The sequence below is a fragment of the Gymnogyps californianus genome, chromosome 1 (assembly GCF_018139145.2).
Source record: "Gymnogyps californianus isolate 813 chromosome 1, ASM1813914v2, whole genome shotgun sequence".
In the NCBI taxonomy this organism is placed as follows: Eukaryota; Metazoa; Chordata; class Aves; order Accipitriformes; family Cathartidae; genus Gymnogyps; species Gymnogyps californianus.
Window position 1 is genome coordinate 28,840,614 of NC_059471.1, and position 144,179 is coordinate 28,984,792.

Below are 144,179 nucleotides of genomic sequence, written 5' to 3' on the forward strand. Positions count from 1 at the left end.
AAATACTTAATTCTTAAAGAATAGCCATTAATGGGGGGAAAAAAAAAGTGCCTGGATCAAATACTGAAAGCATCCAGCCCTGATGAGATCCAGATGGCATTGTGAAACAGATCAGATTAGACTGGATTAGGCCAAATATATATTCCAAGTTCTTTTGCCAATGAGCAAAAAGAAGAAGTTTCCAAGAAGGCCTACTGAGTTTGCAATTTAAACTGGCACTCCCTGCAACATAATCAAATCACTTTAGTGACAGGCAGCCTCATGAATGCATGCTTATTTCATGCATGGCTGTTCTAATGCAAAAAAAATAGAGCGGTTGTTTAATGGCGCAAGAGAAAAGGCATTTCCAATGGTGTTCTGACCAGCAGCTCTTATTTGGTGTGCACATTTCAAGAAGGAAAATGGAGACCAGGAGAAACTGATCACTCAATCCATTTTGGCTAATTCAATTTTCCATGCCTGAGATTCCTGACTTTAAAAAGAGACAGACATGCATCTTATTTCTTCATTAACTTTTGTAAGAAAAATACAGAAGCTGTTCTCCTGCTCTGTTGAAAAAGCTTTCCATGGAAACCAGATAATGAGAGTTAAAAAAGAAAAAGAAAAAAAACCAAACAAACAGAAACTCTAAGTCTCAATCAGAAGCCCTCCATTAAAATTTTACTCTATTCAGATCCTAGCACTCACTTGGTCCTCATCCAAATGATGGCTGAGAGATCCCGCTGAGCCACCTACTTTTTTGCTTCCATTATCTGGCAAGAAAATCAACAAGCTCTGTGCTTGTATGAAAGCTCAAGCACGTGCAGGGAGGCTACGCTGTACAGGAAAATCCTATGACCCCAAGAACGAGCCAGATGGCACATGAAACAAGCCAGATATGAGAGCAGATGAACACTGCAGTGGTTGTCAGTGGTCCCACACTGGACTTCCAGGGGACTCGAGCCTGAATTCACCCCTTCTAACTTAGACACATAACTGAAGTGCCTCTTCACCTTTGGTGACTTCATTAGTCAGTGGAGGGAGACAGATATTTCCAGCCCACCCAGGACCTGCACTGCTCTCAGAGGTCTCACTCTTCAATCACTGTTAACAGGAGAAGTTTGGAGCACCCAGGCTCCTAAATTAGATGTTTCCTTTAAGTGTCCAAAATTAGATAGGATGCAATCAGGGGTTACTGCTGTGTTGGGTTTGTGTGGTGGGGCTTTGGCAGTGGGGGAGGGGCTACAGGGGTGGCTCCTGTGAGAAGCTGCTAGAAGCTTCCCCGGCTCCAACTCAGACCCACCGCTGGCCAAGGCCGAGCCCATCAGCGACAGTGGCAGCACCTCTGTGATAGCATATTTAAGAAGGGGAAAGACTGCTGAAAAAGGCAGCAGCAAAGAGAGGAGTGGTATGTGAGAGGAACAACCATGCAGACACCAAGGTCAGTGAAGAAGGAGAGGGAGGAGGTGTGCCAGAGCAGAGATTCCCCTGCAGCCCGTGGTGAGACGGCAGGCTGTCCCCCTGCAGCCCATGGAGGTTAACAGTGGAGCAGAGATTTCCCTGCAGCCCGTGGAGGACCCCACGCCGGAGCAGGTGGCTGGACCTGGAGAAGGCCGTGACTCTGTGGGAGAGCCCACACTGGAGCAGTTCATGGAGGACTGCAGCCCATGGAAAGGACTCGCGTTGGAGAAGCTCGTGGAGGGCTGACCCTCGTGGCAGGGACCCCACACCGGAGCAGGGGAAGAGTGTGAGGAGTCCTCCCCCTGAGGAGGAAGGAGCGGCAGAGACAATGTGGGACGAACTGACTGCAACCCCCATTCCCATTCCCCTGCGCCACTGGGGGGTAGGAGGTAGAGGAATTGGGAGCAAAGCTGATGCCGGGAAGAAGGGAGGGGTGGGGGGAAGGTGTGTTTTTAAGATATGGTTCTATTTCTCATTATCCTACTCCGATTTGATTGGTAACAAATTGAATTGATTTCTTTTTCCCCAAGTCGAGTGTGTTTTGCCTGTGACCATAACTGGTCAGTGATCCCTCCCTGTCCTTCTCTCGACTCACAAGCCTTCCCTTACATTTTCTCCTCCCCATCCCACTGGGGGGTAGGAGTGAGCGAGCGGCCACGTGGTGCTTTGTTGCTGGCTGGGCTTAAACCATGACAACTGCATGGTGGGATGCAAACAGGGTATCTTATCTAGGCAGCTTAAAGCTTTGTGCAATGTATGATGGCAACTGGGGGACACAGGAACCTATGAAAGAGTGGGGAGGCCTGTAAGCTGTTCTAAGAAACAACCTCTAAGAAAGTTTAGAGTTTGACTCCAGAGTGCAGAAAGGGCTTTTCACCCCTTTGAGATTCTTCAGGACTTGGACAACATGGCAATCCAGTCTCCTCAAGGCTCAGTTGGAGAAAGGCACTGCAAGAGCCCCCTGACCAGAGTACTCCCTGTGAACACAAGAACCCCTGGGCAAGCCTTCCTCCTGCCTGAGGGCATTTCAGACCACTTCTCCTACAAGACAGCTGTAACCACAAAAGCATGGAGCATTCAGAGGTTTTGGCTGTATAGTCCCCATCTTGGCAGGCCAGGTGATCAGTTAATTTCTGTAGCTGTGATCAGAATATGTCAATAGCTAAGGTTCTAGAACAAAACAGAACTAATACCTAGCTAAGGGTCTACTTTCTGGCTCTGTGAGTGTTTGCGCACGTATGCATGTCTGCATGTGACTTTCCTTGTGGATTCCTCACCGAGGACCTAAAAAACTGAAGTCAAGACTGTCCCCAAATAATGCATCCCAGGTTTTAGATCGAACCTCTCATTTTCTGGTAGTAGGAACTTAGTCAGCATTTTGGTAGTGTTCACACATTGCAGACATGGTCATTAAAAAAGGCTTACGGTTGGCTGCAGCCAAGACTCTCTGTTAGACCCCTTCATTTTGCAGCGCTGAGGCTGTGTCCTGGAGAGGCTGTGGCAACAGCCCCTAATCCTTTAAACTCAACCTTTCCAGGCTACTGAGGACAAGCAGTCACAGGATCGGTATGGTTCACCCTGTGGTTTTTCAGCTGCATGTTAGACTACCTCTTTTTCGCTGTCCCCAGCCCGAGGCTGATACTTCAGGCTGCATCTGCTCTGGTGTTTACCTCGCAGAGGGCTGCCAAGAGGGCAGCTGCTGGCGTGCCCCAGGGCAGTGTGGCCTGGGAGGAGGCACAGCCCTGGGTGCAGGAGAGCTGCTCTCTGGGTGAGCGGGCTCTGCTGCCGCAGCCGAACAGCCTGGCCTTGAAGTGGCCCCTGGCTGGCTGGGGAGCGAGCACATGGCTGAGCCAAAGGGCTTTCCCCCTCAGGCACTGGGGCGGCCCCGGCCCCGTAGGTCTGGGAACACCTTGCCTGTCATCTCCATCCTTCATCCCATCCCAGCCACCGCTTTTAAGCACAAAAAAGGAATAGCAACTAGATGTGAATGTAGGGAAAGCAGAGGGTCCTCACCTCTCCACAGATGTTATTTTGCCCAAACCATTGAGTCTGTAAGAAGGAAAAAATTAGAAAGAAGAATTATTTAATCTTAGTTTGGGCATGACTAGTAATTAAGAAAAGCTTTGTATTGCCAGTCCATACATTGTCATGAGATTGTATTTCTTGATGATAAACAGACCTAGAAATTATGGTTAGACAGGGATATTAAATTTTATTGGTTGAACTATAACTAAAGATGATAAGCCTAGATCTGTTAATTGGTCTGTCTTCCACGTATTGAACAGCAAAAATTGCCCTGGCACTAATAGCTGGGAAAAGAAGAAAAAGAAACAACTAAAGTTGTCTCTGTTGTTCCTTCCCACCATGAAGTCATCCAGAGCCAGTTCCTTATCCTAATAAGGGCTAGTTAATGACTCATTTTAGAAAGAATAAGTACGCACACTTTCATCTTGCACCCTGATTACTTGCTAATGATAAAAATAAATGTGTTCAGGCACAAACTTAGGAGGGTTTAGAGTGGCCAAAAAAAGTCACAGTTTCCCGAAAGGGTATGCTGAACAACCACCATTAACCTGTTTTCCTAAATCCTTGGTGAAAACCAGCCCAGCTGCAGATCTGACACTTTGAGGTGAGTCAGAGCTCCATGGTCCGCTATGAGTTCAGCCCCATCAAAATTATAAAAGGTACATCCAAAGGGAAGCCAGTCAGTGGGAACTCAAAGATGAATTAATGGGTCTGGTAACTCTCAGCCTCCAGATTCCTCTCCTGCAGATACCAAACCTGTACAGAGCAAAAATCCACTTCAGTATTCTCTTCTCCTTTTGCTCCTTGCCGAAGGCAGGTCAGATAAGCTTGTTCCATGTGAGGCTGCTTTCCCTGTTTGATGTAAGGTGCTTATTTCAGTAGCACTGAAGCAGGAATTAATATTAATCATTCATTGCCACCACAATCTTGACTCATCCAAAACTGCAGGGGTAGGTTTTCTTTACAGGTCCAATTAAAAATAGAGGTGGCTTTATCCTTCTAAAAAGGCACTGTCAGCAATGAAATACAGATGACAGAAACTTTGATGCCTCGGGATCTTCCACCATTCTCTGCCGTGAGGTTCAAAAGGCCAGCAGGTTCCTGACAAAAATGTATTCAAACACAGATACCCACTAAGATTGGCTTTCAGCTACTATAAAAAGTTTATTTATTTCTCAGTGATCAAACTGTTGTTATGATTGGCTGGAATTTGCGTGTTTCCAAAATAAATGACTGGCTACAGGGGATGCTTTAATGGGTGGGGGCTGGTATCCAGCCATAAAGGAGTATACATTTTTAAATAAAATTATATACTTGTAATTGCATTTTGGCTCTCATTTGCAATGGACCAAACCACAATAATGTTTCAACAAGAAATTCAGCTATCAACTACTGAACCCCAAACAACCTTGGACCCCCAAATGAATTTGCCCTGAAGGATTAAAGTCAGGAGATCACTTCTGCTAAGATATGATGCTATGAAGTGTTTCAAAATACCAGTGCTGGGACACAAGGTTGACTTTGGGGCAACCTGCCAAGTAGACTTTGCTTTCAAAGCCTCACTTCCCACTCGCCAAGGCAGGGAGGATCTGATTTGGTTTAGATGTCACAGTTTATGCAATATCACCGAGCAGAAAACTAAAATGCACGTGTCCCACATTGACTCAGCAGAATGGGTTTACAGGGATGTGGTCTGGTGAGGAGGGATCATGCACAAGCTCAGGTCACTGGTTCCCTCTTCGTGGCCTTCCTCCTCCCAGGCAAACAACCCACAAGCTGGCAGCTCCTTGGGGTGCCACGTAGCCTACACCCAGGACAGCACAGCAGATTTGCGGGCACCCAGCCACCACTGCACCCAAAATGCACCCGTGGGTATGGGACCAACAGCCCAGGCACCAGGGACCCTCTTTGTGAGCTCAGGGATGGTGACGCATGTGAATCATCCTCCTTCCCTCTTTCTGGGTTATTCCTTCCCTCCCCCAAAACCACTGTCCCTCTGCCTTCCCCCTGCACCCTGCTCCCACGAGACTCACGTCATCAGTGGCACTTCTTAATCCTTTCTAGGGACCCCCACTTCCCAGCCATGAGCTGCTACGTGTGAGTGCAAACTTTGGCATTTCTTGTGTGTAATGAATTCACGCTCCTCTCTTCCTGAACTTGAGCTCAAAACTCAGCTGGTGGGGACAACTGTCATCTTTCTTTTTTCTTTTTGGTTGCTTGCCAAGGGACCACCCTTCACATCTGACTCACCACCTCGCAGGCAGGCCCAGAAGGAGTTAACTTCCTTGTCACCCTGCTTTGAGGTTTCCTGCTTTGATACTGCAAAGACTCTTCATATAGCAACACAAAGGAAAAGGAGGGGGGAAGCCCTTCTGGTTGTAACACCTGGTCACGATCCGCTTGCGTGAATAAAAATTACACTCCCCTTTCTCTCGAGTTGAAGACAATCAATATCAGGACTACTTCCCTGCAACCAGAATTAAATAAGCATACAGCCAGGCTGAGTGGGGCATGGGGAACTGCACATCGGTCAGTGTCTGAGATACAAGCCCCCTCAGCTGCTATCGGCTTCGGCAGCTCTGTCTATACTGCTGCGGTGGAGCGGTGAGTGAGCCCACACTCACGATGCTTTGGGACTAGTCCTTTGATGGCAGACAGGCTATGTCTGTACTACACAGCACATGACCCTGGATCTCTGTCACTGTGGTCCCCTATAACAGTATCATAGAATCACAGAATCATAGAACATCTCCAGTTGAATGGGACCCATAAGGATCATCAAGTCCAACTCCCTGCTCCTCGCAGGACTACCTAAAAATAAACCATATGACTAAGAGCATTGTCCAGATGTTCCTTGAACTCTGGCAGGCTTGGTGCCGTGATCATTTCCCTGAGGAGCTGTATTGGGTTTGCGTGGCAAGGTTTTGGTAGCGGGGGGGGCTATAGGGGTGGCTTCTGTGAGAAGCTGCTAGAAGCTTCCCCTATGTCTGATAAAGTTAATGCTAGCGGGTTCCAGGACGGACCCGCCGCTGGCCAAGGCCGAGCCAATCAGTAACAGTAGTAGCGCCTCTGTGATAACATATTTAAGAAAAGCAAAAAAAAGTTACAGGGGAGTTGCAGTTGCAGCGAGAGAGAGCGGAGTGAGAAGATGTGAGAGAAACAACTCCGCAGACACCAAGGTCAGTGGAGAAGGAGGGGGAGGAGGTGCTCCAGGCGCCGGAGCAGAGAGAGAGATTCCCCTGCAGCCTGTGGTGAAGACCATGGTGAGGCAGGCTGTCCCCCTGCAGCCCATGGAGGTCCACGGTGGAGCAGATATCCACCTGCAGCCCATGGAGGACCCCATGCCGGAGCAGGTGGATGCCTGAAGGACGCTGTGACCCTGTGGGAAGCCCGTGCTGGAGCAGGCTCCTGGCAGGACCTACGGACCCATGGCCCCGTGGAGAGAGGAGCCCACACTGAAGCAGGTTTGCTGGCAGGACTTGTGACCCCGCGGGGGACCCATGCTGGAGCAGTCTGTTCCTGAAGGACTGCACCCCGTGGATGGGACCCACGCTGGAGCAGTTCGTGAAGAACTGTAGCCCATGGGAAGGACTCACGTTGGAGAAGTTCGTGAAGGACTGTCTCCCGTGGAAGGGACCCCACGCTGGAGCAGGGGAAGAGTGTGAGGAGTCCTCCCCCTGAGGAGGAAGGAGCGGCAGAAACAACGTGTGATGAACTGACCCAAAACCCCCTTCCCCGTCCCCCTGCGCCGCTCGGGGGGGGAGGTAGTAGAGAAAATAAGGAGTAAAGTTAAGCCCAGGAAGAAGGGAGGGGTGGGGGGAAGGTGTTTTAAGATTTGGTTTTATTTCTCATTATCCTGCTCTAATTTGACTAGCAATAAATTAAACTAATTTTTCCCCAAGTCGAGTCTGTTTTGCCCATGACGGTAATTGGTGAGTGATCTCCCTGTCCTTATCTCGACCCACGAGCCTTTCGTTTTATTTTCTCCCCCTGTCCAGTTGTGGAGGGGGAGTGATAGAGCGGCTTTGGTGGGCACCTGGCATCCGGCCAGGGTCAACCCACTACAGGAGCCTGTTCCAGTGACCAAGTATTATTATTTTTCATGCTTTTCTTAACTGAAAATGTCTGAAGCAGTGAGGACTTGCCTCCACCCCAGGGGCATAGTGTTATGGCACCGAGTTCATGTTGCATTCTCCTAGGGTGGCAAGAAGGTATGTGGGCATGTTTGAGGATACACAGGCTTCTGAGGTAGCACTGGATGACTGTAGAGTGAAGGCACCCACACCTGGTGCCCTTCCAGTGGGCACTATGAGCTGTTCCCAGGACTCTGCCGGGTACCGGGGCTGTATCTTGGGGACAGATAGTTGAAGGAGTTCAAAAGAGAGCCAGGGAATGAGTTATGCAGTAGAGTCAATCACGTGATCAGGCTTCTTTCCTGGCCTTTTCTATTTAACACTGTGGACATACTCTATGAGGCTGAGGGTGAGGAGTGCCATGCGGACACACACCCTCTCCAGGAATGTCCACAGTGGCATGCCTGCAAGGTTTTTGTCACTGGGAAAGAGGAGCTAGCAAGGATGTAGCATCCACTTAACCCAAATGAGCTGATCCATGGCAGTTATGTATGAGTCTGCTTTCTGTCTGTAGTAAATGCAAAGAGGGCCCGGCTAAACCACAGTGATAGGGGGTTAAGCTGGGTCAGATTTCCTCCCATGTGCCATAGGGTAGGAGCATGCACTCAATTACCGTGCCCCAGCTGATGCTCAATGTATTTATTGTGCCACAATATGCTGATCATATGTCTGAGCCTCAAGAAATGATTAACATTTCTGGTTTGATTAAGTAAAGGTCCCTTTTGAATCTGCAAATGATGCTGCTACAATCTATCAAGCAAATATGTATTTATGAATATTTAAAAATGCTAGTTATGCAAATGCGCACTTAGGGAATTTAAAAATACATGTAATTAATCTCTTTGGGGTTGCTGTGATCTGTTGAGTGAATACATATCCAAGGAGAATAATCAAGCCAATAAGCCAACAATGACTATTGCAGATGGATACTCAGTTGTATCTCCCTTCTCCCCAGGTGATGGTAACACACAGTGGTTCTGGAGTAGACAGTTATGTCTTCAGTCATTTCTCTGCTAGGTAGCAATAGCTGATGAAGCATTCCCTGCCACAGTCTCACCTAATCAGGGTGTTAAGACTCATTACGAAATCATTGCTGCAAAAAAAAGAGTATGTGGCATCTTTTCTAGATTAAATGTTTGTGTTCACATCCTTCATCCCACCATTCACTTCAGACTATGTCCTCAAAGGTACTCAATGCTTATTTTTGTAATGTCTGACCCCACAGCACCCCACTCTCTGGTGAAATCCTCATCCCTAAGCGCATGCAATGCCCAAGGAGCGTGGATTGTCTAAAGAAAGAGGTCCTGGAAACCAGCCAAGTTGGGATTCACTTAACTTAGCAAAGACACAAAGGAAAGAGATGGTGCTTAAGGTATATAAGGGTTGTTTCCATTATCTGATAGCTTAGCTCCCATGCTTACTCCTGCATCTTGGTCCCCTTGCCACCCATACTGCATGTATATTACTTCACACCCGGGATCTTTTTTCTAGAAGTCAACAAGATAAAACATGAACACAGTAATAGCAGGACAGACATAGCCTAAGAGGCTAAATGGATCAGCAGTGCATGTCTGCTGGCCAGTTAGCATTCACACACTCGCTAGCTGTCCAGCTGCTCCCTCGTGACTTCCACCTAAGCCTATCAGCCTGTTCTTGTTGGAGCAAACAAATGGCTCCAGGAGCCACACGTGGTCTCCAGGCTATACAGTATAAAGGCCCGTTGAAGAAATCTGGTATCTTTGAGACTTCTTTCCATTTGCTGAATTTGATTGAAATTAGATAATGAATTTAAAACTTATTGGGGGTTGGGGTGAGGGGGGAGAGCTAGCAAAGGCGTATACGCAGAATATATTTTCAGAAGACTTTTGTATAATTTTCTCAGAAGACAGTATTTTAAAAACTATCTTTGCACATAAATGTCCTTGGTTACTTACCTGGTGATGTGTAGGAGATTCTTCTACCTGAGCCGGAGCAGACTAAACACATCTTCTCTTAAGCTTCCAGACATTTTGGGGTGAGCTTCTAGCTAGAGCTATTTCACTTCTTCCCTTATTCCATGTCAATTGGTGACTGGCTCTATAATCTGCTCAACAGAGCTTTCATCTGAGATAGAAGAGATTGAGGATCAGATCCTCCTCATAACCCATTTGTAAAGTGTTCAACAGGCAAGATTAAGAAAGCCTCACCCCATAATTCTCCACAGACAATGGTTCCTTGTTACTTAAATCAAAGAGAAGAATTTGAACCTGAGGGAGGATGCTTTTGACTGCCAGGGTTCCATTCTTCCTGCCTGCTGGACAAGTAGCCTTTACCAAGACATGCTTTGAGCACATACTTAAGGTTTGACCAGAGAGCATCCACCCCATGACTGGACCCAGCTCAGCACCCATCCTATGTGCATGCTTAGGATTTGATTTTCTGGGTTCAGTAGCCATGATTTTCAAGACACCAAGAGAACTTCGTTGAAATACCTTTAGATTCAAGGCCTCATGCATAATTGCAGTAATGGTGGGAAAGGCACCATGGCAAGTACTGTTCTCCTACCTCCATGGCTTTCATGCCTTACCTGCTTATCCAGTGACAGAGCTTTGGTCCACATAGGCCCCTTCCTTGGAACAATCTCCCATGAAAACTCTGCGTTCATGTTCACAGGATTTCTCACTCATTCTGGCGTTAGGAGCGTGCCCTTGTCACAAGGCTTGCAGAGGATTCAGCCTGCAGCAGGCCAGCATCCCTGGGGGTCACTGGCATCTGCCACTGGCCTGTCCATGGAGCCCATCAGCCTGTACCACCCACACACTCCAGCGGTTAGGCTCCAGCACAGGAATCCAAGAAAATGAACAACTACTTAGTCAGCACTGACTCACACCCGGAGGATAACGCTAAGCCCCAGATATTACACACTGTCAGCTCTGTACAAGCAGCATAGCTAATTTTTTATTTATTATTTCACATATCAACTAAGACAAGCAATCAACTTCCAACTCCAGACTTGCCAGAATAAAACAGAAAGCAGAAAAGAACCAGCTAAATTTTCAGTGACAAAACTGAGAATGCAGTACAGGCATTTAAAAATAGTTGCTTTGAAAGCACGGGAGCTGGGTCCATTCTCTCTGGAAGTGAGAAGTATATCAGGATCCTCAAAAAGGCATTTGAACAGGCTACAGACCCAGGATACAGAGAGTAAGGGCAAAATTCATCCTCTTGCAGATGTCTACAACAAGTCTGGGCTGCACTGAAGCCCACACTCCACGTAGTCCTGAGTACTCTCCATCACACACATTGTAACACTAGCACTCTGCACTTGTGGTAGCCACGCCACACAGGAGCAGTGCTGGTCCCAGAGCAGGTTCAGGAAATGTAAGGGCAGCTGGGTACCAATGCAATGCAGCAGGCGATACTGTGGATGGTTACATTCACTTAGCGATTCCTTTCCAAAAGCAAGTAAAGGCAGCACAGCCTTTCACAAAACAGTTGCTGAAATCTCGACCTCGGACCAGGCTTGTGCAGAGAGGTGAAGTTCAGCCTTTAGGGAACAGGCACTAACTTCATAGGTGCCTTTATTAGCCACATCTGAATCCACTGCTACCACACTTGTTACCACAGGAGCAGCAAATGCACCTCTAAAGCCTGCCTGGAAATCTGATCAGTGTCAAAGGGATCAATGAACTTCACCATAGTTCAGCAGAACCAACTAAAGTTTAGGAGACGGCAGCCTGTTTCTAATTTCAGATGTCTGTGAGAAAGGGCAAAATCAGGACCATGATGTTCAGCAGTGCACTGACTGACATTTTCATATGCTAAGTTTCAGTCACAAAACCACTTATCTCTAGTGGAAATATTGACACAGGTATGAACAGCAACACTAAATACTTTTAGAAAAGCATTTTATTCCTGAGCTTAAGACCTACTGTTTCAAGTGGCCACAACTAGTAGTTCTCTTAAGCAAATTAAGTCCAATTATCTGATGTCTAAATTATAATCCTCTCCCTCCTCAGCTCCATTTGCAGCAATTTTTAGCACAAGAGCAATAACAGTTACGCACACTTACCTAATTATAGATAATGGTCTTTATAAAGAGCTGCTAGAATATGGTAAGCATCTTAGCATAAACATACTCATTCATTCCTACAGCAAGAGTATGGTAAAGCCTAGTGATCACGGCAAATAGTACCCCCTTGGAAGCAATCTGCTCAGTACAAAATACTATGTTAGTCAAACGACCTACTTCCTCCCTTTCTTCTATCCCATCAGCTGCAGGTGTTTGTTCCCAGCTCAGAGAGAAGATCTCAGTCTGTCCCTCACATCAGCAGTTTTTAGGAAAGCATCCTTTATTGCCTCTGATTTGTGACGCTTTGCCTCTTTGCTGCCATGAGGCAGGCCAGTTTGAAGACCCGTTTTGTCCCAGACTCCACACTGCTCATACTGTTAGATAAAAATTAATGACCAGATTCTTTTGCCAGGGCAGATTAAGGGCACCACTTGTTACAAAAGGGCCAGATTTCCTCACAGTGTGTTTGGGACAGGCAACTTAATAGACCTCCAGCCCTGTCCACTACTCTTCCTTCCATTCCTTGATCTTTATAGTCTGATTCTGGACACTGATGTCACATAAAAATTAAATAATAGGTGAAAAAATCCCTTTGGTACCCAATTATTGTGGGTGAAACTGTATCTGCACCGTACTCCATATACTGAAATTTACCCTGCACATTATAGATTTTTCCTCACAGAAGGGTTCATTCTGCTAGGGACAGGTAAAAGGAAGAGATCCATTTGCAAAACTAGGAGCCTGAGCCCAAATGTGGTGCTTGTGGACCTGTGGGAGGCCATGGTCACATGACGAAAAGCCCTACCTCCGAGCAGCCCTGTGTCCCGACAATGCTCAAGGCACAGCCCTACACCCCTGTGATGTCCAGGACCCCTCATCTACTGCTGCTCCCCAACCTGCAGCAACCCCACAGGTAAGGCAAAAGGCTCCCCAGCAGCAGTAAGCTTCCCAGGTAACTTCAGGGAGCTGGAAAGGGAGAGGATAAATGCATTGTAAATACAGATTCCCCAGCACCTGGACAGTCGAGCAGGAGACTATCCTGACATTGAGATCATGCCTTTGCCTCTCCTGACTTTGCATCCTAGGAGTTCAGGAGTAAACACTGCCAGTTGCCAGGATGGTCTGTGCCATACTGTCCAGCCCTCCCTGCAGGATAAAAACAGCCTCAGCTCACAAAGGGCAGCTACTGGAAAGACAAGCTCTCCTCTTGCCGCCATGAACTCCCATTGGCATGTCTCTGAAAAACAGCTATGCTGCTAATAGAGAGCTAAAAGGAGCTGAAATACAGGCCCTGCATGAGCAGGAGCAGCCACCGAGGGCCTGGGGAGGTCCTCTGGCAAGTTTTGGAAGACCCAGCCACTAATGTGCTGTGTGGAGCATGCACGCTTTTTCACGTCTGAGGACCAGGTCTGCAAGCTCCAGGGAGGCAGGCTGAGCAGCAAGTGCATTTCCTCCCCTCGCTGCCAGCAGACCTGAGAAACCACAAACCGCGGGGCTGGGAGGGGCTGTGGGAGCAACCTCTTCACAACAGAGTGGTCCAGCATCTGCGCCTGACACAAGAGCCTCCTGAGAGAGATTGTACTGGCCAAAAAGTTTCTGCCAGAGCGGTCTGTGCTCTTGCAGCTCTGACAGCACTGGGCTCACCCCCCTGAGAAATTATTCCTGCTTTGTATCCCTGTGAAATAACAAAAAAGAGGAAGCCAGTTCCCAGTTCTGTGCTCTGGCCCATCAAAATGCCAGCAGCTGCCTCGGGGTTTTAGGCAACGGGGACATGACAGCAGCCTGAGGTAGCAAATTTTGCTACCCTGGTCATCTGGCAGAAATAGAAATTCCTGCACAGTGCATTGTGAGAACCATCACACGGGGCACTTAAAAGATGTATTTCCATGAGTTGTTGAGGGTCTGGATCTCTTGAGCATACAAATGAGCCACTTCTGTCAGGGGAAACACACAAGGGAAGCACCTTTGCTGCTGTCAGGAGCAAAAAGAGATGCAGCAATAAAAGAAAATTAGAAAACGGCCCCATTAAGGCCTCAGCTGTTTGATCCTGACAAATTAAAAGGTCTAGTCAGAGAAAGGCATGATGCTGAAACAAAACTGCTTTGAGAGGCCAATCCCACGCTTGGGAAAAGCAGTAGAGATGAGGCTGTTACAAAAGAAGTACATCTGGTGAAGGACCTGCTTCTACGTGTGGTATACTATCTGTGTGAATATCAGCTCAGATGCAAACTCATATGACAAGTTACTGTACAAAACCTTTCGTAATTCAGAGGTGAGGTTGCAAGACTGCTAACCTTACCGGCGCAAACCTCAACACTGCGGACAAACCCGTCTCACGGCTGCTGTTTGCAGCCTACAGCCAGACCCTCCCCACCATATCTGTACAAAACAACCATACAACGTGTTTTTAGGAAAATCACACTAATAGTGTGCAGAACGGATGAGCGTGTAGCTGGTGTGCTGGGTTACGAAGACTTCCTGCCTCTTACCCAGGAAGGGCATGGTCTGCAGGTGTCATCTGGGGTGAAAAATAAAGTGCAGCTCCCAGTGACTTATTCCTAGTTACCGCTTTGACTTTCAAGGTTTGTCTCAGTGAGAGAAGCCCTTTAGCCACGTTGTATTTATATGGAAATACATATGTCTAGAGAACACATGTGATAGTAGGAAAAAGAAGCATGGCATTATTTTGGGCAGGCAGAGCGGAATTGAAGCTACACACACACACACAAAATCCCACTCCTTGCAGTGATAGAGGAATGGACAGGCTGGAAAGGGTTGCTGGAAACAACCCTTGAAGATGTATCTGCAGTGCCTTTGCATGACTGACCTTTGCATGCCCCAGGCAAGCGGAAAACAGAGACCCCGGGGTTGAGGGAGGCCTTCCACCTCAGCCAGCTGCTCACTGTAGCAGCTCTGTGAGAATCACCCAAGAACGGCCTCAGTTGGGTGGATATAACTGTCAAGAAAAAAGTCATTTCCTGCTGATATGGGCAACAGCGCTAACTCTCTCCTGCACAGAAATTTATTTGTCCCATTTTACAGATTAAGAAACAAAGAAACAGAAAAGGGCTGTGACCCACCTGACCTGGAGTCAGGCCTAGCACCCATCTGAATTGGCCAAGAGCTTGCACTACCCACTCCCGTGATCCAAGACTTTCTCTTCAAGGGAATACACCAGCAGAATCAATTTTAATAGTGTCAGCCAGGAGCTATTCTCTGGTGAATGCGTACAGGTGTACTTTTTTCAGTACTTCAAACTATGCACATTTTCTACCAAATGGACTCTGCTAAGTGATCTGAAATACTCAATCGAATAAAATCTTGATTAAATGAAGCTTTCCATAAAACACTTCCTTTGCATAACTAGGAAACGTGAAGGGTGTACTCTTCTGTATACACAGGACTCTTGCTGCATAGGTCCAATAGGCATTAATGATCCTAGTGTTGACAACTATTTGCCATAGACCTAATCTGGAACAGTAACTCTTACAATGCCCTTGAATAGTTTCAGCAGATTCATCACAGAGCTCATTCTTTACTTTCAATCACTAATCTTTTTTTCCCCAGTTAATACTATGCTTTGCAGAAAAGATGGTGTGCCTAATTTGTGTTATTACTACAAATATTTATGAAAATGGTGTTTTAATGAGATCAAGGCACAGTGCGTCCGGTTCCCATCTCCAAGGCCAGGGCTGCAGAGCACAGTAATGTCTGTTTTACTAAGCAAAATCTAAGGTAGCAAGATGAGTTGGTGGCATTGTTCATGGGCATGAGACATTTTCTTCCTGTTATCCTGTCTTTTTCAAAAGAAAAGCAAACCCAGCATGCTCTTCTAACTAGCTGAAAGAATAAGGAAGTTGTTCTATAGAAGGACACATCAATGGGCACTATATTTCACTAAGGGACAGCAAGGAACTCGGCTTCATTACATCATGATCAGTGGAGAGGATTAAATCTTTTTATCTACTTCTAAGCACAGTTTTCATCTGTCTTAGCCAACGGATTAAATGGAAGCAAAGGAGCAGCACCCGTAGTGATTTAGAGACTGCTGATGATATCAAACGTGATTGCTCAGAGCAAGAATCTATTCCTGGCTGTGCTGCACTTTCCTGTTACGATCCCCCCGGCAGCACCCTCCGGGCCTCATTCCCTGGCCACCACCTACTTACCCAGTCTCTGGAGACTCCTCAGCCTACCAAGTGAGCATGTCCCTTGCTACACCAAGGAGGAAAGTTTGCAAGCACCGTTCTCTTATTTCATGCTTTCTGGTCATCTATCCTCACACACGCATCTCCAACAGAGAGGTAGAGCCAACAGAGACCACGCAAAGCTGTGCAGCGTAGCGCACACAGTTGTATGAACATCTTGTAGTCCAGCATCCCCATGCCTTCAGGCTTATGCAAAATATCTTTAGCACAGGCAAGACATGATCATAGTGCAGCTATATCTTGAATACTGCGGCATATTTTGGCCCTTCCATCTCAAAAAGTATACAGCAGAATTGGAAAGGGTAGAGTGAAGGACTGATATAAAGGCAAAAAAATGAAGCAACTTCTGTATAAGCAAGAGCCAAGGAGACAAGAACGCTTCAGCTCAGAAAAAACAGTGAGTGAGGGGGAATATGACATCATATATACTGACATGTATCAAATCCTGAGTGGTACGGAGAAAGCAGGGAACTTTTCTTCATTTCTCCCCTCATATGCAAAGAACTAGGGAGCATTTTACGAAACTAGCAGATGGCAGATTCAAAACAAACAAAAAGAAATACTTCACACACACACACAGAGTTCAGCTGTGTCCTCACAACTGGCTATTGTGGATGTTAAACAGTTTAAAAAGCAACCGAACAAGTTCACAAAACTTGTGAAGACTTTGAAAACTTGAGAAAAAGAAATATAACCTATTGACAGCTATTAAGTACAAGGCAACTCGCCTCCCTCCCAGCTGAGGAAGTGCCTAGACAGATAACTGTTGGAAGTTGGGAAAACTTTCCCATGAAAGTGCACACTTGCCCTATGGATCCCATCCTTAGGTGCCCACTCTGAGTCTGCTGGGGACAATTGCCTGCCTTCCTTTAGGCTTACCCCTACAGATGCTCTTAGGGTGCTTCTCATGACACACAACTCTGGTGTCAGACCCTTAGTGAGCTGTTCAGACCATGCGAAGGCAGCCCATCACCTATGGGAGTCACATAGCCCTGCAAGAAATCCCGTACCCTCTTCTTCATCTGGAAGAGATATACATAGGATCACAGTTTTGGGAAGGCCCTTTACAGCCATGGTGGTGTTGCAGAGAGATTACCCATGTGTCACAGTGGGGTACAGAGGGAAGAGGGGACTGTGCTAGATAAAAGGAAATGCTGAAGGACACTTATTACAGGGCAAAATCCACATAGCAGACCACCACTAACAAGCAGGATCCCAGCCTCTCAGCTGCATCAGGCAATGAATAGGAGGAATTAGCCTTCACAAGCAGCATGATCCAAGATCCACCCAGGCCCCCTGACAGCTCAGCAGACACCACCAGAAGGGCTGCCATGGGGACTCAGAAGGTTTCTCTTAGAGCCATCCAATTCAGGAGGGAGAGGAGAGGAGAGGCACTGGGACAGCCCTTGGGAACACCTTAACCAGGGCAGTGCACGTGTGGCCATTGCTTCTCTGATTTACCGCTCAAGCATGTTGACAGACTGCATCTGTTCCTGAAGTTCCCCATTTATTTCCTAGTTGTCTTGATGTGCAAACCTTATGTATTACCTTATATGTAAGATTTAGTTTTGTGCCTGCTGGCAAAGCTTGTTTCCATTAGATGTTGCTTCACCATAGCTAAGAATAAAGGACCTCAGAAGAAAGGTGCTGAGCTCCATCCACTTTAATTCACTTAGAAGGAGTTGAGCTGTGATTCACAATAAGCTAGAGGTGATGGCAAGTGCATAAACATCAGGAAGAGTGTGTTTTCTTTCCAGCACAAATCACTTCACTTGACTAGGTCTCTGTCAGCCTCATTTACAGAGGTGAAAATATTTACCCTTTTTGGAAATCTACAAACACAAAAGCATGAGATAAGTGCTAAGTATTAGCTGAGGGATTGTAACACTTCAAAGAGACTTCACCAGCATGCTGAAACTTCCTTTAGCAATGGGGAAAAGACATTACCATGAGTAGAGGAGGAAAACATAATTCCTTCTCATTCACTCACTGAAAGCATAATTGTAAATCACCCTTGACCAGATGACATGAGAGGAAGAAATGCTGTTGCTAAAGCTGTTTAGAAATCAGTGTCACTAGCACTAAACGCTCCAAATAGTTGTTTTTAAACTGGGGACAGTAAAATTACAGTCCTTGCCATGCACATCAGCAATGACAGATAATGTAACTAAACACCTTCTATCACACTCCTGCAAATTTAATGCAAGTGCTCTTAAAGGCATGGGTTTGTATTCAGTCAATGAACAGCCACAAGGCAATTAATTACTGAGCATACACAGTAGAAAAACTCCCTTTCTCTGCAGGCAGATGGTTTAAACTATAGACCCTGCACTGCTATGTGAAGGTGCATGTCCTAAGACCTGTGGCGTTCTGTCCATTGATGCCAATGGAAAGTCTATTCAATTATAATCAATGTGAATATCATTGTTCAAGTCTCTGTAAATGAGACTGTAAAATGCAAACACACATACCACAGGTTGGAGGAAATTGCAAGTGAGCCATTATAATGATTAAGTAACAGAGCAACCTTTTGATAAGTTCCAAGTAATTTAGTTTTCCCTGGAGCCACGCTGTTGAGTCCATACAGTAAGCAGCACAGGCAAGACAGTGAGGGGCTGGCTGGGAGGGCAGCCATCCTGCAGCTATGCTCGTGCATGCAAACCAAGTTTCTGGAAGATTCACCTCCTTAACCACACTTCCACTGAGCTCACTTTTTAAAGCTACAATTATGTTACAGGCTTCTGCCAAAAAAGCAGCTGACACATGATGAAATTTTAAAGAATTCTATTTGCTCTCTGACTACAGCACTTGTCCTGCCCTGCGTTACTTCTCTTGGCAACTCCATCAAAAGTCAATTTTTCTTTGGCCGGTTCCTATAAATAAGGATTTGAGGAGCGAGCACCTGGCTGTAGACCCCAGGTCTGCCAAACCTTCTTTTAAAGCACTACTTTTCAAGAAACAGGGAACATTCTGCTGAGACGAAGAGCGACATTGACTGACTTCTTTATATTGAAACTACTTCTTGGTCCTGTTTTGCAGATTAAGAAACCAAGTCTTAAAGATGGGTTGCAATTTAGCTAGGAGCAACCCCACAGGAGAGGCACATGGAAATGAGCATCTGGAAAAAAATGGATTAGCATCTGGAAGTGCCTACACTGCCACGTTCCTCTGACACAAACCCATGAAGTGCCGGTGCCTGAGTAGCACTACTCCCTGTGCACAGAAATAACTGCACAGGACCTACACACAGACCTATTAGACAATTTCAAATGTCTCTCGCAACATAGAGAAGTACCCAAAAAGCTGGAAGGAAGGGAATGGGTATCCAAGCACAGGAGGTGTTCCCTTCTCAGTGAAATCAGGTCCCTGGAACCATCATCTCCAACACTCAAGTGCACATTCAGGTGCTAGATACTTCTGCAACTCTGATCCAAAATGAACTTCAGTCCCTGAGGATGACATCTTCACAAGTGCTGTTCTCATCTTCATCTGCAAAATAATCAGATTCTACTCACCCTTTTTTTAAGGATCATGTGTTCCCCTTAAAAATGTCTCTTAACTTGCAGGAATATAGCAGCGTCCCTGTAATTTACCTCACATTACATGCAACCATAGCAATGAGATAGCAAAGCCTTCTGGCTTTAACCACAGCCCACCAATTAATGTTGCATAGGCAAACGTAGTTCAGAAGCAAATGAAGTTTTAACCAAAGGTTATAAGTGCCATTGTGTCATTTTTCTAAACGGGAGAGAAGCAAACACTGTAATTTAAATCTAATGTAGTTTTCCATGTTTTTTAAGAAACAAACCAAATATTTGGCTATGAAAGTAGATCCGCTCTTTCAAAAAAGACCCAAGTGGCATTTTTTTGTGATATTAATGCTGGCATATCACCACCAGCACTGAAGTCAAAGGCATGGGGAGACTGCAGCTGATTTCAGTAGAGCGGGGTTAACCCAGTGCTACCTGCCTTTGAAGACCCAGCCCAGAAGGTCCTCCACATACACAGGTTGTGCAAAATCATGGCCCAAATAGCAGAACTTCAAAGTGGGAAGGAAGTAGGTGAAGAAGAGACAGCAGTGAGTTTTGACAAAAGGGGAAGTGTCAGTCTGTAGAGAAGCTACTAATAGAATTACTCAGGGAGCAGCCTTGGCCCCATCTTGTTTAATGTTTTTGCAATTGACCTTGATATACAAAGCAAGTGTGCTGCTGATACTTGCTCACAGCATAAAGGAGACAGGTCCCATTTTTCTAGGGGAGGCTTGCAAAGCCAAGAACTGGAGGAGCAAGGTGACTGGAGACACAAAAATGGGATGAAATTCAAAGCTACTCAACACAAGATCATATATTCATGGAGTAATAGTGAGAACTGCTACCATAAGCCGAGAGTTCATTAACTGGAGATGACTGAGGAGGAAAAGAAGAGGGAGCATTAGTTAATTATAGGATGACTTAAGCTACCAAGTGATGCAACTATGAGAAAAAGCAAATGTGATCCTAGGATATGTCAGTCAAGGTATTTCCAGAGGAGACAGGTAATTGTTGTCATGGCATAAAGCAGTGGGGCAACATGGAATGGTAATAACATACAAATGGCCATACTAGTTCAGAGCAAGGGTCCTCCTAGCCCATTACCCTTTCTTCAACAGTGGCCAGAACAGGAAGAATAAGAATAGGACAATCACATGTAAGACTTCCTTCTGATACTCTCACAGACTTGAAACATTTTCAGCTCAGGGGATTTCCTTCACTAGTTGTGGTTTGACTATTAAGCAACCCACAATGGATTTTTCTTCCAGATGATTCTCAATCTACCCTTGAGCCAGTGTTAATTCCTTGAATCCACTGTGTCCTTCAGCAAGGACTTCCTCACGTTTACTGCTTATCACATGAAGAATCACCCCCTTTTTTTGTTTTGAACCTAGTTCCCCATAATTTCATCATGTGGCCCCTAATTCTTGTGCAGGATGAAACAAGGAACAGTCAATCCACATCAACCTTTTCCCAAATTTTGTAGACCTGTATCATATCTTCCCACTGGCCTCTCTTCCAGGCTGAACAGGCCCCCTGTATTCAGTCCATCCGTATCCCCGATCATCCCTGCTGCCCTACTCTCAGTTTTAATACACCCTTTCTAAGATAAGGAGAGCAGGACTGCACTAAGCATTCAAGGCATGATCAAGTCACAGGTTTAAACAGTGGCATAAAGATGTGTTCCATATTCTGCTCCTAATAGTTCCTACATTGGATGTAGATAGGGATGGTTTTTTTGCTTTCTGATGGGTAGAAAAGTGATGTTTGCATGTCTAATTCAGTTATCCATGCCCAAGAAACGTTAGCTTTACCTCGAAGAGGTACTGAAGTACAAAATCAGGCTAAGATAATGAGAGACATGAGTTGAGTCTAAAAGAAAAGTTATGATTCCTGTCTGTACATATCACTGAAAGCACCAGGCAAGGAGCAGAGTTATTGAGGATAAAAGGCAGTGTTAGGACAAAGATGTAAATCAGGCTTGGATATAAATCAGGCTTGGATATATTCAGACTGGTGATTAGAAGAAAGCTGGAGACTGACTCTGGAACAGCCTTTCAACAGAAAGAGGGTAAAAAATGGAATTAGTTCCAGGATGGGACGCAGTCAGTTTGTGGAAAGACGGTTGCCTGCAGTACCAGGAGATTCGGAACACGGGAAGGCCCCACGTAGGTATGCATTTATGAGGTGCTTCACACCAGCTCCCTCTGCGGCTCTGTTTAGGCCTTCCCAAGGGCGATGACACTTCCTTTCCTTTTAGGACAGAGTATGTTGCTTTGCACATAGACATCCAGAGACCTACCAAGAGCATCCACAAAGAAGTGAAGGCAGAGGAAGCAAGACAGGCTGCAAAGCTTGCTGCTGGTTAGGGTTACAAGCCATTACCAGATGAAGAATTAGCTTGGGCAGGTACATGGGAGTAGGAAACCTACATTAATCCTTCTACCTCAAAGCAAAGTGGTAGGAGGAGCTGGTTACATAATCCCTAACCATTTAAATAATTCAATACTTATTAAATACTTAAATCATTTAAGCAATTATTTATGGACTGACTAATCCCCTCGTTTATTGCTCCTTGTGTAGACAATCTCAGAGTAACCATTACTGCAAATACCTGAGCTTAGTAGGTCAGATAACAGGAGTGTGGAACTAGGCACCGGATGGACAAAGAAACGGTTTTGGTTTGTGATAAGTGGCTTTTTGGTAGGGTTTTTTTTCACTGGCCTCAGCATTTATAAAACCTCAGACTACCATCACATTAAAGAGGAAAAAAAAAAAAAAGAGCCTCCAGAAGTCTTCAGGCTCACTGTTTTCCTTATCACTCGATATATGACCAAAACACTAGAGGATACATGTTGGAAAGATAACTAGTATTATTGTACACACTGGCATAACACAGGCACATTTTAGAGAAGCGTAAGGCGACTTTAAGACATTTCTTTTCTCTTGGGAGGTCAGAAAACTGGGAGGAGACATTTCCGTGTGCTCAAAGAGATCCTGTCTCACAGGCATGAACAGTAAAAGTCTTCCTTACTAAATTGTCAGTAGAGATGGCAACCCTGATTCAAAAGAGTGAGACCAGTCCTGTAAAACTCTCTTTACCTCGGCTGTCAAACAGCTGCCAAGCTCTCTAATGTCACTGACAATCTCAGAAGATTCAGCCTAGTGACAGTGGTTATAGTGCTGTGCTTTAGTGCCGAAGTCATCCAGCCAAAATCCAGTGTCCAGACGTACAAAGATTTAGAGCTGACTACAGGTAGATCTTGTTAAGTAATCTTAAAACATGAAAATACGAAATACGAAAAAGTAATGTAAGTTTTCTCTAAGGTGCATGGAAAAAAATGCATGTAAAGATTGTTTAAAATTATTTATCTGATTACTTGGTATATATGGGCAGTGCACAAACACATTCTTTTCTCAACAAAAATGTATTTTGCCTATCACAGAAACACACAAATGTGGGTTTGATAACCACTCTCTGTATTTTTCTTTCAAGAGTAGAGGAGGGATGGATCACAATGGTGGCTGCAGAGTTTCAGAGGTCCAGCTTCACACCACCCAGCTACAGACACCTCACAAAGAAGCTCCAGCTTCCATGTGAATGAAGAGAGATCAGCAGAGAGCAATGCAGCCTCCCTAAAACACAGTCCCAGTAAATTAAAATTCTTGAAATCTTGTTTGGAGGGAAAAAAAGAACAAAAAAACCCTCATGATTTCTGTTCTATTCCCACTGGGGCTGTGTCATCTCATCGTCAAGAACAACGATAAAATCAATTCATTATGTTCCATTGAAGGCAGCCTCAGGAGAGAGATCAAAGAATGAGAGGAAATAAAAGCTGACCAACTTTATCACCTTTGGAGTCAGTCCCAAAGATCTCAAATTAATTTGGATTGGTGGGGCAGTGCATAAAAGCTGGCAAGTCCTTTACCAGTGCAGAGTCTCTATACAAACCAGTGAAGTGCTGTTGTCTCCAGGGTTTTTCAATAAGCCAAACATTTTTGCGAGTGCTAAGTACTTCTTCCTTTGGCCATTTCAAGTTTATTATCAGAGGCAGAGGGAATACTTTCATGTTTTCCTCTTGAATTCTGCAGGGACCCATCTCTCTCTCTCCTGAAAGACCCAGCGGTGACATTTCTGCATGAAAACTCTTCCCCCGTGGGAGGCTGCCAGCCATCTGCCCTTCCCACTCCCGGCACCGGCCCTTACCAGCCAGCCGCTCTGGGACAGCATCCCAAGCCAGCAACGGCACCCACAGTGATTGGGGGCTGCCTGCAGCAAATCTTTCTCTCTGCTCAAGAAAGCAAAGCAATTCCCCAAAGCTGCGAGTCACGAGGAGTTTGCCAGGGTTGCTGCATTGCAGAAACTCTCCAGGAAGGGGCTGCGACCTGACGGGGCTGCTCACACTGGGAGTGGGGATCCCCCCACCACCAGCTACAGCAGGCAGCACAAAACCTGACCCCAGCCTCCCTTCCCTCATCCACACTGGGGCCACAACAGCTCCCAGAGCTCCCTCACCCTGCTGTTTATTTTTGTCCTTTTCCTAGGAATTTGATTTCAGACGTTTGCGAACAGCCCTCTGAGCACTAGTTTCCCCTCCGGTCTTTCCTCGCAATGCCTTATCGTGTTTCATTTCCAAACCAGATCACCATTTCCTTTGCAGCCTTTGTTTTAATACCCAGGCCCCGGACTCCCAGACACGAGACTGGCTCTGTGCAACTGCCCTGCCTTATCCCAGGCCAAATTTCACAGCATCTGTGGTACCACATGTCAGAGAGAGAGAGACAAGATCCGGACAGGCACCTTCCTTTCTCTCAGCTCCTTGGCAAGTGGCTGCCTCCTGGAAACACCCAGTTAGTCAGTGAATCCCATAAGCCCTGGTGATTCAAAGCTGTGTCATCTGCAGCTGCAGACGGGCACTGTCTTTTCCCCCTCCACTGCGTGCAACTCTCCGAACGGTGTGAAGGTATTAAGCATCTCTGGCCTGATTTCTTAGCAGCCGTCAACGTGGAGTCTGAGCCTACAAGGCTGGGGCATCTCCCTCAAAATGAGATGCGTTTGATACCTTAACACCTTCTGCACGAGCCATAGGATGCTTTGAACTGTGTGTTTTGGAGAGGAGAAGGGCTTTAAAGAGGCTTCCAGGTAGCCAGGCATTCCTCACCGTGTGATCAAGCCCCACGAAAGGACTCTTCAGCTACTCACTGAACATCCAACACAAATTGAATTCTCTCATTCAGCCCCAGTTCTACATTCAGTAGGAGGTAAAATCTCATGAAAAAATTATATTTTATGGAACAGTTCCTGATCTTCCAACTTAACTTACCACCTGAGGACTCCCACAGGGCATCCCACAGGGACTGTACAACGTTTGCAGATCCCACTGCATCAGCCAATTTTGAAGGCTCAGCCCTGAAACAAAGCTGCTCTGAAGAACTAAGAAAAGATGCATTTATTGCCATCAAAAATCTGTACTCTTCACAAGCAGTTTGAAAACCACCACTTTCTTTCGCTAGCCCCCTCACCATGTTGCCTCACTGGAGGGCAGCTAATATTTGTGGAGGGTCTCCTTGCCTACTATTCCCAAAGCATGGTGGAAATACATCATGAATAAACCTAGGCGTGAACTGTGTGCTCCAAAAAAAGAAACTCTGTCCCCAGTCCATCTCTTGATCCACAGGCCTTCAAACTTGCGTGCAAATAAAAAACAAAAAAAAGTTGAGATTTTTTTTTTAACCATCTGACAGCTGTTCCTGGACTTGAATGCAAGGAGTCATTTGTCTTGGCGTAGCTCTTGATGGATAGAACCACATGATCAAAACCACTTTCAAAAGTAAAGTGTAGTCAGGCTGCTGGCAAGCTCAGAGGACAGAGGGGAAGAGAGACAGAAGGACTTTTCAACTGCTTTTCCTGGTGGTCAGTTCAGCTGACTGTCAAAGTACAGCGATAGTCTAAAGAAGAGATGCTGTCACTGGCACATGCCAGCCTCGCCTGTAAATAAATAAAAGGCATCATTTTCCTCTGCTATGAATCTGGCACTTTTCACCAACACTAAATTAATTTAAAACCTTCCAAAGGAAAAGCCTCAATGTTTAATTTCTCTGGCTAGCCTTAGAGTCTTGGCCCTACTTTTATTTTCCATAACATCCAGTTTATTTCTTTTGACGCTTGTTATCCTTCAAAAATGCTATTGTAATTAGATCATGACACTCTACAACTATCTCCAAACTTAAATATTCCCTTTCATTTAAGACAGTTTATGTGTAAATTGCATAAGATTTTGAACAATGTTATCTTGAAAGTACACGGTGTTCAGAGCCAGGTTGGAAGGAAAATAAACTCATAGAAAATAAAAAGCAATTCAAACTTCTGCCCAAAAACTCAGATTAAATTCTTTTGATCCTCCAGAAAAACTTACTTGATTTTATTTATTTTCCCATTCTCTGCTTCCTCTGCTCAGACCAGGAGGGAAATACTGAAATACTGTGTGAAAAAAACTATTTTTTACCGTATTTTCAGCTCAGCAAGGACTGGAAAATTAAAGAGAAAGCAGTGTGACCTGAAAGTAATCTCAGTTCATTCACCTCAGGAAAGTTGTCTGATTAAGGGCGATTACGTAATATATTATCTGAAACATGGATCTGTCCATTTCAAACTGGTGCGATGCCACAGATTCGCCAAGGATCACTTGCTGCTACTGCCGAACTTGTTGCCCCCCAAATTCCTTTGATTTCAGCCTCACATAGTTCACCATCAAATATTTCTCTCTCCCCTATTTTTTCCAGAGTGGCTGTGAGCTAAAACCAGAAGACTTTGCTTTCTTTTCCCAATTCATTTCATCTGCTGAGGAAACCTCTACAAAAGCAAGCAAACTAAATAGCAGCTGGCTTTTAAAGATTAAATGTTCATGCTCAACCTCTGTTCATCCCCAAGTACAAATGACTGCTTGAGAGTTTGGTTGGCACCTCTCTCTAACTGCTGGCTGCCAGCCTTGAGGGTCCCTTTCCACACGGGTGCATCCATATATTTCCCCCTGAGTTTCTGTATGGGCCAGAGACAGGTCCTGGCGTTGGCTTGGCAAAGCTGCATGACCAGTCACATAAATACACCTTCAAGACGCTGAATACGGGAGCAAATGAATGCAAGGGGAGGAATCTCTGAGCTGCTCTCAAGCAAGGTCACAAGAAGAAGTGCCAGAAAAAAAAACATGCAAGAAAAAATATTGGAACCAGCTCCGACAATATTCCCACTGCCTTTGCATACTACTGGCACCAAATTTCTGCAAACCAGTGCCCCCTCCAAACCAGAGAACGATGTTATGGATAGGGTTATACAGAGGTCCCAAGGCAGCAAGACAAGCAACTGAGTCCCAGAGGTGGTTCCTTTTACCACAGACATGTTATGGGGTCCAACCACAATCACCCACAGACTATCTGACCTACCCAATCCTGCTGCTACACAACAGCCCACTGTGCTGGACAGGACTCAGATTTTATGTTCATGTTCTGGGTATATAAACTCTGCCTAACCTGCTCAAACTGCCAGCTAAATCACAGGCTTGCAGTGTAGGCTTGATTTCCCTGAAGTTTCAGACTTTACACTCAGGCTCCCAACTCTCCCATCACCACATCTCCACAACCCCACCCCAAGGCATCTAGAAGTCAGCATTGCTAGAGTCTAAAAGGACACCGAGGATGTTTCTTAACATGCTAAGGAGAGAAGAGACCTTTCTTTCCCATTAGTACGCTCAACTTTTAGGAGCCCAAATGAAGCTCCTGAGACTTTTAAAACTGCAGAGAGTTTAAGACACTTGGCTTTAGAGCAATCACCACAGAAATCTGTTGACTTGGTGATTTTTTCATGTTGATTGGTAGGTTTCAAGGCAGATAAAGATAACTGTCCTTTTTGGCACATTTTGTAGGTGAAAAGCAGCTTTCTTGGGCCTGCCTGTGAAATTGTCCTTCCCCCTTCAAAGCAGACTGCCTTTAACAGCCAGTCGCTGGGGTTTGTTGCCCAAACCGTGAGCTGTTCCTCTGAAATCACTTCTTCTCCCTGGTCTCTGTATTCCCCCAGTCCAACAGGCATGTTCTGGAGAGCAGCCCTGCAACGAAGAGGTAATGAAAGCCCAGGAGGACTCACATGGTCTGCTTGAATTCACCTAATCTCCCCACAGTCAAACACCTACAGTGTCCCAGTGCTCCATACGGTGATCTCCAGTGGTTCTCACACAACAGCATAAAGAGCAGCCAAGTCCATGCCTCATTATCAGACACGCTACCTAGTGCTCATGTACCGCATTTCTTAAATCCATGAGAAATGTTGATTCAGCCTGTACCTAATGTAAAACTTCTTGAAGTATCAAAAAATCCCGCTAAATAAAATTCTCAAGCATGTTATCTAAACATTAAGAAAAACAAGCAGTTCTCTTTTCAGGCAATTTTGGAGCCCTTTTCTGTGAGATTTGGGTTGGTCCAGGGTCAGTTGGCTTCAGAAATGAAGGATCAGTTCAGGACTGTTACAATAAAGCTCTCTGAAATCCACAGGCATTTTACCTCAAGGGTCAAAAGCAGTGATCATTACAAGGCTCTTCTGAAGGTCTCCCCCTTTAAGTCCTCTTTGTCTTAGTTCAGTCTAGTCTCTGGGAGCAAACACATGGTAATAGCATTAATCCCACTCTCTGTTGAACAGGTTTGCTTCCTTCCTCCACTGATACCCAGTACAACTCCCAACATCAACACACCACTAGTAGGAAAGGTTGTGAATGAGCAGTAGTGCCAGAGGCTTCATCTCTTCTCGCCTTTTAGGGCACTGGGGTACTCCTCAAAACATGGTCCCCCACCTCCCAGGCTGAGTACCCATCAGAGGGAACCCTAGCTCCTCTCTTACTTTTCCTCCTCTGGAAAACCAGTCATACTGGGAGGAAACTTATCCAGGCTTAACTCTCCCAGTATAAAACTTGGCAACACATCTGGGTGTTCTATGAGCAAGTTAGAGGGACTAACTAAATGGGTACCTTGTACAATTCAACTAAGTGCAATTCATATTTAAAAAAATGTGTGAAAACAATAGAAGTGCAAAGTTCCTGGGAATTAAATTGGCCTCTTTCTTCTACTATTAGAGGAGTTAAAGGAGATGCTCTTTTCAATTAACGATGGTAATACACCCAGTATGTCACAGGGCCAAAATGCTCCTTCAGTTCCCGCAAGTACAAGATGGAAAGAATTTCATGAGACATTATCAGAAAGAATTCACAGGGAGATAAACACTTACTTCTTCCATTTGTTTTCATTCAGACTTGACTTGTCACTAATAATTATGGCAGAGGATGTGATAAATGTCCGCTCAACATTTGTAAGAACAATATGCTTTACCCAAACATGAGAACACACAGGAAAAAAAGGCTAATCATAAACTAATTATTTCTTTCACTAATCATTACTGCTCTGAGTCACTTTTTCTATGAATTGCCTCACTTTTTTTTCCTTCAGGAGTGAAGCAAAGGAATATTTCAACCTTGTTTTTTTCTTTACCTTGCATCTTTTTCTTTTCATGTTCTTATGTATTTTATTTCTCCTTGTCAAGAGTATGTTAATGTTCCAAAACCTAAGTTTGAATTTTCCAGCTTTCATGAATCTGTTTAATGGCTAAGAGCAGCTAAAATACTAAAATGCTAAACCTGACTGTGTTTTCATTCACATAAAATGTAGCTCGTGGGAAATTACATTCTTTTCATGGAGTTGGATGGAGTTTGAATGACAATTTAGACCAGTGCTTTACTCCTCTTTCACCTGCCACCTTTCCAGGGCGTGGAAAAGCTCTTCTGCCATGGAGATAAGACCTGTTCTTATTTTGGGCCTCTCCTTTGCTTTCATACCTCAGCAATGGGTGAAATATCTTGAGTAGACCGCCTTCTTACCATTCCTGAATGAAAAATAAATATGATCGTTTCAAAGTCTTGACACTCCCTCCTGCCAGGAGAATGAAAGTCACACCAACAGCCCTGGAGAGCAGACACCACAGGTAGGAGGGAAAGGTGGTGAGGAAAACAACACAGGCTCTGTTGGAAGGTTACAACTGTTGAACCAAATACATTTAGAAAAGTCAATGTTTCACTGAGTCAAACATTTCCTTCATGAACTGTTGAGGTTCTTTCATCAACAGGACTGTGTAAAACAGCAAAACTGAACACTTTGGGGTGTTGTAATTACCAAGAGAGTTTCACAGACACAGAATAGCTGTGCTTCTTCTGGGTACATTCTGTAGAGCTATGTGGACTCTCAAAACCACCTCCATGCTGCCCAGAAATGGGACTGTATATCATACTGGACACCTTCAGGTTTTTGTGCTGGCAAGTAGGGTTTCTGCATATCTTAGGATTTCATCTTCAAAGATAAATTCTAGATCCTGCAATTAACTGTGTAACTCCTATGGTTCTGAGCGCTCTCACCTTCTCTTGGCTTCCTAAGAAGTGCAGGATTCTCAGTGTTTTATAGTAGGATCTCAGCAACCTACTGGATTTAGCCCTTGATAGAAATATACTGTTTCTTAGGTAGGAAACTCAGGTCTGTCATTTACTTAACATTCAAGAGATGTGAGAAGTTCTGGATATTGCATGATCTCTGGGGAAAAGAAAAAAAACAGCAACTACCAACAAATGAGCAGGGGCAAAATTAACAAATTGCTCTTTAGAAGCTGCACAATCTGACAGTTACATAGCAATTTGGAGTTATTGTCAACAACCCTATCTCCTTGGAGACTGGCTGACGCTGCAGTGAAATATTAGATGGGAAATTAAGGTTAACAAAGGGTTTCCTACTGTTGTTCCTAGTAATATAAGCACTTTATACATCAGTTCTAATTCTGTTGAACTGAGAAAAAGGAAATGGGAGAAGAAAATTGAAACAGGGACCCTCATTCTACAGCAGAATTAGCCAGCAGAAACCCACATTAAAATTAGAGATATCCCGTCCTCCATAGACTCATGGTGCAGCCTTACCTTACCTTGGCTGGCTTGTTCAGAGGCAATCTTGTAATTGCTTTGAAGTTCCATGATTTTGCCATTAACCCGAGTTCAATAGCTGTTTTTCAGTAAGGTCTTGTTTCTGTTCAGGTAGAAACATGACATGGTAATGCCCTCAAAGACAGGACAAATTGTTTATCCAAAAGCTGTGTCAGACCTGATGCTGAGAGGCAATGGGCAAGCCCGACAAGCGGTGCCACTGATGCAATGCTTGCTCAGCATTGCTTACCACCATGTACATCAAATGTTTCAACTGAATATGAACTCAAGTCTCTTGATAACAGCTGTGTTGTGTTCTGATTTCCAGCAAGGCTCTGACACGAATCAAGTGAAAGACAAAAATTCCCATTTCTCTTACATAGATGTATCAGCAGTAATGAAAATATTTCAAGAGGTCTAGGAATTCATTTCCAGTAAGAGTCTGACTTTTCTGCTGTTTTCCCAAAGTACTGCAATATTGCCATCTTGCACTGAGAAACTCTCAGATGTTCAGAGATCATACTGCCAAATCCACATTAGCATGAGTGGTTATGGTTCTCCATGTTCTCACATGCTTGGAAAAAAAGGTGGCTATTTTGAAGTAGAAGCAGCACAGCATGCCTGCTTAGTGGATCTTTCATCAGGACTCTGAGAAGGAGTTAACATTTCCTGGGCCAGGCTCCTGTCTGAAGAGAAAAGGCTCTCGCCCTTCTCCTCATTCACGTGGGGAAGAACGCATCCAACCTTGGACACTGAACATTTCTATTGCACCGGGGCCAAACGGACCTCAAACATCAAGTTTTAAGTTCTGCTCTGACTCAAAGACTCACAGCCATCCTGTGAGTGCTCTTTGCTGCTTCCAGCTCTGCCTCACAGGGATAAAAAGGTTTGCAGAAACTCAGGAGGGAGGAAAAAAAAAAAGATATTTGCTTATGTCTTTATGCGTAGAAAACAGACTTGGCCTGTGCAGCCTCTGCCATCACCATGTGTGTAGCCACTGTTGCCATGTACTTTCCTGATCCTTTTTATTGCATTAGCCTCTCACTTCATCTTGCTTTTGGACTGAAAGAAATTTAGAGATGGACCCATCTATCTGTACAGTATAGCATACACTGGGTAGAGAATTACACACCATGAGCTTTCAGATAACATCATTATCACTTAGAATTCAAGATATCGGAAGTCTGAAATTTTGTAGAACTTTTCTTCCTTTTGAACAGTATAAGCCTGGTTTAAAAGAACTGTGACACAGTGGAAATGATGCAGACTGGATAGCACAGAAATGACCTGCCAGTAGCAAGAGAGCTGATAAAATTCAGGAATTCTGGATTTGAAGGCGAGTGGATATTGGCCAATATTTCCTCCAAACCCTTCCAAAATGCCTCTGTCCCTGTCTATCTTCCCTACCCCCGGCTCAAGCTACATCACGCTCATCTACCCAGTTCATGCCTCTGCATCCCAATGTTCCTAATCCATATTCCAGACCATCTCCCTCCCTTCACTGTTTCCAGTTTTCCTTGTTCAGTGAGCCCCAGCCTCCCCTTTTCTTCAGCCACATGTCTGACCCCAGCTGCCTTCCCATCCACCTCCCTCTTTGATAGTTCCTTCATCCACCTAAACTGAATTTCCCCCGATTCAACCTCCCAACGCTGTTTCTCTCCCCTCTTGTCACCTTTACCTGCTGAGGTCCTTATTTTACCCCCCCATATTTGGATAAGGCAGCTTTCTCCCCCATACTACTGGGGTACCAGGAAAACATCATGAACAGGAGAGCTGTTCTCCATCCCGTTCTCACTTCCAGCAGCTGCTCCCAGCTCAGCCCACAGCAGTTGAAGACACAGCCACAGGAGACGCTTTCCAGCCCACCATAGACTCAGATGCTCTGCAGAGATGGAATGTGCACATGAGGACATTGCCACGGCTGGAAGATGGCCAGTGAGGAACATATCTGCAGGAGATTTGAACTCTAAAAAGACCTGCAAGTTTCCACCTCAAATCTGTGCAAAATGCAGATTTCACATGGCTTAAAACTTGATCAAGCCTGGAGAGATTTTTAGAGGGATGGAAAAGAGACATCTTTGATAGAAAAGCAACCATTTCCTACTATATTTTGAGTCTCTGCTACAAAGCAGAGGGAAGCATAGAAATGAAAGCATTAAAAAAAAAAAGAAAAATCACTAAAGTGATAATAAATTTTTTTAAAATTTTGACTTTATCTTGAACTCTCCTTTGGGGGGGAAAAAAAAAGCCATTCTGGCCTCATTTGCCTATTATACTTACCTTATGGCAGCACACCACATCGAAAATTTCAGCCTACATAGTTGAGCCTTGAGAACGTGAGTAATAATTAAAAAGAGAATACTGAGCTGCCAGGTATCACATGACTTTAATGATAATCAAAGCTACCAGCCCCACCTATAATCACATCTTTAAAAGAATAGAAATGAACCAGCCATTTCTAACCTCTTTATGTTCTTTATTGCTACACCTTCCCCCCCCCCCATCTGTCACTCTTCTCCAGCTCCTCCCATCCCAGCCTGAGTACATTGTAGAAAGACCAGTCACAGCCTGAGGGTTATGATTGTTTTCTAGGACATGTACACAGACGATTTCACTACAGCTGGCAGTTTAATGCTACAGCACGTTGTACAATAACATAGTAATATTTTCAAGCAACTGTGTAATGCTCTATTCTTTCTGAATCAGTTAAGAGTTTCATTATCTAAATCCGTGTGAGAACACAGGAAGTTGTGTTTCCCCAACTCCTGAAATAATCTGCCTCAGGAAGGAAGGTATATTGTCTTTTTGATGCCTCTGTTTTGCTTGTGAGGTGGTTCTGTGTGCCTGTTTTGCAACAGCACTACAAAAGCAAACCAATTCAAATCTCCTATGGAAATGCCATGTTTGCTAGACACAGTTTGCATCCTTTTAACTCAAGGGTGACTGGATCTTGAGCATATCTTTAGCATTATCAAAACCTCTATGATCTGGGGAGCTCCAAAGTGCAATCTGTTTGAGCTGCAGTGGGAAATGAACAATATGAAAATGATTCCCTGCATTTCAATCACCCCATGATTTTGTTTTGAGAAAGGGAAATATACTTCCTGAAAGTCTTTCGCTAAGTCCAGGACAAAAAAAGAAAACCCACTCTAATCTTTCCTGTTAGTGTGTGAAAAATAATATCTGCAGCAAGGGATGATTTCTATGACCTCTGAAGGCATGAAAGCAGAACTGAAATAATAATGATTACCCAGACTTCAATCTTCCTTGTTCTTTGCCTACACAAATCCTACTCCAGGCACCAGGAATTTGATCTGACTAATAAAACCTAAAGATATAGAGATTCAGCACAGTTAGGAAAGTAATACTAAGCAAGTGCAAGTCACTGATGTGATAAATCTCAACCCGCAAGTGTAAATCATCAAAATATCTCTGTGAAGTTTAACTTCTTGGACTTAAAAGGAGGCTAGTTTTATAATGCTTCAAAATAGTTTCTTAAAATTATGCTCTTTTTTCTACTCTCTCTTCTTCCTCCCCTACCAACAGAAGACACAGTTCAGAGAAGCATTTACACATGCACGTACAATGAGCACACCGTCAAGTCCCACTGGCATCAGCTGGGAAGTGAATTTCAGTTTGCACCAACCTACACTACCCTTTTGACTACTTCTCTTGCAGAGTCCCATCCTTACTGACCTGCAGGAATCTCCCTCTGATATGTCCATGTTCAGTCCCTGACCCGTCATGCCCATGCTTCAGTTCAGCTGCAGGAATAGACCCACTGGCTCACAGGCTTCCTGCTGGCTGCAGTAGGCTTTGGGTTAGACCTGGGAAGATTGCTACTATAAATTACCACAAATGCAGGCAGAGACAAGCAAGCTTTGAGAGAGTTGTCAGAAAAGGTTGTTAAGTCCCCTTCTGGGCGTTGCTTCGGTCACTAGGGGAATAGCAAGAGGGACAGACAAGTGCCCAAGGAGCAGGGCAGAGCAGGTAACTGAGCCCACCTAGGAGACATCCCCCGTGACTCTTTTCCAAAGAGGGATGTGATCAGAAAAAAGTCAATAGTCAGAAACAATCTTTATACAAGGAAAAGGAGCACTGGGGGTCCTGAGCCGTGCTGCAGCCTGCCGTGCAGACTGGCGTTTATTCCTGTTGTGAGAACACAAGGCAGCTGTAAGCAACAGCTCAGCCTTGTGCTCACCAGTAATTCAGGAAATTTTATCCTTGCCACATCTACTGTTCTCATATTTATTGGTCTGGGAGAGTTGGCATGTTCTAGCAAGGCTACTGGGAAAGGATAGCACTTGAAAAAGGTGACAAAGGGGGTTTTCTTCTTGAGCTAATACATGAATGTTTTTAGAATGGCAAGATGTTCCTTAAGTTTACAGGATGCCTTCTCCCCCTACTACTCAATAGACTGGATAAATATCTCACAGCAAGAAAATAAAGCCTAGAAATAGCCCCAGTGAGCTCTGGCAGTCCATACCACTTGTTATTCTCTCTCTCTCAGCTTACAAAGACAACTTGAATTTTTTTTAAATTTCACATATCCTTCTTTATACATAGTCAACATTGGATAGTGGTATAAAATAGAAAAAAAAGTCTGAAAGGTTTAACATAGTGCTTTTGGGCCATGTATATTATCAGCTCAGAAATTTTCCCCACAACAATCTATGGTAAGAAACGAAGAACAAAAAATCACTCTTAAAAGGCTGCTGAATAAGGTAGATAGAACACTCGTTCAGGACTCCTTAATGTGTTTTTTGTATTCTCCCATGGATACATTTGTACTTTATAATTCAGTTTCTCCACTGTCCAATTATCTACAGACAATTTAGTCTTGGGTGGATTATAATAGGTTCTGCTTCAGTTCAGCCAAGACAGAATCGTAGATGGTTGGTACAAGGCCAGCAGCAAAGGAGTGGCAGATTGCTGAAGTATTTTCAGGGTCACTTCTTATTCTGAGCTTCCTACAGTGTGTCCAAGCATATTGTAATCTTAGCTTTTTATGTTCAGCACATATCCAGGTCTGAGATAGAAGTTTTTACTTCCCTGCTTATTTCAAACGTCGTTGAGATATGAACAATTACCAGCTCACCTCTTGTGCAGGGTCCAGAAATAGCCTACCTTCCCACTCTCTGTCCTCCTAACATTGCTGTTTCTCTCATTTTTTCAAGACCAACAGCTAAAGACAATGCTCGCTACTGACCAACTTATCTGATGTACAATCAAGCATAAGAGCTTGGTTTTGATTGTTTTATTTTAACCTTTTCACTTAGGAGGATCGGAACTTGGGGAAAAATTCTCTTTAAGTGCTTTTTAAATGACAAGTCTACACTCCACAGTTCAACCAGTGTGATACTGCATGTGCCTGGGAATATACTGAAAGAGGGATAAATTGAATGTTTGAGAGCTCAGTTATTACAGTGCATTAATACCACAGACCTTAACTTCTCTGTAATACTCACATGCAGCTTCCTGTAATATTATAAAGTCCCTATTGTCTTGTACAGAACAGAGTTTGGTACTTTCCTCCTTTTTAAAATATACTTGACATTTATAATACCATCAAAAGCTTTGAGGTTTTCTGACAAAAGCTCTCAAAGCCTTGCTTCCTGTTCTGATCTACAGGCAGACATAAAATTCACAGCAGAGCAGCATGTGCACTAGCAAGCCCTCAGTTTCTAAAGTGTTTGTGTGTTTTAGGATTTTTTTTCCATTTTGCCTCTCCCAACATGCACTATTACCTGCTACTCTGTTTGAAAATCAGCATCAAGGTGGTCTTAAGCCGCTCTTTGAGTGAAGGTAGGCTTTCAAAGTATTAGCTGCCAGACACCAACAGACTCTTCAAAGCAGATTCTTGGAGCCCCTGAATGACCCTTTCCGTTGTCTGGTTTGGCTTTTCCATCATCTCTCCATCAGAGCTAAAATCTACTGCTTTGGGACGTTGATGTGGCAATCGACACTGTACATCGTGAGCTAGAAGTGACCCAGGTGGTGCGAGTCCTTACCCCAAAGCAGTAGGCTCTCCCTGCTAGCCCTCGATCTTTCTGCCGAACTGTGGGAACGGTCCACCTGATTCACGCACACAACACAGGTCCACCTTCAGTGGCTTCCCTCCAGACTTGGAGTCCCCAGCTGGCAAAAGCACCCTGCTGCGTAGGTGTTCAGGGTGACATGAGCTTTGGATCCTGCCAGCAGAGACACGCCTGGAGCCTCCCACGGAGAGCACCCAAGCTGTTCACAAACAACTATCCTGGAGAGCAAATATTCCATTCCTTCTACAGGTTTCTCAACATTTCTGAATTTCCTATTGTTCCCAGAGAAATAACTGCTGGATTATAACCCTGCTTGGTGGAGTACCTCTCCCTAGAGCTAGGAATATGTTGATTCTGTGAATAATGGAAGGACCTTGGCAATAGCTTCCACCGGATAATATCCATTTCCTCCCACTAAACAACTCCATTTCCATCATAAAATATCCTTAGAAGGATATTTTTCATTTAGATTGTTGTGCTGCCTCCAAGATGAACCAGTCAGACAGGTCTATAGGTTTATTCCCTTGTCTCCAAAATCTTTTTAGCCTGATATAAACCAAAGGCACAACTAAAAAGCCAATATTCACAACATCATTAAATCCTTTGCGAAGGATTTAACTTCAAGACAATAAACTAATGTAGTCAGTGGGCTAACATAAGCTAGGTTAGCTTTCATTATCTAGCTTCTGGCAGTGACTCTGCCAACTTTATTGGGACTGTTTACATTGTAGATGGCCTCTTAATTATGTCTCCAAAAATCTAGCAGTATATCTTGGTCCACACCCTTTTTTTACAGCAAACAGTAATGCCTTTCAGTGCCTCTAAGTGGCTGTTCTGTAATAATTAGGCCTGTTTTGCAGAAGTCTCTGGGCTGCAAACAGCTAAGGACACTCAACTCATTCCTCTCAAGAGCTCATCCCCAGGTCCTAGGACAACCACCAAGCAGCTCTTCCACACACCTAATTCCCTGGGCGTTTTTTCCCATGGACCATTTCAGAGCCACGAGGAGTGTAGTAGCAGAGCCCATCATATCTGGTGGTCGGAGAGGTATGCCAGAGAAGGAAGTAGTGTGCTGTGATCCTTTGCACGATGGGAGATTGTGCCACAGAGTGAAGGGTTAGTGTTTAAAGGGGCTGAAGAAGGTGGGCTACTCCCAGCATGCACATCAGCATCATAGCATCTTCCCCATATAAGACAAGACATCACATTGCAGCTGGCAAATCTGATGTGCCAGTGAAATACAAAGGGTACTTACCATGGCCTCAGAGATCATTAGGATGCACAAACTACAATTTAGGAACCACTAACTTAGGCTTTAATAATACAGACAGTCCATACATGGGCTAAATTTTTGTCAAAACTATTCACCTTCATGGATCTGCAGACAAACAACAACTTTTCTTGAAATCACTGCTCCCGTTCTAAAGCCTAGTTTCCAAGCTTCCCACCAAACATTTTCATGTTACCAGAGGAATAAAACCCTTAACACTACAACTCTTAAGCAACGATGTTTGTGGAGTAAGATAATCAAGACAGTCCAAATGCTTATATTTCTGACTCCTTCATGCCATAATTTCCATGTGACGTCACTCAGAATATTAGTGCTGTACTAGGTAAGGTACTTGGTGAGCTGAAGACAGAGGTGTGCCAGGACTTCAAAACCCCTCAACACTCAAGGGGGGAAGAAAATTGGAAAAAGAGGAAAAGTATGGACAAATTGTAATGTCATATTAGTACCCCAGGCTAAAGGGTAAATAAATAGGTCAACCCCATTCTATCAGTCTGATACTGACCCTAGTAAAATAACAAAGTGATTGACAAAAGGATTGAGAATGATGTAGAATTATATATAGTTAATGATAATCAACATGGATTTATGGAAAATGAATCCTATCAAATTAAATTGATGTCCTAACATGACACAGTTTTTCATAGCGGTAATAGGGGTGGTAGAACTGCTTAACTATATATAAAGTATTTTGATGGGCACTAACATTTGGACCAGTAAGACAGAAGATGAAGAAATCAATAAAATGCAAGTTTAATCAAAACCAGTATTGTCAAAATGTCAATGGCAATCATCATCAAGCAACTGTCTTAAGGGATGCTCCATAGGCGGAGAATCCCCTCAGGCATCCATGACTCTGACAGATCATGGGTCATGATTTGACAGCTAACTTGCAGTGCTGCACTTCGGCCAAAACACAAATGCAATCTTTGGATGTTTGAACAGACCTGTACTAAATCCATGGTGGGAATCATATGACTACTGCTGGTTCAGTGTACACAGCTCTGATATCAAGGGGAACACTGGAAATCAGAGAGGAACACAAAGAATGACGAAAGGGTTTTAAAGATGTGCCTTATGAAGATTCCAGCCAATCACTCCAATTTGTTCCTCAAAGAAGATTAAGAGAGAAAACCACAGCACTTTACCAGGGAACAGAAATTCATCCACTCTATCAGAAAATATGAGGACAAGATTCAAAGGCTGAAGGCAGAGGTTAGGCAACTGGTGCAGCATCTTCAGCAGGGCTGGTTACTTCAGACTCCCTTTATAGTCAACAGACAAAAATAGGGTCTTATAGGATGCAGTTCATCTACGCCCATTTTAGATGTCTAACTTTGGATGAGACACATCATACCCCAAAAGTGCCTATATCTCTTCACTGACCAGAGAGAGAATCTGGGATGGAGGGAAACAAGCTTGAATCTAGATACCCCTTTCGTAGAGATCTGAAGTTGGGAGGCGGAGAACCCATCTAGCCTAATGGGGAGTCAGATTCACTTTTGACAGCACTGGGACAACGTACCAAGAGGCAGAGTAGATTTTCCTTCAGCAATGGCATCTAAATCAGGGTCAGAAGATGCATTGCTGTTGTGACAAGTCCCATGGCCTGCATTTGCACTGTTGCAGTGCTTCCTTCTGGCCTTCCATCAATCTACGCTTGGCTAAATTTCTTGCAAGGCAGCTTGAATTCTTCACACGAGCAATTCCATTTATTTAAACCATCAGTCTTTGTTCACTGCCTATTGTCATGTAACAACGGCTATGCTATGTAGGTTTAAATAAACATTGTATGTGTGCTTATGTACACATATGTAACTATATGTGTATAACACGTGTATGTACACACACACACACAGTTTTTACATTTTTGCCTGGATCTTGATCAGCAATGAGCAAGCTAGAGATACCTGTTCACTCCAGTACACTTGGATCTAGGCTGTTGCTGTCTTTCTTCACCAAGCAGCCCCTTGCTTTAGAACAGTATCAGTTTCCACCTAGACACTTGGTGGTGAAGAGTCACCAGTTTGCTGTCACACAGTGTAAGAAAAAAAGGCAAGGTTTGTTGATACTGTTTATTGATCCCCTATATCTATAGGGGATCCCCACTATATCTAGTGAGGATATATCAAGCTGTAGCCCTATATGTAGTACCAATACCAATGGTCGAAGCAGCGACCATTTCCCTCAACCCAGAGAGGCAGGAGCAACAGCAGAAACATATCAAAAAAGACCATTTAAATTGTTTTGCAAGCACTGTCAGTTTAGGCTCAGTAACCAGACATAAGGTCTTGGCAGCATTTCTTCTTGGTTTTTCCATGCTCCTGGTAAAAACTGAGATTTTTAAAGAAGATACCTACAAAGGCCAGCCGAGCATCTCTAATAACAACATTCACACCAGTTGCTTGTTTTTCTGCTCTTCAGGTTCCGCCTTGGCGCGAAGCAGAGGCCGAATGAAAAGCAGGAGTTAGCTAGGCCAGTTCACGTCTTGTGTTGCAACTTTGTGGGAGGGAACGCTTGCTCTCGCTATTGTAAATTAGGGAGAATAATTCCCTCATCTCTGGCTGGGGTGGAGCTGCCACAGAATTGCACACCTTTGCTCTCTGAAACCCAGCCAAGGGCTATTACACTTCCATGTGTGACCAAGAAGCAAACAATCAGCTTAACCTGTCCATGCTAGCTTGGGTCTGGGACTCTCACTGTCCTGGCAGCCCTAGGAACAAAGATAATAGAGCAATGAGAAAAGAAATAGAAAGTGACATGGCTATTTTCAAACTATCAGGTGAAATCTGTTCTTCAATACAGCACATAGCTCAGATTTGTTAGGTCACTTATACCAAATAAGAACAGCTGCCTAACAAGAATCCAATCCACTGACAAATGGGCGAGCCACCATGGGGAGAGAGGATAGTGTTACTAAGAAAAGTTGCTCAGAACAGAGGACATCTGGTTGCTTTCTGTAGTACCAGGTGACCAAAAAAAAAAAATTTATTGCAAGCTGAGGGGTTTTTCAGGCACTTTTTTCCCCCTGTGTTTGCTCTGAGCCCAAAACTCCAAGTTAGCTCAAACACCTGCTGCGTTTATCAGCTCAGTTCCTCGGAAATATCAGGGAATGGCCAAAGGGCTCCTTCAGTTCTCCTGTGCAAGGCTCTTGTACACACAGACCTCCTCTCTACTGTGTGCAGGAAGGTGAGAGGGAAGCTCTAGCCTAAGTAAGCAGCCTCTGTAGGAACAACATATAGGCATACATGTATTTTCATCTGAAGACCTCAAAATATTTAGAAACTGTCATTAACTAAGCTCCTAAAATCTCCTGTGAAATAGGTAGGTAGCCCCATGGCTTTGGGGACATGGTGTAGAAGCTTTGGAGACATTTCTTCTTTTTCTTTTTAACTTTTACTAGCCCATTTCAGTTGAGAGTGAGATGGCTGGAAGCTAAACAAATGCTGAAGCTGAGACCTTAAAACTGGAACACAGTTGTGGATTTAGCAGCTTAAATTTTCCAACAAATGCAGTTTTATAGCATGAGGTCTCAGAAGCTGAACATCTCAGACCTAAAGACATTGGGCTTAACCTATGCTTAAAGGTCCCTCAGCACCTGATAGACTTCACAGCTGCTGAGTTTTATTGCTAGAACCAGACAGTTCAAACTGAGGACATCAGCCAGTTTAATAAAAGCACAGCAAAATATCTCAACAGTGACCTATTCCAAGTATCATGTGTTATGGGCATGCTCATGCCTTATCACGAAGTCATATTTGAACAGGTCGTTAGACTGGAAACAGCAGCTTGCTACACCTGGTTGTGGAGCGCTTGACCACTGCAAGAAGCAGCTGAACTCTCTGAAAGTGAAATCCACTGCACACCAACCACAGGCTCCAAAAAAGTAACAACACTGCACAGTCTAACGACGGGATGGAGAAGGAATAGGAAGAGGAAGAAGCCTCAGTCTTCTCCTCCAAACAGACTTTTTTCTCCAAAAGAATTATGAGGAGCTGGGAGTAAATTTCAGCATCAGACTATGTACGGCTAGTCATATTTTGCACAGATCCATCCATGTCTAAAAGTAAAGGGCCTCCTAGAAATCCTTCTATACTGCAAAGTATGCATATGTTGGTTTCTACTAGTTTCTCTAGGGGTTTAAACTGTGGACCAGAGCTGCCAGAGGGTGGGAGAGTGGGTGGAGAGGGCATGTCAATTGTCATGAATTCTCTCAAACAAACGGGAATGTGGTGGCTAGCACCATAAATGGGGCTAGACTGCTCAGACCGGCATTAGAGGAACAAGCACTGGGGAGTTTCCATGCCAAGAGTAAGTTTAGACCCCAAGTCAGGCAGGGCTGACTGCATTTGTTGGAAAATTTAAGCTGCTAAATCCACAACCGTGTTCCAGTTTTAAGGTTTCAGCTTCAGCATTTGTTTAGCTTCCAGCCAGCTCACTCTCAACTGAAACGGGCTGGTAAAAGGATAAAAAGAAGAAATTACTCCAAAGCTTCTAGACCAGGAGCACTGTTTGGAGTTCTCTTAATCAAATGGATCTGGCTTTGCAGAGGAAAAAAATGTAGCAGGCATGGGCGAAGGAATATTTAAAGCATGGTCCTTTGGGGCTTTCAAAAAAGTGAAAGCTTCCTTGTCTGGCCAGTGCTCTCTGTCACTTGTGTTCACGAGCACAGTCACTGGTGTAGGTCTCGGCACCTGCCTTTTAGGCTGGGTAGTAATGCCTGAGTTTCCCTGTGCCTTACTTTGGAGGAAGTGCTGACCTAGCATAGCTCCATCTCTTAGCCACAGCTGCTCTTCTCCAACTCCGTAATTCCCAAGACCTCTTTTCTGGCAAGTTATTTTTTGGCTGAATCAGCTCCCTGAGCCGGTTCCCTGAGCAGCTGCCCTGCGTGATCAGCAAAAGGGCCAGGACAAGTAGCCGGATTCTCTTACGCTCTGCAGTCACTAACGCGTGGAGCCACAGACGGTGTTGGGTTTGGCTGGAGCTGAAAGGTGTGTCTCAGCTGTTTGTTTTTGCAGGTGAGTACCAGTTTGCACAGACCACTAATAGCCCCATCCCAAAACTCAGTACTTGGCTATATGAATCCCATTTCCAGTTCCCCTAAAGACGGGCAGAAAACCAGCCCCAAACACAAGCCCTGACAACAGGTGTTTGAGGTGTGCATGCACCCACCATTTTCTTGAGACTGTCTACCTAGACACCACAAATTCATCTGCTTCACCCTGATCCTGTGAGCAAATAGGTGATAGATTAGAAGCTGATATAGCAAGTAAAGATGTATTTAGCAAAATCTGAGAACAGATTTGATGTCTTGGAAACAAAGCCCAAGATATATTCCCGCTTGTAGCCCTAGGGATTCAGGCAACATTTTGTCTTTCAAAGACTGCTTTCAGTTCTGAATAATCTCCATTTCCATTGCCATCTGCCTCGTTTTGATTCCACTGGTACTATGCTTGCACTGAGAATGGCTCTACCTGGTGTCAGACTCTTCCAGCGATTGGAAATATGTTCACTTTTTTGGTTCATACCCGATCAGCCACACAAATACCATTAATGACTCCTGCAGGAGCTGGGAGTCCATGCTTCCCAGCAGCCTGGTGGCCAAACATTCTCCATATGTAGTCTAGACTATTCATTTTATACAGGACTGTTAATACAGTCCATAATATTATAGTTATCCATTCAGCTATGAATACCTCTATTAAGCTCATTGTTTGGGGTACTTTATCAGCTTTGGCACAAAGAACATACACTGCCACATGGGACATACTGGCTGCGAAGCTGCTTTGCCTGGACGTATGACTGAGATCATGCTACCCGAGCAATTTTTGCTGGCTTTCTGCACGACAGATCAGGGACATCTTGCCGAGCCACTGGTTTGAATGCCTGGTAACTCCCTCCAGCTCTCTCTGTTCTGCACTAACCAGCAACTGAGTCTGCTCTTCACCATTTCTTTCTCCATCCGGTCCTTACCTCTCCTCCCAATCCCATTTCATTTACCTCCATTCCTTTCTGCAACTCATGTCCTTTTGGTTTTCTTTGCCCTTAGCTTCTCTCTTGCTAAACACATCAAAATCAAACATGAAAATCTTAGATCATACACTGGTTGCCAGCACGTTAGTCAATCCATTTCTTTGTTTCCCCTTTTCCCACCCTGCTTCCCTTTTCGCAACAAAGACCATAAAGGCTGCAAATCAGCGATGATTTCCTGGAGTAGGTTTTTCCAACACCCAGCCCAGTGGGGACCCATTCTGCCATACACAGTGTTGATAAGTAGCAGTATAAATCCCTTCAAAGAGGGGAGGACCATAGGAACATGGATAAAACCAGGTACCCAGAAGCCTAGCACCCCTTGATTTCCATCATCTGTCAAGGACTATGTTTATATTTGCACTTCACATTATTGAAGGATTTCTTTCAGACTGTGTCATACTAAAAGCAAGTCGACTATTTCTCCACACATACCTAATAACTAAGATGTGCCTTGTTCAAATACATAGCTAAAATGTGTTTCAGAATTGTCTGTAACCCAAAAGAGCATGAAGGAATACAGATTTTTTTTTTAATTTAAATTCACTGATCAGAGACATGTTTTTGTCTTGTCTTGAGAAAAATAAGTGAAAAATCCCCCCCTCCTTCTCATTAAACCTGTTCCTATCAATATATCAGAATCCATTCTCATCTAAGCAAGAAGCAAATAATTTTCAAACATGCTAAATGCATCTTGACCTTAAAAATCACACTTTTAAAGTTTAAAACAACAGTCCCCTAAAAAATGAGAGTTGCCTGGAGAAGTGGGTCATTTTTTCAAGAGATAGAGAGCATTTCAAGTAAACACGGCTGCTGTCTTTCCAAGGTTTCCAGTGCCACTGAAGTTAGAGGCTGCTCTCGCAGCTGCTGAGCATGATGTAGTATTATATCTGCACCACCAGTCTCTAAGAACCTGAACACGCGGAATCATGGACCATCCTACCTACTGCCTTTGATGAGTGTTTTCCAACTGTGTAAACTAAATCCTTAAAAAGGAAACAGAAAATCAACACCATCACGTGCCCTGCAAGAACCACTCCCTTCATGCAGCCATCAGCAGGGAGGGTTCAGGGCTCTTTGTGGGCAGCTCCTGAGCACTTGCGTTGGAGGAGCGACTTATCTAAGCGGAGCAGCCTTCAGAGCTGGGGGCGGCCAAGGCTTTGGCAATGGGCTAGGCAAGCCTTCGTTTGCTAGGGTTCATGCTCTCCCCTCGTGCCGTGAGTAGGAGTCACATTCCAGCAATTAGCACAGCAGCACCAGAAATGCAGAGCGAGCAGGGCTGCCTGACTGAGCCCCTGCGCCAGCAGATCTGCCAGCTGGATTTCATCCCCTTGGCTGCCAGAAACAGCTTTGTATCATCACTCAGTTAACTAATGCACAAAAGGCAACTGTAATGTTGGTATGCAATTGGCTCTTAAATTAGGGAATTATGAGGCCTTCCTCAGTCAAATTATGAGGATGCACAGAAACACAGTGAATAAAGGAGTTGTCACCGTCAGCTGGGTTGTGGGTTCCCTTTACATGGCCAAAGGTGCAAGAAGTCATAACTTCTGCTTGATAGAAGTTACCACTTCTCCAAAGAGCCGCAGTAACTGACCGTGTAAATACCACCAGACCATTGCACATGAGAAGAAAAAAAAAAAAAAGGAAAAAAAAATTGATACAAACCACCTCCAGATTAAGTTTATTCAGAGGGAGTAGGCTCACATGTTTCACTGCGCATTTGCAATAGCCTCAAGAGTATCTGCACAGCTTCTGGAGTAGGTGGCAGAGAGCTTCCTGAAGCTCTCATAATGACCTCAACACATCTTAATGTTGCTAATGGCTAATGCAGTCAAGACAGGGTTCAGGACAAACCTGGAAACTTTGAGGAGAGACATAGCAGCCTTCAAAACCAGCCATACAAAACCATTGCTTACTACAAATTGTCAGTCGCAAGCTTTTTCAGAAACAGGAATATTTTCATCATGTTTGGAAAGTGCTTCATACCTTGTGAACACTACTAATAAAAGCGAGCAAAAGAGAAGCTGCTAAATAATAACAGATGCCAATATAAACAGGAAGGAGCTCTGGATGCCCAGTCTCTGACATTGCACCCGTGATTTGGGTGTCACTAAGCCATTGCCAAACCTATCGCCAAGGAGAAGGTGGGCGAGAAAAGACAGGGAAGAGGGAGTGGATCTGCTTGATAATAAAGGCTAACCAGTGCTTTATAAAACACATGGATCTCTATTATTCAATTTGAAATACATTAAAAAGTCCACGTTTCAGTGAGTTGAGGTGCCAAACATTAAGTTAATTTAAACAACTTACAGGTTGCATTTATGGAGGTTTAGATATTTCCACTTTGTTTTAATGGCGGAAATTTAGAGAAAATAATCCCTCACTCTTGAATGGGAACATACAGAGGTGACAGCTTTCTTAAAAATTCTTTTTGAGTGTTCTGAGAAGACTCAGCATTGATCAAACTTCACATTTCAAAGCTTCACAGAGGAAGCAGCTTTGGACACAGATCTAAGGAAAGCAAGCTACGTTTGCAATGCATATGGTAGTCCATTAGCATTATATTTTCAACACTTGAGTGAAGTCTGTGATTTCCTGCATGTTGACTGGTGAGCTACAGCATAAATTCACTCTCACCCAGTATTTATAGCTGCTGGCATTCAAGGCTCAGTTGCGATGTCTACTCAGTGTCTCTTCACATGCAGTCCTATAATGGGCTGTCTCAGCTACAGGCAGGATAACAAGCCTTACCTTTCCTTCATCTTTAGGTCAGCATTTCTTAATCAGTTACGGCGAGTTAACAAGCCTGGTGTCATTCTGTTAACATACAAAGGAAAGACCTCAAACTATGGATCCGGCAAGAAAATGCTGTTCTGTCCTCCACCAGAACTCCATTCTACAACATTAAAATATTTAGAAAGAGATAAAACTGCATATTTCACACACATTTCTCTTCTGGCTGACCTCAGCTGTCAGCACTGGAGAAGCTGCTACCACTGACACACCATTACTTCTAGACCGGTTCTGCTAGGCTCACTGTCCAGTATCACTGTTGACTATCTTTGAAAGGCTTTCACATGCCCACATGAATGACTTTAACCCCCTACCTACCAACAAAAGCAAAAAAAGTAGTGCTTTAGTCATGGATGTGGAAAGGAGGCTGGGATTTGTTACACACTGTCTTATCCCTGCCCAGAGCACAGCCTCCATAGAGCTGCTAGGGAAGAGCTGCTTGGGAAAAACAGAGATTTTGTTTGTCCCTGCTCTGTCTTCCTCGTGCACTTTTTTCTGCCCTAAAAGCTTACAAATCTAACCAGACGTTTTGCATTTGTTACATTGCAGTTTATTACAGTGAGAACATAATCTCAGTTGACGCTTCCCAGTGAAAAGTATCAAGTAAGACTCCCAACACAGAGACAGCCAGTCCACGACCACTGACAGAGAACTGGAAAAGGACACATGGATGTTTGAAACCTCCTCACAGAAGCGCAGCTGTTTCTGGCTGTACCTATTCCCAGCACAGCTAAGAATCTGAAGACACCCTTGTAAGGTCAGATCAAAGGTCCACTTACACCAATGTCCAGTCCCTGATAGTGGCCAGTAGCGGATGCGTAGGAGAAGAGAGCGTAAGGAACAGGCCACAGACTGAGTAATCCCTTCCCTGGTACATGCTCCAAACTTCCAGCAACTGGCCATTTAGAGACTTCCTGAGCTAGAGGCCGCATCCGGACCATTGTATTTAATAGCCACTGATGGACCTATCTTCTATTAATTTGTATAATCCTTTTTTTAAACCATTTATACTTTTGGCCCCCACAACATCCCGTGGCAATGGGTTCCAAATTTTAATTATGTACTGTGTGAAAAAGTACTTCCTCTTGTTTGTTTTAAATCTGCTGCCTGATCATTTCATTGGGTGCCCCCAATTGTGTCACGAGAAATACTGATTAATCATTTCCTATTCACCTTCTCCACAGCATCCACAATTTTACAAACCTCTGTCACCTCACTCATCTACACCCACCCTCACTCATCCCTTCTTCTATTTAGTCTCTGCTCCTGGCTCTTTGTAGCCCTGCAATACCCTCTTTGAAAACCAAACAGCATGCAATATTTAAGATATAGGTGCATTTTGCATGTAAGCAGTAGCACAACAGAGGTTTTCCATCCTCTTCTCCTACTCTTATTTCTACTGTGTCTTTTTGTCCACAGCTAATTGTAAGCTGAGACTTGCAAGAAATCCTTCCGACTCCAAGATCTTTCTCATGGTGGTAGCACCTCATTCAGGGTTCATTATGCATCCATATGCGCTAGACTCACTTTTCCCTTCTCCCTTGTGCATTTCATATTTATCAACGCTTACTCATATCTGCTGGTTTATTAGCTAGTCACAAAATATCCTGAAACCCTTCCACAGCTCTTGGCACAGCCTGACATTTCACTATCCTGTATAACGATGCACTCAGCAATTTAGGTCATCAACCACTTCTCCTGATCGTTGTTCAAACTCATTGAACAGCACAAGTCCTCGAGGGAAGGCAGTGGCAGCTTCCCTAGTTTGGAACAGCCAAGTACTACTCGCACTCAGATGGCCAACCCTTTAGAACACATCCCAGTTGCCTCAGGAACTTCAATGAGAAAAATTTCTGAAGCCACTGAAAATCCAAACAGGTTACACTGATCGCTCATGTCCCCATGCTTGCTGACTTAGCCACATTCGTGAAGCACAGCTACCTCCAGCAGGGACGCGGCCACTGTTCCTCCTATCGCTCCACACTGTTACTGAGTCTGTGTTACACATTCTGTGAAGTTACCCCGCATGGAAGTCAAACCCAGCTCCTCCAATCATGCTAGGACTCCTTGCAAAGACCAGCATCACCTTTTTTTTTTTTTTTTTTTACTTCATTTATCTGGGACTCAGTCCTATTTAAGCAATGGGTATCCCAGCAGTTACACTGGAGCCCAGCATATTCAATATAACCATATTGAATATTATTATTTAATGTTATTTTGGAGTGAATACTAGCCCCATCCATCTGGCATGCTGCTCGGTCACCAGCAGGCTCTTGGCTTGCTGTACCTACCGCACCAGGACCACTGAGATGAAGACAGCCAGCTGCTCAAGGAGTCTGTAGGCAGGAGGGCTGCACTTCTTATTTTATGCTGAAAATAAACTTCCAGATGCACGGGCTTACACCAGCAGAGCTTGCCTGCAGCAGAATGAGACATCTCGGCTGCGGAAACCCTGCTCAGAAACCCCTCCTGTGAAAGCCTTGCCTTGCAGACCAACAAGACTCAGTGCAAGGGTTAAAGGACACCAAGGCAGGGTGGGAGAGGGCCAGCAGTGGAGCAGCTGCATTGCCCCAAGACAAGCCCCTTCCCCAGGACTTTCCCTGCCACCCCCAGGGCTATTTTCAATTTAGAAGCCTCGCAGAAGGAGAGCCACAGGCAGACAAAACTTCCCACCTCAAAGGGCTCCTGGAGTCATCCATGGACTGAATCAACTTTGGTTTTGGGGTTCATTTGGTCATTAATTTGAGAGGTCTGTTGTATGGGCTGAGGGAGGAGGAGGAGGCGGCAAATAACTTCCTTAGCACAGCTCAGCCATTGCCATTGAGGCTGAAAGAAGGACACAGGGCCTTGCCTAGCCCAACTCCTCTGAGCAGGGTGGAAAGATACAAAAAAACCCCCGAACAGTAACACTCCTCTCAAGTGCTATAAATTGATGGGGTGAAGGGACAAGAAAGGGAGGAGCAGGAAGTGGTAACTTATTTGGACTCCTGAAATGAAACTCCAGTTCTCACAGGGTTTAACAGCTCGTCACTTGTTTCCACCTGGTGAAAAAGACCCAAGCAACAAATCAGGCCAGGACACTGCATCGTCTGTGGCTGCTACTGGATGCAACTTCAGAATCCAACAGAAAGGAAGCTCTTTTTTTGCTACACTGCTCCCTTACTCCAGAGAAATCCAGCCTCCTTTGCCCTTCAAAGCAACTACTTGCCCTGCTTCATCATCCCAGAAACAGCTCATTATACCTGCAGAATTTCTCATCCCCCCTCCCTTTCCAATGCATATACATGCACTTCTGTAATGGGCTTTTCCATGAACTCCTCTGACTTCAGCAAAACTGAAGTTGATTGAATATTTCAGAAACAATTTAGACCTTCCTGCCAAACTCCACAGTTCCCTGGAAACCCAGCAAAGCTCTTGTGCAAGCTCTGGGCAGTTGCCTGCTCAGGTAGTGTCACTCTAGGGCACTGAGAAGGAAATGCAACCACTTGGAAAGGCCTCTTCATTTAAGGATGGCATGAGCAACTATAGATGAGCACACAGCAACGATGTAAAATGTTGAGGTTCTAAGTTATGAACAAGCTCCTTGTCAGATTCTTCACTCCACAGCCCTGTTATACCCATCAGAAGCTTCCTGCAGTGCTCCTCCAGTTGTACTGCACAAAGCCCGTATCCCTTTTCCCATAATCCCAGCAATAAACACCCACACAAGAAGTTTACTCGCAAAAAATACATGCAAAATTCCTGAATGCCCCAGGCTCCAACAGCAAGTGGAAAAACATAAAATAAAATAAGATGGGGTGCTGTCTCTGCCTCCTCATTTTAGCTATCATTTTGGCACATGCCAGAACATTACCCCAGGCAAAACGTCACCAGGTAGCGAACAGGGATTTGCATGCAATTCCAGCAGTGGGCATGACCACAGGCACAGCTCAGTGCAAGTTCTTCCTTCTCAGGGTCTTCACAAAACCCATCTTTGCACACCAGCTGCACGATAAATGGCTGCAACATCTAATGCTATTTGTACTTTTAATTGGATTATCAATTGATGCGACATAATAGCTGACGTTTCTGCACAAAAACATGTTTATTACGTTGATGCAGAACTGACTCAGATCACAAGGATGCTTTGAGGTTTCTGTGCTTGATCAGCAGATTCAAATCCCTTGTTGCCAGATTGGCATAAATTGCTAGCCGGTCCCTTCCCAAGAGACAAGCTTTGACTATCTCTCCTGACAGCAGTAACTAGTCATGTACCAATTAGATGTGCATCCTTTCCAACAATGGCTTCGCGAACACCCAAAGAGAGTATCTTTGGATCTTACAACCTTCCCATTCCAGAAGGAATGGGCTTTTCAAAATGTCAGTGAAGATATCCTCAGCTTCCCCTAACGTGCAAAAACCCTTCCAAAACGTACACTGAAGAAAAAAAGGCAAAGCTAAAATAAAGATGGAACTGCAAAGTACAAGGGGAAATTATTTTTTAAATATCTGTATATATTTCTGGTTTTATGTGCAAGGTATTCTTTCATGCTCTTTAGGTCTACCTCTGCTCACTTTAAGATCAAACTGGCATTTTTGCCAGCAATTCATTTAAAGCCTGCTCTCTGCCACCCTTCTCCCTCCCCACCTGCAGGCAAGCAGGGATCTGGGCCTCACAAGACTACTGTGGCGTGGGTGTTATTGGCTGTCTGTTTTGGCAGCCTCTCCTCCTTTCTTCCAGCTCTGTTTTGAAACACAATCTAAATTAAAAAAAAAAAAAAAAAAATTATACATTCCTGCTCTCTCTACTCATATTAGCGCTCCTGCCACCGCAGCATAAAGCATGGCTGCGAAAGGAGCAGCACTGTGCAGGTTGACCTATATAGCCCAAATGTTCAGCAAAGAAAAAACTCTTACTCCAAGAAAAGGTACATACTTCAGGAAGGCAGGAGGGGCAGAGGAAGGCAAGAGGCAAAAACGAGGGAAAAGAGGGCCAAGAGGACTTTGTGAACCATCTCGCTTTAACAGGGGGAGCGGAGGGAAGAGAAAAATGTCTCTCCAGAGCTGGCGCTCTCCCACATTTAATAGCATTAAGATCTAACATGTAATTTGGGCTAAAAGACTAATTCTTTCCTGTGGTTTGATGGATGTTAGCGTCCCTTTTTTTTTTTCTTCTTTAACAATGTATTACATAACATTCTGATACACTAATTACCATCTCATGTCATAGCAATTTTATTAAGAGCTTATACTTACAAATACCCATTCTGAAAGGATTTCAGGACTTTTTTGTCATTTTCTCTGAACTAGGCTTGTTGAAGCACTGGCAACACGGCCTGATGCTGCCTAATGCAGCTTCCAGTAACAAAGCGTCTCTACACAAAGATCTCTCGCGAGCCCTAAGAGTCAGGCATGGATTCTTCTTGCGTTTAGTCTCAAAGACTTGTAAACAAGTTACTTTTAGCACACTATGTTGTGATAAAATACTGGTAACACAGCCCTGTTAGGTTCCTGTACCTGCTACAGTTCCAATTCCAGAAGCGATGCCAAGAGAGAGAAATTCCTTTATACCAAGTAATGGAAAATTTGTTAACTATTCTGCAGTTAGTGTTTGCTCGTTAATATGGTATCATCTTGCCAGGCAAGACTTGGTACCATGAGGTATTTTTCCGTATAAAATTGCTAATGCCATCAGGATTGTCCAAATGGGATCATCAAGATTAAAAAGATTACGTGGTAAGGAAAGTGATTACGACAACGTCTGAGCAGAAGGATTACTAATCACAAGTAGAATCCTGGTACAAATCTCATTCTCCGTATACAAGAAAGGACACAAAACCTTTTAAACATAATTTATATACATTTATGGCTTTATACAACAAACTGTCAGGGATTGTTCTCGTGTGTCTGTAGAAGTACATCAGGCACTTTTTCTGAAAATATCCACGTATGAATTTTAATTCTGCAATGTGACTAAGTCAGAGCAGTGAAGCGTTGAAGAGCTGTCACACCACTCGCAAGTAGAACTAGCAGTATGTACATGCCAATCTCTCACGATATTGCTGGTTTGTGGAACACCCTCAAAAAGGAGGCCAGTTTTAATGCCGAGTAATTTGCTTTTTGCTTGCATAAACCATGCTGCATTTTACATTATGATTACCAAAATAATAATAATAATGAGAATACCTTATTTAAAATCAGTCATAAATTAAGGATCCTAGCAATTTCATAATGAAAATAGGAATTTCAAATCAGTAAAAAAATAAAAACGTACTAACATACATCCAGTGGTTTAACAAGTGCAAATTTTATACTGTTTTATAATTGGTCCAATTTTAACTTCTCTTCTTAGGGATGCTCTGTTGACTTAAGCCAATAATAAGCAATATGACTTTTGCTTATAAGTGTAGGCAAATTGTCAGTTTATCAAAGCAGAGCTTTCCAATTAATGCATCTACTACCTAAACATGTATCATATAGCTATATTATGGAAACAATACATCTTTATATTTAAAATATCTGAACAGCTCTATAATACAATAAACTTTTAATAACAGTACAAACCAGAGAAAAGTCAAAAACAAGGCTGCATAGGTAAGATCATCTGCACAATTCACAAACCAATCATTTACAACAATTCTGACAAACTAAGTTACTCCAGAAACTTGGTACTTTTACTGAAAAAGGATTTATTACTAGAGGTCACATAATGTTTGTTTTCAAGGCAGACAACATGCCCCTTCACCAGACTTCACAGTATTCCAGAATTACAACTGCAAAATATTAGAATGGCACCACAAAAAAAAAAAAGAAAATAAATTTGACCACACAGCCCAAACCTCTGATTATCTACAACTGCTTTCTCACAATAATTAAAAGGGGCTTCCTACAGACTGTTGTAATGAAGGAACGGCTACATTTATGTTATTCATAGTTATAAAAGGAAAAGAAGAAAATATCTGTATATAGGAAGTTGTACAGTAGCAGTAAATAATAAACAGGAGGTATATTATTAAATGTAGCATGTTCAGCTGCAACCCCATGAAGTATAGCATTAAGTACTGCTTTCTTTGCATGCAGAGGTGAATTTTACGACTACTTTGGCCTATGCCTATCAGTGCCCATTTGGAAGCAAACATTTTTGCACACGCAGCAGAAAGAAGGATCTTCAGAAACCCGTATGTGAGCCCTCCGCTTGCTCCACTGCCAGGATTTACCATCACATTTCAGAAACTATGAACTTGATGGTGAAGATGCTACTAGAGATATTTGCCTGTAAAAGCAGGCGGCTTCATTGAGGCTTCGGCACTAAGAACATTTCATTTCGCTCAACAGAAGTTCAAAGACCTATTTCACGCTGGGGGAGATCCTGTATCACAGGACAGCTTAACATCAGCCTCTGGAACTGCTGACGACCGTAACAGGATATCTAAAAAAGTAGGACCAGTTGTAATTAGTAGTGATTTAAGCCCAACGGGGAGCTAAATGCTAGCACATCAATAAATACATTGCAGAGCCTTAGGAAAGTCATAACAGGATCATTAAATGTATGGCTTGTTACTAAACTTCATTTTCTTGGCACATCCCATTTCTTTCTCCATCACACGCCATCACTACAGGGAAGATAAGTTTCAATTAGAACATTTTCCAGTTGTGGGCTACATAGACAAAAGAAAAATATTTATTTCTCCCCTTCTTCGCAACAGCCAGCCCTAGCACAAAAGCTCTTCATCCTGTCAGTGCATAAAAAAGCTCCAAGGATTTCTAAAACACAAATGATGTGTAGCAACCAGTGAAAAGAGAGGTGAGGCCTGTTATCCACACATCCCTGAAAACTGCATCACGCGATTATGAAAAATCAGAAATCATTTATCCAAGACCCAATCCTGAAAATGCTCAGGTAGCTGTCAGTGTGCCTACTCCAACAAGAGCAAGTTTTTCCACAGGAACAAGGCCTCTGTCATTAATGCTCTCCCCTACCCTAAAGCTCATGTATCTGTATAACTTTGCCACTTACTTTATCTTTCTTATTTCACAACAAGTAATGTTTTGTCCTGCAATAGGGCATCATACAAGTTTTAGCCTCTTCAAATGTACTGCATTACAACAGAAACACTGACAAACCCTAAAACTAGTGCTAATTAAGACAAATGACAATTCTGTCATTAACGTTACTAAAATTATGGATTTTCTCCAAAAGGTCCTGCTCTTGAGTGCACAAACATTATGAGACCTCCATGAAATAAATATAAATGTGAAGCATTGTACAAGCATCTAACAATGAATACTTAACACTTTGTGGTAGTCAGAGTTAAAATGATAGTAGAAGCAGATGACATTTCTAAAAATGCATATATAAAACTGATTAAATATTTCCTAAACATAAAGTTGTCTATATTTATACATCACACAACAAAAAAAGGGACAGAAATGTTTTGTATTCAAGATCCTTATTAAGCTTTTCCTTTATTAGCACTCCCAAGTGCTAGGGAAATTTATAAAAACATGTACTTAATCCAGTTAAAATACTGTACAAAATGAAGAGGTTATGAATGCTGCCAGATCTCAGATTTTTTTTTTTTTTTTAAGTTGACTATGTAACAAAAGTAGACTTTAATTATAAGAAAAATAGCTTGGAAAGTATTCCAAAAATCATCTTAAGTCCAACAATAAAGTCATTAGTTTGACAATGAAATCCAGATATATTCTTGCATAAATTTACATGAATACAGGTAATTTATCAAATGGCATTTAACCTACTGTTTGCTTTGAATAGTCAGTGAGTTTAGTAGGATCGTATTTAACAGGCTATTCTGTTCCCGTATGAAATGTGTGGCAATTTGGAGTAAAATAATGCAGTTCGTACTGCTGCAAGGGAAGTCCACAGTTATCTCAATTCATCAAAACACAGGTAACATCAACGAAGGTTAAACTTACTTAGGGCATGAGATCATCACAGTATTCTTACAAAAGTTTATAAACTTTTCTTGGACCAAAACAGATAGTCTTAAAAAACAATTCTTCTTCTACAGATCATTCTGTACAAAACCGAAAGCACAACATGATGTAAGTAAGAGTCTTTGCTGTGATTATATGGTGTAGTGGATTTGGCACTTCAGAGTAATGAAATTTCCAATGGCACAGTTCTTATCTACAGCAGCACATAACCTGCAAACCTTGGGCAAACATCCTGTACAGGAAAATACTCTGTCTGCTGCCAACTCTGACGAAAGGAAGAAAAAAGAAAAAAAAGACCCAAAAAAAAGCTAGTGCATGCGCACAGCTTCGTCAAGAAAATTAAAAAGGAAGGTGAAGGACATCTTTGTACTGCTTTTCTCAGTTCCTGCTGTCAGACAAGTCTGGAGAATTTAACCGTAGCCTAGGAAGAAAAAAAAAAACAACAAAAAGAACAAATTAACATTCACACCAAAAGATTAAATCTATTAAAATATGCTCAAATTAGCTTTAAGATACCTTGAATGGGGGAAAAAAATGTATTCATTAATTGCTAGTTATCAGCAAGTTTTTTGTTTAAAATATTAATGGCAAAACATTAGTGCTCCACATGAAGTAACAGAAGTTGGTACACGGCAATCCTAACGCACTGGTGCAAACCTGATTTTCAAACTAACAAAGGACTGGGAAGTGACTGACTGTAATAGAGGCACTTCACATGCCAACACTGAAGACCACCCAGATTTTAAGCATTTTGACATCTCTTTTCCCTTTAGCTGTTTTTCAGATTTATTATAAAAAGCACAGCTTACCTCCTACTACATCCTAGCCTGACACCCAACTGTGTGTGGTTGTCTTTACGCTGTGCTGAAAACTTTGGTTAGGCAATACACTGTCAAAGTTAAAATCTAACGTTTCTCCATCCATAAGGTCATTACGGATAATCGACTCCATGTCACAGTCCAACCGTTCAATTAACATGTCATCTAAGTCACTGGGAAGCTTCTCCTGGTGGAGGGAAACAATTCCCACCCTTCCGTAGCCATTGCAACTGTTAACAGGGGTGTACGGGTTCATAGCATTCATCTGCATCGGGTGACTCATAGGCACTTGTAACGAAGTCTTCACTGTTGACAAGCGATTTAGACCTGATGTATGTGACATGGTGTTCACTGTGTGTGACAAGGCACGACCATTAACTGCAGGTGTTGGCTGGTTATGTCCTTGGTGAGGGCGGGCGTTAGGGTTCATCATTTTGTTGTGGGGCGGTTGACTGCCATAAGTTGGCATCACCGAGTTAGCGACCATCAGCACACTCTGACCCAGCGCCCTGCCGCCAGCCTGGGAAACACCAGTGTCTACTGATGCCAAGATATCATTGTGCGGCGGAGAATCGGAAGTCAGTAACTCCTTCAGAAGTCCTGCGGGACAGTTATATTGGCTCATCGATCCATAGCTTGATTTACTGTCTTGAAGAGTCTGCATAGGAATCTGGGGCAAAGAGTTCATGCTAGCTTGAGCATATGTAAATTTCCTGTAGTCTGGATTTGGTGAACCTATACTTGTGGTCGAGGATGCGAATGAGTAACCTGGTGTTTGCTGCATCAGGGTAGCAGATGAAGACTGGGTTGACACAGTCATTGACGTATTAGGTGACAAGAGATTAAGGTTATCCAAAAGATTTTCCATGTTCTCAGAATTACTCATCTCTGAAAGGCTGGGTAGAGTAGAAGTCATTTTGGTGGCTGATGATGGGTATACCATGGAGTGCACATCCCCATCTCCAAGATCATCTTGCTCTGGCAAAATAGGAGAAAGTCTTCCGCTAATCGTACTAGCGTTAGAGCTAGTTCTAGGTCGAAATGTACTCCAGTTATCGAAGTCATCGTTACTGTGAGAGCTGGGGCTTGCAGGCCACTTCGAGAATTGCGATCCAGGGCTGTCACCATTTCCCTCTTGACCAGACTGAAGCGATGCTTTTTTCTTGGCAGCTCTGCCTCTGCTTTTGGCAAACTTGCTGTTGTTATCCATGGATGCCGCTCGCCTCCTAGGAGATTTGCCACTCTTTCCTCCTTCAGGATTGAGCATCCACCAGGAACTCTTCCCTGTTCCCTCATTCTGCACTCTGATGAACTTGCTGTGCAGAGACAGGTTGTGACGGATTGAATTCTGAAAAACAAAATAAGGTGTAAGAAATGGAAAAAACATGCGTCTTTTATGGCATACTAATATTTGTCTTTGCAAACATACTCTCATTTTGTTAGAAAACATAGGGGTAATCATGAAATGGGAAAACATGCCAGTCTGGAAACATCTTTTATCAGCTCACCACTCAGAACTGGCTGAAACAAGCTTGCAAAGAGTTGCCACGTCAATTTGTCTGTCATGTGGCCGATCACATCTGACATTATAAAAAGTTGCATAAAATACTGAAGGAGCTGTTCTGAAATACAAATTCCTCATAAAGGAGACAAAATACACTAGAAGACCAAGAAGACGACTGGAGATCTCATTATCAGCTTCACTGTAATGAGTTGAACCTGATTGCACTTAGGGATTTATTTTTTTTATTATTTTACACAAAGTTCAGGAATGCTAGATCCTGTTCTATGGTCCTTATAATGGGTTCTCATCCTGCACATCCCTAAACCCTGCAAACATGCCAGCCTGGGAGTATTGCCACCGAGCATTTGTAAGGTTTATGTTACTTGTGTTATGTGAGAAAACACATATAGAAAACCAGTTGAGGATTAAGTTCTTATTTTTATAAATAAACATCACAAATTGCCTAAGAAATCATAACGGAGAAAGGAATTCAAACAGCATAGATAAAATTGTATCTAAACCCTCAGTCTTAAAACCATCTTTCTCTTTCAAAATCAACATTTTAATATGCAAAATTGACTCTTCTAATACCTGAGGGCACAAGATATCTTGTGCCAAGACTGACCAGAGGTACTGAAGCTTTTCATTATCTCCTCAGCCACGAGTAATGTTTCATGTTTTGTTCTTAAATACAAAAAAAAGAAGAAAAAAAATCCAAAAATCCAAAATCCAAGCCCACAGGTTGACCTGTTAACAAGAGACTACCCTTTGCATTACCAAGCTGTAGATAAACATTTTTTCCCTCATGTAATTTTCTGCTGAGCACATGTAAAGAACATTGTATCAACAGAAAAGCTGTCCTCTAATTTGACATAATTGCTAACAAAAGGCCACAAGTTCAAAGAGTGCTGAAATAGGCAGCCATAGGTGTTGGTAGGAGGGTAGGACAGTAGCACAGTCTGCATGGGGACCCACAGTCTGTGCTAGGACTGCAATTCATGCAGAACAAGTAGGAGGGAACCACAAAACAACACATGAAATGGGTAAACCAGAAATTAGACCTCAATGGCAGAGAAATCAGTGATGCAGTAGCTGCCTTCCATTCATAGTTATTTTTAGCAATCTGTCTAAAGAAAAATTTAGGGGAGCAAAAATGGAAAGACTGTTTCTAGAAAGCAACAGTAAGGCTGATCTTGGCCAGTAGGCCAATTATCTCAAAACACTAAATGGCTGCCAGACCTACAAAAACCCTGTTCTGTCTTTCCTGTTTTCCTACCTTTTCCCTCCCATCTATCTTCTCTTAAGTTTTTAACCTGACCCCCAAGACCCACTACAGCACCAAACCATGAGGATGATACAGCTCCTGGAGCTTTGCATGCCTTGTGAGCCAAACCAGAGGACAAGCGACACAGCCGCTGCTCTGGTCTCTGGCTGCTTTTGCTGTATTTCCCAACCCAGAGTGCTGCCTGTGACAGCAGCATCTCCAGAAATGTCTTCCTTCACCTTTTCTAGTCCACCTGTCCTCCTGTGTACATCTGCTTTCTCAAAGATGCACATCTTTCCCCATTGCCTATATATCCAGCTGACAGAAGAAAAGGAGCAAAGACTGTAAGGAGGCATGCAAGGTGAAAACAGTCATCTCATGGGGCCTGGCTCAAATCAGAGACAACAGGCTCAAATTCCCTGCAAGGGCCATGACACGTTGTGGACCGTGGAAAGCCAACCAGCCAAAGCAGGCCTGGCCACCTGCAGAGCTCAAAAGGAATGGTTACTCTGGGGTCGAAGAGGAGACCTTCAGCAGATGAGGGCAGCAAGGAGGTGTTCCAGTCCTGTAACACCTTACAGGCAGCAGTGTCCTGAGACTACTCCCACAGGAGTGCAGCTTCACCCCAAACAGGGGCACAAGGCGCTCTTTGACAGCAGAAAATGGCAGACCACGACCTCACAGCAGCTCACTGTTCAACCCAGCACAGCAAGGAGTCAAACCACGTGCCTAACCTCAGAAGCCTTTCCAACCTCTCCTTCCCATCCAAAGAACCATCTTTAACAAATTATCCCAGTTAAAAAAACACCAGCGACAATTTGAGCGTTTCCTTATTCAATTTTGAAAGGAAGTCCTTCTCATACTAACTAATTAACGTAGGACTGTACCTTTTCACTGCAGGTAACCCTGCCATCAAAATCTCATCCTCTATCTAGCTACAGGGCGTTAGGGAAGGCCTTGAAATTTTATTTTCACCAGGTGCAGCTAACACGTCAGGAGGGTAAGCCCGAAAATCCATCTTTGGACTTGCCTGCAACCCCAAGGGCCGACCGAGAAGCCTCATGAGGCCGGCCTGGCGCAGCCTGTTGTTTTCACTCAAGGGCCACAGCCGAATCCCCGGCTGACACAAGTCCAGCTCTAGAAATGTCGCAAGAAAGTTGTTCTGCACGTCTGTTGATTAAAAAACCTCCTGCGCCAGTTAATTTTTTTACTGTATTTTGTAAACATACCCAGTTGGCTCAGGCTCACTGTTTACTATCAAAATAGGCATATCAAACACACAAAACATCAGGCAGAGAAAATACCGTGCTAAGGCTTAGTTCCCTCTTCTCTGCAACAGAAGTGTTAAATATTTAAGAAATCGCTGCTATTCCTTAGTCATCAAAAATGTTATAATCTGGTATTATTGTACTGAGGACATCTGAGGTCGCTCTTTGAGTAACAGAGCTGTCTCCTAACTCTGCCAGCAATGAAAAAAAATTTTTCCTAACAGGAAAAGGTTTGCGGCCCAGAGCTTGTTACATAAATTCCTGTTTTTCACGCAGCCAGCAGGACATTAAAGAAGCTATGATTTACTAACTTGGAAAAAGTGTTGAAGAGGTAAATCTTCTGAAAATACGCACTGCTGTTAATGATGTTGTGTCTACAAATCTTTGCCAGACGCAAACATGACCTGATAAAAAAGTATAGTTTCAGCAGTGGATCTTGGCAGCCGGAGGAGCGGCGCGGCTGTTAGCGGCCGGGGCACTCGGCGGCATCGGCGGCATCAGCGGCCCCGGTGCACTGCGAGACGCCTTCAGCCGCCGCTTTCGGCAGGACTTTGAAGCAAAGCCTCCCAAAACCTGGCCTGAATGACGCAAAAAGTAAGCGGCTGCTTTTTGAGGTGGCTTTCCGCACAGCGGCGACACATGCCAGATCGCTCTGAGAGCATCCACGCTGGAATTTTATCAAAACCTCGTCAGGATGGCAGAAGGGCTGCTGCCACCTGTGGGGTGTTCCCTGGGATTGAGTTTCCGCCTTTGAGATAAAGCGCAGAGAGCCTCCGCTCCCGTTTGGTCTGCAAACCGACTTCATGCCATACTTCAGCATACGGACCGGGAACTGTGGATATGCTTATCGCTGCTCACTGATTTAAGAGCCAAAATATGCAAAACCAGTATCTGCTAAATACAATGGGATCAGCACATACCAGCTAATAAAACTCGTGAAGCCAGGAAAACGATTCCTTTGAATCTACACATTTATATCATTCAGCTGCATTTCCAACATTTCCTACAGCCGAACTGCACTGCTGTGAGAATGCCCTGCTTGCTGCTCTTCTAAGCAACAAAAAAACTCAAACTGCTTTACGTTTTAAAACAATTAAAGAAATAAATGTCTCAGCCATTTAATCCCTGGGTGCAAGTAGCTCCGCTGATAGCTAATACTGCATTTAAACCCGAGATATTCATAGTAAAACATGCAACTTAAGTTTAACCTGACTAATTGCTGAAAAAAATCATACCCCTATTACAATTAAAGTTGAGGTATTTAATTATTTTTTCAGTAAATTGCTTTGGTGTTTTACTAAAGAGAAACACCCAAAACCACAGTTGCTTTGTTAAACTTGTTACTGAAGCGAGACCATAGTCATGCTGGCCATCGTTCCTCCACCCCGGCCCTTGGAGCGTGCAAGGGAGAGGGAAGCAGAGCAGAGCTCCTGCTGCAGAGCTCCTGTTTAACTCCACTGCAAACCTCTCCAAGCAGGATCTAACTGTGGATCTGTGAGTATCGGGGGAGCTGCAAGACCCAAACTTTGTAAAAGCACCTATCAGTGCCCATGGTCTCTCCCACCCTCATACCCTCACACACAGCACAGGCAGCACCCGTTCAGGCACAGCGCTGCGATAGCCACCGAAAGGGAGAGCAAGGAATGGATACAACAGTCGATACATTTTACAAAAATGAGTGGATTTGCTATAAAGGCGCATACACTGATGGTATTGCTATAAAGCACACCATGGCATCTCAGAAAAGAGATTCACCAGTAACTAGTAACAAAGGCAGAAGCAGTTGGCCTCTGGAGGCAGATGCAGCTGTAACAAAGTGGGAGGCCGTAAGAGCAAGACTGCTTCCATAATACACAGGTCAAGCATTTCTATTAAAATTAACACTCTAATGACTGCCCACCAATTTTTGCATTCAGAAGACATCTCAGCAGTCCACTGGTTCCAACACCTCATTGAAGGGGACAGTCTACACATGTTGCTAGTCAGCTTGCACCATCAGCTGAAATGGCTGCAAATGCAGACTGGGGCACAGTATCTGACTGTACTTCTCAGATCTCTCCAAACAATATCTGAAACAGATTTGGAAGCTGGTGAGAAACTTTCAGGGAGTACGACACTCAAGACTGCTTCTGCCGTGACCCTCTAAGATAATCACAATTCAAAAAAAAGAAAAAAAAGAGAAGGGGGGAGATTGCTTATTTATTTATTGTAACTGATAGTTGGAGAATACTGCAATACGAACATGCTTGGCAAAAAAAGTCAGGGTTGAGGACTGGCAGGAGAGAAGTTCAGAGACCCATCAGCTAATATTATCACCATTGAGAGGTCTCTGCTATGATCAGTGGTGGCTGGCACATCAGCCAGCTGTGTTAGCGTGTCCTGTTACTGACAGCTTACAGCAGGATTCAGAACCAGCAGAATCCCTCTGTGGAGACAACACCAAAGCAAAAGCTTTGCAGCAGAGGGAAGACCCCAGGATTTCCACATGCTGTTACAGAGAACATCAGACCTCTCTCTCAAGGTCTGTGTACGGGGACTGTACAGCAGGTCCAGATGTTCAAATTACCCTCCTCTTGGAGCCTCAGTGGCAAGCACCACTCTAAAAAGAAGTCATAAAAAAACCTCCTAGGAAAGTACGCAAAGGACAGGAAGTTCACCAGCACACTTCCTCAGGGTTCCTTCAGCATTAACAGCCAGCCAGCAGCAGCAGGGGCTAACCATGGCAAGTGACACCACGTAGCATCTATCCAAGGCTAAGCTAGACCACGCCTGGTGAAACAGGCAGGTCTGCTTGGAATAGTTACGCTGCCTGCACCCACTTTGCTGGGGTTTCCATCCATCCTGCCAAGTTTGCAGGGGCAGGGTGAGGAGGCTAAGGAGGAAAGAGAACATTGGTAACTCCACATGTACCAGAATTTCCTTTGGTACAACAGTCTGGTGTAAGGCAATCCTGTTTGTCTTATCTAATGATATGAGATACAAGAAGTTCAGGTGCAGATGCTGCACATGGAGCTTGGGTTTGCCTCAGAGCTAAGTGTTGGACACTCTAAAGCGTTTGGTCAACAGATAGCACACTTGTTCATAAAACAGCCTTAGCTGCATTTCTCTCTCAAAAGGATTCCTGATACTACAGTGTTCACCAACACAACCACACATCTGGCTGCAGTGTCAGAGGCTTCAAATGCTAATGAAATAGCTATCTTTGCCACCCAATTGTAGCATTCTTTGATTACAGCTCAGAAACCTTCTCCGTTGTCAGATAAGAGCATGGACAGAAAGCATGTCATTTAGCCTCAGGTCAAAGAGTCCTATTTAGAAGATGCTGGCAATTTGCCACCTGCAGCTGCATGAAGGTGGAAGGGCAGGATTTCCTCCCAAACAGGTCATGCTTTTTTGGGTCCTTTGTTCTTGGGGGGGTGCTTTTGTTTGACTTCATTTTTGTCCTGCGCTGTTACACGGTTGAGAAGCGTCAGCTGGAAAAAGTGCAGAAACACTTCAATCTTACTAGAGGGACCTTGCACTGTTTCTCTGTGTTTTTCATTACAGATGGTGGCATAGCCAGAGTCTTTCCCAGACCACCACCCATGAAACACCATCTCCAAACACGGAGATACTTTCACAGACTGTTTCATTTGATAAGATTTCAGCAACGCATCCCTTGTTCCATGCACGAATGTACAAGAATGGGACAGACTGTATGTTATCACTATATGGTCTCTATACATGTCTCTCCTGCACAGAGGGGGGGTCTCCTGTGACCACATGTCAGTGGCATTAGTCTAAGTCCTGCACATTCTGCAGTTAAGTCCGGAGATTTATACTCGCCTACGCTTCCTTCTCATTGCTGTAGAAGACTAAAAAACTTTGGACACCAAAGGGGCTTGGCCATCCTCCAGGTTGCATCCTGTTGCCACACGTGGCACCAGGGACTGGATGGGATTTCACAACCACTGGAGCTTCTCCTCTGGAACATGGTATCTAGTAACAGAAAATACATGCACAGCTCCAGACATTGATGTTTAAGGGACTTGGCAATGCATACTTACGTGTCAGAACTGGCAACTCTACTGACATGTATTTGAGTAATTCCCAGTTGCTATCCCCAGATACCCTCCTCTTCATTCTAGGCAGACTCCTTTGAAGCACTTTTCCATAATGGTAGTTTGGACATTTCTAATGAGATAGTGACACCTGCCTACTCTCCCTACATGGTCATTTAGAAAGAATGAGCGTAAAAACCATGGAGAAGGTAAAGCATAGTATGAGAAGTATACACACAGGGTAAACACACCCCTGGATACTGTTCCACATGTGGTGACCCCAACCAAAACTTCTTATGACCACCCTTATGTTTTCTGTACCTCCAAGAGAGAGACAGAGCCACAACCAGGTTAATGATCACCTACATCAGTGCCAATACTCTGTTTTATAACTACAGTTATTTCCATAACCACAATACAGGCGTGATATAACATCAACATAGCATACACCAAATATATAAACATTTGCTAGCATTTCAAAGCCAAGGAAACTAAGTGACACTGATTAGGAAAAACAACAGACGAAGATGCATATGAAAATTGTGAGATTTTTAAAAGGGATTTGTCAAATGGAACTTCCTCCCGCTCTGGTAAAATCATCTGGGAAGCCAAGACAGCCAACAGGTTTGTCTAACATCTATCGGTTTTCAGGGGTGAAAGAAAGGCAACAATAAGAAGGCAGCACAGTGTTATTAAAAAAAAAAAAAAAAAGGAAATAGCCATCAGGATAAAACAAAAGTTGTGAAGTGTAGACAATAAGGGAAGAAATAAATATCAGATGAAAAAAAATTCAAAGCTAGCAGGGATAACTACATATTTGGTGATCCAGACAAATCCTAATACTGCCTTAACAAAACTGATGCTGTAAGCTTTCTATTCCAACAGATGGAAAACAAGTGTCGACAAATACAAAGTTCCATATTTGTAAATAAACATTTCTGTTTTCCACAAATATGGAACATAAATATATATATATACATATGTACATATATAGCTTATGATGAAGAAGCATTTCCCAAGTTCACTAGTGACACAGGAGGCCAACACTGAGGCCTCACTGAAGAGGAACATTTCAAAGTTGGGATGCCCTTATAACTGGGGCCTCTTCTCCTCCCTCTTTAAGCGCTCTCAGACCTCTGGCCTTCACAAGCAGCCTGTGCTGCAACTATGTCAGTAACACAAAAACAGCAAAGCAGGAGGACGCATGCATAACCTGGGAGCCCTGACATCAGTCCCAGGTGCTATCATAGAAAAGCTGATAAAGGATTCAATTAATAAACCATCAGAGGTCAGGGATATAATTAATGTCTTTCAAAACAGTCCCACAGAATATAGGCCATCACGTGTACAAGAAAAATATATCTTTCGTTCAAGAAAGGTAAGCGAGATAAGCAGATATGCCAATGCCACACCAAATGACAGTGCAGCCAAGATTAGCACCACGCACCACTGCTAATGTGTGCTCATCAAAGGGATTAAAACCATTAAAATTATCTGTACTGCAATAAGCCGTGAGGAAGGCTGCTGCGATTCGTGACGGGCAGGTAGCCCTCTTACAATTATTCACTGCAGGCTCTAATGCAGCAACCAGGAATGCAACTGTATAGGGGATGCAGCCACCACAGCAGCGGTAACAGTTTGAGGGAAAGCTGTCCTTGAATGCAGAGCACAAGCGGGTTACTGCAAGGAAAACATGAATCACAATTATAAGCAAAGTTTATTAAAATAAATAAATAAAATTTGAAGTAATAAAATAGCAGTTCATCCATACAATGCCAGGATGACTAATAGCTTAAAATTTTATTCTGCGACTATAGTAAAGAGAGACTAAGGGGTGTTTACTTTTTTTCAGCCGGTGGGAATAATTATGATCAGTAGGACAAAAAATGTTAATCACTCGTTTCCTGTTTAACAGACAGCCTGTTTCACCTCTGCCACTCTCCACGGTTACACCCAATTCATCACAAAGACTACAGTACTGTTTATAGAAAGCTTCCCCCCCCTTTTCTTTTTTTCCTTTCTCAAACTAAGCTGCCTTTTATTGACATTCGTTAGCTCTAGTGAAGAGGTACAAATGTGTATACATGCTAAATACATCAATACTAATTAGACCAGCAGATCGTCTTAAAAGGAGCACTAGAAACACATTTTCACCAATAAGAAGCAATAAGGTGAGAAATAGGCCAAAGTCTCAGTGTAAACCACAGAGGTGAGAAACATCATAGTCCGAAAATACGGCTCATTTTTTGCATTAAAAAAAAAAAAAAAGAGAAAAACAGATATGATTACTCCAAAAGCTTTAATAGGATAAGTGAAACAATTGGAAAGATCCCTGCCCAAGAAGTCACATAAACTTTACATGCTAAAAGGCCTGCATAATGACCAAAGCAGTCTTTTGCCACTTGCCTAGGTAAAGGCACAAGCAGACCTAACCCTAAATGTTTGGTTTCAGTTGGATGCTTTACTAGGGAGCCACGCATCTTCTCTTCATCTTCATGGATCAAGACTATTTGCTTTCACAAAATCACTTATAACCTAAGGAGTTGGAATGATTGTCACAACCTGACGGATTTACAAGCAATGGGCTACCCACAACAGTGGAAAATAAGTTAAAACTGAGGCTGGTAAAGCAAAGCAGGATGCACTGGAGACACGGGCTAAGTCCACAATGCTTGCCCCATTCGCTGTGCTGCCCATGGCCTTGCCATGGCTGAAGAGGCTTGAGGACTTATTTCACCTGCAACAATGCCCAGTGCCTGACCATAAACCTCTCCTTAGGGACACAGAGAAGGAGCAGCTGCCAGTTTGCAGCCATGGATCCACAGATGGAGCCAAGCGCACCTGCAGCACTGCACCCACAACTCCTACAACGCACAAACTCATCTGACAAGGGCAGCAGAGAGATGTTTGCTTGTTTGTAGGAAAGGCACCAAGCCTGTCTGTATTTCTTACCTTGGAAAGCAACATACCAAGGGGGATATACAGGTGCAAAGTTGGGTTGACTGAGTCTTTGCGTAGATTGGGGGGGGGAGCGAGGAAATACATCTCCTTATTACACTTGTACTAGCATAGCAGAGGGAGCCTTTTCCTTTAGCAAGCAAAGGACTCAAATTCTCCGGACATGGGTGTCACTGAATACTAGTTTTTCAGAAACAAAGAGTCAATGAAAGCAGCAAGCTTCCTTTGCAGCAGGGTTAGCTGTGCCCCACAGGAAATCCCTGGCTGAAGGAAACTGCAAGTCTTGTAAAAAGAAGGGCAAAGCCTTCCATTTACAGGCTGAATGATATCTTACGCTACATCTCACTATGCATTTGATCTTTATTTTGACTACAGCAAGTGCAAGAATAGGCTAGCAGAATTTTAGTATAGGCCCCAAAACTACAAAAAGGAAAATAAACCAGAGTTGAGTGGGATTTCTTGTTTGTTTTAGTACATCTTTAGAGACTCTTTACTGCATCTAGTGGTAAAGATGCTGAAGGTTTCACATTTGTAAGGGGACAGTGTCAGCTTAAAAATAACAACCACCCTCTGGATTTCACCTAATGTTGTAAATATCTGATGTTGCTGTAGTAACCAAGAGAAACTGAGGAAAGAAGACACGGACATTTCTTTTTCCTTTAGTTTCTTTTGTACATGAGTACAGTCCAGTGTATAAAGCCACTGTTTTTACTATTTATTTTTCCTCTAGCCAATTCTCCCTTTATCTGTCTCATGTATAAAAAGAAAATAAAATATCATTTTCTTGTTAACAAAATATTAGCAGAAAAAATAGATTTCTTAAGTTTTTACTAAAATAGCTTAAACAGGATTAGGTTTAAGTTCTCTTTAAACTACTGCATCATGTGTAAATACATAGATAAAGGATATTGCCTTATGCAGTCAATATTTGCTCATTTTTCTTTGTGTTCTACTTTTCATACTTGTTCTTTACTCCAAAGTTACAAGAAGCAAGTACCGATTTCCAATTACTCCTCTTTGTACATCCTAAAGAGGCAGCACATATACTAGGTATTGTGTTTCTACTTAAGCTTCTTTGAACACAGTTTGCCTTGGTACTTTTTTCCCCCACCACAGAAGCATGCTAGACCACCAGCACACTCACTTTGGGAGAGCTCTTTCCAATTCAAGCTTGCTCCCATAGCCTCGTAGATTTTATATAACATGATTTACTACTACAATGCCCACAAAAAACCCTCATCCAAATTTCATTATAGCCTTGAGCTATATTCCAGTGTGCATTGCCCCTCTCCACTGTCTGGCCAGTTGCAGCCACCCTCTTTCACATAAGGTGTGGTTTATACTTGGAGGATTTTTAGTTTTTCTCGCAAGAGGGTCTCGAAACTCGGAGGACTCCTGACGGGTGGTTGCACTGTTCATGCCAGCGTCTTCCTCTCAAACGCTGCTTTCCGTGACGTTCTCCCGGCTGCAGTTTCAAGAAACGCTGGCGCTCATCACTTGTTTTTATGACATCTGTTCAGCATTATAAAGCCACAGTCGCCCCATCTTGCAAAATGTGTAGCACCAACTCTGAACCAAGTTATCCCCAGACATGCTCACAACTTTCAGTAGGCTACAGGAGGCAGAGTACTATTTCTCAGAGCAAGCTGGGCACACAGAGGAGGGAAATCTAAAGGGTAATTTCTTCCCTCACACCCGTTTTGGAAGCATTCCTATTCCCTCACTACTGTAGGCTGTGCTCTGTAGTTAACAGACCCTTATTAAATCAAAGGACTATTTACAATCTACATACTGGCAAGTCTACATTCCCATAGAATGTCATCTGGCAACAGTGACTTAAACCATCAGCTCTATTTACTTGCTTTCCTCGTTCCCAAACAAGAAAAGTAAAAAGGACAAGAAAAAGCCATGTTTTTAATGACAAGAATAGAATTCACGGAGTAAAGCCCAAGAGCTCTGGTGCGTCAGCATTCATCACAATACCCAAACACCGTTGTTTTTTTTTTAAACAGTAAGATGTTACAATGAGGACAATAAAAAGGAAGATAAGCCACACCGTTGTGGCTTGGAACTTCTTACATACACACCTGCTGCTAGAGAGGTGCAGGACCACTCTGGACACAAACTAAGACAGCTCCCAGAGTGGGATGCTGTTATGCAAAAACGAGCTTTGTTAGGCATTTTCGGTGCTATTTTTCTCCTGCTAACTAGGTCTAATTAATCTCCCCTCATTACTATTTCTCTCCATTTGATATACGCAAGGAGACCAGCCTCACCGCGGCTGCTCGGAGCAGACCTCACTCATTTTCCCATTCCTCCGGACAGAGCCTGACACAAGGAGGCTGTGGGTGCACTGAGGACTGCCAGGTGCAACAGGAGGTGGCCCAGGAAGGACATTGCCATCACCCTCATCAGTTCAGAGAAGAAAACACTGTTTTTGAAAAGTCTCCCATCCCCCTTCACTAATCCCACAAACTCAAAAAGCTTTTATCAACTTTCGGATTAAGCTCCTTCCTCCCGGAGGTCCCAGTCTTCACTTGGTGCAAACTTCACCATCATCGCTCCCATCCCCCCTCAATGAAAAGCCCATGGGTAACTGGGCAGCCTGAGCCTGCCTGACTAGTTATTCAGATTTAAGGACTACAACATCCAACTTTGCAATCACAAAGGCTTCCACGGGCCTCCCATCCCTCCCATGCCTTTGCCCGAAGATGAGGAAGCCGGAGGAGCTCTCCTTCAGCTTTCCCCAGGTGTGCACTAAAGCACTATGGCAAAAGCACAGGTGAGACAGGGAGCTAAAATGCCCTAATCAATTCAAAGGGCTGCAACAAGGAAGACACTCTACAGGGACTTGCTCAGTATTGTCTCCTTCTGACAGCTTTTGCTTCTTTTAAGTACCGCAGTTTAGTTTTCCCTCTTGCAGATGTTCAGAGAGAGAAGCAACACAGCCCCCTGTGCAGCTCCGAAGATGCGCCAGTTCTTTTCTTGAGTGAATTGGCTTGCTAGGTCAGATGGGGCACTCGTTTCAAAAAATAAATTAAAAAAAAAATAATTTACAGGACACAAACTTACATCAGATTAAAAATAGCAGGAATGTCAGCAGTAGGAACTGTCATTTGCAATAGCTATCAAGACACAGGAAGTTATTTATTCTGTGGATCACATAAGGGCCTCTTTAAAAACAAGGATGAAACAGAAAAAAGCAAGCATGTTTACTGAGGCACGTTTTCCAATATTATTTATCTAGCCAAGTATGTTTATGAAGTTTTATAATAATTTGTCATTGATACATCTATGGGTTTACGTTCACAGAGTTGTTGAACTGCTGGCAAACTCCAGCAGACACTGCAGCCCTTGCTGCTCTTGTTTAATTTTTGGATTATTTTTAGTTTTGAAGCTATTACAGGGAATGTTTCCACATTTTCATTTTGTTTTAAAAAGAAATTAAAGTCTTCCCCCGGAAAGTCAGGTGTTTTCAAGTATTTTGTTTGTTGATTATTCACGTAGTCATAAATTACACAGAGTATTTGGCAGGCCATGCCTTTCTCTGTTAAAACGTTTGTTTTTACTTTTTCAGTTATTGTTTAGATCCTGGTCATAACATGCTTCAGGTTGTTTTGAACAGCAAAGAGGAAATAAGCGATATTTTACCTTATATCACACTGTAACAACATTAAGTGCCTACGCAGCAATATGCTGCCTATTCAGTATTTTCAACTTTCTTCCTGTCCGCTGCTGACCTACAACAGCAAGAAGATAATTCATAATTTTACACAGCTTTGCAACCTGTAAACACAGCTATGATTTGGCTCACAAGCATGCATAGAACAAAACACAAACAAAAAGGAGCAAGAAACAGGACGTAAAAAAAAAAAAAGAGCGGAATATAAAGTAACCATATTTGCTGAAGGTTGGTTTTGAAATCATAGGAAAACCAACAAAGCTCTTTTGGAGTCAGCTCACACGCACCCAGGCATTGCAGATAACATAGCTGGAAGAGGCAGAGCCCCAGCAAGGCACTGTTTGCCTACGTTCACCCTGACACTAAGGCAGAGAGTTAGAAAAGAGACTTTGAACTACATGCCATCCCCACTGCTCATCAGGATCACGGTCTGCTGTGGACATGATTACTAACCCATCATGGCTCCTAAGAATATGCCCTCTGGATTAGAAAACAGAGAGACATCGTTCCAAAAGTCACACAATTAATACAAATCAGCCTCTGCACCAAAATAGAAATTACGGAACTACACTTCAGGAATTTCTCAAGGATTTTTTCTATAGGATTAAGTTGGACATTATCTTTCAAGCATTCAATTCTCATGCAGCAGGATTTCCGCCTCTCATCCGTTAGAGAAGTCTTAGGAATCCCAATAAATAAGAGGGAAGAAACATGACTGTTTCACTACGTGTTTTCTTTTGGCCATCTTTGTGAAAAATATATCTTCAAAATTTAGGAGTTTGAGTTTTGACATAACATCATATTCATGCCTCAAGTCCTCCAAGCACACAGGCTCAAAAAACCAACTCTTTCTGTTCTCAAAAGGGAGAGTGAATGACCCCACCTAAAAACACCTTATTCTGGATCCCCCTAACATGAACTTTGAAAGATCTCATTTTCTACGTAAATACAGACTTCTGACTCAAAAATAAAGGTGCTTGGCAAGATAACTCCCTCTCCCCACAGACATCTACAGTTTACCCAAGCAAACCTCAGTGCGCTACAACCATCCAAAAATATCCTTCTTTTGGAGGTAGAACACATTTACCAACTTACCTGCAGAACACTTCTGGCAAACCAGCAACAACAGAAGAACTCCCTTCCCCATCCCCAAATTTCAAGTGTGTAACTAAATAAAAGTACAAGGAGACATGCAAGAAAGAGCAGATCTGCTTGTTTGTAAATCAGAAGAGCTCATGGACGTTTTCGAGCTGTAAACTTCCAAAGTTGCTATGTCAGCCCCTGAAACATAGCGACTGGGGATTGGGCTGAGCCAAACCATTGCCAACTAGGCAGTAATAGTTGGGGCAAAGATAGTTTTCCTGAAGATAAGACCATGTGCATCAATTAATTTTTCTTCCCTTTCTCTCCCATCACCAGTTGTATGTATGCCAGGCTTGACACCAGGCATCACCATTCTCTACTTTTATTTTAGATTAAATTAAAGTATGCCAGCTTGACAAAGTTACAAAGGAGCCTCTCCAATAGAGCAATACTGTACTGGAGCCTCCGTCTGACAAAGTTGGTATCTGAAGCTTCAAAAAAGCAGTGGTAGAAGTTGAGAGTAAACATAAATAATTGCAGTTTATCTGCTTTTACACTTGAGCAATATTGAATGTATCTACTTCACAGTACTTGGCCTTAAATAATAACAGGAAAGCTTACCTACCCTATCCCTTCTCCGTCCCTTCCCCTTACTCCCTATTTCCCCCCTGGAATAAAAGCAATAAAATCAGAGAAGATAACAGAATAATTATCTGCTCACAGGGCAGTCTTGACCTCAGCATTTACAAGCTAGTTGTTGTTTGCCACAAGATCAAGTTTGTATCTCTTAAAAGGACTACAACTAACAACTGCTCTGATTTAACTACATGTTCCTCATTTACCTAGGAAGAAGAGGGAGCTGAAGGAAAGAAGAACATTTCTTCCAAGACTGGCTTTGTAAAAAAGGTACTTCCAAAACTCAGCTTTGGAGCAATGAGTGAAGGATCTGGACCTAGTACCTTGAAGATATCTAGGCACCAATTACTCTTTTAACAAAGTCTAGTACCCCCTTAAACACTCGTTTTAATGAAATGCTCAATGCATCAGCTGAGTTCAGGACCTACCACTTAAAAACATATTGCACATGTCAGGCTCAAATAATGGAAACTGGCAAAACGGCCATGGGCTCAATCCTCCTTTTTCCTCCTCCGTCAATTATTCAAGGACCCCTCATTCACTCCTCCACTGCTGCCTGTTTCCTTCAACGCCAGGCATCTCTGGGGCATCTGATAAGGAAGCTCAGAGTTATCTTGCTCAAAGTTTGCCTAACAACAGCAGCCATCCCACACACACATATACATTCAACACATTTGACTGATTTTCCAAGGAGAGTAGTAGCTGAGTAATTTTGACAACAAAAATACAAATCTTTGCACGCTACAGCTCTTCCAAAAAATTAAGTGATATTTTAAACAGAAAAGATTAATTTTTTAGCAATTCTCACCTATTTCCATCTATTTTTGTGTTAAGTATTCAAACGTGAAAACATTCAAGATTGAGCGTGATCAATCAAAGCACTAAGACACACATTCACCCCTATGGAGAATTGTAGAGAAGTCTGCGATTCGTACAAATAGCCTTAACCATACAGGTGTTTAACTTTTTTAATCAAGTCTAGTGGCAAACTCACATCCTTTCTAGTGTAGCTGTTCTCAGCTTGAAGCCCACAGACTCTTAGGGCCTCCAAAATACTTTTAAAATCCTTCAGAAGGCAGCTAGGAGAGGTAGTGGCAGTCAAATGTCCTCTCTCTGGTTGCACTGGCTTTCCTGTAATCCTGGCTTAAATACACCTTCACCACAGGAAGAAAATAGACAATTTTAAGTTGCTGACTCTAGAAAAAGAGCAAGAACCACTTAAGATTAAACCCAGCCCCCAGACTTTGTCAAAAGGCCGATTTAAAGGATAAGGCCAAAGGAGATTAACACAAGCATGATGTCAAAGTACACTCAAACAGCAACAGCTTCTTGACAAACACTGAGGGGCTGTAAAAACTAGAACATTTAAGAAACCAATACTGCAGAGGCGAATTCATAACCCTGCAGTCTGTGCATGAAGGAAGGCTCTCCTGGACCAGGCTCTGGCACCTGGTAAACTCCAGCAAATAGTTTTGGTTGTAGTGATGCAGCACAACTCACTGAGCCCGTAACCAGAAATGCAGACAACCCAGATGACTTCAAAGTAAGAAAATCCTCTGAGAGCCATATTGTCCAATGGAGAAAGCGACATTGCCATTCTTCCAGGCACTTTGGGACCTGGTGGTTCTCCTTTCAGCTGCCAGGAGCCAGGGAGAGATGCGGTAGCGGAGAAGTGCAGTTTAGAAAGGGACATCCACAAACCCAGCAGCAATGTTAGCAAGGAACAGGGAAAGAGGCAGACTGATCGGCTGCCTCTTCTCATTCCTGCTATGAGGGGCAAGAGGCTTTTGGGATCATTCCTACTGAAAGACCTGTCAGCCCCTCACATGCAGAGAACAAACAAAAGCAGGTCCCAGGTTAGGAAGCTCTGCCAGTTTGTGGTCATCTTCCCACACGAGTGAAAAGACATGGGGGGAATAACCCCCACTAACAGCATTAACAGAAAAGGATTTAAAGACCATGACTCGTATTGTACAGCAGTTTCATCATAGCTGCTCAACAAGCCACAGTAGATACCAGTCGCTCGGCGACACCAAGGGAAGGAGTGTCAGCTGCTGAACCAGGCAATGCTTCCCTGAACACTTTGGGTTATCTGGCTCCTCCGAGGCAGTGGTGGGCTTACAGGGAGGGAGGAGCGAGGCTGCCACTCAAGTTACGCTGTTTCTGCTTCAAATGAAATCAGGAAGCCTCAACAGCAGCTTCAAAATAGAAAGGCTGCTTCTTCAAATAGACACCCAGAGAGCATCCCTATGAGAGCTTCAGCTGAACACAATCCTGATTCCCAAGCACTGCTCACTAAGAAATGTGGCCAATTCAACAAGAGTTTCCCCATACAGAAGATACACCTCCACACCTCAGCTGCCATCCCCTGAATCTGCACGTTACCAGACTCAAGCCCGTCGCTGACCAAAATTTTCCTCCTCCTCTTTCTCCTCCTGCCCACACCAAGTTTACTTTATTTCTACCGGAATGATGACATCTCCAACTCCGGGACTGAACACTGGCGCTTTCCTCAAAGAAGAAACCAATTCCCCCCACACCAATTCCCAGCAGCAAAAGCTGCCAGTAAACAGGTCTCAACAATTCAATATACAGACAAAACGTATGCTACTCAAGTCAACAGAAACTTACCATTTATTTCTCTATGTCCAACACCCATTTTCTATTGAGGGCATTAAAATACTACAATTAACATTGCTAGTTCTACCATATGAAGATCTGCTCTGGTTTGGTGCTATTTTTCCTTTCCCTACATTTCGATACAATATGCTTGAATCTTTTTGTTTCCTTTTTTTTGGCAGATGAGTTTATTATCCATCCTACGAGCCCCAAGGTAACAGAAAAGCCAGTAAAAGCAGTATAAAGAGTACTTGTGAAAATTAAAGACCATAATGATGATCGCAGGTCACACACAGAGGAGGCTGACACCCTCACTGGTATTTTGGTTGTTGACTCTCTTAACCACTTTGCGAAAGTCTAACAGAGCAATAACAAACAGCCACAAGGAATAACTTTCTCTCCCAGATGCAGCTCTCCTCGATGAGTCGAGACACAAAAACCTGCAACACACAGTAAGCTGCCCTCCCTTATCTACAGCACCACTGCTAACAGGCGCTCCCGCCAGCCCCGTGCCTATTCGCGTGTGGAAAGGCAGAGGGAGAAGAGGACGGAGACGAAAAGGTGCCTGGCACCTTTGTCAGATGTTCGGAAAACACCATTTTCTCCAGCGCAGAGAAGGAAGCAAACAGCAAGCGCTGCAAGCACCATCCCTCAGCCATGGCAGCACGCACGCACATGCACACGCATTTCCTCCGGCTTCACGAAAACAATGAAGTCTGGGGAGGCCGGCTCTTATATAAAGTACATACCAGCTATATATAAAATTAGGAAAGCAGCTGCTTCAAAAGCTCAGTCACCCTTTTATCATCAACAGGGCTTTAATTAGTACCCATCTGCTTCCTGTTTTATACTACAGAACTAACTTTCACCTGTTTCAGCAAAACACCCCTTCCCCCAAATGCAAGTGTGTGCATACACACGAACACACACAAAAAGTTAACAAACACCGTTACGCTTAAGTAATTAACATCAGAAATCCTTGTTCTGAGTACCTGGGCTATTTACTTGCTTTTTTAAAAAACTAAGCTTTGCCAGAGTTATCAAATTTCATAGCCTACACCTTTAAATCACGCACATTATATGCTTCACCATTAAGATTAATTCATTGGCACTCGGGGACCCCAAAGGATGACTGGAGCCCTGTTGTACTGGCACTGTACTACAGAGAGCCTGCCCAGAAGACCCACAATAGAAGTGTGGGTTTTTCCTGAGGTCCGTCACACATATGAAAGGATTTATGAATAAACAATGGCAAGGCTGATAGTTAAGAATGGATTCAAACTCACCCCATTGTTTGAAGAGAAGAAACAACACACAGAAGAAAAATATTACTGAGGGAGGAAATAGCTTCACCTTTGAATTTCCTGACATTTTTCCTCCCACGCTTTTCCCCTTCACGCGTCAATTATTTATTTATTTTGCAGGGAGAAGACAAGTGAAAGTTAAGTACACCAGCAAAGCTACGTGCTGTCAGACCTGCCCACCTCTCCTGCACGGAGGAGCTACCAGCACTTGAAAGCTTGCCAGGCACGTGGTATCCAGAGAGCAAAACAAGAGCAAGCGAAGCACCAGGAGAAAGAATTGCTTGGCAATGGCTGAGCAAGGAGCATCGCCTGCCTACTCCTAGGCCCAGCTATAGGAATGGGAAGAGGGGCAAGTGCCAAAAGGAACAGTATTCATAAGGACTCTACATGAATTTTGTGAGTATGCGAAGCTTTCTCAAACTTAAAGCTGCTCATTGCGGAACGGAGCTTTTCTTAGCACACCTTTAGCATCAGCCACCTCCTCCAATGCTTCTTCTGCCAAAATAAACCTGGCAACCACTCGACTCACGCTCCAGTTTTGGAGTGGGAGGAGATCATTCTCTCTTTACAGTTAGAAACCTCATCTGCTACAGCTTTCCCAGACGCACAAAGCTGACCTAACTCTTAATTAGAGTTTTCTCCCACAGCATCTTGGAGCTGCTTCCCGAGGTTTTGGACCTGCCTGTCTGCAGGCTCCATGAGATTCACCTCCAGAAGGCTATTTTGGAAGACTGAGAATTGTTTTCCATTCAATTTGAAATCTTAAACCATTTGCTAGGTTGGGGATTTAACTTTTCAGAGACTGCCAATTAAATAGGAGAGCCATGAGAACAGGTAAACATATACACTCCAGTATCAACTATGGCAAGTGCATTTATTCCCCTTTCTTTCCCCCTCGGTGACAAAAAACAGTTCTCCTGACATCCTCCTTGTTAGGGGACTCTTCCCTTTCATTCTTTGGGGTTGGAAGAAAAAGAGAAGGATAATACAAACATCTGAAGACTGAAAAGTAAAAAAAAAAAAATCATCCCAGTAAACAGAATTTCAGCAGTCACCCCTTGCTGGAGCTACTCATGGTGTTACCATGAGCAACCAGCCTACAATATCTTCCTGTGCCCCCTACATGATCACCCAAGGGGAGATCACATTGTTGGCAACACCAGAAGGGTCAACACTAACAACCCAACATTGTTGGTTGTAAGACTCCAGAGTATTCAGACTAGGTTCCCTAATAAATTTATTTGTAGCACACTGCCATTTGTTATTAAAACAGCACACCAAAGTACCATCTATCTCTGTACATATATATAGGGGGGAAATGGAGAGATTTGTCCAGCATCACACAAGTCTGATAAAGAATAAAAATTGTCATTCAAAAGTAAAGATTGAGCCTTGTTTTTAAACCTCCAACTTCTAAAAGTTCTCACTAACTCTTCTGCTATATCATTGTCTAGCAAAGGCAGGATTTTGTACGTACACTAAGGGAGGTACTAGTGAAGGGAATGAGCTCTGTCTCTAGAGGAAAAAAAATAAAATTAAAACAAATGGGCTTCCAGGCACAATGAATGCTCTGAGCATGTGAAATCGGTGAGAAAGGATGGAGCAAAATGAGCACCAAACATGAGAACTCCAAATATTCCTTGGAAAAGAAAAGGTGGCTCACTTCTAATTCAACTGCTGCAATCAGATATGGAAAGAATAGGTGCACTAGAGTCTTGGGGTTTTTTAAAAAAAGATTTTATAGATTTTGTTCATTGATAAAACCAAATAATCAATTTTCTACTAAGAAAAATTTATAACCTTGTGTTTTCACCTAGATGATTACACCACCACTTAGATATTTTTCCATGATATCTCAAGCAACATATTACAAAACTTCATCTAGGACTGAAACAACAGATTGTCTCAAGAGCAAATGACAAAATATTTGTACCAGAAATCCTGGCAACGTTGCGTGCAGATGGGTTTCTGAAAAACGGGGTTCCAAGAATAAGTCACCCATGGTTCCAAAAATAAGAGTTAAATTCAAACAAAAACTGGATGTTCACTTAGCAGGGCACTGCAGTCCCTCCCCAGGGTCCCACCCTCGCCACATACACGAGACACTTGCTAACCACAAGCCTCTGAAGTCTGAGCTTCAGCTAAATACACGAGACTGGGGGAATGCAACCAAGTCTAACGTCCTGGCTGCGTAACCCAGAAAATGGCACGCTACGGTGTGGCCAGCCATTTTACTGCTGATGGACTCGAACCTGAGCATTGGGGCAGCCCCAAAATTGCATGGCCACAATCCACAGGGGCTCTGAGCTGCAGCAGGAGAGGGACCATCCTACCAAGCAGGGCCAGGAACATCTCTGCCTGCAGCTGGAGATGTGGGGATGCTGGTCAGGTCTCTCAGCCTGCTGAGGCACAGCTGGGACCACCTCCAAAACACTCACCCTCCCCAAAGCACCGAGACAGGCACCGTGTGAACTGAGGCACAGAGACATGTCACGCTTCGGTGGGGGGAGCACCGGAGCGTGACTGCACCACAGCAGAAACAGATGGCTGAGGCTACTCTTATAAACAGGGATGGAGAAATTTAAAACCTGCAGGTTATTTCTCCTCCTCCCCTTTTTTAAGGTGAATCAGAAGCAAAGTTCATTGGATGGTACTAACCTTTTTTTAAGCGATTACTGGGTTTTGGGATGCACTGCTTTCAAGGCTCTATTTGGTTTTGAGAACCTTACTCAGCCAGCCAACCATGTTTACTGTATTTTTTTGTTTTTACTGTCAATAGCTACTGACTTGATAGGGAATTCCAGGATATTTTGAAACAAGAGTAAGAAAATGGATCCTTTTTTTAAAAGACATATTTAGTCAATATATTCCCGATCCCTAGAATCTAGAGCCTTCAACAAACTTTTCACTGTTAGCTTGTCTTCCTTGGCAATGGCCAACTTCATATATATAAATATTGTTCATAAAGGCTATGCAAAGCTACTGATGTTTCATAGGACACAGGCACACATGAACAGTTCTAGCCCGAGACCAAAAAGCTAATACAAATTTTTTTGAAATTTGGCACTCAACCGAGACCAAACTTTTCCGTTAAGATGATTAAACAACTGGCTTGACGTATTTTGCATAAAAGACTTAAAAATGTAATATGGATATGGGGGAGGGAGAAGTGAAACAAGAATGGGATAATGACATTTCATGATAACAGAGAGCATTGCAGTCTGGTGCACATAAGCAAACAGTGCCCTCCCTTTCCTTTCTTCCCCTGCACATTTCCCTCTATAAATGAAGTTAATGAAACTTTTTTTTTAAGCTTAAGAGATGACATAAAAATCAGGGCTTAAACTAAAAGCTTGGTCATACTCAACAGAGCCCAAAGGAATGTGGTAAGAGGAACAGAAAACAAACTCAGCACCTCATAACATCAGCAGATACAGTACACGCCTATATTTTTCGTTATAATATTACAAAGCCACACACTGAAGTGTATTCATTCTCTGACATAGTGTAAGCTTCCAACTTACAATTCTGAGTTTTCAAGAAAAACCAAAGCTGTTGGTGTTACCACAGCAGCCGTCTAGAGTATACGCTATTCTCAACATATAATTAGTTCAAATGACAATGAGACCAAAACTTAGTTTCTGCCCCCCAAAAAGTCAACAATAATGCATCAAGCTGATGACTTTAGAAACTCAACCACTTTCCGGCATTTTACTGGCTCTCCATCATATTCATCTTACTTTGACCAAATACATTTATCCGCATTCAATAGTCATGTGCAATTTTTGTTGCTTCAACACATTTAAGGCTTATTTAAACTGCACTGCAAATTTCTCTTAAAAAACACACACACACACACGAAGGTTTGAATTAATGCTCATCCAATATAACTTTGTTTTGAGCAGGTCAAATCACTGGACAGAATCTGCAGATGACCGTACAGATTACTGCTGCCAAGAGATATGCCTGAATTCACAGGCAAGGCTCTCTGCCACAAATACTGTATCTAAATAAGTGTTCACTGGATCTATTAAACAACCTGCTTACTCAGGACAAGCAGTATTACATGCCAATTCAAAGTTTTGTCAAGCAAAACTAGTCAAAACTTTCTATCACAGTTAAAAAAAAAATATTTTTTCTTTAAAGATGTTCTCTTTTCTTTCTTGAAAAATTAGGCTAAATGAGAAAAACAAAACATGCAGCTTTGCACAGTTCAAATATGGAATAAGGGAACTACCTACATGAGCACAGGAAAACCTGCAGGGACTCAAAGGCCAGTGATAAACAAACAGCCCAACTCCACCTGATATTTTTTTCTTTAGAAGAGAAGCATGGGAAGGGCCATTCAGTGACAAACCAAAATCAAACGACAAGTCTGCAGTCCTGCTGGACCCCACGGAAACACAAACTGCTTCAGAAGCTCTGGATTTCAAGGGACGTAGGAAGAAGGTTCCCTGCTAAAGAGGAGAGATGGTGACATGATCAAGTAAGACCTTATTGCATACTGGTCTCTTCCTATCTCACCTGGGGCCAAAGTTCAGCAAAACTGGATGAGGTCAAAAACTGGTAAACTGAAGATGACTTCCTTTGGTACAGGGAAAGGCAGAAGACAGACCCCTGAAGCATGCACGTGCATGCAAATACCAGCTGTAGGAGGAGACCGGCAGCTTCACACTCATCCTGAAACCTCCTGCCCATAGAGCGGCTGAAGACAAGCAAGTAAGCTCCTATGTGCCTAACTTCTAACAGCAAAAGAATCACCTTCTACCACCTTTCTTAATTTTGCATCTGGGCATTGCAATAAGAACAAAAAAATAACAAGAACAAATATATTTGTTAGAAATTCCAACCTTTTAAAAACACTAAGTACATTAAAACTAGCATTTTAGAACCATCAGAGTAAGAGTAATCTTAATGATAAAGAACTACTAACCCTCAGTTCAGTCAGAAGTTATTTCATAATGGAGAGCAACCCTTAAAAAAGAGCTCATATTCAAAGCCAACATTTAACTGTCGCTGTGTCTGTATGACTACTAACATATCCCAAAGTTTGATTTACTGCTAGTAAAACTCTTAAGCACAGCTGTGATGAGACATCTTTCTGCATCCAACTATAAAGGTGACTTTACTTTTAAATTGATTCATTTAACTTCAGTGTCATTTACTTCTGTAGTATCTCAATCACGGCAAGAACACACTTCTGCTTTAGGCCACAGATAGATGACACATTATAAGAAGGAAGAAAGAAAAATTCATTTTCTATATTAATGCAACAAGACCACTCACTTTCTCTATATAGCGATGTTACCTATATTACACCTCTGGAAAGGGGGAAAAACATCTTCTAGAAACTTTATTACAGCAGTCACTGAACTCACAGCCACCTAATCTTGCCAACTGGTGGGTGCTTTGCACTACAAACACAACCACAGACAAGACAGGGTAACACCAATGGTCCCCAAATTCAGCTGGTCCTGACACTGAAGCCAAAAGGACCACATCAGCCCATCAGCAACTTCATTACTTTTCCCTGCCTCCAGCCCAACCACAGGCAGCTTCTTGCCACCACAAGTGGAAGGATGATTTGTGCAGTCTGTTGCCCAAAAGCCAGGGACGGAGTACACTGGAGTACAGACACATGGAGTTATGCCAAAATACCCAACAACCAACCTTGCTCTATTTTATTTTCTGTGGGCTTCATCTGGTTGATCTTCCTCGATAATCCTGCCCAAACTGATGCAGAGCAGCTTTGCAGAGATCAAATCACCCCACAACTGTTCCCTTCCCACCCAAACCAAGGCCAGGCTGCAGCATTTTTAAGAGTTCAGACCTCTTCATCTAACAGAGGTTACCTTACAAGACTACTTAAGATTTTTCTGTTGTCCCCTTTTATATGTTTTCACTTTAATCCTTAAGCCTGGCTGTACCTTTTGGACCACAGGGCTCTCTACACAAGGGAGCTGTTCATCCAAGTTCACCCAGGTAACAAATTGCGTCTCTACATCATAGATGTACCATCACTTTCTTATGTTATGGATTATCCTGTCAACATGGGGATTGCGTCCCATTCTACTGGGCGTTCTGCAGAGGGAGAAAAACAGTGGCCTCTCAGGCAGGGGGTTACAACCTGAGATAGGAGAGTATAGCAACAGACAACCAGTGATACGTGAGCGGCGTAACGCTGAATTGATGAGGGAACGTGCATCTGCAAGGGAGTAGTAGAGGCACACCAGCAACCCAGCCTGTTACCAAGGTCTTTAAAACACTACAAAGACTTGAAATAGGCTTTTGAATGAGGATAACGAAGCAGTTTTGTGGAAGGTTTCTCTCCAACAAGAGACCACCAAAATAAGTTTTGTACAGATGCATCAAGTAGGCAATGGAGACAGGTACTGCAGGCAAACTAGAGGCTGGTGTGAACATCACAGGAGTGAGTAAAAGTGGAAGGGAAAATAACAGTAGGTTAAATGAGGCCCTGAAAGTGAAGATGAGACACTCAGATCTGATGCGATAGACAGAGGAGGGGGGAGGAGGTGGTTAGGCAGGACGTGGCATGGCCCAGTAAGGGATATGGGGTGCCATCTTTGCAACCACACTCACTGTGAATGACATGAGCATGGTGCTTTTCTCATGGTTAGAGAGACAGTGCAAACACAGAGCAGCTTCTGGCTTCTCAACAGTGATCTCCAATTTGTTTGAAATTTGCTTCAGATCCTTTAGCAAAATTGAAAGTGGTCATTTGCTTTCGTAACACCACCTCATCAGGTCCCTGGCACTATCTCCCCTTTTCCCTAGGGGATCACCATTTCCTCGTTTTAAGGAAAAAACCTTACTGTGACGGTGGTCAAACAGTGTCAAAAGTTGCCCAGAGAGGCTGCAGAGTCTCTACCCTTGGAGATATTCAAAACCCAACTGGACCTGGTCCTGAGCACAGCCCTAGCAGATCCAGCTGTGAGCAAGGGGCTTGACTAGACGATCTCCCAGAGGTACCTTCCTGCCTCAACTGCCCTGTGATTCTGTGATCTCTCCCTTAGCCTGTCTCCACTGATGGTGGTCTTATATACCCTGGAGACTCTAGCACTGCCGCGGGAGGGATGGCCATGTACCCTGTCTTAAACAGCACTTTGATCCGTGCTGCCTCTGTGCTCTTTTGACAACTTGGCCCACGGCAATTCCAAAGGAATTGCACTCTCTGTATTTTACGAAAAGCATAAAAGACTTTCAAATACTTAAATGGAAAATTACAAGGGGCCTCGTGTTCCCAAACCATCTTGGACACTGACTCATCACTGTCCGAGCCTTCCAAAACCATGTCACTGTGGCTCCAACGTACTCTATCCACCCCTTGAAACAGAGCTGGCCCAGCACAGCTTTGGTTTACACTGCTCTGGAACAGGTTTTGGTGAGACAATGGAGTTTCCCTGCAGAATACAGTCGTCAAACAACGACTTCTCCATAGAGCACAGGATGGATTGAAGAGCAGATGGGTTGAGAAGATGTTACCGTCTCTCTACTTAGGAAAACAGCATTCAGACACAGTCACTGCAAGCTGTATTTCAGCTACTGTATGGATAAAGTTTAAATCACTCGTAATAGGTCCAGCTAGCTATGAGCATGCATCTGAGGAGCTCTCCTCAAAACAGCAGCAAGCCTCTCCTCGCTCCCTCTACACCCCCAGGGACGTCCATCAGCCGCAAGGCTCCTGTGAGAGGATCTGGGGTGCATTGTCAATGGGGGTGTCCAGCTCTTCTAGCTTCAACCTGCAAGAAAGGTATTAGGAGGCATCTGGGGGCTGGGTGACATTGTTCGTAGTACTTTGGAGCTGCAGGACAGCTTTATGGTCACAAGTTCTCATTCAGGCAAAGAAAGACTGCAGAGAAAGTAATACACAGGTCAAAAAGAGAATGAAGACATTGGCAAAGCAACTAGTGCTTTGAGTAAGGGAAGTTCAGTACAGAAAGTTCACCTAAAACAGCGTCAAAGATTGCAAGTATTAATGTTCTTGATGTTCATAAACTTTTTTTTGGCATGTGAACTTCTCTCTCCCAAAGAAATTACACAGGCAGAAAAATCAGAATTATATACAAAGTAATATCCATCAATAAAGACAGATCAGCAACTTCCTTCAAATTAATTTGCATTAAGCTTTCTGAAAGCACTTCTTTTTCTGAAGAAAATGTTCAGTATGAATTCTAATTCATTTTCAGCTCGTTACCTCCTGATGCATTCAAATGCCATCAACAAATAAAGACAAGAAAGAAGAAATATCATCTCCCTCTTCTCTCATTTATCATTACAAAAGTTTGGTACAAAGTCTATTCTTAAAAAAAAAAAGGAAGAGGAATCAAGTCCCACAAGCTGTAGCAGGCCCCCAGAATAGAATACAATTCTTAATGAAAGGAATGCAAATAGCTGTCATAGTAGATAGCTTTTACAATGGACTAACTTATTAATTTATTTTTAAAGTAAGACCACAGGAGAAAAAAAAATCTTCAACACTGAAATGAATCAAAATATCATTTTGATTAACCACAGCTAAGATTGTGCAGTATTACTACAGATTTCTGAAAGAAAATTCCAAGCATGTTCACAAAAATCAGACTATTTTGATTTTTTGCCAGACAGGCTACCTTCCAAGAATAAAAGTGTGGGAAAAAATGCTAGTACAGTGACAGAACAACATCCCCACTTCTCACTCCTAAAAAAGAGACAAACTGAAGATAAAATGAAAGAGTTGACAATTACTTGGTGGATCTTAAAGCTCATATATTCCAAGAACCAAGGTGCGATAATAAGTGATGTCACCTGGAGCAAGAGGATGAAAAGACGGAACAGAGTGTCTAAAAAAGCACCAGGATTTTCCTGTGCATTTATCAATGGCAAATACTAGAAGTAATGAAATGTATGGATGAAGGCATTTTTCTATTAATTACTCTGAAAGAAAAAATACTATTAAACTTTAACCCATACTTTCAAGGGTGGGTTTTTTGTGGGGAAGGTCAGATAAATTTACTTCTCCCATTTCTTTTCCATGGGCAATGCAGAGACATCTTTAATAGGCAAACTATGTAGGTTCCACCAACCTACACTTAACGTTTTAAGTGTAATCAAATTAACATTGTCTCAAGCATATCAAGTCCATAAATTTTTAAGCTGCTATAAAGCAAGAGTCACTTAATGCAACTTTTTGTTTGTAAGGAACCGGGCAGTACTCGATGGTGTAAACACGGCCACCTGTCTCTCTCCGAGTCTTCACGTATTGCGCGAGAGCCAGCGTGAACATTTGTTCGCCTAAAATGCTCGGCATATGGTTGAACTGACAATTTAATAATATCTCGATAAGTATGTTGCCAGATTTTTGGCGGGAGATAAGCATGTTTTATCATTAAATATTTGTACTGCAGTAGCACCCAGAGACTTTGAGCAGAAAGGGGCCTCGTTCTGCCAGGCACAGAGGCTTACCGAGTCAGTGACCCAAAGAGCTGAGAGCCCAGGACAACCAGGCTACGAAAAGAGACTGAGGAGGGTATGTACTACATGTACTACACTGGAAACAAGTCTTCCTCCCAACTACACCTACACCTACCCATTAAGGCTTCTCCTACAAGCCATAATTGATTTGGAGACAGAAATTGGAAGGATCTACTCTGCACCAACCTCCCACCATGCTGAGAAACCATAGTGACTTTCATGGGGGAGAGGACTGGTTTATCTTCAAGATGTTTTCTTCTTTATGCATCAGAAAACCACACTTCAAAGGCAAAATCAAAGAGGGCATTCGTTTTCTGGACATAACAGCTAGCGGCATCATTAACAGCAGCACACACTGAAGCTTTGTTTCCTACAAAGTTGCCTTTAAAACGCTGCACTTGAACATTGCTCTGGCACTGCAGATCGTTCCACCTGCAAAATTTATAGCGTACCCTTATTTACGGCTCATGATCTAGTGAAAATCCCTCTTCCTCCCTCCAATTCCATGAATATGATTCTTTTTGTTTCCAGAATATCTTCTATCCTTAACAACCAAGTGAAAAGTGAATAGAGGAAATGGATTAAGCATGAAATCGGGTCTTGGGATACCTTCGTTCCATTCACACTGCTAAAGCCAAGTTAGTTATGTAGACATTACTGAAAGTAGTTCTCTCAGGCTGTGCATTAAATCTAGTGGCAACCCCAATAAGAACAGAAAACAACCCCCTGTATAGTGCAGCTGTCTAAGTCTTACCCTTCAAACAGTATTTCCTAGTCAGTGACTTCCTGTGAAAATGGGCTTTATTAAACCATGTGCCAGGAGACTGAAAATAACTATGACCCATGGTACAGAGAAAAGATGAGAGCAACAAAATTTTCTATTCAAAAAGAAACTGTACATGTGGAAACTTAGCAGTAAGACTACAAAAATGAAAGACCTCATCACCAGCACAAATGTCTCAAGTCTGATTCACCTTCATCTTTAGACAATGCCACAGTGCATTTAGCTCCACTTTTACATCCACGACATGAAAATAACTGCTGCAGAAACTGGATTTTAGCACATAGATGTTACATGTCTCCTAAAGGCTGCATGCAATTAAAGCATCTGCCTTTGCAGCAGCACCATTACGTGTGTGTACTGGTCATTCCATTTGTGTACTGGTCATTCTACATGGGTTTGGTTTGGTTTTGTTTTTTTTTTTAAATATAAACACATCATACACAAATTAGCAACAAAACACTAATATTTTATATATATAAATATTAGAGAGAGAGAGAGAGAGATAATATTTGTATAGATATATATTTCCTTGTGTGTGTGTGTGTATATATCCTTAGATGCTTAGATGAGGCATCCTGCAGACTTACATTGCACAACAGCTGGTAACACCTCCTTTTCCCGTTCTCCACTCCCAAAGGAATAAGCAGGGGCAGGCTCAGATAACTTACTTCCATCTAAGGTTCATACCAACACACAAATTCTAGAATATTTTTGCCTGGTATGTGTTTTCAGTTCCTTTATGTGTATCACATTTGCTCCGACTTCATATTTAACCAAAGGTTTAACTTAAGTAACCCATAGTATTTTAATTTGCCTTTACAAGCCCCATTCACAGCTGACAGGTGAACTCTGTCCTTATTGCTATTTGCAGACATGTCTGCACATGCAAGTCAGCCTTATTCTGCCTTCTTGCTTCTAGGACTTGAGGTAGTATACACAAGACATCATTGCTAAGAAAGTTATAATGGTTTTAGTGAAAGTTATTCTAAAAGACCAGAGACCCTTACTGCCTTTTTTTTTTTTTAAGATAGTCAATGGGATTCACTTTTTTATTTAGTATTTTTGTGATTTCTTCCTCTTAACAAGAAATATGACTGCAAGCTTCAACAGCAGCAAGTACCTTCTTGATGAAGATTCTCAGCTTGTAAAATTTAACAAGCATTTTATGCACACCAATGACAGTAATACTACATCGTATTTTAGGAGCCCAATGTGACACCATTAGCATTATTTGCTATTCATTTAATCTAACATGACAAATTAAGAAAATGAAAATACAGTATTTATGAAGATACACGTGTAACTTGAAAATTCAGTATGTTCCAGCTATCCATCTACTTTAAGTTATAATTACATGCTTTCCACAAAATAAATGCAAAGCCCTTGCTTGAATGCGAAGATGTTTCACTGGATAGATGCATGCCTTGATCTTGAACTCTAAATACAATAGGTCCCAGGCAGAGAAAAGACTGGAGTAGAAGGATCTTCGGCCTAATTCGCTAAAGGCCATTTTTATATTCTGAAATTCACTTTTAAAACATCATTTGGCTGCGGTCAGGCAGCGAACAGACCCTGCAGGCAGACAGTGATAAGTGCACTCAGATGAATTGGTTTTAATCCTGACATTAGGCCTGATGGGTCAAACGTCTCCCGTTCTCACCAGCTCCATCTCACGGATCCCCTGCCATGGGGTACCGCCTGCCTCCTCCCAGTACATCAGTCCTTCCCCCAGCGGGTCAGAAAGCCAGGCACAGCTTCCCCCGGAGAGACAGCAATACTAGGGGGGAGAAATCCTTTTACGACTGGAGCTCCTCCCCGCTCCTTCCTCCCTGCGTTCGCTATCATTGTGCTGTAAAACAAACTGGAGGGGAGATGTCGGGATAACAATCGCAGGAAAAGAGCTTGTGACAGCCTGGCCACAGAGTTATGGTGCCCCGAGACAGGAGGGCAGAGGTTCATGCAGGAAACGATGCTGAGTCCAGGACCCTGCCCTGGCTGGCAACGGGCCTCTCAGGGCTTCAAGTTTCGGGGGGGGCGGAGGGAAGAGGAGGAGGAAATGTATTTTGCTCTTTACTGTTTTAAAGGAATCAAAGTAGACAGTGGCATAGAGCCGCTGTACAGCACGGCTGCAGGACGTTTGCACTTACAAAAGATCTCAAGGATTCGCACTTAGGAAAGTCCGCTTTGCTCGGCTCTGCGCTGCTGCAAAGCTCGCAGCAGGCTCTGCTCTGCAGCATTTTAGCACTACGCAAGGAATTCAAGCGTCTCTCTTGCTCGAGTCGGGAAAAATTTCAGCACCACCTCCCGTAGAGGAAGGGCTTCTCTGGCTCCCAAGATGACTTCCAACAGTGGCAACAAGTTAGTCCTTTAAAGAGAAGCATCTGCCAAACCAAAACACAGACTTGTGGCTTCCAAGGGACCAGGGTGCATTTGAGAGCTGCTGCAGTCTCCAACAACATTAAACATTGACTACAACAGAAATCATGCAACAAGGAATGAACTAAAAAGGATCTTTGAAAAAAAATACATTTATTTTACATGATTCAGACTACTGTGTGCTCTAAATTAAAAAAATCCTTGTGAAAGGATTTCAGATTACGCTAAACCAAGTTATGCTTGCTCCTTTCTGGTGACCGTGCTCTCTCCCCTCACCTTCTGCTGGAGGAGAAAAAACAACATCACGTGCTGCGCTGCAGGTCTGGGACGGCATAGATGTTCATAAACACTTGGTCATGTGTCTATCCTGTTTTCCACATTTTTAACTTCATGTCACTTACTTATACGTTTTGAAATTCCAATATAAACATGAGTTTAAAATCCTCTAAAAGCTGCCCATTCTGGCAATAGCAGAGTTTCTGATTTGTTTACCTATATATACTGGAATAAAAATACAGCTTTCACTTGTGTTTCTCTACCCCATTTCAGTCGAAACTCCTGTTTGCCCAGGCCATTCACAGGAGAAACACTGGGCTTTGGCTGTGCATATTCTCATACTTCTGGTAACAGCTTCGCTTATATTTTACAGCCCCTCTAGCATGTTACTGCTGCCAGTGACTCCAAGGGTGGTTTTGAACGCGGCCTCCCCACATAAACGCCTCTTTGAGAACCTCTAGCCTGGCACCACTTTCATGCTGATGCATGTGATAGAGGCCAAAGTCTCAAAGCTATAAAACCCGGCAAGTTCAATCACCTGCGGGAGCGGGAGGCACAGCATTCTGCCCACACATTGCTGTAGAAAAAAGCATACCCAGACTTCCTGATCCGATTAGCAATTCTGGCATCAAACCCTCACCCAGACAAAGTACGTGTGACTGATACTTGCCAAGGACCAGCTCGAGGTTTCTCAACTGCATAGGCAAAATTGAATCTGGTGGCATTACCAGGTTGGTAAGTGGCAAGCTGAGAACAGCCCCAAAAAGATGTTTTCCATTCCCTGCAGCACAACATCCTCCATCCATCTACCTCATACACATTCCCACTGCAGCATGCTCATCCTCTATCTTCTCAAACCCAGACTCAACTAACCACATCTGTCCAAGCCTCATTCCTTCTACAAAAGCTATTCATCCTCCACCTTGCCCTGCTTCAATCCTTAATCATGGTCAGGCAACTTTGAGGCTGCTGCGGCAGGGAAGGAAGCACACAGGCTGGGGGTTTCTTTGCCTTGAGGAAAGGAGGCAGTGGGATGGGGCAAAAGCACCAGGACTGAGAGTCAGGCTTTCTTCTTTTACCGCAGTCTTACAAAGCTGGCGTGATGACTGATGCTGCTGAAGAGGGCTTTCCTCCCACAAAAATGCAGGCTGCTCCTCCCAATGCAGCAGAGGGCTGCGTGGAGGGGAAGTAAAATAAGCCATCTGGGCACCAGGTCGGTCCTCACAGCCTCTGGTTCAAACAACGCTGGCAGCCATCACCCTGCCAGCTTCACCCATGCCATAGCATGCCCTGACATCCCCACATGACTTGCACAAGGGCTGGTGTCGAAGGACGCAGGGAGGTGTTTTCACCCCAGCTCTGTAGAAACCATCATTAGAAGGTCCATTTCCTAATAGGTGTAAAGAAAAAGCTGCTAGCTGCAACACAGAACCTCTTTCTGGGAGCAGCTTTTTCAGGATGCGTATTTTATAACAGAGGGAAGGTTAACAGGAATGCTGTAGCAAGGAATAACAAGCCATTTTTAGATTAAAAAAAAAAAAGGGATGGGGCACAGTTGCACAAAGCAATGGAGTTCTCCATCCCAAGAAAAGCACTGTGTGCAGGCAATACACCTAAAAAAAAAAAGGATTATTTCAATGGCCCAGAAAGAAAGAAGACTCAAAACCGCACCTAAATACTTCCTACAATGCAACTGCTTAAGACTTCTTTGCTGCCTTCTCTGATTTTCCATGGATATCACCTTGGGGGACAGAGGCTTCTTAGCTGGATATTTAGTGGTGGGTTCACAGAGCAAGCAATGGCTCAAAGAAATGAGGCGAGTGGAGACCCAGGGGCAATAAGGATCACACCATGGTTTCTGACACATTATGGTTTGGGTTTTCTCTGCACTGTGAGCTCCGTGCTCTCACTGTAGTCTTCTTAATGAAATAATATGCTTCCTAGAAAGACCCTTCCTATTAAATATTTGGGATAACTACCACAAATAGGCTCTAGCAAAATACTGCTCACAGAATTTTTTCAGTCTCTATGTAAGACAAATCCAGAAGTGGTCCAATTATAAATACTTGTTCTTAGAGGAAAAATTCAAATTTTTATTAATGAATGCTCCCAAGTTTTCCCCAGAAATATACATTAAAATATACATATATATTCAGCTACAGACTCTCAACAAAAATTCTTATCGTAAAGCAAATGGCTTGAGAGAGGCCCACATACTTGAGCTTAATACAAATCTAGCTTGATAAATTGATGGGAATATGGGGTTGGTAGGATTTAATTCATTCTTAGCCTTAAACCAGTCTTTCATAGTAAGTGTGAAGCTAATAATACCAAACAACTGTAGTAGAAAGATGCTTGGCACATGTAAAATAAAGTTAATCATCAGTACATTCCTGTTTATGATTATAAAGCTGCTCATTATCCAGCACTGTGCATCTAAGAGAAGACGTAACCCCTATATGTTTCTTTACTAACCTGGATTTAAGTACCTAGAATTTAGTCCTGCAACTCTCATTTTTATCTCAACACTTTTTCTCCCAAAACATGTGCAACAATGTCTTTGCTATTTCATAAATAATTATTTGCATCAGTCTTTTGAAGTTTAAAGGAAAGTATCAAGCAGAAAACTCTCTTAGCTGGATATGTGGTTTGCCTAGAAAAGGACTTGTAACAAACCTGCAATGCAGTGCTACAGCCAGACTAAGTAACAGCAGAGAAAATACAGAGTATTTTGACAACACAACAATCTCATTAAAAAACCACCTTGTAACTCCCAAGGAACACGTACTTATACATTCTTTGTTGATACACATACAAGGGTAATTTCTTACTCTAAATTTAAATCAGACAGCTCTTCTTCCTTACATATCCACATGATCCCAAAGAAAGCACCTACCGACTACAACTCTGTCTCCAAACCTGCTACCTGTCTCTCACACAGGAGCTCCAGTGCCATTCACATGTTAATCCTGTTCTGGGAGAAGCTCTCTGGTTCTGCAAACAACACAGTCAAAGTCCGTTCAAAACCTGTGCCTTCCAGTTCTCCCTTCAACACGAGTTCAGGCCAAATAAAAAATATTTTAAAAAAAAAAAAATCATTCATTAAAGTAAATGACAGACTACAGATTAGCAACATGTTTCATATGATAAATAAAGGGTTCATAATATAAATTCTCCCTTGGGCCCACATCACCTTTCAACTTGCATATTTTATAGAACCTCTTCCCATACTGTGATTTTTCAGATTAGATATGCCAGTATTTTAGCCTAGAATCTAGTATTTCCTCTTCATCTTGGAAGATCTGTGCAGATCCATCGCACTGGGAGCTGACAAGCCTACAGAAAACCAGGTAAGATTTTGGGTCCTTGGACAATTTAAGGAGAACTACACTGGTTGCATACTTCAGTTTCTTCTGCATGCAACTATGCAGAGATTATGCATTTATGAAGAAGCAGCTTAAAAGACAGACTTCATACAAAGAGCTGCCCTGCCTCCAAAAAAAAAAAAAAGAAAAGAAGGAAAGCAAGGAGACCAGTAACTTTGTTTGCCTCTTCTATCATACAAGAAGTTATGAAGCCTGGCGTTAACATTTACTTATTAAGAAAACTGCATGTTCACCATCAGATTTTTTTTCTCAGAAAGTCTATGCTTTCAGCTGTCATACATTCTTACACACACCAGAGCTTCAACACAGCTAGTGAAAGTTCCTGGACTACTATGATGAACTGCTTGTACCTCCAATTTTGCTATTTCCAAGGAGCCTGAAGCTATCAGACTCTCTCTGCTAAGTTTTAATCCATATGCTTTCTTGCATCCTGATTTTGACAACACATTAAGTACCACATACTCCCTAAAGATGATTTAAAAACAAACTGCGAAGCAGAATTTGCTATGGAAACCTACCAAACAGTCTTTTTGATGCCTTGCTCAAATTACCCTGCACAGCTAAGTAGGCAACCTGCATTGGTTAAGCAACCAATTATTTTGACTCCCATCAAACATCCAATATTGCATATATCCAATATTGCGAGACAGAAATGCTGCAACACTGGTGTACTTTCTGAGCACCCAGGGAGGGAACAGACAAAATAGTAAAACGTGTTGAATAGAGGATTTGATGGTTAACTACAGAATGCTGTTAAGTAGCAGGCTTCAAGAAGACATGAGTAGTCTCCTCATCCAGAACAGACGGGATGAAGCAATGAAAGGGCAGTTTAAGAGTAGATCATGCAAAGCCTAACTTCTTCAGGAGAATAAATAGCAAAAAGGTAGCTCCTATATGCATAGGAATTCTCATTGAATCTTGATTTAGTATTTGTACTCAAACATGTACTCAGTATCTGGCAAGCAAATGATTATACAGTCTCTGTCAGATGAACTCAACAGCAAGTCTCAGCATAAGCTTAACACTGAGGTTAACTTCTCCATCTTCCTCATAAGAAAGCAATTCAAGCTCTTGTGCACGTGAGCCCCCACACAAAATCAAGGGGCCAAGATCTTCAGCCATGTCAACCAGTTCTTCTAAGTTTCTCTCTTTCAAGTAACTTGTACATGTGTTGAATGTGTAAGGGCACACCTGAATCACACTCCATTTGTCACTCACTGACAAAAATCAAGTCGACACAAGAGTCTTTCAGCTATGCAGCTCAGGGAATGCATTAGCCAGATACCAGACTAAACCAACTGACCAGCAAAAACCAATCTATTGAATCACCAGACACCTCCTCTCTCAGAAGCACCAGACCTCAAGTCTCTGCTGTTAGAGGAAAGAGTAATGAAATATCGGCAGAGCCCCCATATGTGGAAGGGGGTACAGTACCCACCTGCATGCAGGACTGGTCCCTCTCATTGAGCAAGCCGGCTTTCCTCCCAGCATGGTGGGATGAGGTTGTCTGAACACCAAGGCCCAAAGCAGAGCAGAGCACTGGCTATGCTCTTATTTTCGAAGACGCTCTCAAAGTAGACGTGACTTTCTGACCTACCTTCCTACTTCTCTGATTCACTACATATGTGGAGCTGTGGATTTGAGTAGACCAGAGACATCCAGTCACAGGTTGCCCACTGCCCACTTATCAAAGAGTGAGAGACCACCTACTATGCTTAAATAGCTATGTGGGAAGAGTCTTAGCTCATCCACTAATGAGGATCTCAATACTCCTTTCCCAGTCATCTTTCAACATTTAGCTACCAAAAGGCCATGAATTTCACAGATGCCCTCATTTATCAGTAAATGCAATAGTATTCACAGGCTGTTACTGAAAAAGTAGAGTACAAGATGATGTCACACATTTCATAGTAAAAGAAGTATTTTAGGAGTTGGCTTGGCCAGTCAAACACTCAAATTCTGGTTATTTTTATTCCCAGGCCGTATATTTTGAAGTTATTTATACAAGCACCAAACATGACGGGACAGATGTTTTCACGAATGCAAAGAATGAAAGCCAGGACTTATCATCAAAAAATGCACCAGAGCATTTCTCGGGCTATACAGAAGTGTGAGGATAAAGTCATTCACCCGGCATCAAAATACAGTTACCTCCGAGGTGCGATGAAGCAGCCACTCCTCTTGAACACTACGGGATTGTTTATAAGAAGGGAAACGAAGCTCAACTTCTCCAGCTGAAGCTGCAGAGGAATTCAAGGCAGGCAGAAAGTAATTATTCAGCTGGAGTTTGGCCAGGACACTGGAGTTAGCACTGCTGTTCTTGCAGACTCTGTCGGGGGACTATGCAATGACCACCAGCGCTGTCTACTGAGTCATCAGCGCCGCTTCCCGCAGAACCCGGGTTCTCCTTGGAAATCTCCCATTTCTGGATTGAGCAAGCCCAGCCCCGGTTGGTTTGGGAACAACGTAGGACAAGGAGGAAGGGCAAGAAGTATAACTATTAGTGTCACTTTCAAGAGCAGTAAAATTTACATGGATTAAAGGGATGAAATCTTTATATATAGTAAAAAGGATAATTATAATGAAGGCATCTGTCTAGCTGGCACCACCTATAGCAAGACCTGCTAGCAGTAATTGTACAATAACAACGTGGTGTTTAGCGTGAGGTTTAGGACATTCTGCCAGAAAACCTAAAGCATCCAGGTTGTAAAACACTGTAATAAGTAGGTAATCCCCAGCCTGGCGTCCAAGTTACTGCCCTAACCTGTTCCTTATGATTATAAAATGTCTCAGTGTCAGCAGGTTCACTGTGAGTCAGAGCTGAAATAATAAATGGCTTATTTTCCATCCTGATGGAGGAAATACATCACGGCTCATTGTGGCTCACTTACTGAGGCTTTTTTTTTTTTTTTTTAAACAGGAAAATGTAAAAATAACCAAGTCATTCTGCCTTATTGCACTTATTTTTGATTAACAAAGCCCTTATTACAATCAAATTAGAAAAGAAAAAGAAGCATGTTTTCAATATGGTCTGCAAAAACAATACCTTAGGAAAAAATACAGAAGAAAAAATACTGCACAAACAGCCAAAGAATATGAAATTTGTGACAAATAGCCTCTTTGCCAAAGTGATTCCACCACTTCGCTCCTGTAAACAATGGGTTGCCTGAGCTGAGGTAAAGGTCTAGGCTCTAACCTCGCCTGCACTTTTGCTCCCAAGAAGCTGTCTTTAATCAGGTTCCGGTGCTCACAACATGCTCACAACTGTTCAGTCGTGCATTTGCACACTCAGGACCTCTAGCTGTAAACTCCAGAGGAAAGGTGCTATCTCTTGCTTCGTGCATTGCTAGCAAGCAAATAGCGCCCTACTTCTGGCAGGCCTGCCCAAACACTACATACAAACCACACAAATTGTCCCATTGAAAAGTATTAAGAGACAGATGGAACACCAGCATCCCCAAAATACTCATCCTTTACCTAACACAGAAATACATAATAGCAGGAGTATTGCAAGCAAGGTGCAATCAGTCCTGACACCATTTGCAAACTAAAAGAACTGTAACAAGTAGAAGAAAATAAGCATCATTATTTTATGGACTTAGACAAAAAGCACAGACGTATTAGGATGGCTATTTCAAGCTCAAATTTGGAGCACATGTATTTTTATACACAGAGTGGCCTACATACATAGAACACTTAAAACAACAGAATAATATAGAAAAAATAGAATAACAACACAGAAAAATCTATAAGCAAATTATATAGAAAAGTCTTAAGTAGCATCCATTTTTTAAAAAGAAAGAAAAATACCTAAAATAGTAGAAAACACAAATAGACCAGTATTTGCACAAACTGTAAGAGGAAAAAATCTGAGGTGAATATCACAAAGAAAGCCCTGATTGTTTCCAGGGGAAATATGTGTCTCAAAGAATTGCAAGCTCTATGACTCTGCAGATTTGAAATATACCGTAATTGACATTAGACATACAAAGAATGCAAAATTCTTTGAATTCATATAACATGTACTGAGAATATAAAATTTCTCCAATATTTCATTGTAGGAAAAAAACCTGACATTTTCCTGCATTATATGTAGAATAACAAATTGTAAACTAATGCTTTAGACTGGAGTATGAAAAGCAAATGTTAATTCCCAGGGTACTACTGCTAATAAACCAGTAATCAATAACTACTAAGTTACTTATGACCAAAAGTCTAATACTGTACCAAAAATGTAAATAAAAGTACAAAATTGCTTTTGAAGTGGTGTCTCTTGACTGCAAGTTTTTTAAACGTACAGTTTAAATGTACAAATGAACAATTTCCATTTCTTGTGTATCCTTTCTGCAGCTTCTTGTGCATGCTTCAGTAACTCAAAATTATCATGACCTTTAAAACCTCAAGATCCTTTGGGTAACAGTGGTCAGGACTCAGAGCTACAATTGCAGCAGGCCAGGCTTTTTCTTCCCGTGCACATTTTACCATGCCAGAGTTTGCCTGTGAGACACATTGCAGTGTTGGTTTCCACCCCATGCTGCTTTCTAGCTGAAAAGCCCGAATAATTCGAGTTCTGTTCTGGTGCTATCCATCAGCCCTAATTCTTGGCAGCCCTTAAGGCAGCTACTTAAAAGGACTAATGGTCTTGCAATGGAGTCATGGGACTTTGACTCACGGTCCCAGATTCAGCTCCAGGTTCCACCACCAGCCCCCACTCCTTTATCTTTTGCAGCTCCCAAATACTGCAAGCCCCCACCCAGTACATGGCCCCCAAATTCCACAGCACCCTTCAGACCCTCCTAAACAATGTCCCATGGGGGGTCCACCAGGTCCACGACAGAGCTTGGACTGGCCAGCAAGTTGCTACCCACCAGGAGCAAAGCAGGAGACCCCAAGCAAGGCTACTTAACCCTTGAACTGAACCTTCTTTTTTTTTTTTGGTGATGTTTTATGACAATTAGCCATAATAATGAATATTACAGTGACGAGCACAGAAGCTGGATTCATTACTGCCTTGTGACTCATTAAAGGTTTTTTCTAAACTGCGTAAAGTTTCCATAATTTTGGGGCCACTCTTCACATCAGAGCTACACTTCAAAAAGTGCTACAAATCAAAACAATTTCAATGACAACACTACAGGGAAGCACAAGCACCCAGCATTTGGAATGGCAAGAAATTAGGATTTATAAATATCCCACAGATACATTTAGAATTTTTTAATCCCTTTCACACTTTGGATTTCATCCCTTAAAAATGCAGGAAGAATGGTTCATTTTAAGCTTCTGAATTTTTTTTTAAATTTATTTCCGTTTTGGCTTGTGATGTAAACAGATCCGTTCAATGACATTACACAGCACTGCTTCTGAAAGCAAAAGTCTGCTCTTGTCTATCCTACACCAGTAAAAGCAAAAAAATCTCTTCCTTCTGACCCAAAGATCACGGAAAAGAATACATATGTCTAAAGACAAGACTTGCAGACAGGCGTCATACCTTGTACTGGACAACAAAGTTGAAAAAAGCACACAAGCTTTGAATTACACAAGCTCTTCCTTTAACTCTTTTTATTATTTTAATTTTCTGCATGGGAATAGCTATTTTCTTAAATACAATTCATAGCAAGTTACCTTCCTTATTAATTGCAACTCGTTTATAACATTCATTTAATTCTGTATCTTTTTCTTTTATTCTCATCTGCATTTACAATGTTATTGAAGAGTTCAAGCTTCCAGGCAAAGATTGTTTTTTTGAACTAATAGGAAATCCTATAAGGTCTTACTGTTGCAGTTTTTCTCCACAACAAACCCTTCCGTTACATAGCAGATTACATACTTTTGACATATTCCTTTTCTTTGTAACACACATTGTCTTCTCTTTAGAAAGTAAAAATTTCCTTACTAAGCCTCAGCAAAAGAAAGCGGGATTTTACAAAGCAAAAAACGAGAAAAACACAACAACTCATGGCACTCATGATTTAACTCACATTTCAAAGTCTTCTCATTTCCTCTCTCGCCTTTTCTTATAAACACCACAACCAAAACACATTTGTTTGCTTTGACTTTCAAAACTCTACTACTCCCAAATATGAGGAAATTTCTCTGCAACCCGCTGAGGTTACCAGCACGTAATAGCCTTTGTCCCCATATCGAAACCATCCAGCCTTTGCAGACTTTCTAGGAAGCACAAAACAACCTGTAGTTCAGATATTTGTTACGTCTGTCCTGGGAGTGGGCAAGCCTGAGACTGACAGACGTCATGGCCGTCTCTGGCTCAAAGAGCATATTTCATAATATGCAACCGGGATGCACAGCGTACTGCTCTGTATCCCCGGTCTTGCTTTCAAAATGGAAAAGGGGGAGAACCCTCTCAGACTGCATATGCATGGAAGTTATGCTATTTATCTGAAAAAACACACCTACGCTATGTCTGAATTGTGCGGTTGTGCTCAGTCTTTAAGAGACCACAGTTAAGACTTCCCAGTGCTGGCAAGCAGGGAGTCAGGCGCTGGTTAAACCCCATGTAAGACTGTCACCTTTCTGCCTCCTTGGAGGAGCAGACTGTTGCTACTGCATGTGACACCCGTGCCTTCTTTACAGACTAGGAGATTCTTGCTTTTTTACTCCTTCTTAGAGAACCTTCTGCCCAGTCCTCTAGTGGCCACTGTGGTATGGACAAGATGACAACCAGAGCTTGGTTTCCAAGTCAGTTTGCCAAAATATAGCCTGTACAGAGAGAAACCCAGAGGTTCCTAAACTCTCAACATCTGCACAGCAGGGCAAACTGGGCCAATCCCTCAAGGAGCCAAAATACAAAGTCCTCACATAGCTGGAAACAACATGGTCTGAGATACCATCGTAGTCCCATGCACTCAGGAGTTCAGGCTTGAATTTGATGAGGTTATTTGGTCAACACTTGAAACCATCCCTCGGCCTTTTCCCTAAACTGATGGTGTCTCTTAATTTGAGCCCAAAAGGACCTCTGGGGATGTTCACAAGGGCTGCTTCCTTTATAGGGAGTTATTCACCACGCCTGATGAAGCTTCTCCTTGTGAACAGTTAGAGCAGGAACCTATTCTCCTTCACCAACTACCGATCCTAAATAAACCAGCCTCCTAAGCTAAAAGCAAACTACGTAACCCTCTTCATATCTAGCTGTCTTCTTTCCCTTCTCCTGTTACCCAAGGGCTTTCCTTGCAACACCAAGAGGTACTTTGAATCACAAAAGTCAACAGATGGAAAGGAACCACTAGGCTTAACTAAAGGCAACTGCAAGGCTTTCTAACTTCAGGCAACCTCACACGGAGCTCAGCAGAGGACTGTGGTCTACACACCAGCCAATCAGTCAGAGACAAAGAAGAAACCTCTATTTCCTACTTCGAAGCTTCAATGCTGCAGAGAAGCCTCAGAACCTCATCGGACTCTGGCACAACTTGTTCCCATTAGCAGTTACACACATGATCTTCAGGTTGCCAGTTCAAGATGAAAAGTCAGATCTTAAATGGTAAGTGAGATTTACTTTTCTTACTGGTCCTACCTACGTGAACATTAACGCAAGATTTACATGGCAGAGGAAAAAAGGTGTTAATGGGGAGAGGGAATATTCAGGTCAGTACAGATATGTTTTGCTACACTATTTCTATTCCTCATGTAATAAAATGCAGTGTAAGTGGTACTTTAGCAAATCAGCAGCACAAGCAATAAACCTGGTCAGAAGTTTCTGACAATAAAAGCACATTCTGCCCTTTGATTTTTTTTTCCTTAGATTTGGAAAGAAGTTTCACATTTCAGTATAATTCAGACCATGTTAAAGACATTTCTAGGAAAAGGCACGTTTCCTACAGCAAAGCTCATTTAACAGTCACTTAACAGCAACAAACTTAAGGCCTTGGTGGGCAATTTCAATTTCTCCTCTGCATGATTCATTTGTCCCTGGGATAGGCCTGAGCAAGGGATTCTCCCAGTGAAAGACAGACTAATCAAATTATTTCAAGTCAGTCAGGTATTCACTTTATGCCATCCGGCCCCGATGGCACAATCTCTTGTAACAGCAGATCTCCCAACGTTAAAAGAAAAAAAACGTTCACGGGCTAAACACTGGCTTAATCAGAGCCAAGAGGCAAAGCTCCTGCAGTCAGAAAGACATAAATGTTATCACTGTCTCATTCTCGTTCCTAATCTTTCACACTGCGTTGGAAAGTGGCTTATATACATATATATGCACCCCATTTCAGACACACACTTGACAGAGCACAAAATTACCCCCACGTGCAAGGCAGCATTGCTACATTGCGTCCCAGTGGCTGGCACAGAGAGGACAGATTTTTGCAAGATGCTGAAAGATCCCAGCACAGTGGCCAGGACTGAGCAACAAACCTGAAAAGGCTTGAGGCTCTCCATCCCTCTTTCTGAGCAGATGGGCCATCCATGTGTATCTAAACATACATAGTCCAGAAGAGCAAAATTCTCCTTTCCAGTTTCCTTGACCTTCAGTGAGGAAGGGAGACAGGACTCAACTCAGTCACCCCAAAAGTTTACAGAGGGCAGCACAGCAAAGCCCCCCATCGTGCCTGCATCCCCAGCCGTGCGCGCTGCCATCGGGCAGGGACACCAGCCACTGGGCCACCGCAGGGATGCCGCCCCAAGAGCTGGCTCGTGAAAACGAAACACTGCCCTGGGCCACAGCTGAAAATTCAGCTGGTGTGTTACTAAACCCTGTTGCTCAGCAGAACAACTGGAGTAGTTTGGAAACTTCTACCTCAGAGGAAATCTCTGCAGCCACGGCACTGCCCTGGGTCACAGGTGGGCTAATGTAAAAGGCCTGAAGACCTTGGCGTGAGTTGTATTTTATGCACGCATCGTTTGCTGCTACTTTTACACAACGTGCCTAGCTAAAGACACCTAACCTGGTAAGTGATTTTTGGTGTAAATATTTCTTACCTCTGTCTCAACCTGGATTATAACTTGAAAATTAAGACGTTTGGTGCGCTTTCGCTTTAGCCTGGTTTCCAAAGGACAGGCTGCAGCATCAGTTTGTCTGCTGGGTATCTGCGCTGCATGGAGTGGCAGCTGGCTGGTGGTGAAAAAACACAGCAAATACCAGCTCTTGCCCCAGGAGCAGATAGGAAACATGGGGAAAAGATCAAGCAATGATGCTGATAACTACGGTGGGTTATTCTCTTCCTCCCCTCCCACTGACCTCTCCAAGCTCCAACAGCTTCCATCTCTCTCTCCCTTGGGAGAGCCACTCAGCCCTCCACCTCCCCTGGTGCCCCTTCTCTACACTTGCCAACAATGCTCTTGCTCTGATCATCTTTGATAATGAAAATATTTCTTCTCAGCTATATAGTTTTGAAGTTGACAGCTTTTATTTCACACACAAAGAACCTCCTGCACACCTGAAAGCTTGCCAGCCTTTCCCCCACGGTACCCTTGGCTCTAAGAAAAGGCACTGCCTCCTTTAAGAGCATCATGACGCCACCGCCGCCACCACTATTTCCTACGTTCTCAAATCCAATGCAGAGGGCAGTCATATGCTCCTGTTTATACATCCCATAATACAAGGCCCCTATTTATCAATAAATGCCTTGAGGTGCAGAGCAAAGCCCAAGCTAATAAAAATCTGCTAGGATTATCTGCTGGTGTTTCACATCAGCAACAGCAGTGGCCAGGGAAAAGTGAATGGAAATGAGGATGCAGCAGAGAGAGTCCAAAGAGTAAAGAGCAAAAGGAAGGGGCTGCCACAGGTATTTGAAGAGTTGGAGAATGAAGAGGGAGGAGAAGGCAACAGAAGTAGAGGCTCAACTTTTTTTTTTTTTTTTAACTCTAATCCAAGGCATTAAAGAATGACTTTAAAAAATGCACAGACAAACAGACAAATGCTATGTTTTGCTCAATAAATAACTAACCATTGGAACCTATGGCTGCAGGATAACTACTGGAAAATAACTTGCAGTGATTAAAAAGGGATTAAATGGGTTTTATAAACAACAGTATCTGTTGTTAAACATGCTAAAATAAAATTACAAGAGTTAACAACCCATTTGCTTCAGGGTATAAACTAATCCTCATCTAAAGGTAGCAGAGATCTGCCTGCATGTCAGCTCGATATCTGGTACAACTCCTCTCCACAGGCAAGCAATCTTTGCTGTTAATTCCTGGCATTTAAAAATTGTCTTTCTTGCCTGAAAAAGAGAGCATGCTATTGTTCAGGCCTTCAACTGACCTCACATAATTAATTCTGGAGTTTACCAGATATATCATTCCCTTGAGGGGCGGGAGTGAAATGCATAAAAAGGGAGGAAAACAGTTTAATTGCTCCACACTTCAATATTCTTCCTTCAATTTCTTCAAATACAGTTTGTCAGGGCACTAAAACCAAGCACACGAGATAAAATTCTCGTAAAAAGCTTAAAGACATGAACAAAGCACAAAATCTATTAGTACTTTTCAGTGCAACAGTTCAGCAGCCAAATCAGTTTATGAGAAAATTAGATCTTTAGGACAGGCAGCAAGGGAAGATTTTTAATATATTAGAACAGAATAATTTACTCTGCCTGGTAATAATTAAAGCATTATCTAATATCATAGCCTGTTCTCAAAGATGGGATAGGGTTGAAGTACAAACTCCTCGAGATTCCGGCCCTCTCCAAACCCAAATCCAAACCCATGAACCTTACTAACGGATTGGCTAGTCTCCCAAATAATTGCTTCTGGACAAAACACAAGATGGGACACGACACGTCCAATGCTCCACTGTGGTTATGAATTTTTGGTTTCAAATGCCAGCTTGCTCTTTCCCACAGGTAAGACAGCTGCATGCTGGGGACGCTCCTCCCCTAGCTCAGGAGAGCTCCTGGAAGAATAAGTCTTGAACATCAGCCCTACAGGACTCATTCCACAAGTGACCTTTTCCTCTACGCTGCCAGGCTACCCACTCCAGTTTCATTTGTCTACAACTTTTTTAATTGTTATTTTTTAGGGGGGTACAAGTTACAGCTGGCTCAGTTTGGCAATCCCAAGGGTCAACATTTGAACTGTGTTTTCAAAAAAGGACTTTGCAATGGTCCACTTCAACTCACTAGCAGGCCAGATCAAGCGTGCCCTGTGCCTTGTGAGTCTCTGCAAAGTTTGACACTGACCACCCAACAGAGCACTATCAGTCAGGGCTGGAGCCGCATGTTAAACTGATAACCAAAGCAAGAAATATAAAATGCCTGCTAGGGAAAAAAAAAAAAAAGCTCTGAAACTTAAATTAGTTTTACAGTGAATGCAAACATACTGTTCCAGACCACTGTATGTACATATTCCCTCTCCTCCCCTACTGCTGAAACAGCAAAGCATGTATGGCAGATGGCGTGATTCATCTGAAAATTACTCTAGCAGCACTCTATTAGCCTCTAAGGAGTAAACTAGGATAAAAATATTCTGAATGTTAACTTAAACTAGGCAGTTGTCATGAGGAGTCGTCAGGTCAGTCTACTTGCTTAGTTTGCAGAATTTTTCTTTCAATCAGCAATATGCATTACGTATGAAGATATCATCATTTATTTGTTCTACCTACCAGGACTTAATGCAGAAGCAAGAAGGGAAGCAACTGAAGGACAAAAAGGTTTATTTTCCCACACATAAGTAAAAAAGTACCAGCCAAAGTCAGGCCAAGAGCCACAGCACATCATGTTAACAATGGCACCAGCCATTTCTGGCAAGATGTGATAGATTCAGTTTCTAGAGACTGCACATCTTAGCTGGGAGAACAACTTCCCACAGGCCCAGTAGCTGAATGTAAATCTGCTCAGTTGAAGACATGGCAGGGACCTCAGAAAGTCTATGCCCTGCCCCAAGGCATCAGCAATTATGTCCAAGACATTTGCAAGAAGCTGCTTGGTAATAACATCCACCAAGGGAGCCACCCCCAGCCCCAGTCGCAGCCCCCCAGCTCACTCACAGGTCCACGGAGGACACAGGTAGCCAGCAGACACCCCCAAGGGGGTGAGTGAACCCAGTGAGGGGCATCACACCTCTGCTCAGCTGCGGTCCTGCTCCAGGCTCCCAGGGCAGCACTGCCCACCAGCCTGCGTGACCGCAGGGTAACTCGCCAGGGAAGGGACAAAACAAATGCCTGCGTCACATTCAGTGTCGAGGCAGCCTTACCAATCAGCCTGCCCCAAAAATGCAGTTAGAGCACCATGCCATCAGTCCCCCTCCTTCACACAAAAGACAGGAGTCAGTGGTGCTGCACATCTTCTTCCAGAGAAATTAAAAGCCATAGGAAGTAAGGAATTGGGTTCCCAGCTGCAAGGAACACTGAGCACTCGCTCACGGATCTGTTGGACTAGCACACAATGCCTCCAACTGAAACTCCATCACTCATTTGGAAAAAAGAAACAAAACACACACTTAGATGGTTCAGATTATGCTGACAGTACAAAAAATCACTACAGTGCAGGACGCTGCCCCAGGACTGACTACTGTAACGTTAATTGCCTGGACTCTGGGCCCCAAGCTAAAAAACTCCTTCCCAAATAAACAGTCCACAAGAACCAATTTATTTTTTGCTCCATCAACAATAATCCTCAGTCAACAGAAGCTGAACATTTGGTGTGCTTTAATATGCAGGTTAACCAACCAGGGGGTGAAGTCAGTAATGCAGCTGCCCTCATCTTTGGGGAGAAGGTGGTGAAACTGTGCTTAATGTCATCTCTTCAAAAAGGCGTTTTCTACATATGTATACGCTACCACGTCAGCCTTGTTGCATAACCAGGTTGTGCAATCATTGCAAATTCATTTACATCTTCATTTTTGTTCCAGAGCTCCAGAAGGGGGAAGGAGGGATCACTGTCAAAGGACGGGGTGGACTTTGCAGAACTGGTCTCCTCGGCCACAGAAGGATGGCCTGAAGAGGGGTCGGAGGCAGTGGGAGGGCACCAGGACTCCCTCACTAATGCCACTACCGCTCACCCAGAGCAGACGTTTGGAGCAAAGTCTTAGTTAGAAACCTCAAAGCAAAGGATGACTTCATAGCATCAGGGAATGACTAGCGTTGGCTTGGACTGCAAGCAGAGAAGATTATGGTTTCTCCTTTTAATACTTATTACTATGTCATTGCCACAGAACTGTAAAGAAGAAATAGGCAAGAGTGCAGTATCAGGTTTTCATAGACTGAACAAACTGGATTATTCAAGAGTGACTCAAGTTTCCTAACAAGCATGGAAAAGTCTGCATTAAGATAGCATCTCTTTATTTTCCCAAAATCAGTTGCAACAGGCTGCGTTTTAAAATACTGCGTTAAACTCCTGTCCTCGTTTTTACTTCAAGAAGGCATTTACTGGATTTACTACATTTGTGGATAAGGGCGCAACACACCAACAGCACCAGGGATCAGACCGTAGACCAGCATTAATACTCCACCGGCTAGAATATACACTCACACAACGTTAGGAGAGATGCTCCGCTCTTGCAGCAAAGGCAAACCCTCAGCCATAAAGATCTGACACCATAGTTTTACTCAGAGGCTGCGTATATTCATCAAGGAAGAAGGGGAAATAAGGCAAAAAAAAATTAATCCCCCAACTTGAGCCGAAAGAGAAAGCTCCTGGTTCAGCCCTCTCCGTCATTCTCTGAGGTTTCCGAGCATCGTGCCACCTGCGTTTAAAACGCAGAAGTGCCTTCCAGCTCTGCCTGATGCCATCCCAAGAATGGCAGGGCCGAGATACCGTAACAACTATGAAAAAGTGAAGCTGCTCTGAGTTAAACATGCAGTCACACTCTGGGTCTTCACATCTAAAAAAAAAAAAAATTACACCCTTTTTTGGTATTGCTTCCTTTACTATAGATTTCTAGATATTAATCAAGATCTAAATATATCTAGCTAGATAAAAATATATAGTGCATTTTTATTTATGTTTGAATTATGTAACACAACTTGATCAGATCACATGTGAGGCTGTATCCTCACCCTGAATTTCAAAAAGCTTCTGGTTTGAGCTGCAGATCCGTCAGCTGAGCAGAGCTCAGCTCAAAGAGGCAGGGCTGAACTAGGACAAGAGTAGCAGTGGCGACAGGCAAACAGCAACTGCAAATATCTGAGCCAGATCTGGCTCTGGCAACTTAACGTTCCTTAACATCACCACAAAGCTCATTAAAAAAAAAAAATTAGTAGTAATACCAATGAATCTAATCAATAAACATTTATCTTGGAACAACACTTCCATCATGAATCTTTCACTTTAGCACAATCATTGCTTTCCTCACCTGAACCTCTGCAGACACTGAAAGACCTTACTGAGGAATAAAGGCAGCAGCACGGTATCCTCCGGAGAGGCCAAGGGATGTACCTTAACTGCTTTAAGTAGTGGGGAACCTATGTGGTGAATCACTACAAACTTCTCCCTGTAACTGCTAAGAGGAAATGCGATTCCTTTTGCTGACCTCCTCTTCACACCTGAGCAGCAAACAGGGAAGTACCCACAAACGGGCCCGACAGACAGCAGCATTTCAGCAGGACCCCGCCAGCGGGCTCAGCTCCGGCACGGAGCAGCCGCCGGCTCACGGCTCCAACACCCAGAGAAACCTGCGCAGCAGCACCCTGCCAGCACTGAGGCAGAAGCCAGGCTCCAGGCTTTCCCGAAAAGCCTTCTGCTCACACCTCCCCACCTCTTCGTGCCTTCCAACGCTTGCATCTGGGAGGACTGCTGTTAAGGGCAGCTGGGAGCAGCCCTCGGACCCAGTCCCACAGCACTCTGATGCTGGAGCCTCACAGGGCAGTGCTGCAGGGGAAGGGGGCGAAGGGGAAAGGAAAGAAGAGGGGGACTAACCAAACAGTTACAAATTACACCTGCTAATTACGCATTTCCAGAGGGGAGACAACAGCAGGAATAATCCCTCTTCCCTCAGTGCGCCACCAGGATGCCTTCGGAGCCAGGTTTTCTGGGAGAAGGAGTTGTGAGGGTTGCAAACAATTACATTTAATTTGAAGGTTCACATTTGAAGAGAATATTTTTGGAAAGAGAAATCAACATGTTAACAGCGAGCAGGAGCACGGAGCACATAATCCTTTCACATCCTGACAGGGGAGAACTGCGGAGGCCTGCTATGAAGCATCTCTGAATAACAGCATCTTCATTTTTTGAATATCTAATTAGGAGTTTCTATATATTGCAAAGCATTGCTACAAGATATAATTTAGTTGGCAAACACTAAAGATCTCTCAGTCTGTAAGTATGCTTTTGGCAATCAAAATTTAAATCTGGATATATATCTGAGATATGTACAGCACAGGTACTTTTTTTTTTATTCTAACAATTACATTCAAATTAGCAGATTAACTCAAATCAGTTTTAAGCAAATGCAAGCTACAAGCAAATCAGCCTCCACCACCACCACAACAGTATATTTTTGGATTGTTCGTATCCTTACTCCCGTTAGCAGCTTCAAATACATTTAACATATATTAAAGGGCAGCAGACAAAGTGAAACAAGTTTTGTCTAAATCTAAGCAGGCTACAGATGCCAGAACTTAGCACCGACTCGGACTTGAAACTCACACATGCCAAAAAAACATTTGCAATTGCGCTAATTCCCACTGTGGGAACTGAAAGGCAGCTTCATATAACACAACGGGCAACAAATCCATTCCTTTAATTTCAGTCGCCAAATTTTAATTAATTTCCATCCAGGCAAACATTAAGCGTTTCTGCTGATCTTGCAGGATGTAAGCTCATTTGCACAATAAATGCGGTCTAACAAGTCACCACATTTATAGCAAGTTGCTTCAGTCTTATCTAACTGCGTAGTTTGAAAAGTCAGTGATGGGTAAGTGAAACTCCACCCACGTCGCAGTTTCTGGAGCTAAGCATAAGAAAACTGAAGAAGTTGCTACCTTCTCATTGCAAGTGAGATTGCCAACAGTATTTGGACAATTAGAATCCATATTCTGAACTACACGTATAGCCCTTGTTTAGGAAGGGGGGGAAAGCATGCAATTTTCACTTCAATTTTCTTCTACAAAATGAATATCTGTATCCCAACACTCCAGAGCTCCCCTTCCCAAAAAAAACCAAAGTCAAAGACCCTCTGCTGCCCGCTCGCGGTAACTGCCAAAAAGAAAAAAAAAAAGAAAAAAAAGAAAAAAAAGGAAAACAAATCAAACTTGAATTAAATTGTATAAATTTAAATAGGTCAGCATATAAACAAAACAGTCACAAGTTCTGCCTATGCCAGGAGGCACATATCACTGCAGCATTAAAGCAGAGACCATCAGCAAGAACAGGGATTCCCCAGAAGGTGGATCTGCCAGCAGAAAGGGCAGCGGGGCAGCCAGGGACACAGCCTCCATGTAGCAGCTGCTGCCCATCCACGCACGGCCAGCTCCAGCCCGGAGATTTAAGACCAGCTCCAGATGAACAGCAGTGGTGTAGGGGCCTCCCAGACATAGCACTTTTGCTCACTTGCTACCCTCCTCCTCTGCAATATCAACAGCAGAGCAAGAAAGCGGTGCCCCGGCTGCTCAGCTACCGAGCTGCGGAGCTGTGGATCAGCCTCACCAGCAAGCGGGTGCCCTCTGCATCTCCTGTCTTTATGAACCTTCAACTTTTCCCAAAACTACAGTTTCCATGGAGAGCACAGAGGCTGCTTACATGTATAACTCCTTCATGGATGCACACCGCTCATTTCATTAGAAAAAGTTTTTCATTTCCTGATTTCTGCGCATGATGAAAATTTCATTCTGGTACTAAGTAAATTAAAAGGGGGGGGGTCTTTAACATTTTTAGAGGGAGACACCAACACCCAAGAAGCAAAGGTGAAGCCCACTTCACCCTTTCACATCCTGACACAGGAGAAGCATGGAGGCCTGGCATGAAGTGGCCTCTGAACGATAGATATTAAAAAAAAAAAAAAATGAAGATGCTAATTAAATAAGAGCTCTTGCATATTACAAAGCATAGCTAGGAGATATAATTTAGTTGGCAAATACTACAGGTTAAGGGTACCTCTGCTTGCAAGCACTTTTTTGGCAATCAATCCAAATTTAAATCTGAATATGTACTATTTTAGAGACCATGTCCCACACATACACAGTAAGTTCTCTCAAGTACACACATGCCAGGCCCCAGAACTTACACACCCCTTAGACCTATGCAACAAAAACAGCCTTGACAAAACAAAAAAGGAGCCCCACATGCTCACACCAACGTGAGCCTGAGCTGCAGTTAACACACCAGCAAAGCACTCAGGGAAACACGGGCTGCTTAGAAATGCAATCGCAGCCATCCCTGGCACGCTGGCTTGAAGCGGCAACAGGACTGAATGCACTTCCAGCTGCATGGATTCCTAGCATTCCCAAAAATTAGGTTTCTAAGGCTAGAACAAGAGAAGACTTGTACCTTTAAGTTTAATTAACTCTAGAATAAGACGTATTTTCAAACAGAACTATAACATCATTGATACTGTGCAGTGATGCAAGATGCCTTTAACAACAGTAAGTTGTCTGAGCAAATCGAGTGCTGCCCTCCGCTCTTCCAGCAAATTTCTAATCTCTGTCTGATGTGGCAGCTGTCAGAGTCCCAGGAGGTTTTCAGTGACTACATTTTTAAACCTAGCCACTTCTAGTCCCACGTACCACGAAGCAAAGCATTGCTAAACCTTTACCATTACTGCAGAAGTGCTTCAAAACTAAATACATTTGCCTCCTTAGGTATTATTTTAAGTGATCTGGTAAAGATCAGTATCCACTATCGAAATCTAGCACAAGTATGAGGCCTAATGAAGTTCTTAGCAGATAGTCATCAATCCAGTAAAAGCAGCTGACTTCGTTCTTTTTATTCCTCCACCTCCTCCGTTAGGAATGGAGACCTACCAAGAAACTTCACGATACAGCTGCTGCACTGCTAACTTAAGACGTCTACATATCACAAACTACAGTACAGGAATGAAGCACCTTTGTTTGATGAACACACGTGAATAACATTTGCTAAGTATATTTAGAAATAATACTTAAATGTGAATAGCACTTGTCCTCAGAGATCAATTTAATTCATGCTGAAGCTCTCTATGGAGCAGCAGAGATGCTGTTCTTCAAGATGTGACTCTTCCCAGTGCCCTTCATTTCTGAAGTGCAGCCTACCATCACAAAGAGCAGTGTTTCCCCAATATTTAAAACTCATTTTGGCAACCAGACTTACAAACAAAATGCTACAAAATTCATTCAAATATTAGTATGCACTACCATATGCTTAACTATGACTAGCTGCAGCCAGCATCAGTTAATTTGAAGTTCCTTCCTCATAGGAGTTGACAATAAATATATCCATCTTTTACATATTTCTGAAAGAGGAAAACAATAAACTATTTACCAGGTATCTTCACTATGTCTTACTTCAGTATTCATTACTCAAGGTTATAAAATCATTTCCAGTAGAAATCCTTGTTTCATATACGAACTTTCTCCCAAAACAGAAGGGTCTGAAGGTTGAATCTCTGTAGCCACAGCCCTACATATTTCACAAATCTGTGGCTGCAAAATGTATCAGCATTTTTGTTCCAAAAGCCAAGCACTCATTTTACAAAATACTCACCAGTTGTGTAAACAGAGGAGCATATATTTAGGTAGTATTATGCTTTGGAAACTGAAAAAAGTCTGAACAGACATCTCAAGAGTACATCATTTCTGGAGTCTTATGAAAAACCTAAAACACCAAAAATATTGCCTATTTTATTGTTGATCATAGTATTAAAAAAGAAACCCTCACATACCTTACCTGAACATCTTTATCCCCTTGTACCACACTGCTTCCCATTTCCATCCCAGGCAGCAAAAGCCCCAGTTCCCTAAACCACCAACTTCACTGACAACTTGTGAAACAGTGTAAGTGATACAAAAATAATGATACCTAAGCAAGGAGCTGAGCGTGTCGTAAGGAATACGGTGGCAAAGAGAGCAGTTACCTCGTTTTTGTACTGAAGTTCTTTAAAGTCAGGCACTTCAGGAAAATTCAATTCATTGTGTCAGTATACAAAGCCACTCAGGCATTTTGTTTTGGTGTTTAATCTTACCTATAATCATATGAGTAACTGAACAGATATCACAGCAAATAGAAAATGGGCAAAGAAAATGAAGAGTATTTCCAACACATAATTCAAGGCCCTGACGGGAAGCTCAAAACCACCGATGAACGCTGGGACTCATCGCACCAGTCAGCACAAGCTGCTGGCAGCGGGTGCATCTTGAGCATTCCGGCTGCTGAGAGGCGGCTTGGTCCCTCCTGGCCACAACCTGCCTGCGGGATGGAGCCAGGGAAGCCCACACACCGCCCCAAAAACAGGGCAGCAACATAGAGGTTTGCGGTCAGCATGGGCTTTTTCCTTCAAGCAAGGGCTGAGGTCAAAAGGGCAAACATAAAAGGAGAAACAAAATTAAGTTTCAAAGGGACAAACGGTTAAGGGCCGGCATTGCGATTCAGCTTCGCCACGAGTTATTCGGGTGCCGGCGAGGAGAGCACCTTGCACCTGCAAACATTAAGCTGAACTTTCATACCTGAAACTAAGCGAAATGCAAGCTGGTGACTCACAGACAGACAACGAAGGCTGCTACGAAGGACTTTTTAGTGGCAGTGAGCAGGTATGCAAGCCACTAAATAGTAAAACTCACAACAGGGTGGGCAGAGGCCGGGACTGGTCTGGCCATTTCTCTGAGCATGCCCCAGCTGAGATCAGGCGTCACGGCAGAGCAGATGCAACTACAGCTTCCAGCTGTTGAGGCTGTTACTAGTGCCACATGTAAAAAGGTATGACTGTAATCGCATTTAACTTGGCAGGATCCAGAAATAGAAAACCAAACATAAATACTTATATATGCATATGCATGTGTGTGTGTGCTGTATGTATGTATAATACAATGCATGATGCTGGGGGGTCCACAAATCACATAGGGAAGCATCTAAAGGGACAGAGGTAAATGCCTACAGGTATGTAACCAGCATTGAGGGAATACACAGCAATTCTTCAAGGCAATCTTCAATTGTGATATTTCCATGTAGAAAAAGAAATGTGTGGTAAAAACCTCACAAAGATGTACTCATTTCACTTTAAATAAATTGTATAAATTTTCACGATTTAAATTGTTCACTGATCTAGAATCAAAAGCTTTGGACAACTTCTGTGAAGATTATTCCTGATTTCTCAAAGTCTTTCAAACACTTCTACGTGTGGCTTTCGAATCAAATATACCACAACCCAGAATTTATTTTGCATGGAGACTGATTCACTACAGAATAGAGTCATGACCACAGAGTATTCCTACAGTAAGGCCACCCAAAGCACCTGTCCCACGCCTGTTTTGTCCTCAGGCTTTCAGGCTTACATCCATTCATCCTTCTACAGCTAGATATCATCTATTCTCATTCCTTCAGCAACGGCAACAAATAAATTTAGGTGATCAAGTTTCCTTGGGACTAGAAGTCGAGGAGGTGTAAATACCCATGTGACCTTAACACTTGCCACTGTGAAAAATAAACAACACATCCACCTCAAGATGAGTGCCACCAAAACTCCGTTTTCTGTTTAAGAAAAATTATAGGTTTTGATTTGAACCCATTTTCAAAAGCAGGCTAAAAGGATGAGACCATTCAAGGAAGCTTAACTGTGATAGCTCCTTTACCATAGAACTCAACAATCTTGCCATAAAGCAAAGCCATCATGAAATATGCTCATCACAGAGATGTTTTATATTTTATATATGACGATTGGCCAAAAAGCTATCAGATTTGAGTAAAGGAAGAGTTATCTACAGCTGCCATGAAGTTCTTGGAGGACTATAGACTGTCTTAAGCCTTATGTCTCCCACTAGCACAGGTAAGGGAAAACATTGCTTTCACTTGACTACTACTAGGAGAAAAGTTTCATTCTTCCATGCAACTTTCACCACAATTTCTTTGTTATCTCTTTAATAGATCTTGTTCTTGCTTCAGCTTTCTCTGAGCAACACCAGTCGCTATCGGCACTCGTTCACAATCAACAATACAGCAGGTCTGGCAGAGCACATCTCAAGTGCTTCATTCAAGGTAGTCACCACACAGGGGGTCATGCGGACTTTGCTCCCCTAGACTTCAACAGGGGGTTTGTTCATAAAGCAGAGCTTGTGCTAAGAAAGTCTGGAATAAACTACTTTGTGTGTATAACTGAGAACAATTTTTCCTACTTTAATAAGCTACTACTGATAATTTTATGTTACTACCTTTGGCTTCTACTCTTATTTAAAAAGCCATTTTTATTTGAATGTTTTCATTTGGAAGAACTTGGATGCTATTTTGAGCTCCTAACAGATACTGTTGACACCGTTGAACTTCTTTATTCAGTGAAAAATGAAAAAGCAGCTCAGCATCAGATATTAAATCAGGGCAGTACATATTCATAAGCATTAGAGCAGTTAGCCCTCACCTTCTGGGTGAGAAACACAGCCTTGCCACTATGCAGAAAGTGCACATTCTTTTTAATTTCTTGTGTATTTCATAGATTTTGTGTATAATTTGAAAGGTGCCTTGTTGCACTTAGAAATACGCAAACTCCAACAAGATGAAGTGTCTCGAAGCTTTATTGGGGGGGGGCGGGGGGAACAACACCCTCTCTTTCTCAGACTGCGAAACACCCGCACGCAATGTACTCGCGGCCCTAAGTCAGTGCCAGGCTCTAACGCGAACCCGCGCTCCCTCTGTCAGCAGAAAAGTCCGCCGCTAATCTGTGCTCATCACCGGAGCGATGCTCCTCCTCTGCCGGGGCCCTCGGCTGACTCAGGCTTCGCTCCCAGCCCTGCGCCCGCACCTACAGCAGGTCCCCGGCCCCCAGAGCACGAGCAAACCATCAGCTCCCCAACTGAAAAATAAAAATAATCCTTACTCAAGCTGCGCCGCGGATAAATGGTGATAAACAAGGCAAACGGGCTGCACGCCTCAACCAGATCAGCTATAGCTTAGACACCCAGTGGCTGCCAGTAACTAAACTTGAAAATGTGTTCAAGAAACATTGCGCTTATCTAGCTAAAGTGGTAAAACCTGCAAGCGTGTAACTTTCTGAGCAGCCTGGCAGTGACACAGCCAAAGGAAGGGACTAGGGCAACATGTGTCCAATGCAGAACACAGTAACTACTTAATTATGGTAGGAGAGTACACGTGTATTTACCCGCTAGCAGTGGCAGGGTACCTACTGCACTCTACCAGAGGGTACCACAGCCAAAAAACATACCGGTAACGGCTCTCCCTGTCATAGTGGAGGTATGTGGCCATAGGAAGAGCTCGATCTGTCAGAGGGAGGTGCGCAAGACTTCTTATTTGCTGAAGCACCACAGGAAGAGCAGTAATAAAATAGGAAGCACCTAATAAGTTAGACAGCTAGCACAGTTTCTTATTTGCTCGCTTGAATCTGGGAGTTCTTTGATTTTATTTTATTTTGGTTTGTTTGTTCTCTTCTACTCATTTTGAAATTGATGTATCTTGCTTTTTTCAAGGAGACTGAAACACCACTGGAAAAAACCCAGCATTTTCAAGTGACAAGTTACCTTATTTAAAAGTTGTCAGCTATCAATCATTTCACTCCTATTAAGGGTTTTCATGAAAGATGTCTTCAGACAATTATCCTTTAAATTTTTTAGTCAAACACATCGATAGAAACTAACAAATTACTTTGAAAAGCCTTAAAAGCCTTCAGCTAAAAATGAGTTTAAGATTAATCTGCATTTCCTTAGCAGGATTTTGCTTACCTCTAAAAAAAACAAATTTACAAAAATCTGCTGTAACAAACACTCCTAGCTATGCGATTAAAAATACATAAATACACAATTTGAGTTGACACTTTCCTTTTTAAAAAAGGCAAATAATACAGATACTAGAAAGTGAAGCAAAGAGTTTGGCTGGCCCCAACTAGACCGAAGTCACGAACACACCAGGACACGCTGATACCGTGCTGGGTGCGTGCACCTCACACATTTATTGCCATCATTTAATCCCTCACAAGGCAGAGGAGGCTCTGCCCTTACGCAGATGGCTAAAGCTTATTCTGACAATGCTGTCACGCAACAGTGCCACGGAACTACGTGCTCTGCCTCCGTCGCGAGCAGGGGCACAGGTGGGTGACACTTTCTCAACAGAGGCCTCGGAGGAAGAGGATTTGTTCGCAGCAGCGTTAAGCATTCGCCACCCACGGGGATGCAAAGCTGGAGGGTACCACGGGCCTCGCGCAGCCACCGCCACAGTGGGTGAGGGCCAGCGTGGCCACACAACCCCATGCGAAGCAACGCCAGGCTCAGGGTCACCTGCCTGGGAGGGCGGCCGGTGCCCACGGGGACCCCCGGGACCTGGAGAGCGGGGACCCCCGGGACCTGGGGGTGAGGCAGCACTCCGGCAGCTGGCCTTATGGCCTGGCTCTGAGCAGCACCGGCCGCTCAGCTCCAGCCTGCGCAGGGCTGAGCACAAATCCCTACCACCAACAGGTTACTGCTACCAGCCTGCTACAGCTACAGAGACTGCGCTGCAGGAGGAAACTCTGTCCCACTATTTAACAGGAGAAAGACTCTCCCGCAACCCAAGTTTAACAAAGCCATCAAGACAAATACAGCGGCTTACTCATTAAACACGCGGTATTTTTGCAACCCTTGTCCTGCCTCCGCTCTTTCCCCATCCCTGTTTGCTTCTGTCCCCTCTCCGCCGCCCGACGGCAAACTCCGCCGCGCCGGGGCGGCTGCCGGTACGGACCCCCCGCTCCGGGGCCGGGCAGCCCCAGGGGACGCGGCGGTGCCTCCGCAGCGCCCGACGGCCACCCTCAAGACACGGGTGTTGAACCCCGGCCGGCCGCCCCGGGGGAGCAGGAGGCGGCAGCACTCCCGCCGGGTTTGCCCGGGGACGGCGCCGTGACACGGCGTGAACTTTTGCTTTCGGCGGGGCAGGGCGGGGGGGGGGGGGAGGCGGATGGCGGGGGGAGGGGGGGGGGCGGCCCCGGCCCCTCCTGCGCCCCACCGGGGGGAGGGCAAAAACGCTTTTTTCTCTTAGGATTTTTCCCTTAGAAAGGGTGAAAAAAAGTAAAATTTCAAGAATTTTTTTTTTTAAAAAGCATGGAGCCGGAGCGCTGCAAACTGCGCGGCGGGCAGCGAGCAGCCCGGGGGAGGGCAGCGTGCCCAGCCGTTCGCAGCGCCGCGGCTGCCTGCCCGGGCGGCAGCGTGTGCAGCGCCGAGCACTGCGCCCGCAGCCCCGCGGCGCAGCCTCCCGGGACACCCCTCCGACGGGGGGGGGGGTCCCCCACCACCCGCCCCTCACCTTCCAGCCGGCCGAGCTGTTGCTGTCGCCCTTATCCTTGAAGTAGGGGACGCTCTTGACCATCCACTCGTAGATCTGGGAGAGGGTGAGCCGCTTCTCGGGGGAGCTCTCGATGGCCTTGGTGATGAGGTCCGCGTAGGACAGGTTGCCCCAGGCGTTGCGGCGCGACGAGCTGCTCTTGCGGGGCTGCCCGGCCACGGGGCCCGGCGACAGACCGGCCACGGGCGGCGGCACCGGCGGCACCGGCGGCGGTCCCGGCGGGTGGAGGCGGCAGCCGGCCTCGGGGGCCGAGAAGTCCCCGCAGCGGCAGGCGGCCGCCTCCGGGGGAGCGGCGGCGGGGGGCAGCGGCGCGAAGTCCTCGCTCTCCTCCAGCAGGCTGAGGTTGCTGATGAAGTCGGAGCTGAGCGCTCCCGAGGCGGCGGCACCGGCCCCGGCCGCGGCCCCGGCCGCCCCCTCGGGCTGCCCGCCGCACGACGGCGCCGGGCTGGAGGTGGCCGAGCTGGGGGGGTTGAACTCCGGCCGCGGCAGGGGCCAGGTGCAGGAGCGAGGCCGCGGCAGCGGCTCGAAGTCGGGGTCGATGTCCACCAGCTGCGGTGCCTCGGCCATGGCGGGGCCGGGGCGGGAGCGCGGCGGCGGCGGCGGCGGCGGCAGCAGCGGGGTGGCTGGGCTCAGCGCCGCCGCCCCATGCAGGCTCCGGGCGCGGACCGGCGCGGCCCCGACGGCGCGGCCGCCGTCTCCCCTCGCGGCTCCGGCCCCGCCGCCCTGCCCCTGCCCGGCTCCCGGCTCCCTGCCCTCCGCGGCGGCGGCAGCAACAGCAGCGACCCGGCCGCCCGGCGCGCACCGACTGGAGCGACCGCCCCGCGCGGGCCCGCCTCCAGCCTTCCTCCTCCTCCTCCTCCTCCTCCTCCTCCCGGCGGGGAGGGACGGCCCGCGCCGCGCCAATGGCAGCGCCGCGCCGCCCGCCCGCCTCCCGCCGCGGGGCCGGTTTGGCAGGAGGGTGCCGGTGCCCCCGTGCTGTTTCTGGGTGGTTTTTGTTTTCCGGCGCCGGAGGGGGTCAGAAGCGGCCGGCGGCCGGCGGTGCTCCCTTCCCCCCCCCCCCGCAGCCCCGCGCTCGGCGCCGCGGAGGGGCTGCGCGGGCGGTACCGGAGCTGCCTTGCCCCGCCGGGGAGTGAGCGAGCGCCCTTCGGCCGCGGGGCGCGAAGGAAGTAACCGCGAGCTGCGGGGGGATTGCCACGGAAAATGCTCCCGCGAGTGTTTCTGCCTTGGTCGCTGCCGGCGGGGTCCTGCCGCCCGCACCGCACCGCACCGACGGCCCCGGTGCCTGCCGCCCCCGGGGATCGGCGGGGACCTGGGGGCATCCCCCGGCTGCAGCAGGGTGGCTGGGGGGGGGGGGTGTGCACGGAGGGGGGTCCGGGCGGCTCCCCGCTCCCACCAGCAGCCCGGGGGCGCTGGCTCCGTGCGGAGCGCCGCTGCCGCCCGCCTGCCCGCCCCGTGGGCGCCCTGGCAGCCCCCGCGCCGGGGGGACGGGACCGGGGGCTGCGACAGCTGCCCTGCCTGCCTGCCTGCCTCCCTCCCTCCCTCCGTCCCAGGCCGGCTCCTCGCCAGAAAGTGTCTGCGCCTCCCGAAGTGATCAACCTCCCCTTCGGCTGAGCGTGTTTTCATACCGTGAGCTGGTGTTTTATTCCGTGGGCAGGCACGGGAGCTCGGGATAATTTCATTTTAAATCAACTGTTAAACGTACTTTATATTTTTCCCGGCAAACCACAAGGCCGCACAGTTTAGTGAGTCTTCTATTCCCCCACTTCCAAAGAGGCAGCAGTTACAGGACATGCCACCTCTGCCTCCTGAGCCCATAAACATACAAAGCGATATATGTTCGAGGCAACACAGAAGTGTTATTCTGTTTAAAATGAAAAGGAAGACGTTTGCTTAAGCTAGGGAAATGATCCCAGGGATGAGGCACGACTCAACACCTTGTTCAAACTGGCAAAACCTACTTTTTAGAAAATCTGTTTTGTTTTCGGTAGCAGGAGTGCTTTTAAAAACCATACTTCAGACATGGCTTAGTAAGTCACAAAATTCACAACCAGCCATGGCATTTGATGTTGCCTGTCAGAGAACCACTGGAGCGGGGTAACTGTCACCGTTGAGCCAGCAAACTTGTTACTCTTCCCTCCTCTCTGCATCAAGGCAGAGAGCGTTAATGTTATTTAAATGCGGTTCATTGTTCCTATAAAAATTTTTTGTGAAAATGAGTAACAATAATGAAGGAGAGAGAGTATAAGACTGGATTTAGGCCCACAGCATATAATTTAGTGACAGATCATACATCTACATACACATGCTGTCTCTTATGAAAACACTTTTTAAGACATGCGATGACACCTAACTATATAGTTAGTGCAACATATGCATAAGTGTATAGTAACTGATCAAATTTTAAAGCACGGGTTTTGTCATGTTTATTTTCCCAAATGCCAAAGGTGATTATACCTTATTATAGGTTGGCTGTTCATCAAATTTCAGAGTTGCTTTACCTTTAAGTCATTTCTGTGTTTTCCAAATCCTTTAAAGGATTCAACCCACAAATTTGTATTGTTTAGCCCACAGATTTTAGAAAACCCCTTTTTTTTCCGGTTTAAAAAAAAAAAAGGCAAAATAGTCCCAGTTCAACCTAATAACTTGCATGCCACGTTTCAGCTTGGAACAGCTTTATCCGGCAGTGTTACAAAACTCAGCTACAGTAGTTGCCCTGCAATAAGGGAGAGCACCCTGCCTTGGAGAAGCAGAGATTACATAACGGTGAGAAGCAGCCAGGGACGCGCGGCGAATGGACGTGTTTAAATGGGAGCCAAAACAAAAGAAGTGCCCAAGAACACTGAAGCATTTTCTTTTTCTTTCCTTGGTGTCTGAAAAAAAAAATCTAAGAGCCAGACTGGCACCCATCCTGCTAAAGGAAATGGATTTATTACCGAGGCCGCCTTCTAAGGATTTTTTTAAAATCTTGCACTCCTTGCTTTTTTATTTTGTCAAAAGTAGAGATGTTATTCCCTGACCTCTATTGGTATACGCAGATGTTGAAAAAAAAATAGCTTTCCTTTGTCAGATGCCAGCTGTGAAAACTGGGAAGAAAGCTGCTGCTGGGGGATTTTAGGAAGCCCTGGTGTGTTCGTAGTTCAGCCCGGCTTGTTCTGCAGCGTAAGGGTTGTATTGCCCTTTCTTGGCCCCACATGGCATTGCCGTCACTCACCTCACCTTCTTGTCGAGGTTCTGCCACATTTGTGCCCCGTGTCACTGATGTTCTCGCAGCTCAAAACTTAGCAGTGAATACAGACAGCGGTTTGCAGTGAGGGGTGAGGGACATGGAGGTAGCGAGCGATAAAACCAGAGCCTTCAAAATGCTGCATTTGCTCAGCCAGTGGGGCCCCGTGACTCACAATGCAACAGGCAGAGCTTAGCTCTGCCGCGGGGATTTTGACTATTGCATGCTATCGGCTGGGCCCCGGTCTGCTGAGGGTTGGAGGAAGGATGAAGGCCGATGAGATGATGCTGTGCACTTTCCTGGGATGAGTAATCCAGGCAGTCTGCTGGATTTGGTGGAACCGCCTCGGTAAGCGAGTCCTTCTGTAAGGCCCCGGTCCACGCATACGTGATCCTCTGCTTTCCTCATAGGATTTCTTCTCTCCATCAAGTATTTGGGGATTGAATCCTTTCACGTCAACCAATTTTAGAGTCAAAGCAACGAAGTGACACACATGCCATGCACAATGTGAGGGTCACGTGAGCTGCGTCCTCTAACCCCTCCTGCACCGCTCTCCCAGTGCACCCCAACACCTTTGACCACCCTTAGGACAGGCTGCTGTGAACAAAACCACCCATTCGGCTGCTGAAGGGGGGCTTCCTCCCCCTAAAACAGCTCAGCACAGCGATCGCTCAGTACAAGAAATTTTGCCGCATCTACAAATGACAGCGTTAAGTTTATCTCATCTCCCACAATGCCGAAATGCTGATGGATGCACCACAATTCATTTTCTACTCCCACGGTGCTCCTCCTACACTCCACCTTTTCATTTCTCTACTCCTACTCCTGCTCCCATTTTCCACTCCTCTACAGTACAATATCTCCTATCATCCTTAGCATCGACTTGTATTTTTTTTCAAATTAAAGACCTGAAGATTGCCTTTTATCATCACTGGAATAAAGCGGAGCCATCTATTCATATTCTGGGTTCAAGGCAGCCAAAATAAAGGATCTGTACTGTCTTTTTACTACTGTCTGTATAATTCACTTTCTGAGGTTTTGATCAAATTCAGCAGGAGATTACATGAAGTTGAAAGCACTCATACTCTATGTACAGCTCTTTTTTCTACATATATGTGCGCGGTGAGAGAGTACAAATGTTTTAACAGAACAAAAAGCAACAACGAAATACCAGTTTGTGCCTGGTATCATAACAGCTGGGAGAAAGCGTATTTTCTGAGGAAGGATGGGGGAGTTCAGCACCTCCAGTTTCCTCCCACATCTCTCAGAAGGGATTGACTTTGGTTTGCAGTTCGCGTTTCTGAGGAGCCTGGGAATCAGAAGAGTGGCGTGGCACCTCAATCACATCCCCTCCCAGCCCAGGGTGACTGAAGGCCTCCCCACACAGCAGGGTTTGGACATGTCCCGGGTGGACAGGGCATTCACACAGCCCAGCTAAGGGAGTTCAAGGTGTCTGAAGCTCTCCCGACCGGTCTGCGGCTTCTTACACAGCCACTGGAGAAAGGCAGTCCCTCCGCAGCGCATTTTGGAGCACAAGCTTAACTTCACTGCTGTGAGTTGCCGCCTGGGAGTGCGCATCTCTCCCCATGAACCACATGAACCACAGAGGGAATTTAAGGATCTGCTAATCCCTCGCCACAATTTGGTGGTGCTAATGCCCCCTCTCCCTTTCCATGCTGCCCTTCGCCTCCCGCCTCACACAGCAGCACCCACAGGCAGGTCAGGGTCCGGCTGGCCCAGGGAGAGGTGGGTGTCACATTTAGGGTCACTCCGTGGTCGATGGAGGGAAACACGTCCCCCCTTGCTGGTGATTCACCACCCCAGATGGCGGAGCTGACCGGCCATGGGGATACCAGGCTCTCGCTCCAAGTAGTTCACACTCGCTTTCAGCCAGCTGCCTTCAGGCCAGCAAATCCCACCCGTCCCGTTTTATAGTGCGCGGAAAATGCACAATCTCCGATTCCCTTGCCATTGCATCCCAAGGATTTTCAGGGCTCCAGAAGTGTCTGGCGGCTCGGTGCAAGCCAGAAGTCATGGGCAGGACGACGCTGATCTCAAGGGACCACTTGCTCGAGCAAAACAAGCGGCATTCAGCCCTGCCTGGCACAAACTTTTACATTATTTCTTGTTTTCCAATGTACGCTATGCACCTATACTCCCCAGAAGGGCTGCAGCCCTCCTGAGCTCAAGAGTAAGAAAAAGGCTGTGCCACACAGCGTTGGGCTAACAGGCTAACCGGGCACTGTGGAGAGACGACAAAAGAAAGGCAAAATGATTAGTCCTACTTTGCAGGGGGGAAATTGGGCGACCATGAGCTCACATAATGTCCAGAGGACCTCACAGAGTACTCATGGGCAGAGACAGACTTTGAAGCCAGGTCTACCAAGACCCAGTCCTTAGGCTTAAAAAAATTCATGTCACCAAAGAGTTGTCAGGGTACTTGCTGGTGAGGGGTTTGAAGTTACTTTGTCTCGGGTCCATCTCCTGCTACGCACGGGAAAATCCTGAACGCTCCCCATAGAGGCAGCAAGGCCCTTCTGGATTTACATCTGTATGGCTGAAATTAGGGCCACGTGCTGGCTGCCTGCCTCACTGCCCATATTTCGGAGTCAAGACCTGCCAGATCCTTGCAGTGTGGTGCAGCTCCAGCCTCCAGAAAGCTTCCAGGCAGCCCACCCCTTCTTCTCAGTGGAGATGGGGAACCATGGTTGATGATGGGAAAGCTGCCCAAACAGACAAGCGCCGTCTCCTTCACCTCCAGTGTCCTGCTGCAGGGAACTGGGCTGCTGCGACCGGGGCTCTTGCAGCAGCTGCTGCATGGTCTGCATCCTCCTCCGCCTCCTCTTCCTCCTCCTCCTCCTCCTCCTTCTCCTCTCCTTCACTGCCAGCAATTGACAGCGAGTCTTCAAACTGGACAGCAACAACCCACAGGCAACCCCCTCCTCCTTCCCCAATTTCTCTATAGCAGCTTCAGTGGCAGGGAGCAGCCGCAGGGCTCGGCGGGCCTTGCTGCCAGGAGGAAGGGCGAAAGGGAGTCGTCAAGAGGGGCGAAGGTGGGGTTGTGCTCCCCAGACTGGGAGATGGAGCTCCTGGGGGTTAGGCTACCAAAATCTCAGTGCAGACCCAGTGGCTGCTGAGGTTGGCCCACCCTGGCTTAAAAGAAATGCCGCAATAAATATTTAGTTACATAAATTAAAAAATAATTTAGTATTTTAAAAATATTTTATTAAAAATAGCTAGTAAAAATATTTACTATGTATTTTTGGACAATTTCCTTTGATGTTGTTCGTACCTCATTTGTCCTCAGCATCTGCAAAAATGTAAACACTTAAGATTTGAGGGCAAGGTTTCATGGAAACCATTTCTAAGTCACACTATTTAAAGGAACCAGAATTTCATTTTAAATTTCCTTGTGCAAGAGCTCATGTCAGAAGCACTCGTATGTTTTCCCAGTCGAAGAAAAGAAATAATAAAACTTTACTGGTTGGTGCGATTAATGTGGCTCAAATTCCTACTAAGTGTGGCTCTTAGCATTTGGACAAAACCATATTCACTGAATGAGCTCAAATGAGGCAACTGGGAACCACAGTCTGCTGCCACATTTCATAAACAGAAGAAGGTGGTAAACTGAAGAAAATCTTTGAGACAAACTCATCTCTCGACTCTCTCACAATCTAGGCTCAAGACCTCCCATTTAAACATATATCCTCTCACATCCACATATACACATCCATAAGTGAAAGAGTGAAGTACAACATGCCCGAGAAATGATCCTTACCAGGATGAATACGATAAATACCAAAGGTAGTGTCTACGTAGCAATATCTGTTTTTAATGTGTCATGTGCAATCACTGGCTGTGATGTAAAAACAGAAGGCAAGAGTTTATCAGGTTTCAGATTCAGCTGAATCACCCAGCCCACCCCTACGCAAAGGCCAATGTGCCTGGAAGTAAACACAGTGCAAGTGGTGTGTATGTTTTCCAGGGTGTTGAGTTTCTGTTTTGTCGTAAATATGATCTATTACAATATTCTCCCACATCCTACGGTCAATGTTTCAACATTTTCAGGTGCGTTTCTCATTTCTTGTTTTCCTTGATATATTGCTGGAGGAAAAACTGACTGGCTTCACATGATAGCTTTTGTATATTAAATAATTTTATTGTGTTTGAGCAACAAACTAAAAACAGGACGCTTGACAGTTATGGTATAATTCAGTGGTTTCTCTTCAGCCTGTAGGAAGGAAAATTCATGGCATGGTACAATGCAATGCTTGACAACTATTTCATCTTCTTTTCCTTTGTTTCACTGGAAAATCGATAGCTACCTGTCATCAACGAGAAAAATAATTTATAGCCAGAATCAGCGTGGAGGCTGTGGCATAATAAAGGCTTACTTTTAAAAACAAATATTTTTTTCCATTGTTGAATTCGTGCTTGAAAAGCATATTTATATATGTATACAACTGTATTTGCATACTAATGAGTGCATTATGTATACGCTACACAAATGCATATGCATGGTATCGTTACATACATTTTATGCTAGATTTATATAGATGCAAACATGGTTAGACAATAATAGTAAGACAGTATTTTGACATATATGCATATATTCCTACGCTGCTGGTGACTAACACATTACAGAAGGCAGTGTTTGGGCAGGATGCTCAATAGATAAGGTTTGTAGTGTACAAATACTGTCCACGGCATAAATGTCCACAGCAGAAGGACGACAACACCAGGCAGCCACACTCTCTTTCTTCTTGTGAAACACAGTAACTCTGTGCTTTTTTTTACCTCTCTGGAAAATGGGTATAAAAATGTCTGCCCATTGCAACCCAGTTAGTTAACAGTTTAAGTGCTTTGAGATCTGGTGCTGCAAATGCAAACCATGCTTGCGCCTGGCCTGCAAGGAGAATATACTGATGAAACTGAAACCAGCAAGGTCCCAGGGGCAGGTTCTGCCTAAAGGCAGAGGCACGCCATGTACCAGCCTGAAAACAGATAAGAAGAGCAACCAGTAGTTTCAATTTTACATTTGCATCTGCCAAGCCCCGAAGAGTGAACCTCGACCAGGATCAGACGAGCTCACGCCACGTGATCAGGAATAGGAAGGCACATGGTGGGTGGCAGCTTGATGGCTTCTCTTTTTATCCAAGAAGGAGATGGGGATCTCCGATGAGATTTAGGAGGGGGCTTGAGGTGGAGAAAAGCATCGGGTGCAAAGGGGTAAATGGTGGGGCTGTTCAGATCCGTCCACCCACACGTTACAGAAATGCTGCTGCAGCTGCAAAGAAATCAGCAGTGGCTCCCTGAAAGCCACCCACTTTCACTCTTTGCTCCAGTTGTGGCTACCAACCTCGCTGGCTGATGAAGCAGCTTGCAACAAAAAATGCAAAACCCCAAAAAACCCCAACCAAACAAACAAAAAAAAAAAGCAAAGTCTCAGACAGCAACTGGACTCTCTGGTATCCCCTCTTTGCTGAGGTGGGGATCGGTTCATTGAGGCACAGACTCACAGGGTTGCCTCGTCCTCTCCGATGGGTGCCAGAGCCGCTGGAGAATGAGAAACGCAATGAAGGGGCAGAAGGGAAAGAGTGAGCGGAGAGAAAAAAGAGAAGAAGGAAAGGGTGGGGGGAGATAAGGAAATCACAAACAGAAGTCACAGCAAGGGAAACACCAGCAAGAAAGGAAAGGAAAAAAAATAGGAAGGAGGAAAATAAGCACGAAACAAGGAGAGAAATGAGACTTGGCCAGTGTATAAAGAAAGAGGACATGTATCAAAGCACCCCAAATTGGAGCTTTTGCAAAACAAAGAACCCACAAGAATACTTAAAAGGCACTGAAGAACTGTCATCCCAGAGCTGTGCCTCCAAGGGACAACAGGCAACCTCCACAGGTGTCCAGGGCAGGTTTGCATGGGTGTCTCCCAGAGGGCTCACCCTGGCCACATTCATGTCCCCACCACAGTGTGCCTTGCGGAGATTTAATGGGCGAATGGATCCAGAGCTCCTGCCCCTGGTGCAGTCAGAAGTAATTCTGCATTTCCAAAGTTTACGCTGTAGTGAAGTTCACCTGGTTGAGCGTGTGCTGCAAAGCTGGTCCTGCGCCTCGCTTTCTGCCATGCATCAGCCAGTCAGCATTTCCTTTCCCTTTAATCCTGGGGCACGGCTGACGTTGCCCTGCAGCACCCACAAGTCTAGAGTAAGCACCCCTAGGCTGCACTTCCCTGCGGTGTTTCCAGCAAAGCCAGGCAGTGCTGCAAAAAGACACAAGATTTGGAGTTGGCAAAGGAGCCCTCGCCCAGCGGTGCTCTGTCCCAAACAGCCAGGCACAACGCATTGACTGACAGGCTCAGGGATGCCAGGGACTGACAGCTCTTGATGAAGTGGTATATCAGGCAGCCAGCTGCTCTCTCCTTGACCCACTTGAATAAATGCCAAGGCACCCTCAGCATTTCTTGCTAGCATTTTACCCAGAAGGACCCAGCAGTGATGGCCACTGAGTGTTTGGATACAGACTTGGAGAAGGACTCAGGAGTCAAAATAAAATAGACAAAGAACAAAAATGAATTTTAAAAAATTCCTTAACATATGTTGGTTTGTTAAAAACTTAAGCCTTGTAGTTTTGTTGCAAAACTGCATTTTTACATTACAGGAAATTCGGTGCAGAAAAGCAGGACTGCTTGTTACTTTTCCAGATCTGCCAGATTTGTCTTCCTTTCAATTGATATCTTCCTATAATTTTTTTTAGTGAAACCTTTTCTTACAGCTTTTTTTTTCCTCTTCTATGTATACACCTAATCTTACTCTTTGTAAAATCGCCATGGTGTGGTTGAAAAGTCACTTTGCAAACAAGCAAGGAGCACACTTTTCTCACAAGACTCAACAAGCATTACCCTCTCTGCATATGAAACTTCCTGCAAAATAAGATTTCTATCACGAAAGACAAGAAATGCAATTCTAGATGCTGAAAGTGTTGTGTCAAGGCTTTAACACAGCCAGGCAGAGCTGCCTTCTGTGTTGTTCCTGAACAAGCCTTTCCAGCCACTCGTGATGTCAGGAGGCGCCATTCAGACGAGTAGCAGCAACCCACATCTCTGTGGATTCTCCCCAGCCTCCATAAATAGGCACTTTCTTTGCTGCTCCATCATGTGAATCTAATGAGAGGGTTTTTTTAATATTGGAACTAAATCAGGAGTTCAAATACAGGCACCGGTCTGACCCTGTCTAGACCCTTCCTCCTCAACCTCCTGTTAGCAGAGGGGCACTTAGGGTGTGAAGCAGATGTACAGCCTCCTCCAGAGCAACGCTCAAAATCCAGCACAGCAGCGTGTAACCCATTCAAAGTCAGTTCCCCAAACTAGGCAGGCTCCATGCCTCAGCCTGCCAAAAAGCACAGAGGCAAGGAAAGGACCTACCTTCCCCAGAGCCCCAAGGCTGGGGAGATGACTTGGTTTGTGACCAACAGCCTCCAACTTTGTCACCCTGGAGACTGACCAATGGACAATAACTGCATTTTACACTTCTTGTCTTACAGTGTTGGCATCTACATCATTCAGACCCCTCCAGGGCACCAACTTTAACCAGTGCTGAACATCTAGCAGCTTGAAGAGAGCGAGAAAGAGTGAAGAAGGCAATGTTCAGTCATCTTATGGAGGTCTCTGTGAAGGGTGGGAAGGTAGCTCAAGAATGGGCCTAACTGCTGAGATAAGAAAAGGAGAAGACAACAAAGAGAGAGGACAAGGGCAAAGAAGCCCAAAAAGACGTCATCATGTTCCTAAAAAGCTCTCAATATCTGGTAGCTGAGAGGGGAGATGATCGTAAAACTCACCATTGAGTACATCGGATTTCTCAGTAGCTGACTGGTTATCAAAGGTTGTAGTTTGCAGACAGCAATGGCCAAATATTTCTGACTTACCAGAACAGCTCTTATTTTTGTTTGCTTTTCTGACAGATCTTCAGGAATATGTCTTTGCCCTACTCCAGTTTTGCAGCATTATGGGTTTGCATTATAATCTTTCCCCTCGATTCTTGTTTCTCCAGGGACAAGACAGTACTCTGTGGCCAAACACAGCCCAGAGGAAAGTCCCTGCAGAAACAGTCGCCCAGATCACCTTCATCCACTCCTTGGTTTTCAGCTTGATCCAGCCGCAGGTGAAAAAGGAGACTCAGTGGTTGCCAGTGCTGTGAAATCAGCAGCCAGAGTAGCTCAGTGGCCAGATGGGTGGTTTGCAAAACATCAGCTGTGGAGCATTGGCACGTCAATTACACAACTCTTCATCCCAAGCACCGCTGTTACAGCATGGGTAATGACCCCTCCTTCATCATCAAACCCAAGATTTTCTTATGGTGATCAAAAAAACCATCTATTTGAGTAACGACTGTGAAGTTGTGCAAACGGGTCTTCAAAAATACCTATGTCAATGGATTCTTTCTTTGATATTTTAATCAAATTCATGTGCCAATGTCAAACGAACTCAGCACATCTCTTCCTCAGTGGGGTTGCTGTCTAGCTGACACATTGCTGCATGTGCAGCGATGTCTGAGCCAGCCGACGAGATCTGCAGCTGAGCAAGGAAGTGGGTAAGTGCCATGGAGGTAAACGCAAGGTCAAGAAAATGGCTATAGCAAGTGCAAAGGTAAATGCTAAGCAGAGCAGTGACAGGCATCCAGAAGGGATTTTTCACAAGCATGCTGGCATGCTGTGTTGCACAGCTTGCTCTGCTCCCGTAGATTTTGAGCAAAAGCAGTCTGTGACAAATATTTTGAGAGTGCTTCGCAGGAATCGAAGCTGCGAGATGTTGAATCTGCACTGGCAGAGCCAAGCACAAAGAACGGCGAGTAAACTTCTTCCTATACTAACTGCACCACAGAATAAGTTTTCTGATTTGCAAAGGCTTTTTACACTTCTTGTCACAGGCGACCCCGCTATGGAAAAGTATCTGGAAACCTCATTCGCAAAACCTCAGCGGTATATCTTGTTTGAATCAACTGGGGGGAAAAAAAAAAAGGCCAAAAATTTTGAAAACCGTATGAACGACCCAGGAAAGCTGTTGAATGCTCGTGTTGGGCATCGTCTTGCAGCAGACGAGGAGAGCAGCCTGGCAGCTGCCGCACTCAGCACGGTAGTGGCGCCACGTTGTTCCCTCATGGATGATTCACAAGGGCTTGGTGAGGGAAGCAGGCAATTCACGACGGGGATTTCTCCTAATGCAGTGAGTTTAGTTAGAAACCAAAAGAGCAACCCAGGCCGTTGGAAACAATTCAGAAGTATGATTTTCCTTTTGAGAAGACAACAGCTTTTGTTAGCCATATCACTGCGGGCACAGCAAGAACGTGGGAGAAAAGCCCTGTTTCTCAATATAGTGCATGTGGCTTGCACAAAACCTTTGCTCAGCTTAGTTGGGGGAAAATGGAGTTAATTAACTTGTTATGGCAGTAAAACGGGCCTCTGCTGCCTTCTAACAATATCTCCAGGCAAAGGGGAAAGTACCTGCAATCTTCCCAGTCATAAGGTGGAAGAGCGGCTTTCAAGTCATTTTTGTGCTGGCCAAGGCTTCTGGGGAGATGGGCGTTTAAGAGCCTGCATGCGGCTTCGTTTAACAGTTCAGCGTGTGGGTAAGATTCACCTGCCATGACTCAGGCATCTAAAACTTAATGTTTAGGTCCTTGCCAACCACCTTCAGCTCCATTTGTAGTTGCAGAAGAAAAACAGGCAGAAAAAATTCACTTATCCAAAGCCTGGCCTGAAAGCCAGGAGAGCTGAGCGGTCCTCTGTTTTGACTTGATGGGAACAACGTAGAGGAGAGCGCGCTGACCTGGACACGAGTTACCTTCACACCTCTACAGCTGGGTGCAGAGCCCACCCTTCCTGCAGGCTGCTGGAGATACGTGCAGCTGCTTCAATAGCCCGTGCTCGTTCTCCAAGGGTAATCCCAGCCCTCACAAAATCAGACATCAGAGCACATCAACGAGCAAAAGAGCTGGTAAGCTTTGGCTCTGGCTCAAACTTTACAGTCACACCTCTGACAGGACATTGACCAAGAAAGCCCTCCCTCAAAGCAGTATTAAAAAAAGAGTAATCTGCCTTCACAGTTGTCAATCAACTGCCTTTCTTTTTAAGGCCTGTCAAATGCTTGATCCATCTATGTCAAATATCAGCTGATACTTTTGAGGCAATTTCTGTGTTTGAAGACAATGTGTTGGCTAGCGCTGTTGCTTCAATTCTGGATGGAAAACCTTCACGTATTGCTAAGTTTTGAGATGACTTATAGCCCAACAGCAGTGAAGACTGAGAGCGTGCATATTTTCTTTATACAAAGGTGAATCACATCATTCCAGACAAGAAATCAAAGGCAGCAGCCATGCTATACACAACACCATTTGTTAACAAGAAAGATCTTCAGCTGGAACTGCAAACCCTCTTCTTCTCTGTAAAATAAATTCACAGCTAAACGTAAAACTGTATGTTTGATAGTACCGTGTAATAATAGTATTGATGGTATTAATAAAAGACTATTATTTAAAAGCATCTTTGTACTTTGCTTTGATAAAAGCCACATAAATTAGTAACCTGTGAGCGTTGTTCAACCTCTGCTACTGAATTTACTTCAAAATGCCATGCCAGTGTTGTAGACTTAATAGCAACTTAAAAATGAATGTGTTGACCTGAAAATGGGCTGGTGTCAGTGAAAAGGGAGAGAAGATTGACAAGGACTTTGAAGTCTGATCCCCCTGCATGCATTATAGTCAGAATTACCAATGGCCTTTAGGAGACCACAATACTCTTGTTTCGAAGAGCTGCAGATGGAGTCAGCTGGTACTGGTACTACAGGGTAAGGTAGATTTCCCCCTCTCAGATTGCTCCCTTCACCTGTTAACGTGTTATTATAACAAAGACTCGTCTTCGTTAGCCGCTCTGCCACAGGGCCTACCTTATCTACCAGCAAAGAACGCTGATTTCGCATCAGAAGTGGAGGCAGGGCAAAGAGCGATGGGGAGGCAGGGCGACCAGCGGAGCGGGAACCTCACGGCAGCAATTCCAGGGCATTGAAGCATCCCGAGAATGCACTGACCACGGCGAGAGGATTTTTTTGTCTTTTCATGAAGGTAGGAAGAACTTCTTTAAAGAAATGTGTGCAGAAAGGGGATACAAACTGAGGGTCCAGGGAGACACTGGCAAGAAGCACCGAGAATGAACTTACAGAAAATGGCATGGAATACTGTCTAAAGCATGGAAAGAAACACACACTAGCAGTGTCTGGCTCTCCAAAGATCTGCTTCACTTAAAAGAAGCAAAACCTTTTTGCAAGAGTCTTCAGACAAGGGCTTCTGGTACCTTCTGAGAAGCAGAGCATGCACAACCTGCACAGTTAAAAAGGGAAAGATTAAAGAGAAGCAGGAGAGACTTTTCAGAAGACAGCTATGTTCAGTGCCAGAAACATCATCTTGACTATGAATGGGACTCTTCACCGTTAGAAGTGAGACACTGATTCACAAGGCAATGCTGCACCAAGAGGCAGCAGGAAAGGTTTTGAAGAGCAAACTTGCTTTTGCTGAACACAGCATCTCGTGGTCAGCTCAGAGTTAGAGGATCATTTCAGCGGTGAGTATTAGTGAACTAGACAGAAAAGCAGAACACAGCCTCAAACATGCAAACCATAAAACTGTTCACAGGAATGGAGGAGCAATGCTAGGGTCAGATGCCAGGTTTCTCTGAGAGAAGCTACACCATGGGACAAGGGCTCATGAAGGTAAGAACAAACATGAAGGCTCTCAGGCAGCCATCCAGGTAACCTGGGATGAATGCCAGGGATGAATATCCTCTGCAAGTATATCCCTTTAACTCAGTAATTAACAGCTGAGGGTAAAACCAGAGAATTCTTACAAAGACTATGAAAAAAATGCAGCAGAAAAATGCTCTGTGATGCCCCATGAGCTGAAACTCTGGCACATGCAGAACCGCGTGCACATTTGTAGGGACGAACTGTAGGCTCACAGAAGCATTAGGTGCTTGTGGAGGCACTCCTGATTCCTTTCAGGTGAGTATTAAATCAAAGCAGACCAACTGGGGAGACAGCCCTTTGACTTTTACAAAAGGAGGAAGATGATCAGCCTCCAAGACCAGCTGGTCCTTTTGCTCTCTTAAAACATTTTGGCTTGAAACAGCCCCAGCTTGCATCGGCCTGTTAGCCAAGCACTAGTATCCTGATACTGTGAGAAATACAGGTTCTTTTTCTCCCCTCACTAGTTTCTTCCTCCTCAAATGTTTGTTTATCTGTTGTTCTACAGAAGACACAATTATCAGTCCAGCTCATCACCTCCTTCACCAACACCAGCACCACCAGCAAGGAGAGATTTCAGGTGACTTTTGGCCAGAGCCAGAGGGGTGATCCTGCAGCGCCTGGGGCCAGTGGCCATGCAGAGGAGCCGGGTGAAGCCACCCACAGTGCTGACCCACAGCAGAGCGATCCTCCCACACGGGGACTCACGGTGAAGCTAAAGCCGCTCCTCATTAAAACACACCTACCTCATTCCTGTCACTAAGAAGCAATTGCGTCAAGAAGCACCACTTTGCAGCAACACCCTTTGGGGAGATACGATGCACTGGATCTGGGTCACCTCTCCCAGCCTTTGAGGGACATCCGTGATGTGCTGGGATATGGGAGCATCCTAAAGCAGGTGTTGACATCTCTTCCCAGCAGTACCTCTTCCAGCGGCTGCAAAACCCTGCTGAGCTTATGGTGCTCTCAGTGCTGCGGACGAGGTGTGGACACGGTTTATTGCGGCACAGCAGCTGGAGGAGATGGCCTCAAAAGGGCACTCAGCAGCAGAGCAGCCCAGAGGACAGGTCCTGTGGTGCACAGGTTTCCTTACGTTGGGCATCCTCACCATTACCTCTGCCACACAGAGGAGAGCTGCACAAAGCTATCTCACTACAGGGGTGTTTATGGGCTGAGATAATCTCCCCTCTAAACAGGAAAGAAGCATATAAAGTGGGTGTACGTGGGGTAGGATCCCAGAACATGATAAACTGGTATTCACCACTGAGCAATTACGCTGCTGCTCTCCCAGGCACGTGCACCGATGTCTGTAGGCACATCTTCTGCCTCCCGGCTGGAGCAGGCAGCGGACGTTCACGTCTGTCTCCCAGGGGGCATGGACAGGTGGGCAGTGGGTAATCTGGGACTTTTTTTTTTATTTTGGCTGCTTTGGACAAGGATAAAACACAGGGACATTATAAAAGGCTTCTGTCGTGCAGGCCAAGTTCACACCAGCGCAGTAGGCACAGAGGAACTGTCGTCCTGTTCTGTCTTTGATGGGCTCTAATTCACACACCTCCCACCAACTATGTCAGCCTTTCTGGGCTCCCGAGGAGATGGATTAAGGATTACACTTTATGGGGCCTTCCTCAGATGCTGTCAGCCATGAGCATACCCGGGGGCATGCATCACCCTCCGCTCCCGGCCAGCACTGGTCACGGCAGGCTTCTGGCACAGCCGCATCTTGCCACCCCACTCTGCAGCCCCAGGAGCAGCAGGCTCCATCCTCCATCCAGGAAGCATCTTCTGGGGTGTGATTCCTTGTTTTCTCCCAGTAAAGAGAGGAAGTGGCCTCTGGAAATGATGCATTTCAGTGCCATGGTTTTATGGCCCTTATAATCAGCATGAAGCAAACATTGAGTTGGAGGAATAAGTAAATCACCGCGGACCAGAAAGAAGAATAATCCTTTGTGAGCATTTTCACAGAAGGTTATTGAAACACCAAACAAACATAATCCGAGAGACTTCTTAAGCTTTAAAATATTTCTGTGAAACATGCAAAAGAAGATAAATATATGCTGGAGCTCTGTGTTCACATCTGGGGTGGGAAAGCGTAGCTTCTTGGCCATGTATAGCAACCATAGCACCAGCAGTTAGGCACAGGAAGTTAAGAAGAATACCACAGACATTTTACATGTGAACAGATAAGTTAGCTAGTCTGAAAATATTTTACCTGAGTAAGGGTGTGACTAGTCTACAGGGGTTAACATCTTTTTAGGGTGTAACAAGCTACAGCATTCCTTCTTTCTCTGAGATAAACGTCCCCTGTCCTCCCGTGGAAATTTCACCTGGGATGGAAAAGCCATTTATTGGGACATCGGCTCAAGGGAAAACCTTCCAACGTGCAGGGTGAGAGCGGGGACAAGAGGCACAACATCTGGCTGGGACCGAGAACCGCAGTGCCATTTGCATGCAATTTCGCATTCATTAATGCAACTTTCAGAGCTTTAATCACGCCGATTGATTGTGATTAGTAATGATTTGTTGCTGTGGTTTGCAGTGTATTTCCTTATAATCCAGTTTAAGTATAAATCTGCCTTGGCAGTTTCTGGATAATCCAGATAGCCTGTAAGAATTGTTCCTGTGGGAGCAAAAACCTGGATATTGTAACACCAATTTCCATCATAAGATGCTTTTTAAATAAATCAAAACAATTGTTTTCACTCAGGTCTTCGCACTGAAGCGGGAAATGTTTCTTGCCCAGCTGCTGCAAAACTCTGACCCCATTTTTTAGAAAGCCTATTGTGACAATAAAATTGCTACATAAGCTTTAAAGGAATGAGTGTCAACCAGCTTGTCATACCACAACATTCATAACACCTTCAGGGAGCAGAACAAACAGTTAAAAGGAAAGTTAGCTGACTCATTTCATGAGTAGCTGGTGTTAGTCGTAGCAGCTTGGAAGTTAACAGATAAAAATGTTATCACAGCCAGCAGCAATATACCCCTAACAGCAACAGACTTATGTATCAAATAAGTCCAATTAACTGTCTTAAACATGGGTGCAATTTGGATTTGGTATTAATATTCCAGTAGTATACTGGAGACCGATTAACTGCTGTAGTATGCTTTAGAGGAAAAGTCTTGCATTTCCACATCTTCCGCTGGAGAATAATTTTATTTAAAGACATACAGAGACTTCAAAGTGCTGCTCCTTTCGGGTAACTAGGCCAAATTTTGTATTCAGTCACACTGGTATAACTTGAGTTTACAGTAACTCCATTGACTTCATCAGCATAATTAACCGCTGCAACAACTTACCCAGCGATGCTGATCCATTGCTGGAAATTATTAAGTCCCAAATGTTTGGCTTGTTTCCTTGTTTTATTCTGAAAAAAAGATGCTCTAGTTGAAATTAATAAGCCACCTGGCTTGCGCTGCACATGATACCGGATTAGAGGGTTATGTTGCCTCACTTTGACTTCACAATATATGAACGATGGGTCTTGTTCACATGGGGGATTCAGGAGCTCTAGGGTGGCACGGGATGGCATGGACAGCCTTACCCCCCAGCAAGAGCACCTTGAAGCAGCGTAGCTATCTCCATGTAGGACTGTTTTAATGGGAAGTGAAGCACACTCCTCCCAGAGACAAACCCTTGTCAGGGACCTCTGAACTGACTTAGCCCTAGATGTCCTGGACTCAAATCTTTATCTCCATTCCTGCCAAAAGCCAAAGCATGCAACCTGATACTCAGTTCATTTGTCACCATCAAAAAAACCCAGCATTCGAGTGTCTTCCTGTAAGTTTCTAGGCAATTATTCACCTACGTCACCTGGATTATCAGATACCACGAGTTATTTGTTGATTTGTTATGTTTGGCTTCTGTGCAGTAAAATCATGTGTCACCATTTGTGGGGGCGAGCAGGTCTAGCAAATGGTTCAGAAAAGGGTAATGTCTTTCCATAGCCCAATTAAAATCAGGGATTGCTGCTGCAAAGGCTGTCTGAGGGGAGCCACAGAAACTATTCAAATTAGTAGCTGCTCTATCTGGCCTAATTATGAGAATCGAAGTGAGGAGAGGTGTGTTAACAGCAACAGTTAATTTTTATTGCAGTTACTTGACAGCCGCTGCAGTCATTTACTCCTGGGCACGGTCACACTGCCAGGGCAGAGGAGGCACTGCTCGTCCCACACGACACTGTTACACCAGACCACAGCAAAGTAGGGAGTTTACGCTCAAAACAGGGTAAGGTTGGAGCCAACAGCCCAAGGTAAATGCTTGTGGAAGGCCCCAAGCCCCTCAGCTTCTCTTTTTTAAGTATAGGGAGAGCAAAAAAAGTGGGGGAAACTTGCCACGGGATTTTAATTTCTTCCCATGTTTCACATTTTATGACTGATTCTGCCTCCTCTTGCAGCAGTAACAACTCCTCCCGACTCGGGTACGTGATGCCGGCAACCTCAGGCCACACACAAGTCGGATGTGTGGGGTGCCCTTTCAGTGCTTGTGACCGTTCCCACACACCGCAGAGGCAAGCCACGGCCATAACCCTAGGGCTGCTTCCAGACCTGCTGCCACAAGTGACCTTCTCCAGGACCAGCGTGTCCCATCTGGTACCCAGACCCATCCCGTCTGGGTGGAAGGGCTGTTTTTCCTTCTCCAAGAGGCTCTCACCCCGCTCCAGCCATCACACACAAATAGGCAGGGGCAGGCAGGGCCTGCGCTCCCCTCTGCCAGCTTCCCCCTTGCCCGGCTGCCTGCCCCCTCCCGCAGCCCCAGTGCCCACCACCCTGGCACATACCCCTGGTGCTTGTCACCAATAAATTGTTTTAATTATTTTTTTTTATTTGGCAAGCATTAACCCAGACTCACCTCCATATCTCTGTACCGCTCCACCCTTCCTCGTGTTTTTAACCGCCACGCGCAGCTCTCGTTCAGGTGAGGTGTGTAGGAAATCTCAGCACCCACCGAAGTGGGAATGGCAAAATTATGAAAAGAAAAAAGAAAAACCCACAGGAGTTTCACACTTTTTTACCAGCTTAATGCCATTTTCTTTCCTAAGCAATGGCTTGACTGACCTTCTCTGGATGGGAAGAACTAGGACAAGTAAAAATAATAATAATTAAATGTTATAAATAACATCCAGCAACACCCCTGACACAACCACAGATGGGACAGATTTTTCTCTGGGTCACTTTCCCAGTTTGCCCTGTACTGTTACCGTATGACTCAGTAAACGTTTTCTCTACAAGTGGGGGTGCCACACTGCAGACTGCTCACCTTGTGTGCCCATTTCAGGTTTTGGCGGACCCCAGCGTGGTCATCGATGGGGATCCCCATGCCCCGAGCCTCTCCTTTCTCCCTTTCCACATCCTCTTTTCTCCTCCTCCTTCCAGCTACAAGGCAGTGGAAAGTAAATACAGCTTCTCTTTCCCATCCCGGCCAGGAGAGGAGGAAGCAGGTTTTTTCTTCCCCATTTCCACATGGTGGGAGGAGGGAGATGATCTGACTAACAGGTCTCAGTACTTTTCCCAGGGCTGGGAAAGAGGGAAAACCGCAGTGCTCACCCCTCAGCTCTGGCTGATGGCCGGAGGTGATGCTGCTGGGTCTCAAGGTGCTGGAGATCCTGGAGAGGAGCGGGGCCATCCCCCGTAGCCCCCTGACCAGGCACTAGCTCCAGCTTTGGTCTCCTTGGCCGTGCCCAAGCCTGTTCCTGTTACCGACACGGTGCTTTGGCAACTGAAGGAGACCCAGGGACAGCTCAGGGAGGGATGCAGAATCCCCCCTGCACCACAGTACGGTTGAAATATTTCAGCAGTGGTGATAAGATGGGTGAAAGCTGTCTGCTTCCTACATTGGCATCTGATTAAACGCCCATTTGGGCGTTGTGCTGCAGAAGAAGAGACAAAGAACAAGTTATTGCCAATGGCTGTGGAGAATTGGGAACAAGCCTTGCGCGGCCCCTTCCAACCTCCGAATAGCACCACTGCCAAGACAGAAACCCAGGTTTCTTTTAAAATTTTGTGAAATCCAGGGCTCAAGGAGCCACGGGAGCTACAGCCCTGAGCCAGTGGGCATGCAGCTGGGTACGCCGTGGCTCGGGGACCGGGGGTCTGCAGGCCGGGCATCAGCCCACCCAAGCCCACCTCGCTTGCTGCCCAGTGCCAAACTGAAACACACCCCTTCAAAAGCACAAGGCCTGCTCCCCTCCCCTCTTTACCATTGCTTTTCCATGCAGAAAATGAACACCATGCAAACCAGCGCAGGGTGAGGCTTCAGAAAGGCGGCCATTCCCAGCCTCTTGGTTCACAGTGGCAAAACGTCGGGGCTGGGTGTTCTAGCTACAGTTTTGGTCAGTCCTATTATCATCACACTGCAGAAAAACTGCCTCGGGTGGCGGTTATGCTCAAACCAAACCTACATATTATACAGTGCACACGTACCCGGGGAGTTGATGCAGCCTGGAAGAAGGCGCATCCCCTCCAACATCTCTCCTTGGCAGATGCACAGCCACGAAGTCTCCTCCAGCAGGAACCTGATGGCGGGGGGCCCCAGCCTGACATCCCAGACTAGGGTATCGGTCTTGTCTCGCATGGGGATTGATGCTGGGAGCAATAACGTTAATGGCAAAGCTCCCGTGGAAATCAACGCACAGGGTCAGGCCTCCACAGCTTCTGTAAGTGAGTGGCAACCAGCAGCATCGGGCTCTGGGCAAGCAGGAGAGGCACGGCAGGCACCTGGAAAGACCGCCAAGCTTGCTTCACCAAATCTTTAAAAATTATTAGATAGGGAAAGGAGCCTTAGTTTCATTTTTTGTATTTGCAAATGCCCCTCAGATTAGGGTCTTTTCTCTATGGAGGGGGAGGATAGAAGCTGAGCAGCCCCCGCAGCAGGGAAGCTTGCCAGTCACTTTTAAAACATCTGCAGAAGGCGCTTACAAAGGAGCAGGAGATGTTTCAGGTCTGGGAGAGAGGGAAGTGGAAAATTAACAGTGGGTGGGACAGCGGGCCTCTGCGGAGCACCGGGAAGCCCCTCTCCTCCCCACTGCAACCCGGCAGAACCCACAGCAGCCCCTCCAGCTGTGGGGGTGCCTTGAGTGGCTTTAGGCAGCCTTCATCCCTCTCAGCCGCCCTGGTTAGTAAATCACGTAGCTCGCAATGACCGAGGAACCAATTTGACTGCAGCCCTGAATTCAGGCAACCAACCTTTCACGTGCCTGGCAGCTGCTTCTGATTTTGGAGCAATCGGAAACTCAAATTTACACCCTCACGATACCAGTACCATCCGGGTCTGGATATCGCCGCTCAGCATCGCTGGCAATCTGATATAGCACTGCCACACTGAGGCCTGTATATCTTGTGACTGTCCTAAAACAACCCTTTTCAAAAAATTGCAATATTAAGTTGCTTTCAGGAGAGAGGAGAAAAAAAAGTAACTTCCAATAATTTTATTAGAGCAATGTTTCCCAGGGCTTTAAACTCAATGATCACAGGGCCTTTTTGAGTAAAACACAGCTGCTGATCACATTGAGAGCAACGCTGCTGAATCGTTCATTTTCAGCTTAAAATTGGGCTAAACTTGAAGTATTCCTTATATTTTATTTATTTCCCCTCTCTTCCTTTTATTCTCCCCTTTTTGTCTTATAGCTTGTGGGTTTATAAATCCAGCTTTATAAAATCCAGTTTTACAAAACAATTTTGCATTTGCTGCTATGTTATGGCTATCGTATCTAATATATATATAAAATGGAATAAACCCTGGTCTAAGGGACTGGGAGGTTTTTAGGAGCAGCTATTGGTATGTGCCTCCAGTTCCATTTTTCCCCTCGGAAAACACTAAGCAAACATCCCCTCACCAGGGAGGCTTAGGGCCAGTTCACAGTAAAGTCGTCTTATATCCAGAATGGCAATTTGCTTGAGCAATCCCATTGATTTCAGGGGGTAATCGCTAACCTGAGGAACAAGCTCACAGCTTTGCCCTTAAATCTGGGCAGCTGTTTTGTTTGCACCTTTTCCCTTATCCAACATTGCTGCAGCGTGCTGAGTGTCAGGATTCATTCTATTTAAAAATCAGCTCTAAAGATAAGATTATCTCTTATCTTTGAAAACTGCCCAACTTTGCAGAGCATCCCCTGTCCCGGGCAGCCTGGGAGCACATCCCAGCTGCTGGCCCGCGCCAGTGGCAAGCACGTGGGCAGAGTCCAGTCTTTGAACAGGCAAAACCCCTTTGCCAGCAGAAAAATAAGAATAACTCTCCAGCGTGGCCACCGGTCAAGTGGAGCCCAGAGGCACCTCTGGCATGGAGGGCAGGAAAACACGAGTGCCTCCTCAGGAACCCCTTGACCCCAGAAAGTTGTCTCGGCTGTCCCCAGGGTGAGCTGGTACATAACACACTGAGGGGAGAGGGAGTTTGCATCCCTGTCTCTAGCTGACCTGCTCAATGCAAACGCTGGGGAGCAGCTGGGATCCTCTCAGGCAAATTTAGGTGGGCAAATGCTTGCCCATAAGGAAAACGGGGTGCTGCTTTTCCTTCCCAGCTGCAAGGCAGGCCTGGGAACGGGGCTGAGCACCGCATTGGTCTTGAGGTCCCTCCCTGCCTCCCCACTTCCCCAGTGAAATCTGAAACGTGGCTATTTCTGCCACCACTGACAAATACCGTCACCTTTCGCTCCCTCCCCTCCCTCGCGGGTGACAGGGTGCAGCGCCAGGGACCATAAATGAATCATCGCTTGGCGGCTCCTGCGGCTTTTGAGCACAGCGGTGGGAGCGGGGCCACCCATGCCAGGCCAGCAACGCTGGGCGGGGGGACCGCAGCCCCAGCTGCAAGGAGAGGTGGGGAGGGCTCTGCATTGCATTTGGCTTTTATTGGGAAAATGGGAACAAATACCAGGGACTGCAAGGGAGAAGAGAGGGAAGCTGGCTCTGAAACATCCCTACGGCTGCTGGCCACGCTGCCTCTTTTCCTCGCCGTGGCCACAGCAGCTGGGAGCTGGCAGCCCAGGGGAACCGCAGCCAGCCCAGCGATGCTCAGGGCAGGGTAGTCCCAGGAAAGGCTGGGCAGCGCAGGGGCATGGAGAAGCCCAGCCTGGCTGGGGAAGCTCCCTCCCACACGGGGCCAGACCTGGGCTTGGGTCAGCATCTCCACCACCACTGTCCACTGCCAGCACTTCACAGCATCTTCTTCCCTGGAGAAACTCCTCTGTTGCTGACATCCATCTGAATTCACCTCAACAGGCATCAAAAAGTTTCTCTGACAGGCAGGGACTTCTATATGCAAAAGAGCTGAAAGGTCAAGGGCAACTCCCTTGGGCTGGACGCTATGTCCTGGTTTCTTTGCAGGGTCACAGCTCATTGCTTAACGTTGCAAGACCACTTTTTGTATGTAAAGAAACAAAGCAAGCTTTGGATACCGCATGCCAGCAGTTAAGCTTCTCCTATACGTGACTTGACCCAATCGCCCTCAGATCCTTCCTGCCACCCAGCCTGGCCCTTCCAGTTTTTCTTCAGGCTTCCAGCTTTTCTTTGAGTAAAATATAGAGCACTTTATTGCACAAGTGCAATATTGCATATTACGCATATGCAACTCGTCCCCAAGGGAGTAAGGGCACCTTGATATGAGCAAAGCGTTGCCCTTTTTTGCCAGGAGCTCTACTCCCATTTCAGGGTGTCACTCGCACCCCTCCCCGGATGCCAGCACTTGCCACGTCGCTCCTCCACGGGCGACACATTCCAGAGCACAATCAAACCTATTGTGCAGCTCTAAAACAGTTTTTACTTTAATCTGCCGGGGGGGAACAGCACAAGGATTTTATATCTAATCCAATAAATCTACACTGACATCTTGTGGAGATCATGAGACCAGAATGCCGCAGCTACTCGGCAGGGTGGGATTTACACCCTCCCTGTGTCCTGCTGGACACCATCGCAGCGGCAGACGGACTTCCCAAAGCACCCACAGGTGTGCCCACGCTGAAAACCAGGCCCTGCAATCTCAGAAGTCATCATTCTCTGTCCACACACATCATTTTGCTAAGTGATCCTCATAGACCCAGCTAAAATGAGACTATTTACTTTTAAATCCTCACTGAAAGTAATGCCATGGCCCCTCTTGCATAAATGCCACGATGCTTCAGGCTTTCATCAAAGCACAAGCTTCCAATGAGGAGTGTTATTTTCATGCTGGAATTTTATTATCTCTGTAAGCACTGGAAGAAAATGGACCTGAGTAGCACTCCAGGACTCCTTTAATGCTCCTCTTCATCTAAGAATACATGGTTTAAGCAAAAACTGCCTGCAATTGGGGAACATGCACAAGATTTTCCTCCCTATTCACCCTGTTCATTTCAGCTCCTCTGCTGGGTCAGAAGGGTTAAATTAAGCCACTGCCATCTTTCTTCCAGTGCTCAGTAAGTGTTCAAGGAGTACAACCCCCCTGTTAGGCACAGGCCAAATCAATGCCGCAGTGTAATTGCTTGGTAGGGGTTAATGCCAGGAGCTGAAATCCCAGCACAGATAATCTTGCAACCAAACCATACAATCATTCCTCCAGCTTCTTCCTTATACCACGCTGGGAGCAAACGCTCACGCTTGCTCCATAGCGGGGGAAAAAGTGCTTCATCAAGTCTGATTTCTAGCAAACCATTCAAATCAGAAAGGTTTGAGAAGACCGAGGGTGCCATCAGATGTCAGAGACAAGGTTTGGGCTGGCGTACAACCCAGGGGGCTAGCATTTACACCTCACTGAGACCCCCTGCATTAACACAATAAATTATGCAGCCCTTCATGGGGTTTTCACCCTACTCACTCCTATCCTTCCCTTTGGGCAAGTGACCATCCCCAAGAAGTTTAGTTTTTTCCAGCCCGATTTCTGACCTGTCCAGCTGGGGGGGGGGAGGGGGGAGACATGGAGCTGGATTCAAACTGGGTTGTGAGCAAGTGCTTTGGATTTAACTTAACTTCGATAATCAGTTCGACCATTGGTGGGGCAGGGCAAGATTGGCCCTTGGGAAGCAGAAATAAAGAAGTTACAAGGACAGAGACAGGCAGGTAATAAATGTTATATCTTGAGCTTCTCCATTACGCCTTTACAAACCATATGGGCCCCTTTCATTCCCCCCTTTCTTCCCTTGCTCTGCCAATGCGGAGTCACTGCCCTCTGCCAGGTCTTCTACCTGCGCCAGTGCCTCCGTCTCCTCCGAGATGGCCAGAGACTCTGGAACCGCTGCAGTAGCACTAGACGGGTAGAAAATGGAGACTACCCAGGTGTGATGGAAAGCGGGGGGAAAAGGAGCTTGGACTTCTTCATGGTGTAGCAGCCAACCTGGGGAAGCCGTGACCATCATTCACCGTGCTATCAACAGCTACAACCATTGCCAACCACGAGTCTTTACGCCTTTGCATGCAACTTTGCAGTAGCTCAGTCACATCCACTCAACAAGACATTCTCCTTCTGCTATGTACCTGTTGTAGCCACCCCAGAGGAAAAAACTGTCATCTAAAAATCACACATGGACAATGTTCCCCGCAATTACGGCTCCAGGTCAGTCTGCTCCATCTTCTCACAGCAGCATCAACTGCCCCAGCCCCCTAAAGCCAGACAACTTTCCAGTGCCGGTATCATGGAGGTATAGCATTAGCAGCGCATTAACAAGACCTCAGCTTCACGCATAAAGAAGAAAATGTAAGACCGCAGAACATAACAAATGCTATTTTGCCTTGGACAGATCCTAACGCTGAGTCCATTAAGTTACACGTAATACCACCTACCCAGTTACAACAGGGGGAAAACCAACCATCAAAAGAAAAGCCCGAATGACTCCAGCGTGGCAATCACCAGCTGCAGCACTGGCTCCACTCTGAGCAATGGCAGACAGCTTTTATCCTTTGGGCTGCAAAAGAAAAGGGGTGATTTTTATGCTTCT

At 44.5% G+C, this 144,179-nt stretch overlaps 1 protein-coding gene across 1 annotated transcript; it reads right to left on the bottom strand.

Moving 5' to 3' along the window:
* Window positions 1-51,734: 51,734 nt before the first annotated feature.
* Window positions 51,735-117,886, bottom strand: FOXO1 (forkhead box O1). Its single transcript, XM_050910121.1, has 3 exons — window positions 117,233-117,886; window positions 56,283-57,639; window positions 51,735-55,894 (listed from the first exon to the last, which is right to left on the bottom strand). The coding sequence occupies exons 1-2, from the start codon at window positions 117,836-117,838 to the stop codon at window positions 56,296-56,298; spliced, it is 1,950 nt and encodes a 649-aa protein (XP_050766078.1). The 5' UTR covers window positions 117,839-117,886; the 3' UTR covers window positions 51,735-55,894; window positions 56,283-56,295.
* Window positions 117,887-144,179: the final 26,293 nt, after the last annotated feature.

Excerpts from the sequence above, each read along its gene's own strand:
- FOXO1 (XM_050910121.1), bottom strand. The coding sequence starts at position 117,838 with ATGGCCGAGGCACCGCAGCTGGTGGACATCGACCCCGACTTCGAGCCG. Across the intron at positions 57,640-117,232 it reads ACAGCTCGGCCGGCTGGAAG|AATTCAATCCGTCACAACCT; the intron begins GTGAGGGGCGGG and ends TTTGTTTTTCAG.